The 144,179-nt window shown below is 42.8% G+C and overlaps 1 protein-coding gene across 1 annotated transcript; it reads right to left on the bottom strand.

The window, feature by feature from the left end:
* Window positions 1–39,214: 39,214 nt before the first annotated feature.
* Window positions 39,215–134,339, bottom strand: LOC126278622 (endoglucanase A-like). The gene is made up of 8 exons (XM_049978861.1): window positions 134,241–134,339; window positions 115,968–116,135; window positions 113,418–113,696; window positions 103,984–104,170; window positions 96,109–96,271; window positions 77,424–77,588; window positions 75,659–75,798; window positions 39,215–39,600 (listed from the first exon to the last, which is right to left on the bottom strand). Exons 1-8 carry the CDS (start codon window positions 134,296–134,298, stop codon window positions 39,387–39,389), a joined length of 1,374 nt encoding a protein of 457 aa, XP_049834818.1. The 5' UTR covers window positions 134,299–134,339; the 3' UTR covers window positions 39,215–39,386.
* Window positions 134,340–144,179: the final 9,840 nt, after the last annotated feature.

The raw sequence follows: 144,179 nt of genomic DNA, 5'->3' as shown, positions 1-144,179 counted from the left end.
TCACCAAGTTGCACGCTATAATTGGCTACCCTCTACCGGCAAACTCCTGCAGTTATGTATACACAAAGAATAAGATGTGACACGCTAATCATCAGTGTTCTGCCAAAAAGCTGGTTTTCACACGGTAGTTTTCCAGGCTGTCCTGTCTTCTCCCATCCTCTTCAGGTCTGCATAATTTCCTCTTCCCTTTATGTCGTCTATCATATTGTATCTCCTTCTTCCTCTCAGTATTCTCCCACAAACCAATCCTTCCAAAGCATCTGATAGCAAGCACTCCCTTCTCAATGAATGTCCCAGCCAGTGCTTTTTCCTTTGTCTTACAACCTTCAGTAGACATCTTCTTTCACCTAGTCCTTCCAATACTCTTTCATTAGTCACTCTTTCCATCCAGCTTATTCTCTATATTCTCCTCCACATCCACACCTCAAATGCTTCTAACCTTTCTTCAACCTCTTGTCTCAGCGTCCATGTTTCTGCCCCATATTTTGCCACACTCCCGACAAAACATTTGCCAAGCCTTTTCCTTAGTCCTTTATCTAATTTGCCACATAAGACTCTCCTCTTCCTGTTGAATGCCTCCTTCGAGTTTTCACCTCCTGCTGACATCTCAAGTCACCAGTTATTGTGCTTCCAAGATATTTAAGTTCACTTTCTTGGCTAATGGTAGATTGTCCTATTTTAATATTGGACAGTCTGCGTCTTGTACTCTTTGTTTTTGCTGTGTTTATTTGCATCCCATATTTCACACAAGCTTCATTCAGATCTTTAGGCATGTTATTCACTGTCCGCTCACTTTCTGCCACTAATACCATGTCATCAGCAAATCTTATACATTCTATTCTCTTTCCACCAATACATATTCCTCTCTTCCCATCTAAGCTTTTCGCGATAATCTCTTCAAGGTAAACGTTAAACAACACTGGGGAAAGGCAACAACCTTGTCTAACACCTCATCCAATGCTGCTTCCTTCTGACATTTCATTTCCAATCCTTATCCTTACTTTCTGGTGTAAATATAGATTGTGTATCAGTCGTCTCTCTTTCCAATCTACTCCTTTCCTCTTCAAAATATCCAACAGCTTGTTCCACGGAACTCTGTCAAAAGTCTTTTCTATGAAAACAGCAAAGATTTCTCTACCCTTTTCCATATATCTTTGCCCGATAGTTCTTAACAGGCCAATAGCATCTCTTGTTCCTTTTCCTCTTCTAAATCCGAACTGCTCCTCTGCAATCACTCTATCCAGCTTGCCATGTAACCTTCTATTCAACAGTCTCACCAAGACTTTACCAGCATGAGAAATTAGACTGATGGTCCGGTGCTCTTCACATTCTCTCTTTTTCTCTGTTGGTAGCATAACTGTTGCAACGAAGTCCTCGGACCATTCCCATTGTCATATATCTCGTTACAGAGGTAGACTATTTCTTTTCTTGCCTTGTTTCCCAGACTCTTCAACAATTCTGCTAGAAAATCATATTTTCCACATGTCTTCCTATTTTTCATCTCCTTCAGCGCCTTTTCTACTTCTGCTTCCAAGATGATAAATCCCTTTCAATCTTCCGGCACATAGTGCTCCTCTTCAACCTTAATTTTGCTTTGCATTTCATCCCCCTTATACAGACATTCAATATATTCTTGCCATCTGTTCAAAGCCTCATGTGGTTCTTCAGCTAGAGTACCATCCGGTCTTTCTGTTTCCATGTTAGCCAGTCTACACACCATTTCATACTTTCCCTCTCTCTCCATTTCCTCTATTTCGTCGCATTTCTGTTTCATCCATTTTTCTCTTGCTTCTTCAGTTTTTCTTCTTAATTCATTGTTCAGTTTCCTGTACCTCTTTTTACCTTCTTCAGTTTCTACACTTTTCTACTTTCTCCGCTCTTCCATCTTTCATCTGTTTCAACATGTTTTGTGTTATCCATTCACTTCTGGTGCTTTGGAATACTCTAATTCCTAGTACTCCTTTGGCAGAGTCCATGAATCCTTCCCTCATTTTTATCCATTTGTCATTAACAGTTTCATTAACACTACCTCTTTGCTATTTGACCATAAATCTGTTCTCCAAATCTGATGCCTTTCCCACCTCTTTGAGTCTTTCTATGTTTAGTCTTTCCTTTGCTTTACCTCTCCAGACATTTTTCAACTTCACTTGTGTTTATCCCATCACTAGGTTGTGGTATGAATTTATATCCGCTCCTGTATAAGCTTTAGCATTCTTCAAACAGTTCCTTAACCTTTTTTGTATCAGGATGTAGTCCAATTGATATTTTTCCCTATTCAAATTTGATATCCATGAGTAACGTCTCCTTTTGTGGTGTTCAAATAATGTGTTACCCACTGCTAATGAATTTTCTTTACAGAAATTATTAGTCGTTCACCTCTCTCACTTCTTATTCCTAATCCAAATTTTCCTACTGTATTTTCATCTCTTCCTTTACCCACCACTGCCTTCCAGTCCCCCATGATGATAGCGCAGGCATTTCTATTTTATTTATCGATGAGTTCTTGTGTTTTCTCATAATATTCTTCCACTTACTCTATGCTGGCTGGTTGACATATAAACCTGTATTAAATCTTTTGAACTACCCTTCAGTGGTATCATCATGTTTTGCCTTGATTACCTTATTTTTCAGCTTTTGACCTATCAATATTCCTACTTCGTTTTCACCACTCTTGATTTCCCTTGAGTAAAAGAGCTTATAATCTCCACTTTCTATCTCCCCATTCTCCCCCCTCTCATTTCACACAAACCGAGGGCATCTAATCTGTTCCTTTTCGTCTCCTGTTTAGCATTCTCTAGCCTTGCAGTAGTGTCCTCAAGTTCCATGTTCTAATCCGTATCTTTCCTGTCGCTTTCTTCCTTTCAAATACGTCTACTCTGAGTGTGTTCACCTCCTAGAGATCCGAATGAGGGGAAGTTTTAACTCCGGAATCTTTGACATGGAGAGACATACCATGTACTGCTTCGGAATGTAATGTGGTAATTTCCCGTTACTTCCCACATGGGCAGTAGGATGCCCAGCTTCAAGTCAGACCCTCACCATGAGTCAGACAGCGTGGGAATAGTATACGGGAGTGCTGTTGTTCAGACTGGACGTACAGTAAATTAAATTTTGTACAGCAAGCAGCTAAAAAATATACTCCGCTGGAAGAAGCCAATTTACAACTATCAAAATGTATCACAATCTTTAAGTAACATTCGTGGCAAGATAATTCAAGCATCATCTTAAAAGACAATTACGACAGACACCTAAGACAGCACTGGATTTTTATTTGTGTTTTGATTTTACACATAAACTTCAACTAATCCCAAATGAAACATGCCTTGTGCACAACACCACATTCCCTTATCATTACCTTAAAGGTTCAGGGTGCAACCCAACTGACAAGTGTGCAGGGCACTAAGTTTAATGCTAATTCCAAAGCAGTAACAACAAGACTCGAACTCTGGACCTTTGCCTTTCGCGGGCAAGTGCTCTGCCAACTGAGATACCCAAGCACGACTCACGACTCGTCCTCACAGCTTTAATTCCGCCAGTACCTTGTCTTCTTCCTTTCAAACTTCACAGAAGTTCTCCTGCATACCTTGCAGAGCTAGTACTCCTGGAAGAAAGGATATTGCGGAGACATGGCTTAGCCACAGCCTGGGGGATGTTTCTGCCGTGATGTTTCATATCAGCGCACACTCAGCTGCAGAGTGTAAATCTCATTCTGGAAACATCTCTCAGGCTTTGGCTAAGCCATGTCTCCGCAATAACCTTTCTTCCAGGGTGCTAGTTCTGCAACGTATGCAGGAGAACTTCTGTGAAGTTTGCAAAGTAGGAGACGAGGTAATGGTGGAATTAAAATTGTGCGGACGGGTCGCGAGTCGTGTTTGGGTGGCTCAGTTGGTACAGCACTTTCCCGCGAAAGGCAGAGGTCCCGAGTTCGAGTCTCGGTACGGCACACAGTTTTAATCTGCCAGGAAGTTTCATATCAGCGAACACTCCACTGCAGAGTGAAAATCTCATTCTGGGCAGTAAGAACAAGATAAAATTCAGGATCAGCTCGGTAAGACCACCACTGACTTACATAACAGGAAGTACACTAGCCTGTACATATTTACTGCATTTATTCCAAGAGACCAACTGTAACTGAATTAACGAATGATACAACGGTGTACGAGACTACAGCTGAGAACGACAACTCCGTAAAAGAAAACAAAGTCGGCTGTTCGTCTCCGCTTCTTTACCAGTCAGCACACAGTATCCATAAAATCCCTGCCAGTGTGGCCGAGCGTTTCTAGGCATTACAGTGTGGAACCGCGCGACCGCTACGGATGTGTGTGTTGTCCTTAGGTTAGTTAGGCTTAAGTAGTTCTAAGTTCTAGGGGACTGATGACCTCAGATATTAAGTGCCATAGTGCTCAGCGCCATTTGAACTTACGTAGTTCTATGTTCTAGGGGACTGATGACCTCAGATGTTAAGTGCCATAGGCTCAGAGCCATTTGAACCATTTTTATCCATAAAACCACACTGACTGCATCAACCAAACAAACCCGTACTATTGAACACGGTCAACCAGAAAGAAGTGCCACTTCGTAATGCTTGCAAGTTATGACTATTTTGATAGAGCCGAGAGGTTCTAGGCGCTGCTGTTACGGTCGCAGTTTCGAATCCTGCCTAGGGCATGGATGTGTTTGATGTCCTTATATTAGTTAGGTTTAAGCAGTTCTAAGTCTAGGGGACTGATGACCTCAGATGTTAAGTCTCATAGTGCTTAGAGTCATTTAACCATTTACAGAAACAAACAAGAATCACGTTGGCACTCAGACATCACTTCCCATATAAAGCACCATGACGAAGCCTGCGTTGCTTCAACCACCACGCCGTCATCCGTACACAGCAGAGCGAGCAGGCGAGGGCAGTCACTTGCTAAGTGATTACTGCTGTTTATTCGCGGCGCCCTAAAGTTGCACCAAGCGAGGTGGTGCGTTGCTTGGCACATTGGACTCACATTCGGGAGGACGACGTTTCAAACCCGCGTCCGGCCATCCTGATTCAGGTTTTCCGTGATTTCCCTAAATCGATTCAGGCACGGCAGACCTCCTCCGCCATCCTTCGCTAATCCGATGGGACCGATGACATCGCTGTTTGGTGCCCTCCCCCTCACCAGCCAACCAGCCAGCCGGAGTTGCAGCGTCTTCCTCGTTGTCCGCCGGCCGATACCTACCCGCCGCACCATCCCACTCTCGCTTGCTTCCTCCACCATCAAAAATGTGTGTGAAATCTTATGGGACTTAACTGCTAAAGTCATCAATCCCTAAGCGTAGACACTACTTAACCTAAACACACACACCCCTGCCCGAGGGAGGACTCTAACCTCCGACGGGATCAGCCACACACCTCCTCCATCGAAGAGCTTTCTCAGCGACAACAGTCCTTGCAGCGAGACGTCTGTGGAATCGATAATCCGAGCCTCTGCAAGAACTGCTCAGATTCTGCCAATGAACCTCAGTCTGGCATTTGCTTTTTCTGCACTTTGTCTGGGATTAATTTTCACAACGTTAAATTTCGTTTCATTAAGAGGATAAAGGTTTCAGACTGAATGAGGAGGTAATCACTAATGTTTTCTGAATTAGAGTAATGTGACGCAGGTCGTTGCTGAATAAAATACACTTGAAAACGACGAAGGAAATTTTGCAATCACCCTACTTACGCTTTGCTACCAGCTTCCATGATAGTATACATAGTGCATGCATGTAATATTTGAGGCAATTAATGCAAACAAAATTTATTTATATAAGCGGTTAGAATTCTGTGGTTGGGGTGTAAGTAGGCTGTTTAGGTTTTCTTATTGGTAACGCCGCTTAGCGCTCGGTATGAAAAATCACTGGCTGTGCTGTGCGCAGTCTGTGTTTAGTTTGCATTGTTGTCTGCCATTGTAGTGTTGAGCAGCGGCAGCTGGATGCTAACAGCGCATAGCGTTGGGCAGTTGGAGGTGAGCCGCCAGCAGTGGTGGACGAGGGGAGAGAGATGGCGGAGTTTTGAAATTTGTAAGAATTGGTGTCACGAACTGATATATATATATATATATATATTTATTATGACTATTAAGGTAATTACATTGTTTGTTCTGTATTAAAATCTTTCATTTGCTAACTGTGCCTATCAGTAGTTAGTGACTTCCGTAGTTTGAATCTTTTAGTTAGCTGGCAGTAGTGGCGCTCGCTGTATTGCAGTAGCTTGAGGAACGAAGATTTTTGTGAGGTAAGTGATTTGTGAAACATATAGATTAATGTTAGTCAGGGCCATTCTTTCGTAGGGATTTTTGGAAGTCAGATTGCGTTGCGCTAAAGATATTGTGTGTCAGTTTAAGCACATTCGTGTATAATTGTTCAAAGAGGACGTTTCACATAGACCAGTCGTGTACAATTTTTCTAGGGGGACGTTTCAGGGGAAGTATACGAACAATATCACCAACAACAGAAGGCTCGGCGTGACTGAAAACACCTTTAATAATAGAGTCGCAACAACGCTAGATCATTTGGACATATGACTTACCATATAAGAAACAAAAATATATTTTCGTCATATCGTCTGATTAATTATTTCTAAAAGTAATAACAATTACATAGGCTATCGGTGCAGCACATTTATTTCTTAGAAATTTGGTAAACATTTTTCTAAAGCCACTGTCGCATAAGCATTACTTCATTTCGAACGACCGGTTCCGACCCCTTTTTGGTGTCGTCTTCAGGTCTTGAAAATGTTTATTAAAAAACTTGTTCATTGCGAGTTGGAACCTGACACAAGTTGTCACGTTCGAAGATAAAATATCGTAACCTATTCAAAGGTTTGTCAGTAGGTTTGTATAAGCTGCTACACGTTACCCGCTAACATGACAGGTGGTCGTCAGGTTCCAACTCACAATTAACAAGTGTTTCTTGCACAAAATTTCAAAAACCTGAAGATGACAGTAAAATCTGTTGGAACCAAGTTTTCAAAGTAAATAAATATCTTTGCGACCTTCGCTTTAGAATTCTATTTAACGAGTAAGACAGTAGCTCCTTCTAATTTATAAATGTGAGAAAATTATATTCATAGGAGTTACAAATGGCGGGGGAGCGCGCGGTAAAAAGACATGAATTACAATTAGCTAAAAATAACGAAAGGAAGATGGAGGATGCAGTTTATTCCGTGTTCATACGACAAAACGATAGATAAAGATGTTTCATACGATACGGCTGTACTTATAAACTGTTCCGGATAAAGTACGAGAAATGTAGCTACGATGATTATTTTTCACATGTATGTTCTAAGAAAGAAAGAAACGACGTACCGCGTGCCACGAACGAATTGTCCGAGTGGGGCGGAAATCGGTGAACATGATGTACGTGTACACAGAAAGCAATCATTGTAACGTTAGAAAAACTGGATTATTCATTCAAATGAAAGAGCTTGACATTGACTGATAGGGTTGTTGTATGACCTCCAGAGGGATATAGTGCCAAATACTGTTCAGTGGGTGCGTTACATCGTCAAAATCCCGAGCTGCACGGAGGATCTTGCCCATAATGCATCAAAGTTCTCAGTTATGGAGAGATCAGTTATGGCCAAGGTAGAGTTTGCCACGCACGAAGAAGCAGCTAAAACGCACGCAGTGTGAGGATGGCCATTATCGTGCTGAAATGTGAACCCAGAATAGCTTGACATGAAGGCAACGAATCGGAGCGTAGAATACCCTAGACGTCCGCTGTGTCACTGATGGCAACCAAGAGAGTCCTGCTATGAAAATAAATCCTTGTTATGAGGCCCTATGGCAGGCGACTGAATTATATCACACCGGGGAGTCTCCAGACACTTCTTCGGCCTGGAATCTAATTTGCTAGAGTACAACTGTCTTCAGTGATGAGTCCCGACTCGAAATTTGCCTCGATGACCAGCGATTGGATACCAAATTGACTGACGTCCACCATATGGCCCGACAACCACCACTGATGATATGGGTTGCCATATCTTTTCATGGTAGGACTCCTTTGGTGATTATCCGCGTCACCTTTTCAGCACAGCGGTACGTCGACGATATACTACGGCCCCTTTATTGCCCGTCATGGCAAGCCATCCTGGGTTTACATTTCAATAATACAATGCACGCACGCACACAATGGGTGTCTCTGTTGGCCAACAAATCTCTCCATAATTTGGAACGTTTGGAGCATTATGAGCAGAGCCCTCCAATATTTTCAGAGTTGTGACTATCTAACGCACCAGCCGAAGAGAATCCGGCACAATAAATATCAGAACGACATCTACAAATTACACTCCTGGAAATGGAAAAAAGAACACATTGACACCGGTGTGTCAGACCCACCATACTTGCTCCGGACACTGTGAGAGGGCTGTACAAGCAATGATCACACGCACGACACAGCGGACTCACCAGGAACCGCTGTGTTGGCCGTCGAATGGCGCTAGCTGCGCAGCATTTGTGCACCGCCGTCGTCAGTGTCAGCCAGTTTGCCGTGGCATACGGAGCTCCATCGCAGTCTTTAACACTGGTAGCATGCCACGACAGTGTGGACGTGAACCGTATGTGCAGTTGACGGACTTTGAGCGAGGGCGTATAGTGGGCATGCGGGTGGACGTACCGCCGAATTGCTCAACACGTGGGGCGTGAGGTCTCCACAGTACATCGATGTTGTCGCCAGTGGTCAGCGGAAGGTGCACGTGCCCGTCAACCTGGGACCAGACCGCAGCGACGCACGGATGCACGCCAAGACGGTAGGATCCTACACAGTGCTGTAGGGGACCGCACCGCCACTTCCCAGCAAATTAGGGACACTGTTGCTCCTGGAGTATCGGCGAGGACCATTCGCAACCGTCTCCATGAAGCTGGGCTACGGTCCCGCCTACCGTTAGGCCGTCTTCCGCTCACGCCCCAACATCGTGCAGCCCACCTCCAGTGGTGTCGAAACAGGGGTGAATGGAGGGACGAATGGAGACGTGTCGTCTTCAGCGATGGTGTACGCTCCACCTCACACCGGCCTATGTTCGAAGGGCCATGACCCGCCATAAACTGCAGCTACAAACGGTCGCTCACTTACAATCCTGACCCGCTATCTATGCACATGCGGAAGACAAAGGAAGTTACTTGATTGCGCATGCGTATATAAATACGAGAAAGTTTGTACATGGGTCGGGGCTAAATAGCCCATACATTCCCAACTGTGGATCAACGTATATCAAAAAATGAAATGGATAGAACAAGAGACTTGCTAAATAGGAGATGAACCCTAAAAATAACCGGTTGATTATGCTAGTAAACAACCATATATGAAGTACCTATGACAACAGGACGAACTCTTAAAAACTATACCTAAAGCCAGTAGAGGGCCTAAGGGGGGGGGGGGGGGGGGGCTGAAGGGACGTAATCTAAAGACGTGGTGGTGGTAATAAGGTAAATAGGGATACAACGTGAGGTGTTCAACGGGCTAAAATCACCTTCATCGTAAGAGGAAAATGAGGATGAAAAGAAAGAAGTTGAACAGCTTGACAAACCGCGCTCGCCTATCAGCGCGGGCATGTGATAAGCCCCAGATCATCAGATTTACAAGTATGAATAACAAAGTAAAGGCGCGAAACCTTAAAAAAAATTATATTTCTTAGTAGGAGTTGGTCATTGAGGATATTGTCTTTAACATGTTTCAGATGCTTAAAGATTTGCATTTGTTCCAAAACAGTTTTAAGCCCTTAACCTCGGCATGAAGTAACTCGATATTAATTGGAGGGCTCGGCGCATGAGTCGTTTGCACAAGGTGTTCCGTATAAGTACAGCCCTTAGTACCGTCACTGTTCTAGTAGGAATATGCTCTTTATACCTGAGACCCAGAACTCGCCCCATTAGCCCGATGTAAAATTTTGGACAATTCCCGCATGTAATTTTATATACTCCTGACTGGCAGAGTTTATCGCTCTTACTCTGCAAAGAGTGCAGGATTTTTTAATACACTCCTGGAAATTGAAATAAGAACACCGTGAATTCATTGTCCCAGGAAGGGGAAACTTTATTGACACATTCCTGGGGTCAGATACATCACATGATCACACTCACAGAACCACAGGCACATAGACATAGGCAACAGAGCATGCACAATGTCGGCACTAGTACAGTGTATATCCACCTTTCGCAGCAATGCAGGCTGCTATTCTCCCATGGAGACGATCGTAGAGATGCTGGATGTAGTCCTGTGGAACGGCTTGCCATGCCATTTCCACCTGGCGCCTCAGTTGGACCAGCGTTCGTGCTGGACGTGCAGACCGCGTGAGACGACGCTTCATCCAGTCTCAAACATGCGCAATGGGGGACAGATCCGGAGATCTTGCTGGCCAGGGTAGTTGACTTACACCTTCAAAAGCACCTTGGGTGGCACGGGATACATGCGGACGTGCATTGTCCTGTTGGAACAGCAGGCTCCCTTGCCGGTCTAGGATGGTAGAACGATGGGTTCGATGACGGTTTGGATGTACCGTGCACTATTCAGTGTCCCCTCGACGATCACCAGAGGTGTACGGCCAGTGTAGGAGATCGCTCCCCACACCATGATGCCGGGTGTTGGCCCTGTGTGCCTCGGTCGTATGCGGTCCTGATTGTGGCGCTCACCTGCACGGCGCCAAACACGCATACGACCATCATTGGCACCAAGGCAGAAGCGACTCTCATCGCTGAAGACAACACGTCTCCATTCGTCCCTCCATTCACGCCTGTCGCGCCACCACTGGAGGCGGGCTGCACGATGTTGGGGCGTGAGCGGAAGACGGCCTAACGGTGTGCGGGACCGTAGCCCAGCTTCATGGAGACGGTTGCGAATGGTCCTCGCCGATACCCCAGGAGCAACAGTGTCCCTAATTTGCTGGGAAGTGGCGGTGCGGTTCCCTACTTCACTGCGTAGGATCCTACGGTCTTGGCGTGCATCCGTGCGTCGCTGCGATCCGGTCCCAGGTCGACGGGCACGTGCACCTTCCGCCGACCACTGGCGACAACATCGATGGACTGTGGAGACCTCACGCCCCACGTGTTGAGCAATTCGGCCGTACGTCCACCCGGCCTCCTGCATGCCCACTATACGCCTTCTCTCAAAGTCCGTCAACTGCACATACGGTTCACGTCCACGCTGTCGCGGCATGCTACCAGTGTTAAAGACTGCGATGGAGCTCCGTATGCCACGGCAAACTGGCTGACACTGACGGCGGCGGTGCACAAATGCTGCGCAGCTAGCGCCATTCGACGGCCAACACCCCGGTTCCTGGTGTGTCCGCTGTGCCGTGCGTGTGGTCATTGCTTGTACAGCCCTCTCGCAGTGTCCGGAGCAAGTATGGTGGGTCTGACACACCGGTGTCAATGTGTTCTTTTTTCCATTTCCAGGAGTGTATATCGTGTCTCCCTACCACTTTCGCGCAACGACGCTCTGAGCGTGTTTTTTAGGGAATTGACATGTTTGAACCTGGGACCTGTTGCTGGTAAGGAGACGCCAGACCACACATGACATGTAGAATTCAGAAGAGTTCAGTGAGACTAGCGATGATATAACCAAATACTAAATGATCTCAGTGTCAGCTCCACTGCACTCCCTGTAAAAGAATCTTGATACTAACTAAATATAGTGGAAAGGGTTCAAGGCTTTCCTATTTTTAGTTAGCTGGTAAAATAACGTCGAAAAGGCAGTTAAGTTTACCATTGGAAATTTTATTCTACTCACAAAACATCGTTTATAAATTGCACTATTGATAAAAAGGAAATGTTTTAATACAGGATGGTAGAAACCAACTGCTTTCAACAAAAATGTGAACGAATATTCCCTGAATGGGTTTCCAAGTTCTACAATCGATCGAAGGATGACCTATGCCATATCACATCTATAATCTAGGTTTAACTTAAGTTTCACAAAAGAGAAAACTATCAAAATGGTCTACAGTGACCCTCAATTATCTTTAATTACTTATTTAACTTGTCGTAAATTACAGTGGCTGATGTGGCTTCTCAGTAACTATATAAAAGAAAAATCATCGCGTTTCAGATCTTTTCTTCAAGTGGCAAATGTGAACACCATGAGTTTTAATTAACGATCGACACTAGTATTACGCAAAAGGGAGGTGTAACAGATGAGACTTCTGCAGCTCTGAGTGAAGCCTTACGCGCTCAAAATTGCGGCATCGCGTGCGTTCTTTACCTTGTCGGTGTTTAGGCAGCGTCAGGGCGACAGCGGCCGCCGCACCAGCCATCCAGCTCTCCGTCTGGGAACTAACTCTCCTAACTTCTCCTTACTAAAATTTTACCAAAGTTGGTTTAAAAAAAAAACTATCTGGCTGTGTTTCCATCTGACCAATCAGGGTCACAATGTTAACCTTAAGCTCCGTCTACAAAAATTCTGTCTATACATTGACAAACGTTATACTTTTAGCGGTGGGGCAATGTTTTTAAAGTTTGCAACGTAACAGAGACGCTAAAAAGTCTCACACTAAAACCTGCAGTTGGTGTGGTGCTTTTGGCGTTATCGTAAGATCTATACTGTTCTTCTGGAAGGCTCTATCTTTTAACATGGGCTGGGGGGTGGTCCTTGACGTACCTGAGACGCGAAAAAGTCTCACGCTAAAACTTGCTGGTGGCAGTGGCCCTTTTTGTGTTATCGTAAGATCAATACTGTTTTTCTGAAGGGATCTAGCTTTTAACATGGGCTGGGGGGTGGTCCTTGACATACCTGAGACGCGAAAAAATCTACGCTAAAACGTGCGGGTGGTAGTCGTACAGGTAGGCTGGCGGCGTGGGTGTCCAGACCGTCCCTTATCGTAGGGCCTTCTAGCTTAACACGGTTCTGCTCTCGGCTTCTGTTCTCGTTTCTCCCCTCAGAACTGTGTCGGTCTCACGGTGGGAAGGTACGTCATGCATTTAGGCATTCTTGTGTTAGTCTGTGGTATTCCGTTTGCTCACTCGTTACTCGTATTACTTTGGCTAATTTAATGTCACGATTTATTCGGAGCTATGTGACATACTAGTAGATTTTCTTATTACGTCAGGGTTTTCATGGAAGGTGTTGGATTTGCCTGACACCCTACATATTCAGTTTTTCACGTTACGTCTGTTGACATATGTAATTTGAAATTTTGTTGAAGTTGACTTTTTTTCACGATTTGCGATACAGTTTGTTGTGTAGCCGAAATTTTTATATAATTTCTCTTCATGTGAAAGTCCTTCGTTTCGCCGTCGATGTTTCACCGTTGTTGTTTTGTCTTCAGGGATAATTCATAATACAAAATGAGAAGCGACATGTCAAATTCGGAACTGTGTACTCCTAACCAGAGTTAAGCTTTACATCACAGCAGAATATAATTATTTACGAACCGAGGGCGCGCTTGCCGTACATTGTCAGTGGTGTGCTTGTGCAACTATGGAGCATTTGTTATTCGCTCGAGCGGTCCATACTTTCGAGAATCTACATCACTGTTGATGAGAAAACCGCCATTAAAACGTCAGAATTCTGTCTCTCATTCACAAAAAAGGTTGAGCTACCTCGAAAATTCACGGGCTGTGCTTAGTTCCTGTGGCAGCAAAACATTGCACCACCAGGCTTCCGCTCCGCTAGCAGTCACCGCGAATGCATATTGTACGCTGCCAGCGGACTCGTAACTTTAGTAAGAGCGCATGACGTTGCCGAGTTTCATTTCCGGGCCGCATTCGAGTATGTGTGTGTGTGTCTGTGCTAGTGAGTGTTTGGCCATGGGTGACCGCCGGCGGCGTATATAAGCCGAATTCCTTTTTTATAATGAAACATGTCCGATTTTAATGAAATATTTAATTATATCTCGGGAAACATTGTTATAAAATGTACTGTAGTGTTGGATGACAGGAACACAACTCAGTTCGCACTGGCGTCGTGTGTGCTGCAAGGATCACAGCAGGGGAAAGAGCACAGGACAATATTACCAAAATTACCATCCACACTCTTACTCAGCGTCAGTTTGGTAGAAAACTGCAGCAGAGGCGTGTAGAGGAGTAGTAAAGAGGGATCGGTATCTGAGCACCCAATAATATTAATTCCAACACCAGCATCAAATATATGGCGGATACTTGGTTTGTTTACTTAGTGTATATTGTAGCAGCGGAGCTCACGGAAACTCTTCTCGTATCGTGTTGCCGATACTGAAATATTAAGATCTGCCACACAACATTATAAGTGCATATCTTTTTCATGAACTTTGCATTGCGTTTCACTTTCTGAGAACTACGGTTTTAAATGTTTAATTGCCTTTAATGACATGATATTAGTCGACTGAAACTGATGGTGTGGCTTTCTGACAAGCACCCTACTACTTGGCTAAAAGTGGATGATAAATAGCTCAGAAAAGATGAGAATGAAAGCTCTTAAAGTGTGGTACTGCAGATAAATGCTGAACATTTCTTCCTATAATTAATGAGAAGGTACTGCATGTGATTGGAAGAAGTAACATTTATGACACAACTTCACTAACACATGGACACTACTTGAGGCATCAAGGATCGTGAATTTTACTATCGATGGAAGTGGACAGGGTGGGAAATGAGTTGAGGGACCAGCTCTGTAGGTCGAGACCGAGGCTCGGACAATCCAGATGACGATGTTAGATGTGTGATTACCACGGATGAATGCTGTTTGACTCAGTAAGACTCTGAGACAAATGAGGGAATCAAGCATGGGAATGATGAAGATTGATCAACACGGAAAATGGTGAAAGTCCGACCATCGTCAGTCAAGGTGATGCTGAGTGTGTTTTGGGACTGATGTAGGTGTAGCACCAAAATACACTCCTGGAAATTGAAATAAGACCACCGTGAATTCATTGTCCCAGGAAGGGGAAACTTTATTGACACATTCCTGGGGTCAGATACATCACATGATCACACTCACAGAACCACAGGCACATAGACACAGGCAACAGAGCATGCACAATGTCGGCACTTGTACAGTTTATATCCACCTTTCGCAGCAATGCAGGCTGCTATTCTCCCATCGAGACGATCGTAGAGATACTGGATGTAGTCCTGTGGAACGGCTTGCCATGCCATTTCCACCTGGCGCCTCAGTTGGACCAGCGTTCGTGCTGGACGTGCTGACCTCGTGAGACGACGCTTCATCCAGTCCCAAACATGCTCAATGGGGGACAGATCCGGAGATCTTGCTGGCCAGGGTAGTTGACTTACACCTTCAAAAGCACCTTGGGTGGCACGGGATACATGCGGACGTGCATTGTCCTGTTGGAACAGCAAGTTCCCTTGCCGGTCTAGGAATGGTAGAACGATGGGTTCGATGACGGTTTGGATGTACCGTGCACTATTCAGTGTCCCCTCGACGATCACCAGAAGTGTACGGCCAGTGTAGGAGATCGCTCCCCACACCATGATGCCGGGTGTTGGCCCTGTGTGCCTCGGTCGTATGCAGTCCTGATTGTGGCGCTCACCTGCACGGCGCCAAACACGCATACGACCATCATTGGCACCAAGGCAGAAGCGACTCTCATCGCTGAAGACGACACGTCTCCATTCGTCCCTCCATTCACGCCTGTCGCGGCACCACTGGAGGCGGGCTGCACGATGTTGGGGCGTGAGCGGAAGACGGCCTAACGGTGTGCGGGACCGTAGCCCAGCTTCATGGAGACGGTTGCGAATGGTCCTCGCCGATACCCCAGGAGCAACAGTGTCCCTAATTTACTGGGAAATGGCGGTGCGGTCCCCTACGGCACTGCGTAGGATCCTACGGTCTTGGCGTGCATCCGTGCGTCGCTGCGGTCCGGTCCCAGGTCGATGGGCACGTGAACCTTCCGCCGACCACTGGCGACAACATCGATGTACTGTGTAGACCTCACGCCCCACGTGTTGAGCAATTCGGCGGTACGCCCACCCGGCCTCCCGCATGCCCATTATACGCCCTCGCTCAAAGTCCGTCAACTGCACATACGGTTCACGTCCACGCTGTCGCGGCATGCTACCAGTGTTAAAGACTGCGATGGAGCTCCGTATGCCACGGCAAACTGGCTGACACTGACGGCGGCGGTGCACAAATGCTGCGCAGCTAGCGCCATTCGACGGCCAACACCGCGGTTCCTGGTGTGTCCACTGTGCCTTGCGTGTGATCATTGCTTGTACAGCCCTCTCGCAGTGTCCGGAGCAAGTATGGTGGGTCTGACACACAGGTGTCAATGTGTTCTTTTTTCCATTTCCAAGAGTGTATGATGTTGGTAAGGTGTGAACTGTCGCAGGAGAGCACTATCGAAATATTCTGATATGACTGAGGGAGGGAAGCTGTCCAAGAGTTGGTTTTTGCTCAGCGACTATACACTGGACAGAGTCACACATGTTGGTTGTTTCCACAGTTAAATTTTAAAGTATCTATTCCCTTCCCCTCCCCCCCCCCCCCCTCTTCATATTGTTTCAACATGACACTAAATGGCTTCATTCACATTAATCAAGTGAATAAACTACGGTATGGCAGGCATCTCCATAGTGATGGCCAAATAATTTTCGAGGCGGTATGTTTCCTCACCAACCTAAATGTAGCTTTCTATAACCTTGGTATCCTCCAAGTGATCCATCTCTCGGAAAACTATGGCGCATTGGAGGGAAAATATTAGAAATGGACTGACACCATCACCAATGTTCAGGGCCGCAGCTTGATTTTTTTGGTGGTGATAACTGAAACCTTATGAAATCGTCCCATCTAATCTCACCCCCACCGATCCTCCAAGACCGCTAGAGTTCAAACGTAAGGCCACCACTCTGACAGTTTCGTCGTCGGTACCTAATACTAGGGCCGTGTCCACCAGCCGTGGCCATGCTCAATACCAACTGCAGCCACGTAACTCTGGTCACTCGGTGTTATTGCTCTCCTGACCGCAAGAAACTTTTAAAAGTGGCAGACCGGTCTGAAGATAACTTTGTTTGTATTTTAGCGACTCCCTTTCTTTTTCTGGTTGTCTACTGCACATAGAGCTGAGCTACATCTTTGGTCTTCACTTTGAGTTAACCTTGCGAGCCTTTCTGCCGTGCTACAATCAAATTACATTTCCTTACGACGAACTCGTAGTCTGCTTCGGGGACTGTCATTGACACTATTCGCTTCCACTATTCTAAGTGGAATGCATAAGTTCTAATTAATGTTCACCAACCTGCAGTCTTCTACAGTTTTTGTCCCCTGCACAGAAAACAGGATGTAGGTGATGAATCCGTTATCTTGAGGCTGTAAGAAACTCATAGCGAACAATTAAATTATGTGAATTATTAAATTTCCAATTAGTGTGTTTATTTGGGATGCCGCTCGCTTTTTATTGGCAGAACACGAGAAACTGCACAATTACATTCCACTTCAGAATCACAAATAATTTCCATTCCTTAACAAAATAATGAACTGCATATTTTCGTAATTACTATCACACTGTTCTAAATTATGTGTTCTTTTAACCATACATTGCTAATTAAGTCTTGACTGATACCGACCACAGCAGACAACATGTCTGTCCTCCAAGAAAGTTAAAATAGCTATATTTTACGAACTAGACATTGAAAATTAAGTATTAACTGATAGTGCAGCAGACAACGTGACCGTCCACCGATATTGCCAAACCAGTTCTGATCTTACAGCTGAGCCACTTTCGTCCGCCATCCAAGTTAAGCGTGATCCGAACATCACCGAAGTGCTTTGTCTGCCTTTTCATTTAGCAGTTGTTTATGGCTCTGCTGGTTACTAATATTTGTGAAATAATGGAATTTTAGAATGCTTTTGAGAGATGTTTTAATTTGAAATGTAAGTAAATACGCTGCTTGTTTGTCTAATATTAATAACAGAAGATTATAATTTTGGCACGCAACTTTCGAATGCAGCAATCAATCGCAGAGAAAGACCACAATTTAGGTGATTTTTCTCGTGGTATCCATACCAAACAAACCACCTGTCATCAATACCTCACACCACATTACGTCATCTTCCACTGCTGCTGTAAGGTGTCAGACACATTACACACCTTACATTGAATTCCTGAAACAATTCCAGCTACCTAAATATGTCACATAACAGAGTTACGTGAAAATGTTCGAATTTTATTGACCAGGAAGGCGAAGAACAAACCAACATCTCATAAATATAAACCACAAAGACTCAGATTAGTAACTGCATGCAAGTAATTTCCCAGAACAAGCTACGAAATGTGTTCTGAGGAATGGAGAATACTTATGGTGGCATCGGCTGTCCCATGCAGGCCAGAGCAGCACATGTAGCAGACACAATGAGACACAAGAGCATTGCATGGACTGCTGGCAAAAGCAGCCCTTGTCCCTGCTTTTAACTATGACCCTTCGAAAAGCATTTCTATAGGTGTATGGCGGGAGATTCCAGATAAAACGTCCAGAGAAACCCAACTCAAAACATTGGGGACTCACTGTAGACACCTGTGTTAAGACCCACATGAAAGAATAAGCTGTTTACCTCAGTGTTACGTAGCAAAAATTAAACACTGTTATACGAAAGAGACGGCGCCTGTGATAGGCTACAAGAACTCTAGTGGGTGGAGTTAAAACCAGAACGAGTTCTCTGATTGGCCAGAAATAAAATGTTTGGCCACCAGCTTTCATATAGGAAAATTGCACACAGAGTAATTCACCTCTTCTCTTGCAGGAAATTGTCGAGTGTTTGAGCAAGGTGACTCACGCCATGCTGAAACGATTGTGAGAGTCATTATGAGAACACTTGTTCACAGGCTCGTCTTAACACTTAAGGAGTTAAACTTCAAAGTCCCCTAGTATGGAGAATCATACCAAGTACTGACAGTTAACACTTGCAGATGATGTTAAGGCAATCATGCGATCACTATTCCAGCCAAATAGCGAATACCACGCCAATTAACTTAGCTAGGGAATAACTAGGAGTCTGAGCTTCACCAAAGATGGAGGACATGTATGCTACTGGTGTTTAACAGTCGAGAGAGATTTTGAGTAGATTATCAGGTTCACAGCTCGCGCCAACAGCCTCCACTGCCGCCACCAACGCAAGCTAAAAACGCATGCTCATGCTATGCCAGCAAGTGATATTCATTGACACTCAGAATTGTGGTTGTCTCCATCTCTCCCAATTTTTGTACATTTAGCCATGACCTGTACAATAGATTCACGATTGTTGGGCTTCATTGAAGCAGAAGCGCGAGATATTTGCTCTAACGGAAAGGATTGATCAGCCACTGTAGGTTGCTTTAGACTCTGAAATTATTGAACTGTTGTAATTCTGCAACTATCTTTTCAGTGATATTTACGTACCCTATACAGACACCGTTCAGTTTGGGTATTTTCATTGTGCATTTTAGCGTAATTGATATCTCTAGCCCCAATTACTTTTTTTTTGTATTTTTATTGACCTCCAGACATGGTCATCAAACATCTTACCATTTAATAACCTTACAAAGTTTAGGAATTTCGCTTCACAGTTGTAAACACCCAGTGCCAATATTTTAACGAATATTTTACCATCCTCTAAGTCAAACGTAGAGTAAAAATAAACCATAATAACGAAAATGTAAGATTTTCATTTTTCCTAACATTTAGTTACGCCCAAACACATACACTAACTTTTGTCAACAATAGTCTTCCCTTGCAGGGAATGTAACAGAACTGACATTCAGATCATTGTCTGATTACATTACTGTCTGTACCGCTGTACTTTTTTGAACCCTGCATGAGATGGTATCTTGCTACATTGCAGGCTGTAGGTTCGACACCAAATTGCTAAAACACTCACAGAGCAGTCATTGCAAAGCTGTGGTGGGAAGATAGACCAGAACCAGTCTCACACATGTTAAACTGCCTTCGAAACTGCTCTAAGAAGAGCTACTTGTGAAAGGTTCCCTCTAATTCTTCAGTTTAACACTACGTGCAACGAATTTGTTTACGGAACCTTTGCATAAATGCTCTAATTTGAAAGCTATGTCAACTCTGCTTGTCCCAATGATTGACATCCTAACACATAGTAAAATCATGAAACAGAATTTCTTCTTTCAACAAATGATAAAATAAAATGATGGAAGGTGTCTCTACTCTTATGGAAAGCATGTTCCGACTCCAATTTGAAGTTTATATAACAAATGGATTATTCCTTAAACATTTCAGATAATCATAACAACAAAAAATCCACATCTTCAAACAAATCTTATCGCATCTGATCTACATACAACATGAAATTTGCATCAGATTTTACAATGTAAATTAAGCGCATCTGACTTTCTTATTAACAATGTAAAATTAAAAGCATCTGTCTTTGTATTTAAATTTACCGTTGACGCATCTTACATTTTTTTTTACTAAAACTATGGTCTCCTGCAAAATGGTATCACTTATTACCACAAATGCCGCCTTTCGTATCTGAAAAAAGGGTCTTCTACAACTGCATCCATTAATCAACAAGCACACACAATAACTGCATCAACATATGCACAGGAGAAACGTAAGGATAGAGCCGTTATCAGTTACGAAATTCACCATTCAGTAATTATCTCTGTTCAAAACTATACCACTGAAAACGAAAATTATCACATATAAATTCTGCATGTATTTGAACATTCACTTCAATAGCCACTGTTGTACTGCTGCCTAGTCCCAACATAAACACACCCGTTGAAATATGAAATCCCTTCCAAAATTACACATACAAAATGCACACACTCAAGTTTGTGGGGCGGCGGGTGGAAAATTAAAGATTTATATTTTCTATTGCCGTTCTCAACACAGGTTCTCTAACTACAATATTGGCAACCAGATAGTGATTAGCAAAAACGTTATGCCTGTAATTAGAGTTCACTGCGCCCACTCTGATGGAGAAGAAGTTATTGATTATTGAAGTTCATTACTCTGAGGATTATAATGATGCCAGAGATTCACGGAAAATGCAGTTTACTATAACAATTTTCACTATATTCTGCAAACGATAAAGCATAAAATTCCAGACAAATGATTACCCACATCAGCTTTTGTACTATCAGAGCTGTTCAGAGTCTATTGTGCCGATCCTATTTTCCCTAGATAACGATACTGTTAAATAATCGTCATCGATGTAAATGTTCAAAGTGATTCCTCGCCAAAATTTGATGTTAATACTCATCAAATGCCACGCTAGTATTGGTGGAAAGTCTGTGCTGCGGCGACACGTGAAAATACGACATACGCAGACTGAAAATAAGTCACTGGAATCGTTCCATTATTAACTCTTTACCTCAATACGAACTCATTGTTACGTGCATACTGAGCTACATTATATGGCATCCAAGGCTGTTCCTGGCAACTGCACAAACGCGACGCGGCTTCAGACACAAAGTGCGCGCTGATATGAATCTAGAAGAGAACTTAGTGTAGCTCGCGCCCCCTTATTTATATAGCCGCGGTGCGGATCGCCGAAGGTGCAGCCGACAACATTTGCCTTATTGACTAGCAGCCGGGCCTAGCAGAACACCACTTCAACTTACTAAATAATTAATTGCTTCATTCGCTGAAGGCCAATGAAACTCTCGATTTAACTGTGCACTTAGAACACAGTTAAGTATCTATAGTAAGATTCTAATGTGGGTAGGTTAAATACTTTCGGCGAGAGAATTATTTTTGTTGGACTGCACACAATTGATGAGCTCTGAACTTGCTTTTTGGATAGACGCTACATCTATAGTTCTATAGGTACCTTTTTTGAAACTTCTCACATCTTTGTTATTACAGCGTATCTCCACTTTACCTAAATCTAAACATCCTAGCTTTATCTAATCACTTACTTCATCTATCTAGCTTGCAAACTTGTAGGAGAGAAAAACAGAAAATCATTAATTTTTACCAAAATATTACTTTGTGAGATCCAGGATGCTGTTTCCATTAAATTACAACGAAAAAGGAATCTGAATATAAATTTTGAAGTTTCTAGCTCCTTCCTTTTGCGCCCATGATTTTTATGTAAAACGTCCAAATTTCGATAACTGTTGAAATTACTTAACTGAAACTTAACACATTATTATTTTAGCATCATTCCTGTCATGCTATCAACTTTTCAGATTATTTACATTAAATTTAAGGTATCTGCACAAAATTCGTGATGTCATAGCTGGTTAGAGCGGACTAGGCTGGCACACAATGGAAAGCATATGAATTTTATATGGCGTGAGTAGGCTGCTTCCCTACAACTTGAATTACTTACTTTGTAGTAGCCATAGTTCACGGCTACGCTGTCACTTTACTGACTTCTTTCCTCGCGTTGCAATATTAATTATTCATAAATTTTCCCCACGTGACTGTGCATCCCAATAAACTTGAATAAGCAGGCATTATCTTCACTTGGTTTGCTAAAATTCGACACATGCTTTCACTTGAGATACCCCATGTCCCTAACATAGGATCCACGATACTAAATCTTTCAAGAGCGCAGAAAATTGAAAAATTATAACAGTACTTAATTCCAGAAGCAAATTTCATGTAATAGCATACTTCCTACTTACATGCTACAGGTCCCTAGCATTCGTGCCTCCACTTGTTGTAAGATTCTTGATCAGCCCCACGTGGTGAGTGCCAGGTGTAAAACTAAGTAAACTGCCACACGCATATTTCATTTTTCTTAATGAACGTGCTTGCTCAACAAATTGAGATTAAATTATTCATCGCGACATTGTTATAAAACCACAAAATTGCGAATTACTATCACAAAGCAAAGCAACATTTCTACATCACCTACTATTGCACATTACCTTACTTACTTAATTACTCACTGGTCATACTGGACTCGAGAGTCCATTACCGCAGCAACGTATTTTCGCCATCTGTCCCTGTCTTGGAGTATTTCCTTCCATTCACCTTCAGTACCTAGGCTCCTCCAATCAGCCTTCACATCGTCCTCCCATCTACGCCTCGGTCCCCCCACAGGACGTTTTCCTTCTAGGTGCCTTACCAGTACTCTGCGCGCCGCCCTGCCCTCATCCGTTCGAGCTACGTTACCTGCCCATCGCAGCCTACGTGATTTAATAATACTGATTATGTCAGGGCTTAAATAGAGTTCGCAAACCTCTTCGTTATGCAGTTTTCGCCACGTTCCGCTAATGTCATCCCTTTTTGCTCCGAAAATTTTCCTCAAAATTTTGTTTTCAAATACTCGAAACGGCTTTTCATTTTGCAGAGTGAGAGACCAAGTCTCACAACCATACAGCATAACTGGAAGAATAATAGTTTTATATGTTCTAATCTTTAAATTCCTAGACGACATCCGTGATGATAGTTATCTATTCAGTGAGAAGTAGCACGCATTTCCCGCCCGTAACTTCCTCTTCAGTTCGAATTCAATCTCATTTCTCGAACTGATGTCCACGCCTAGATACTTAAATGTGTTCACTTTTTCAAACTGCAGGTCTCCAACTCTTAACATTTCCTGATCTACTGCTGTTGCCATTCTAGTAGTAACCAGGTGTTTAGTTTTGTCTTCACTTATCTTTAGACCTACATCTTCACTAGCCATGATTAACGCATTCGCATTTGCTGTTACAGATTCTTTCCTATCACTAATGATGTTTAGATCATCTGCATACCCTAATATCTTAATATTTCCATTTAACTCCACACAACATTACCTACCTAAATAAATTTCGTTCCCCCAAAATATTAATATTACTTTAAGTATGGCTGCAAAAAGAGGGTTGTTGACCTAATGTGAAACAGTTAATCATAAATATAGCACATTTCCCACACTCAAATCGAGCATCGCTCGACACATGTCAGAAAAGCGTCCTCTCTCGTCCAAGTCTTCAGCAGCAGCTCCTCATCTCGGACGCACGCTACTGTTCTGCTCGCCTGACCGCTCATGGTGGGGGTGGCTCAAAACCAATCATCAGCTCAGGATTTCCCCGGTTTAAAGTTGCCGGTCAAACCTCCCTTCTACACAATGGGAAAGATCCCGCGCTTTGCATCCCAAAGACTGAAACGTGAGTTTTGCAGACTATCCAACCTTCCTACACCTCGCTACAGCCAAAGGCTGAAGTTTCAGAGCTTCCATAGTCGCTGCATATCGACTAGTTGGTTCCTTTCGTTCACCGACAATTGCTAAATGTCGTTCGATCCTCATTCTCTCCCCAAACATTCTTCCTGCAATCATTTTCATACACTAATTTCTCTCTCCCTCCTGCTGTGGACTCACTAGGATAAAGAAATATAGGAAACAGTGGACGTTCTTAACTTATTCAGTCAATAAAAACAGTTCGATTCCTCTGGTGTTGGTTTGCAGACACCGACTATGTCTTTGCTAAGTAAATTAAATGATATTATTACGATAAAAAACGACATTATTACCATCAAACTCGTGTTTTCGGAAGAACACGACCATTAATTCTATTAAATATTGTTTTATTATTAGAAATATAAGTGAGAGTTGCCACTGCCGAAGACAAGGACATCTTTTCCTCATACACCAAATGGGCCAGATCTGGCACCCTCGGACTTTCATCTGTTTGGCTTCTAGGTGGTATCCGATTTGACGATGAGAGTTTAAAACATGCAGTAAGACCACGGTTACGAGCATATAACAAAGGTAAAAAATTAATAAGGTTTTCGTGGCCACTTGTTGGCAAACTGCCTGTTTACTTCTGTTTATCAGTAGCGATTGCGTGCTCTTATACAACACTATCATGAGACCATAGAATGTGATGAAGACTTTGTAAAGCTGCACTCAAGTTTAGAAGAAAATAACTTGAATGAGTAGAGGCGGGACGTTTATTTTCACGCGACATATACAGGGTGTTTCAAAAATGACCGGTATATTTGAAACGGCAATAAAAACTAAACGAGCAGCGATAGAAATACACCGTTTGTTGCAATATGGTTGGGACAACAGTACATTTTCAGGCGGACAAACTTTCGAAATTACAGTAGTTGCAATTTTGAACAACAAATGGCGCTGCAAGTGATGTGAAAGGTATAGAAGACAACGCAGTCTGTGGGTGAGCCATTCTGTACGTCGTCTTTCTGCTGTAAGCGTGTGCTGTTCACAACGTGCAAGTGTGCTGTGGACAACATGGTTTATTCCTTAGAACAGAGGATTTTTCTGGTGTTGGAATTCCACCGCCTAGAACACAGTGTTGTTGCAACAAGACGAAGTTTTCAACGGAGATTTAATGTAACCAAAGGACCGAAAAGCGATACAATAAAGGATCTGTTTGAAAAATTTCAACGGACTGGGAACGTGACAGATGAACGTGCTGGAAACGTAGGGCGACCGCGTACAGCAACCACAGAGGGCAACACGCAGCTAGTGCAGCAGGTGATCCAACAGCGGCCTCGGGTTTCCGTTCGCCGTGTTGCAGCTGCGGTCCAAATGACGCCAACGTCCACGTATCGTCTCATGCGCCAGAGTTTACATCTCTATCCATACAAAATTCAAATGCGGCAACCCCTCAGCGCCGCTACCATTGTTGCATGAGAGACATTCGCTAACGATATAGTGCACAGGATTGATGATGGTGATATGCATGTGGGCAGCATTTGGTTTACTGGCGAAGCTTATTTTTACCTGTACAGGTTCGTCAATAAACAGAACTGGCGCATATGGGGAACCCAAAAGCCCCATGTTGCAGTCCCATCGTCCCTGCATCCTCAAACAGTACTGGTTGGGGCCGCCATTTCTTCCAAAGGAATCATTGTCCCATTTTTCAGATCCGAAACGATTACTGCATCACGCTATCTGGACATTCTTCGTGAATTTGTGGCGGTACAAACTGCCTTAGACGACACTGCGAACACCTCGTGGTTTATGCAAGATGGTGCCCGGAGACATCGCACGGCCGACGTCTTTAATTTCCTGAATGAATATTTCGATGATCGTGTGATTGCTTTGGGCTATCCGAAACACACTGGAGGCGGCGTGGATTGGCATCCCTATTCGCCAGACATGAACCCCTGTGACTTCTTTCTGTGGGGACACTTGAAAGACCAGGTGTACCGCCAGAATCCAGAAACAATTGAACAGCTGAAGCAGTACATCTGATCTGCATGTGAAGCCATTCCACCAGACACGTTGTCAAAGGTTTCGGGTAATTTCATTCAGAGACTACGCCATATTATTGCTACGCATGGTGGATATGTGGAAAATATCGTACTATAGAGTTTTCCAGACCGCAGCGCCATCTGTTCTTGACAATTGTAACTACTGTAATTTCGAAAGTTTGTCTGCCTGAAAATGTACTGTTCTCCCAAGCATATTGCAACAAACGGTGTATTTCTATCGCTGCTCGTTTAGTTTGTGTTGCCGTTTCAAATATATGGGTCATTTTTGAAACACCCTATATATTAGTAGGTTCTGCAGAAATGTTTTTCCTTTGAACAACGTCGACGTATGAATTCAATGTCAACATCTGTATCGTGGGGCCTCCTGCTCTCCTTGTTGCCATATACCGACGGTAATGCATCTGTGTGACTTGAGCAGATCTGCAGGATCTCTCGAAATAAGCGTGAACTGTACCGTCAAATCAGTGAGCTTAAAGGAGGTCGGATTATTGGAATGAGAATGTGACGCATCCATCCATGAAATTGCTGCTCTTGATGGACGAAGTGTTTTGGCAGTTTAACAGGTGTGTGCCGAATGGTTCACAGAAGGCCGTAGAACACAATGAGATGGGTCACGTCGCAGCATCCAGACTACTCCCCGAGAAGATTGACACCTCATCCGAATAGCACTGCAGTACAGATCTGCATCCTTCTCAGATCTGACCCGACAGTGAGACAGTATAACGCATTGTACACAATCCATCGCCATCTATTATGGCATGGGTTAGTGCGCGACGTCCTCTTCTCTGCCTTCCTTTGACGAACGTGCAGAAACATGGAACGACGTTTGTGGGGACGGGAATGGCATCAGATAGTGTTTTCGGACAGATCCAGGTTCTGTTTATTTGAAAATGATGGCTGCACTTTGGTTCACCGTAGACAGGAAGAGCTACATCACAGTGCATTAGCCCAAGACAAGCGCCAGCTCAAGGCCTTCTGGTGTGGGATGCTATTGGGTAAAACCAAAATCACAGTTGGTGTGTGTCCAGTGCACTATGAGGAGTGTAATCTACTTGGTTGACCTCCTGAGACTCATAGTCACACCCTCTATGCACAACACCCCTGACGCCATTTTTCTGCAAGACAATGCACGACCACATATTGCTGCATGAACAGCACAGTGTGTCAGATTTTTGCCCTGGCCTGCCAGATCGCCAGACTTCAAACCAATTGAAAATGTGTGGGATATGGTGAAACAACACGTGCAGTGCTGTGACCCAATGCCAACAACCACAGATGAACTACGAACCAGGGAATGCAGCATAGATGGCTATACCACAGGACACCATTCTCGCCTGCTTTGACGACAATCCATCGCCATCTATTATGACATGGGTTACGTGCGCGTTGTCCTCTTCTCTGCCTACCTTTGACGAATGTGCAGAAACTTGGAATGACCTACCAGGCAATCGAACACATGCTGAACCAGATTGACTGAAATGGTAATCGTTTCTGCAGTACGTACCAATGTACATGTCCTGTGAATATGAACGTCCTATCTCTAATCGTTCAAGGTGTTCTGTTTTTTTCCTGAATTGGAGTGTGTTACAAGTAGAAAAGATAATGACTGATATTGTCGCCAAATTCTAGCGCTTAAGAACAAACATCTTCTAAGAATAAAACTGTGGGTCAATATTTACTGAATCACTCTCGTATATTACTTGTGATAAAGGTAAGCTTTAATGTGGTTTTTACTGATTCAAAGTCTCCGTGTGACGGTTGAGAAAGAGAGAGAGAGTAGTGCAGATTTATCTTTGAATTACAGGGAAGTTGCCATATTATAACAGTTCAGAGAAATAATTACATACGCGCAAGTGCATTTTGATGTTTAGTTTTACTGGTAATATGCAATGAGTTTTGTGAGACTGAACGATATACTGTATAAAGGCGAGGTTATATTAATCTGGGTCAGTCTTTTGTGTGCGGTCAACAGCGTAAGACCTTCGCGGATGTGAAGCACATCAGACCCATCTGAAAGTGGATAAAATTTTCCATTTGAAAGGTCTATGGACTTCGTCTACACGCGGATTTAGAAAATTTTTCTACAAGGGTTGAACTGCAATGTGGTGTTCAAGACAATAAATCATATAAAGAAAACACGCATTCGTAACATTTTCCCCAGTCAGATTGAAGGATTTACTACGATTTTTACAGAACACTATTGGTGAGGAGAACGTTAAATTACTTTTGCCTGTAAGGTGCTTACAATTCGAATGTTTAATTGCGTTTAATGAAAGAAAACATATAAACTTTTCATCGCTCTCACAGTGTATAGTAACATGTCAAATGATCAACTAATTTAGTAAATTGTAGTCAAAATGTCTTGAGGATGTTTATTTTTTGTCATTCATATCATGCTTTGTAATTCGAGCTGTTTCCCAGAACTATCTGAACATTGATTGGGAGACGCGATGAATGCTCGGCCAACCCCTTGACACAAACAATACCAACGAGCTCTAAAACGGACACTTTTTTATGTCCTTTCATTGTCGCAATTTATCATCATTAATATTATTATTATTATTATTATTATTATTATTATTATTATTACTATTGTTATAGCTACTAAATAGTCATTATCATTTGCATGCTGAGTAGCAAAAATTATGTTTTCGGGCGAGTTGTGCTGCAACCACTTCTACTTTGTTAATGCTACAACGACTACCGCAAACTGGTACCTGCATTATTGGACAGGCTTTGCAAAGAAACACCGATTTGCTTCTACATATTACTACGTTCTAACGTTGTTCTAGCAGCTGCTCTGACTAATAATCTCGACTATGAACTGCTGGGAGGGAGGTTCCCATGTTAGACATCACGAATGCTTTGTTTCCATGGCATATCATTTTAGAAGCTTTGGAGGCTTGATACCAAACTCAAATCTCAAAGTGTGGAGTCCTCTAATCAAGTACATGCAGTGCGCTAAGACACGGAAGAGTGCAAAGTGGTTAACACATTTCTATCATGGAATTCACGGGGCTGATCCTGGCATACCCTATAAAGATATGGTGACAGCGTTTAAATTATTTGATTACATGGATACCATCTTCTACTTGAAGGGGAAGGGGAAGATCTCATGGATTTGTGGAATCACTAAGTTTGCTGCTATTCAAGACCTGTAATTCTACGGGTGTCCTTCTCTCCATCGACTGAAGAACATGCATGAGAAAAGTGTTGCTGTGTCTGCTTAGGAAAATGTAAAATTACTTTAAAGTTGCATCAAAAATAAATGTATTCTTACCTCACAAACTCTGAGTTCTTTTTCTCCGCTCTGCTCCTGCTGTGACAGTGTACAGGTTTTTAACCACATGCTGTGCCTATAGTTTTCTTCAAGTACAGAAGATACAATTTTAGACATGTTTACTATATATCTTTGCAAGTAGACATGGCGACGTGCCTCCTGGTCACGTAACACAAATCGTGCTGTTTGATAGGTGTAATTCCGTGCAATCATTATATATATTTTGTTACCTTCCACCTTAAACTTCACCTCCTTAATAGCACTCATCTTCAGAAAAAAACTAATGTCATTTGAGACATTGCTCCCACACCGGCACCAGTATGGGTAAATTCAGCGTCGATCGCTAGGATGAATGCACCCTGTGCTATTCTGGGAAGCACTGGGGCATCTATCTCGGAGCTAGACACGTAGCTATGCGCCATCGCGCCAGCAATGGTACATCGCTAAAGACGTATATTACTGTGATGCGTCTGTCAGCAGTCACCAATTCGTTAACTCTCTGCACATTGTCTGGAGTGTGTGCAGTACGAGGTCCGCAGCTGCGAGGACAATCCTCAATATTGTCGTGCCTGCTTTCATCACGTAACCTGCTTGCCCACCGACAAACTGTACTGCGATCGACAGCAGCATCTCCATACATCTTTTTCAACCTCTTGTGAATATTTCCTACTGTCACGTTTTCACAGCACAGGAATTCTATGAGAGCACGTTGCTTCTGACAAACGTCAAGTGTAGCAGCCATTTTGAAGACATGCTGCGACGGCGCCACTCACGGTAACAGGTAGAACTAAGTTTGAAAACAAGCGGGAACGATGTATCTACACACTGTAAAACTTTCACATTTGCAGAAAGAAAACTGTATTTTTACAAAAATAGTGTGCATTTCTTTTGGAGTGACTCTCGTACTAGTAGCATACAAGATCCTCTCAAACACAGAACAGAACAACACATAGATCAACAACTAGGTGAATATCAAGCCGGCTTTAGGATAAGAAGATCGTGTGCAGAGCAGATCTTTAACAACAAAACCTTAATCAGAACGAAGACACTAGCAGCTGATAAGAAAGTGATCACGACATTTGTGGATTTCAAAAGTGGCGTATGTCTCCGTAGATAGAGACACATTAGTAGAAGTGCTGAAAGAATTTGGAACAGATGTTAAGACAACGAGGCTTGTTCCGCAAATACTATCAAACACCCGATCACAAATTAATTTTTTAGGAGAACTGTTAGAGCCCTTTGAAATCAAAACAGGACTGTTCAACTGTGTTTCAGTAAAAGTTATCAGGGAATGACGAAAAGAAATTAGTCAGTTCAAATTCCCAAATTGAATCAGGCTAGGCAGCAAACAGTCTGTGCTTACATTTTAATGCCTCGCGTTTGCAGATGATGTAGTGTTTTTTGGCATAGAATCTGCAAATTGCAACTAAACAGATTGAAGTCCTCAAGGAAACATCAGTGGAATCAGGATTGCAAATATTTGAGATGACGCAATATATGAACATAAATGCCACTGATCGAGTTTGGACAATGAGGACCAAGTATGGCGAGATCAAAAGAGTTCAGAAGTTCAAGTACCTAGGAGAGATTTTGACACCAAACAACAATGAAAAGGCAGCAATTGATGAACGGGTAATAAAAATGGAAATAGCATTCACATTGTGTCAGACCATATACAAACCTAAATCACTCTCATATCAGGTCAAATTCCAACACTACAGCACAGTCGTCAAACCTGAATGTTTATATGCATATGAGAAAATAGCCAGGAAGGGACTTTCAGGCTTGGAAAAGAAAGAAAGGAAATTCCTTCGAAATATTCTTGGGCCCAGAAAAATATCTTATGAATTTACGCCCCGCCTAAGATCAAATCAAGAACTTTGTCAAAGATTTGAAAATATCACCACCACAATGAAGACAAGAAGACTGTCTTTCTATGGACATATTAAAAGAATGGAATCAGAAAGGCTCACCAACAAGATTCCTCTCTTCCAGGAGAACAGGAAGACACAATTTCCCTGAGTGAAAGAAGAGCACTGGGATCTAGAAAAATGTGGGATTGTGGCAGAAGGACTTGTGAACAGACAGATCTTTAGGAGAAAGGTAGCGGAGGTGAAGGATTTCTTCAAGGAGAAAACGAGGCAGAACAGAGTATTCTCGGCAGAAGAACGTGCACGAGTGAGCGAACGGATGAAGGGAAACAACTTCAGAAAGTGAGGGAAATTGTTTAAACGTAGTCCATGGATGGCTGTACCGAAAATAAGTAAATAAAAAAAAATATAACTGAACAAGTTGTGTCTGTCGAAGTCACTGACGTCATTATATTAGAAGCTGTCTTACCACTTAGCAGCACTGTTCAGGATTAAAAGTTTGCTGTGGCTACTTTTCCCACCGTGGTCATTTATCCACCTCCCCCTGCACCTGATATGTGGTGTAATGGTTCACATAAGTCACATTTATTGCTTCATCTTTAAATGTTTATATGTGAATAGCTTAGAAACATTGTGCTATGTGTCGTAAACGTCGATAGTAAGAAGGCTGCCATTCTTACAATATGTAATATTTCAGTGAACAGGACTGGAAACAACGGCTACAAATACACCAGAAGATGACCATACCACTTTCTGCTAAAATGTTCTTTTTAAATTTGTCAATACTGTTTGGGTTTAGAAGGAGAATAAACTCCAATAACTCGATGATTAATGAATCTTTCGTACAAGAAGACATCTGGGTATGTTGTTCTGTCAGCTCTGTAGTGTGACGTAAATTGCCGTACAATGGATTTTTGACGGTTTTGTTGAATACATGTTGACGTAGCTCAAGGGCTCGTATATTGTACAAAAGCACAGACAGAGGAAAGAAAAAGGAACCGAGGAAAGAAATAGTTCTCTTCGAGATAATTTGGATCCTTCCGTAGGACTTCAACAGTGCTCTTACGGTGACCAATCAACAAGACAGAAGTGTCTTAAGGGGAGGTAAGATCCTTAAATTTAGAAGGGAAAGGGTTCACATGTACGTAGCCAGTTTAATGTACGGCTGCTTTGGAGCTAAAGGATGCAGAGATGTTCCTGGATGTGACGCATCTTGTAAATGGCCAGAGTTTTAGCGGTTTGTGGAAAATGTATGTTTAGAAGTATTAGCACAACATAAAAGAATGGAGATTCCTCGTATAACTAACGTAGGCGACAGTTTTTCGGAAAGTATTCTTACAATAAGACTGGTTTAATCAAGACTCATCAACTCAGAGAAAGTGGATGACAAGAGAAACCACGTCACTGGGGCTCGTGCTCCCACAACACTGCGTACTCCCAGATCTCGCCAAGTACCAACGGCCCCACAAGTTGCGCTGTGTAACAATAATCCTTTACATTCAGAAACCATTTTCGTGAACCAGTCTATAAGTAAAAATTGTATCAAATTCTTTATAACGGCTCCTGAGATTAGCCATCACACAGAAACAGGAAAAAATTGCTGGGAAACTATAATATTAATGTGAAAAGATGCATTTATCAGAGTGTTTCCCTCTGCAAATTACATAAAGGTAAGTGAAAGGAATATTTATATATAGGTAAACATAAGAAACTTTACTCCTCTTATAGAGAAACGCACATTTTTTTAAAGTCTTTTCGCACGAAGTTACAGCAAAGAAGTTTTTTAAATAGTACGTATTTTATCTGTCAGATAGCTGATGTATTTGAACCGACTTTAAAATTAAAATTAAGTTTTTACCATAGTTGGTAACGGAGACAGAAAAGTACAAAGTTTTATGAGTGGATTCTACATGCTGTATAATATTTTGCTGATGTCACGGAGTGACGAGCTTCCGCTGTCCGCTATTTGACGTCATGTTGGGTCAGAGTGTAGCTTACGGGAACGATGGAATTCGTAAACAAACTAAGTTATGTCTGCCACAGATATTCATATGGTTAACAGGGTGTACATCTCAAAAGACCACATTGACGTGTTGTTGATTTTCGGTGAGTAATGGCAATGAGGCAGCCATGTGTCATACCGTGAAACATCATGATCAATGATGAGCTTCATGAGTTACTGCGTTCTAACGCGCTGAAGCATCATTATGAAAACAAGTAGTTTCGGAACGCATGGCTGTAACAGACGAAAACCAGAAACTTGTGTTGACATGGAAGTGTTTGTTTAAGCTTCAATGTACTACGGTCGTTGTATCAGCTTGCGAGAAGTTCCTACAGTCAGTGATGTCAGCTCTATATCTGTATGGCGAATGCACGTGGCCCAAAGTTTCGGACGTACCTCCTCTTCCTCACACAAGGGCTGCATGGGCTCAATTTCAATCAGAGAGCTACGTACCGCGAATAGGTCATTAATAACTTCACTCTGGCTGTCTAAATTATTTTTATGTTCTCTGATGAATTTACGTTTACAAATCACAGTGCAACGAACCGTCATAATATGCATAATTAGACCAGAAAAAATCCTACATTTTTTGGACGTCAATGTAGATAGTCCATCGATATGTAGAGTGGAATGCTTGGGGACGAAATCATCGACTGACACTACTTCACAAGAACTTTGACATTTGAGAAGTGAAGTGTTCAGTTTATAGCCCCGAGCATTTTTTGCGTACTATGCATATGACATTGTACAGAATGTTTTGCTCGCAATACATTCCACACAGGTCAATATTATTGACATTATCTTTCATTTTTATGACTAGTAGTTCCAAGTTCCACCAACCTCAAAAACTATCCCTGGAAGGATTACCATGCATAGCGATCCTCCAATTGTATTTACTATAAGGGTCATCAGTCAAATTCCCTTCTCTAAGTGGCCACAGATGGGACGTATCTGTCTCCATTTGTACTGGAATAGCAGTACTTGTAAGAGGCCTAGTTGCATCTTCCTGTGTCAAATCAGGCCGGCCGCGGTAGTCTCACGGTTCTAGGCGCTCAATCCGGAACCGCGGGACTGCTACGGTCGCAGGTTCGAATCCTGTCTCGGACATGGATGTGTCTGATGTCCTTAGGTTAGTTAGGTTTAATTAGTTCTAAGTTCTAGGGGATTGATGACCACAGATGTTAAATCCCATAGTGCTCAGAGCCATTTGAACCATTTTTTTGGTGTCAAATCAAAACATCGACTTTCTAATATCTCCACCAACATGGCATCTTTAAGTAACGTTGCCATCCCATCATAGACGTAGCAGGCAGTTCTTGAGTTGGCTGCTTTTGCTGTGTGGCTATAATGGAAGTACAATGAAACATGCTAAGTTTGCTTTTCACTGAAATAATGAGTTCCGTAGCTTAGAGGGATGCCTACTACCTTTTTTATTGTACTCATTCTTCTTTCACATAAAGCAGCATACTCGACAATAATTTTGCTTAATGAGGCGCACACCTGCAGAAATCACTCGAAAAGTTACCAATCATTCTTAATGGGCACAGTACAATTCTTTCTCAGTTTCAAACCAAGTAAGAAATACTATAGTACCACAATTAAAATTTACCTTTCCTCAACTCAATAATAACGACTCACAGATTCTTCAACTTAGACGCACCCTGGGGCACATCCAACTTAGCGAACGAACTATACTCTCTTCTGACTTAATAATGAACTGTTTGACGTGAATCAACTTGCTAGCTGCTCCTTTGACAAGAAGCTGATGACATGCAAGTGATTTCGCTCTTTCTACTTCCTTAGTTGTCTACAGCACGAACCAGCGCGGTGGCGCAGTGGTTAGCACACTGGACTCGCATTCGGGAGGACGATGGTTCAAACCCGCGCCCGTACACCCAGATCTAGGTTTTCCGTGATTTCCCAGAATCGCTCCAGGCCAATGACGGGGAGGTTCCTTTGAAAGGGCACGGCCGACTTCCTTCCCCATTCTTCCCTAAACCGATCGGACCGATGACCTCACTGTTTGGTCCCCTGCCTCAAATCAACCAACAACCATCTACTGCACTGTGTGTGGTTCTTTCAAAAAACGGTTCAAATGGCTCTGAGCACTATGGGACTTAACATCTTTGGTCATCAGTCCCCTAGAACTTAGAACTATTTAAACCTTACTAACCTAAGGACATCACACAACACCCAGCCATCACGAGGCAGAGAAAATCCCTGACCCTGCCGGGAAGCGACAACGCTACCGCACGACCACGACATGTGGGCGTGTGGTTCTTTAGTGGACACAGGAGAGAGGAGCACATACTGTTCATGAACAGAAAATTCCGACATTAATTTATTCTACACCTAATATCAAATAATAGAAATAATACATAACTTTTTTGCTCCAGTCTGGAGCGTCATATTTGAATGTAGAAGTATGTACAGATACAAAAGATTTATAAACCTGTCTACTACTACTACTACTACTACGTTATCAGTCCCAGTGGACCGCACGCATCTACAAGTTTCCTCCTCCACTGTATTCTGTCCATTGCTGCTATTCACCATCCGTTCACATCTATTGACGATCGGTTTAAATCTTCATGGAGTCCATCCCTCCAACGCTTCTTGGAACTCCCAGGCGGTCTCTTTCCTGTAGATGTGAAATCCAGGAGCTTCCGAGGCCATCTGTGATCCTCCATCCGGGCCACATGGTCGGCCTACTGCATTCGTTTGGCTTTGACAGTTCCTGCTATGATGGGCTGCTGGTATAGTTCCTCAAGCTCTTGGTTGATCCTCCATCCCCTACATCTGTATCCAGAACCGGACCGAAAGTGTTCCGAAGCACTTTTCTCTCAAAAACAAAGAGCTTATGCAAGTCCTGTTTCCGGATACTCCATGTCTCACTGTCACTCTTTCATACAATTTCTATTCAGAAAATGTGGAGCCCCGACCAGTATGAAGGTCTGTAAATGTTATTCAAGTCGCAAATACATATAATGGACTCAGTGCGTGATCGTTCAACTTAATTAAATGCACCCTCCGCTGCAGCTCCGGAGAGGAGACGCTTGCACCTCATTGGCAGCGGCGTAATCGCTCGTGGGAGCGCCCTCGTGCCGCGGTGGAAGCTGTGGGAATCGTGGCATTGTTAACTGGCTGCGTGCGTATTTGAAAGTGAGGCCTAGCGGATAGCGGCCAATACCAGATAAATGTTTGATGAAATCTTTTCACGTTACCGGTCAAGTCATGGCGCCGTGTTGTCGCAATCTCTCGATGAGTTGCCTAGTCGTCATCGTGAGGCGGAGTGACTTGGTCTGAAGATGTTGTGTAGAACAATCTTTGAAACTTTGCGAAAACACAACACCACGACTTGGCTGATAACCTGGAAATATTTCATAAATGAAAATCACCAAGAGAGCCTCCGTTCACGTATAATAAAGTGGTGTTTTGATTACTGTATCTTTACTGAACTGAGGTGTGATAATTGGGAATGAAGCCATGGTTCCAAGCACCAAATACTTTACAGCCTGAGGTTTTAGGAGATCTCGGGATATCTTTAAAGAAATATTGCCAACAAACAACACTGGTGTATTAGAAATACACTGTTTTCGGTTACATCCGTATCTAATTGGGCTCAAATATCACACAAGAAATGGCACAAGCGTGAGGGGGTAGTACATTTTGTTCCTGATATTAGACAACCAACGAACCAGTATGGTCCAAGATGGACAGGCCGAACACAGCTTTTATCATGCCCATGAAAATCATCTGATGTCAGTCTTCTGGATTTTCTGAATTGGGCCACCTGAAAAGTGATTCGTACAGCTCTCCTGTTGATAGGGAGAGAATATATTTTTTCTTTAAAGAAATTTGTCATTATCACTTTTTCAAACCAACAGCTCAATTCATGGAATCAATACTAGAAATAAGAATAATCTTCACGAGTATTTAAACTCACTTAGTCTTGTACAAAAAGGTGTGCATTATTCAGGAACACACATTTTCAATAACTTGCCAGCAGCCATAAAAAGCTTAGCAACCAATGTAATTCAGTTTAAGAGAAGCCTAAAGGATTTATTGGTGGCCAACTCCTTCTACTCCATTGATGAATTTCTCACTAGAACCAACTGATCTGTGTGTGTATATATAAGTACAATATAACTCCTGCACAATTTCAGTGCAGTAATGTGTTCATTGTAATTAAGTGTGTGTGTGTGTGTGTGTGTGTGTGTGTGTGTGTGTGTGTGTGTGTGTGTGTGTGTGTTTGTAAGTACAATCTAACTTCTGCACCATTTCAGTGCAGTCATGTGTTCATTGTAAATAAGTATTATAGTAGTTATTTTACACGTTTATTACCTTATAAATAAATAGAAAAAACTTTTTCTATTTTAAATTCAGTGCACTAGTATTTGTAAAATGATTATTTCATATAATGTTCGTTATAAAACGACGATCATTCCACTTGGGACCTGTGGAATGGTGCATTGTTTGAGTTGTAAATATTTTTCATGTATTGTTGTTTTTCTGACATGTTCTACATCCTGGAGGACCTCCTCACTTCGGATCAATTGGAATGAAAGTAAATCTAATGTAATCAAATCTAAACCAGAAATGCCAACTGTAGAATTTACCAAGATTTACGAGACGACCTTTTGGGTATTATAAAAATTTCTTATTCTAGTGCAGAGAAGAATGCATTATTGCATCACAGTACGAGAGCGACACGTGTAACAGTAAGTTAAATTTAACAGTTAATGTTCTTGTATCCCTTTTAAGGCTGGCCATGTTTCAGATTCGTGCCGAACTTGATGGGGTGGTAATCGAAGAGATTAAATTTCAAATACTTGTATACTATCTAATACAATAGTTGAAGTCAGTGGCTCTTCCTAATAACATATTCTGAGATTTTGGACACACATTTGCTTCTAGTAAGTTGAGAGTTGGCAATACTCTCTTAGGATTTAAAGGTTGGCTACAGCGCACATACACAAGCTCTGGAATCTAAGATATTGTTGTCGCACTTCGCAGCGCACGGATTAACTAGTGGCAGTTTGGAAGCCAGTGTGGGAGCCCGCCTGCTGTGGTGCGCTCGTGTGTTGGGCGAGGGATCGTTGCCGAGCTGCCCTACTGCCGTGTCCGCCAGCAGCGACACAGGATTTGGTATTGAGTCGATATTTTTTACAATTTGCAGCGCGCTTATTAATTTAAAGAAAAGGGTTTGTGTATGTGCGTAGCCGCAGACGGTAATTTTGATAATGACAGGAGTTGAAGTCTTAAGAGTAACCATTGTTAGGCGAATAGAGTAAGTATTGATTCTTGTCATTGATTTCTTTTGTAATTGTCACAGAATTGTTTCACTATGTATTTAATTGAGAAGTTTTGCAGTCTGTCTCAAGGGTTTGATTAATTTGTAATATTGCTTAAGGCCACTGGAGGCATATTTACATACGAAGCGATTGTTCAAAGAGCTTCTAGCGTTTTTTTAATTGAATGAGAAAGACTCGCTCTCAGAATATAGTTTTGAAAAAAATATTTACTTGTTTGAGGTTAGCATTTATCGAGTTTAAATTTGACCAAACCCTTTCTCTTGAATTATTTGTAGTTGTAGTAAGCAGCAGCAGCAGCAGCCGCAGCAACAGCAGAGCCGCCATACAGAACATGCATTGCACTCAGCATGAATGACAGTTTTTTTTATGTTTTTGATAAATAATGGAATGCAGCAGATCAAGCAGTGGCAGTAGAAAGACCAAGTAAGTTATTTGTTGCCCACAGGACCAATTAACAAAAAGATAAAGTTTAGGCGATCTCTGTAATAGTAAAGTTAACAAGAGTACAACCACGAGATTTCCAGTACGAAACACGAGGTAAGAAAGAGCTCCCGCGACTGTCAAAGTGTATTCTCAGTCATCTTATTTTCCATTCTTAATTAAGATTTCCTGTGTAGATTGTATCATTCCACTGATGGTGCTCCAAGGTGTGCTCTTTTCACAAGTAGGAAAACAAAATACCATACTAGTGTTTCACAAGAAGATTTATTAATATTGACACTAGCCTTTTTAATGAGAGGTGACAAATCTTCTTCTGAGATTTAGTTGTTAGCAGGAACACTAGGCCCATGTTACAAGAAATGAGGATGAGCCATCGAGCCAGGCGCCGCTGTCGAGAGAGCGCAGGGCGGCGGCCGCTCAGTAGCCCAGCTGCTTGAGGGCGGCCAGGACGCCTGTGAAGGGCGCGTTGTAGACGATGCACACCTCGTTGTGGACGTAGTCGGTGCGGTCGTCGCTGTAGTCGTCGTTCTCGCCGGGCCCGCCCACCAGGGCGCCGGTCACCTCGTGCGGGTTGGGATCCGTGGTGCTGTACTGCGTCCAGTCACAGGTGGCGGGCAAGTCCGGGCACGACCTGTCGACGCGTTTGTCTGCGGTCAGCAAAAGTAGCACGTGCGTGCAGTACGCGACTTCATAGTTCTCCGAAAGGCACCCTACAGTGTACCGAATTAAGGCACGCAACGTTTATGCTACGCGGGGCGTTCAGTAAGTACTGCAAGAAACTTTTTTCTCGGCCAGTTTCGACTGAAAAAAAATGCTGAATTAATTGTGGGACATCGTAGAGTATTCCCGCTTCATCCCCTATAGTTTCACCAAGTTCCGACAGGCGGCAGCATTAACGTAGCCTCTAAAGTGGTGTTTGGAACAGTGATGCGTTCCAAGCCGTTAGCTGTCATTGAGTTCCTTTTGGCGGGAAACCAGAGGGTCGCAAATATTCGCTGGAGCTTGCAGAACGTCTGTGGAAAGCTGGCAGTGAACAAAAGCCCTGCGAGTCGTTGGGCGATGCGTCTGTCATCACTGCAACAAGATCACGCAAATCTAATCTCCCGAGTACCGGCCGGCCGCAAGCAGCAGTGAGTCCGGCAGTGCTGTAACACTCTCATTCGAGGTGATCGATGGATCGCAGTCGAACACCTGGTAACAACAACGACTCTGTACTATTGTACATATAAGTAATTCTTTTCATCTCATTTTTCGATCAAGTTGTGTAATTGATGTTCTGATTTCATTTCTTTTTTTTCATGACATTATGTTAAGAAAACTGTAAATAAGTTTCAATGTGAATATTAATGTTTATGTCAAATGTCAAGTAATATTGCAGTAGAATTCATATGTAACAAATGTTGAAACTGTTGTAAGAAGTTTAGAATTGTAACTGTGCGTCTGGTCCATACGTAGGTAATGTGTTAGGATATGTTGAATACAAAACTACGGGTGAATACCCGGTCTGTGAGGGAGCGGTAAAAGGTGGATGGCAGGCGAGCGCGGGAATATGCGCACGGACACTGCACGGCACAACGCGCTCAGCAGTAGTTGGAGTTTGGCACTGGTTTCAGCAACACCTTCTGGAGCGAGGAGGCTCTCCTGGAAGACGTAGCTTCACTGAGCCTCGGGTACGCCGTTCCAACGCCCGCACAGCATGACAAAATTCCATAGGCACTAAATGGAAAAGTATCGCGACGCTAAGAAGAATTAAAGTGCCGATACATCAAGGGCCATAGCTGTGGTTGTACGTGTGATCTGTGCCTCGCCATCTTGCCGCCCGCCAACCGCTGCATCGATACTAGCAGGTTGAAACTTTTAGTACTGCATTCGTATGGATCACAGAGTGAACCGTGTTTGTTTGGTGCAACAATAACCCAAATTTTACCATAATTTTTCCTCATTTAATTATCCTCACAGGGTCCTTTCCAAACGTTGTGCAGTCCGAGTGTCCCGAAATGAAAATTAAAAATTGTGCTAATAATAATTATTTGCAGAACTAGCTATATTAGAATGGTGGTTAAAGAAATCTTTTGTTAATGAACCAGTAAATGAAGAGCGAAGGTCTAACGAAGTCGAAAGATAACTTTAGTATTGATATAGCAATGAAGTTTATTATTTCGAGACAGATTTAAAGGCATTTAAATGAGCAGTAAATAAGATGAAAACAATAGTAACATATACTGGAAATGTTGGATGAATAATAAATCCACTAATCATTTTTTAAATACAGCGATCATAACAGTTTCAGGGTCCCCCCCCCCCCCCCCCCCCTTCATACATTTGAATTCTGAAGTGTCCTAAATTGGTTTGACCAGCAAAAGCTAAAGTCAATAAAAAGTCAAAATTTATCTGTGTTTTATCTTTATCAAAATTGACATTATGTGTGTGGCACGAAAGTACATTTTTTAGGGTAACCTATGCCCGATTTTAATCAGATTAATAGACAGTATAAAGTTTTGTAGTAAACATTATAGTGCAGTGTTATGTATTCATGATTTTACAAATCAGTATAGAACGTGAAAGTATCAGTTCAATAGATTTTCTGGTTATAAAATTCTACTATATTATGCAGTGTTACAACTTGTTGTTTTGCATGAATATATACCAACTTGTACAGGGAAGAAACTCAGTTATTGCCTAATCAGGCTGGCGACCGTATTATTGTCACATCGGTAGCATCTTCTGGTTTGCTTTTGACCCGTTCTGACGTGTGATTGCATTTCGAACGTACTTGACGGATCATTGTTGTTACAGAGTGGATGTAAGTCTGATTCAGGTACACGCGGTCGATATCTATTCGAAAATCCTTTCTCATAAGGTGAATCCCGCTCATTTACCACAGCACAGGCTTTAACGAGTACTGTGTCAGGGATTACAACCTCTTCAAAACTTGCGGTCTCTGTTGGTAGTGCTGACACTTACATCCACCAGTTGCAGAACTGAAAGGTATGTACCCTCTGGGCTCCTCGGCGCCTTACAGAAGACCATAAAGAGCAACGAACGACCATCTGCGTGAAGTTGCTTGCGCGTTACGAGTATGGTCGTAACAATTTTTTTATCGAACGTCGTCACAGGGGATGAAACATGGGTTCATTGCTTTGAACCGGAAACAAAACGGCAATCCATGGAGTGGCACTGAGCCGTGTGTGGCTCGCGTTGGTGCCTCTCATAGCTAGGCATCTTGTAATAGCGGTAGTGGCGTCTCGTTTTCTTAGTGTGTTCACTGGCGCCACTACGTTGGCTCGTCTTGTTTGTTCGTGAGTGGCGGCAATAGCGCTTATCGACAGGGGCAGCGACGACTTCGTTGCACGCCGTACCCTGGACGTTTAAGTTGAGTGAAGAGTTAACTCCTACTTCAAACTCGACTATTCTGAAATCTCACCTTTGGTCGGCAGGTTGTCGCTTCCAGGGCGGTTGAGCCTGGCAGCAACAAGTGAGGCGCTGAAATATTGAAGCCGTCTTCTCTACTTGTTATTCATCATTGAATTTAGTATTATTCTTATTAGTGAAGTGCAACCAGCGGTAATTTCTGATTTGTGACCGCTAACCCCCCAGTTACCTGCCCTGAAGGTTAGCGTACTTCTCCACCACTGTACCTTACCTCGTCCTGTTGATTCTGTCCGACACGGCGTGTAGTTCGACAGCCTCTTGTACTGTGCTGTGCATATTTTTTTGGATGGTTTACCTTGGTTCTAGTGTCTCCTTTGGCCTTGGGTGTTTTCTGAAGACGTAGTGCTGTCTGTCTCTTCGCCCTTGCCTAAGAATATTCCATCGTTTAGCGGTGATAGGACATTAGGCGGATTGGTCAGTCGTTCGCTAGCCGGTTAAGCTGACCCTAGTTGAGTTGCCATCGTGTTACGTGAGTACAACTCTTGGATGCTTGTCTCACCTTAGCTTATGTATGAGTTACCATCCCAGGCCGACCCTTGGAACACCTGCTGACAGCCGCTTGTCCTGATTCCTCAGATTGTGATGTTTATTTTAAAGATATTTGTGATATTCTAATTATTGTTAGTGTGTTCTTCAGCCGAGCAATAATTTCAGTTCTTTCGCAATAAGGCGTTCAGCCATGTTAGAGTAAATTTTTTTCCAAGCAAAATTGTCTTACGGGCAAATTATTTGTTGAAATGTGTGCTATTTGGAATTGTTCTTCTGACTTCTAATTCAGGCCTTCAGCCGTTTGTTATTTGAAGCTGTTTGTGGCCTTCAGCAGAGAAATTATTTCACTTCTTTAGTGATAAAGCCTTCGGCCGTTTTACAGTTGAGTTTTCTTAAGCAAATTTGTTTTAAAAGCAAGGCATTTATTTTAAAAGTGCTATTTGGAATTGTTTTCCTGACTTCTAATTCACGCTTTCAGCAGTTTATTATTTGACATTGTAGTGGCCTTCAGCCGAGTAATAATTTCACTTCTTTTATAATAAGCCCATCATAGCGACCGGGAGAGCGGTGTGCTGACCACACGCCCATCCTATCCGCATCCTCAACTGAGGATGACACGGCTGTCGGATGGTCCCGATGGGCCACTTGTGGCCTTAAGACGGAGTGCTTTTATAATAAGGACTTCAGCCGTGTTACAGTTTGTTTTAAAACGAAGTATTTATCTTAATATGAGCTATTTGGAATTGCTCTTCTAATTCAGGCCTTCAGCCGTTTGTTGTTTGAGGTTATTGTTGGTGGCCTTCGGCCGCAAAACAGTCGACCTTTTTTCCTGTGATAAGGCCTTCAGCCGTCATACAGTCAATTGTGTTTTTTAAGACTTCGTTTTAAACTTTTAATTTCTTTAAATAAAGTTTACGTATTTGTTGTGCAACCGAGAGTAACTGATTACGGCCCCGTCCACAATCGTAACCTTATCCTGTCTCATCCTGAGAAACCAGCTCTCAGGCACCACACCACTTCCCCTTCGAAGGAAAAGCTCAAAGCCGCCATTGCTGGTAAAATCATGGCGATTGTCTTCTAGGACTCTGAAGGGATTATACTGTTCATTATTCTTCCTCATGGCGCACCGATCTAGTCTGAAGTGTGTTGTACTACCCTTAACTTTAGCGTGTTCGTCGACACAAAAATGGAAATGGGCCTTACTTCTCCACGAAAACGCAAGGCGTCAACCTAGTCTCCGCACCTGAGAGAAGCTCAAAAAACTTCATTGGACTGTTCTGCCTCATCCAATCTACAGCCCGGATCCCTCACCTTCTGACTTTCATCTGTGTGGCTCAATCAAGGATGCATTCCGTGATAAGCAGCATGCATGTGAATGATGGGGAAGCTACTGATGCAGTAAGCCGGCGATCAGGAGAGTGGTGCCGTAGGCCCATACAGTCCCCCCACTAAGGTGGTGTAAGGCTGTCACAATGAAGAGAGATTAAGTTGACGGCACCACTCAATAACGTTACTGGTACACACCCGCTTCAGCCGCAATTTCAACGTTGTGTTATGCTTCGGCTGGTCTGAGGGATGGCTGCGAAGCACGGTGTTCTAAATACCGCCCATCTGTATTCGTGCGGAACCATGTCTGACGCATTCCTAAGCCTGGACAGTTGTTATCCTCTGCACGAGGCTTTCTGACAGATCTAGGATTGAAGAGGATATTCTCTTGCATCTCATTTACCAGAGATGCTCTATTTTAACATATTTTAACTTATTTACCCTAGTCATACATCCTCTGTAGACTCACATTTTAATATACATCTGAAGATGGGACGTATGTCCTAAAACCGGGTAGTGAGTTCCTGTTTAGAAATAAATAATTTTTACGACTACAGCGGATTTTATCATTGACAATGTATAACAGTCGTGGATGTCCCGTGAATAGAAACGTGTGTAAAATAGGAATTTTTAGACAAAAAGTGGGGACTCATATGGTATATTGCCAGCCGGAGTGGCCGAGTGGTTCTAGGCACTAAGGCCTGGAACGGCGCGACCGCTGCGGTCGCAGGTTCGAATCCTGCCTCGGGCGTGGATGTGTGTGACGTCCTCAGGTTGGTTAGGTTTAAGTAGTTCTAAGTTCTAGGGGACTGATGACCTCAGAAGTTATGTCCCATAGTGCTCATAGCCATTTGAACCATATGGTGTATTGGAATCCTGAATGACACTAACCTGCTTCAGGAGAAGAGAAAAGTGTGTTGCAGTACTTTCTGAACAACCCTCGTACGATGTGATTTTCAAATTTTCAACTTCACCGTTGTTCAACATTGCATGTAAGGATGGACGTTTTCAATATTTTTTGCGCAACACACACAAAAATAATGGGCATGCTTCCCTCGAACCTAGTATTGGTAATTATAAATACATAAGGCTATAAGCGTCTTTGAGAGAATGTGGAACGAGACACGGAGCAGTAGGGGCAGCTAGTAGTATGCCACCCGCAGCGCTGCAACTGGTGGGAGCCACAACTACACCTTAGCAGAGTGTGACTGACTGCAGATAGCGACCAACCGTGTTGTCTTCTCCAACGCTCCAACTACAGTTACAAGTTAATCTTGCTTGTGATCTGCGGGCACAATAATTAGACAGGAGTCAATCTAGGAAATAAAGATCGCTGCTGTCTGCAACAGTGCATAAAGTGAGTATAGCACCACATCCCAGAACACTTCAAAAATTCAGAAACAGTCCGGAAGGCGATTATTTCTTTATTTATTTTTTATTTCAAACAAAGAAAAAATTGCTCTTCAGTTGTAGCGATGCTTCGTATTTCCACCTTGATACTTTTCGATCTTTGCAGAATACAATCAAGCATAATACTTATGGATCTTTAATACGTTGACTTATTTCCCAATACCATTGTTAGCATCATATAATTCACTCGTTTCGGAACTTCCTTTCAAAATACCGGGTGATCAAAAAGTCAATATAGATTCGAAAAGTGAATAAATCACGGAATAATGTAGATGGAGAGGTACAAATAAAAAAAATCAGAATAGCAATAATTAGCATAACAAAGTAACACAAAGCAAGGATGATGTTCTTTACAGGAAATGCTCAATATGTCCACCATCATTCCTCAACAACAGCTGTAGTCGAGGAGTAATGTTGTGAACAGCACTGTAAAGCATGTCCGGAGTTATGGTGAGGCATTGGCGTCGGATGCTGTCTTTCAGTATCCCTAGCGATGTCGGTCGATCACGATACACTCGCGGCTTCAGGTAACCCCAAAGCCAATAATCGCACGGACTGAAGTCTGGGGACCTGGAAGGCCGAGCATGACGAAAGTGGCGGCTGGGCACGAGATCTTTCACGCGTCTAGCAATACGGGGTGTGTTTTTTTTTTGTTCTAATAAAACCCATGTCATTCAAAGCATGTGTGTCAATTTTTACCTCTCTATCTACATTATTCTGTGGTTTATTAAGTTTTCAAATTTATACTGACTTTTTGATCACCCGGTACTCAAGTAAGAGAAATTATATGGTTCAAATGGCTCTGAGCACTATGGGACTCAACTGCTGAGGTCATTAGTCCCCTAGAACTTAGAACTACTTAAACCTAACTAACCTAAGGACATCACACACATTCATGCCCGAGGCAGGATTCGAACTGCGACCGTAGCGGTCGTTCGGTTCCAGACTGTAGCGCCTAGAACCGCTCGGCCACTCCTGCCGCCTAAGAGCAATTACCTAGTAGGTAGAGAATCGGTTGGAGTCGCTCACTGCACTCAACGCTAAGAAACTGTGAAGAAGCGAATGGCCAAAGAGCTCCATCGAGCGGCGACCAGTGTGTGACTAAATTGATCTCTATTGCCCGCACTGTGTTCTCTTAGTTTAAATGACACTGTCACTTTAACTCTATAAAGCAATGCTGGGAGACTATGATTATTTACAACCACTTTTGGATGAGACACTAGTCACTACTCTAATTAACTTATGCATACTATACACTGATGAGACAAAATCCTGTAACTGCTCTAATTAAAAAATTCTAGGTTATTATGCAGTTGTCCGACAACATTCTTTCTGACACCCATCTTTCAGCCTGGGTCTGTGGCGGACATATTCAGCGGTAGTTGCAGATTGTTCAAGAACTCGATGGACACACTCGCTCGCCACTGAAGTCAAATTCCGTTTCGACATGCTCCCACGCAGACGCGTGACGTCACATGCTTCTAATACTCAAGCGCAACTGGTCGCTGTCAGTTGCTATCCTCCGCTATTCTTATCCCATGGTGGAATATTGTCACATATCATCTTCATCACCGTTACACAGATACCACTAAATTTCAAACATTTCGTTGTATAGCCTTTGGTAGTATGTGTGACTGCGTGTACCTTAATCTTACCAACTCGATGCAGGCAGTCTTCATGCAGCACAACATGTGCCGCAAAGGCTTATTTGTCTGTTTCTCCCCCTGTATAGTTATCCTTGTGTTCTTATCATCGCTTTTCGGCCGCTATTTTAGTAGTAAAATCGTACGTCTCCACAACTACACAGTAGCCTGTAAATTCCTGCTTTTCTTTTCTTTACAAAGGTTTGCGGTTATCCTTCAAGATGATCTCCACAAACGGGAACGAAACGTTTGGTTTCAACCGGGAAGATAGAAAATATCACGCAGGTACGGACCGTTTTTCATATTTTTATTCATTTAAAACTACCTTTTGAGAGGTTCTGCAAACTTGTTATGTTACTAGAGTGCATAGTCAATGAGTGTGCCTGTATTTTCTCCTTCGTATTCTCCTTATCCTTTAATTCAATAACCTTCTTTCTACTTCGTATACGCTTCTCTGGCAAGCAACAGGCGGGATTATCGGCAGAGGTGGCGGAGTGGGGCGGCGGGGGGCGGAGGGGGCGGGGGGGGGGGGGTGCAACAGGGGGGGGGGCTTGTAAATAATTGGTAGAAGGTGGACGAACGCGAAATTTCACAATTTTCCAACGAGAGAGTCTGTCGTCATTCCTTTGTCACTTTTCTGCATTCTTCTGAGTTTGGTGTTTCCTTTACGATATTAACAGGCATCTCTACCTCCGGCTGTCTTGGCAAAGGACAGAAGGTACTCGTGCTTGATAATTACACTACTGACCACATTAAAATTGCTACACCAAGAAGAAACCCAGATGATAAACGGGTATTCATTCGACTAATATATTATACAAGAACTGACATGTGATTACATTTCAAAGCAATTTGCGTGCATAGATCCTGAGAAATAAGTACCCAGAACAACCACCTCTGGCCGTAATAACGGCCTTGATACGCCTGGGCATTGAGTATTCATTCGACTAATATATTATACAAGAACTGACATGTGATTACATTTCAAAGCAATTTGCGTGCATAGATCCTGAGAAATCAGTACCCAGAACAACCACCTCTGGCCGTAATAACGGCCTTGATACGCCTGGGCATTGAGTCAAACAGAGCTTGGGTGGCGTGTACAGTTACAGCTGCCCATGGAGCTTCAACACGATACCACAGTTCATCAAGACTAGTGACTGGCGAATAGTGACGTGCCAGTTGCTCGGTCACCATTGACCAGACGTTTTCAATTTGTGAGAGATCTGTAGAATCTGCTGGCCAGGGAAGCAGTCAAACAGTTTCTGTATCCAGAAAGGCCCGTACAGGACCTGCAACATGCGGTCGTGCATTATCCTGCTGATATGTAGCGTTTCGCAGGGATCGAATGAAGGGTAGAGCCACGGGTCGTAACACATCTGAAATGTAACGTCCACTGTTTAAAATACCGTCAATGCGAACAAGAGGTGACAAGGAGAACCTGGATTCATCCGAAAAAATGACGTTTTGCCATTCGTGCACCCAGGTTCGTCGTTAAGTACACCATCGCATGCAGTCCTGTCTGTGATGCAGCGTCAAGGGTAGCCTCAGCCATGGTCTCCGAGCTGATAGTCCATGCTAGTGCAGACGTAGTCGAACTGTTCGTGCAGATGGTTGTTGCATTGCAAAACGTCCCTGTCTGTCGACTCATGGATCGAGACGTGGCTACACGATACGTTACAGCCATGCGGATAAGATGCCTGCCATCTCGACTGCTGGTAATACGAGGCAGTTTGGATCGAGCACGGCGTTCCGTATTACCCTGCTGAAGCCACCGATTCCATATTCTGCTAATAGTCATTGGATCTCGACCAACGCGAGCAACAATGTCGCGATATGATAAACCGCTATCGCGATAGCCTACAATCCGACCTCTATCAAAGTCGTAAACGTGATGTTGTGCATTTCTCCTCCTTACACGAGGCGTCACAACAATGTTTCACCAGGCAACGCCGGTCAACTGCTGTTTGTGTGTGAGAAATCGGTTGGAAACTTTCCTCATGTCAGCACGTAGTAGATGCCGCCACCGGCGCCAGCCTTGTGTGAATGCTCTGAAAACCTAATCACTTGCATATCACAGCATCTTCTTCCATTCGGTTAAATTTCGCGTCTGTAGAACGCCATCTTCGTGGTGCAGCAATTTTAATGGCCAGTAATGTAACAAGTGCAGACCCGCCAACTGCATTAGCGTGTAGTCAAGCAGACAGTTTTTTGTTTGATCTTCAGGTGTGACGGATGAAGCTCTGTTCATAACTGCAAGATTTGACAGTCTGCTGGTTACGAGTACCGAAAATGTAAAGGACTTCGAAATATTTTCGGTTGCTGATCCATGTTTGCGGAGCTTTGACACTAAGTGTGGTTCACTCAGGAGCTTCGCTCAGAGTTATACGGTCTACTCTCCCGTTAGTTTTTAATCACTTGTGCTGATTTTTACACATGTTTCGATATGGGTTTTGCTTTTCCTTTGTCACATACCACCGGCCTCTTTAACTTAAATTGGGATAGGATTTTTTCGAAAAATTATTACTGCGTAGGACATGTTTAGCTGTGATTCAACCACCGCCAGACAAGTCTGTAAGCACAGCCCCGGTACGCCGAATGTACGCCGACCAGCCCCAGTCGTTGCGGCCACGCCGACAAGTTACCGTACAGTGATCCGCTATTGTGAAGTACCGCTTAACCCCGGAGTGGTAGGGAAGTCAGGTGGCAACACTCAGAGCCTTTCTTTCGATTCATTTGTTTTTCTCTTCTCTTCATGGCATGCAATATTTAGTTAACATCTGTAATACAGATCCATTATTATTCCGGAAGGGTAATTTGTTTCCTGAACGAGAAGTAGGAAATCTGTTGGTTTCTGTTTCGTTCTTTCCCGTATACAAACACACGTCAACTATTGAGTAAAAATCGTTCCTGTTTTTCTAATGGGGCCTATGGTTGATGTTTATTGTGATCTACAATTGCTGAAGTCATGTTCAATGCCCATTTTTATGCTGTGAGAATAGATGGTATTTATTAAACGTAACATCTCGTTTCAAATAGTAGCACCATTCATCCTCGAAATCTGTGTGTTATGAATGTAGATTGAAAGCAGTCCCAAGTTCAGTTCACGTAAGTCGAATACGTTATGAAGATATACTAAAGTTAAACTCATGCAAGGCAGAAGCATTATTAAGAAATTCCAAACTCAGTTTAAGTAAATCAGATGCGTTATTGCAAATAGTTATGAATAGGGGTAGTTAGTGCTATATTCCAGACCATAAAGTGAATGTCATGGGGTCAAATTTATTCCTTTACATGCGGGTTTTAGATCTCTGTGCGGGTTCTTCCAGACATTCAACTTTTACATAAGCGCACACGAGCCAGCCGACAGTTAAAAATATAACACCCCAACCGGCATTTCACAAAGCCGTTCCACCACAACTTAAGAGCCCAAAATACTTTAACGACAGTGTCAGTTCTGTTTGATATTTTAGAAACATTACCATTGACTACGGGGACAAAGAACGCCACCTTATGGCTTTGCAAGCACGTGACACGGTGGGGAAAATACACATCAATCTAGCTGAGTCGAAAGGGGTATCATTCTAGCGGTGATATGGACCGGGAATGAGGAAAGCCGCTGACGTAAGCTGCTCTGACAAAGGGAAGATTTTTAGAATGAAATTTTCACTCTACAGTGGAGTGCACGCTGGTATGAAACTTCCTTGCAGATTAAAACTGTGTGCCGGACCGAGACTCGAACTCGGGACCTTTGCCTTTCGTAGGCAAGTGCTCTACCAACTTTTTTTCCAATCTCATTTTATTCGTTTTCGTTCGTTGTATCTGCTCGGGGCGGACGTCGCAAGACACCCGTTTTCGTTCGTTGTTGATCCATTAACTCAGTTTTTTTTTTTTATTACAGAGGGCAGCGAACCCCCTGACCGATCACGCTGAATTACCGTGCCGGCAGCCAACTGAGCTACCCAAGCACGACCCACGCCCCGTCCTCACAGCTTTAATTCCGCCACTACCCCTTCTCCTACCTTCGAAACTTCACAGAAGCTCTCCTGCGAACCTTGCAGAACTAGCACTCCTGGAAGAAAGGATATTGCGGAGACATGGCTTAGCCACACAGCCTTTTTGCACAAAGCGAGACTTAGGTGGGCTACCGGCCGTCATTTGCCATGATGGAGAACTTTTGTGCGGGCCACAGCTTTACTACTGCTAGCAGCAGCAGACTGCAGCAACTGACTGTGAGTGAAGGTGTGTGGCCCTCTTGTTAATAACTTTTTGTCACGACTGTGCCTTCATTATTTTAATGATTAGGCCGCCATACCATAAACAAGACGTAGTCCGATTGCTGAACTAATGTCGTGACTGTACAAAGGTTTCTTGACATCTTATTGGTTACTAAAGCCTAGGGGCAGGTGAGTCGAATCCCTTTGTTTAATAGAGCTGCGACATTGGCATAACTAGGCCGTAGTGTTACACACTAACAACCAAGATATGGAGTATTCTCACACATATGACAAGACTCGAAGAATACTTGGCTAACAGAGAGCAGTACGTTACACACATCGCGAATGTTCAGTTGAAGAGTGTAATGTAACTTTCTCCATATACATGATAGGAGCAGGAGCTCTAACGAAGTGTTCGCTAATGATGCCGATGTCTACAGGGAATTATCAGAGTTGAACAATCGTGAGGAAATGTAAAAAGACTTGGGCAAAATTGCACTTCGTGTAATGAATGGAACTCCTAGTGTAGTGAATAGATCATAATGGTCATAACAATGAGCAATATCAGTCAGTTTCGGTTTACAATTTTAGTGGTGAATATTTGGAAAACGTCACATCATTTAGTATCTATAGTACAGAGACAATGTGAAATGGGACAGTCATATGAAGGAAATCTTTGATAAGACGACGAAGATTTGTTAGAAGAGCCAGGGAAAGTGTGGTACACAATGATGAATGTAATGAAGAAGGCGCAGTTTATATGGTTTACTTGGATAACCTGTTGCAACATTCGACACAAAAGATCTTCAGATCCATACAAGTAATCACTGCAAAAGAGCAACTTTTTTGCAGGGTCAAGAATCAGATAAGGCATACTAAGTGACCCAAACTGTGTCCTTCGCCATTACAAATACATGTAGTCATAGTTCTCTGAAACTGCATGTCCTCAACCCAGTAACGGACATCGCTTGCATCGAGCTATTGTGAACAATGTTAGAACACTGCTCCAGCGTTTGTGTTCTTCACTTTAGATGTCGAAATCACAGATGCGCTGCTAAGATCATAACACATTGGAATAGTTTATACGAAAATTAAACAGAGATATTTGTCGTTTTGAAAGAAAGGCAACGTTTCTGTCATGTAACCCTGTCGGGTAAATTTGAAGAGTCGTTATTTAAGGAAGACTGTACAATACTGCGCTCCATTATATCGGGCAGGGATAGGAAGAACAGCATGACATAGGTTAAGTCAGTGCCTGCAGAAGCTTTTCAGTCTGCCAATGGAATAGGGCAGGTAATAAATCGCTACGACTGGTAGGACGTACCATCTGAAAGTCACTGCGGCGTGGCTTGCGAAGTATATTTATAGAGATTTTGGCCTCCGGTTGACTAAGAGCAGCATTACACGAGGTGAGTCTATAGCAGTAGTTGCATAGAATAAGTGGATAAGAAGTGTGGAGAAGTAATAAAGGTATGTCAGCAGCGGTTACAGCTCCCTATACTCACAATCTAATTGTGTCACGGAGCTACTTTGACTGCTTTGAGGGTTGTTATGCACGTGTTTTGGCTCGTTAGTATTTACTTCTACCACTTGGACAAACTTTTAACATAGCACATGACGACTGCTTGTTAAGTTGTAACGTTTCCTCAGAACAGTTGTGAAAGTACTCCAAGTGATAACTGAATATATCGAATAGTTCAACAAACATGGATGATAGCGCCTGCGTGCTGGTTTAAAAGAAGTGATCATAAAATAAAGAAAAAATATGCCTGTGAAAGGTCTGTTTCCAAAACACAGAATGTTATCTCATAGGTGTGGAGGTAGCATCCGGAAAGTACAAAAGGTGTACAGAAAGTAACTTCCGATCGGTCGGGAAATGGAAACCACAGTGAATATCGGAAGACGTTTTGCGCAGATATGTTGGATAGTGTATCAAGCATGACCGTTGATCGCGACTCCTAGACTTTGCGGTTCTGAGCGCACAATGAGTACGTAAACAGACCTAGAAAATAGTGTCTCCCGCCAACTACAGGTGCCTGGTGAGAGATTCTTCTCATTTCATGCAAGCCCACATAACGTAACTGTCATGTATTTCCTTTTCCATTACAATTCTCTACCTTACACTGCAGGAGCAATGAAGACGATTCTGCAGCTTCTGATCACCCACTATAAAATCTGGACGTGGCTCCCTCTGATGTTCGTCTCTGCTCATACAAGTCGCTGGCTGTGAAGAGAGCATTTTGGCACAGACAACGAAATGCAGACGGCTGCCGTCTGCGACGATATTGGAAATTTCCTTCAAAATGTCTAAGTCGGAGAGGCGACTATGTGGAAAGGTCTGTGGAAGGTTGGTTTTCACTGTGGTTTCCATTTCGCGACCTATCGGAACCTACATTCTGGACAAACCTTGTAACCAAATGTATGTTGCGACCGCGAGTCGCGAGATGGCAATTTCACTGCGAGCTAGCCTTCCCTCCAGCATCATAGGTTTCACGGGACAGCCTAATTGCCAAGCGGTGCTAGCCCGCTGGCAATTCGAGCGTCGTATTATAGATGTCGCCAGCATAACTGGAGCTGTGCTGGATGTCAACCCTTACGTACGAAATTTCTTGTTACTGTGCAAATCAGGATATAAACCGCGTTCCATTTGCAATTGCAGCTCCAGTTCCTCTCAGTACACCTACTGAGGTACTTCGATCGGCCCGCCGAAGGAACCGCCACAATCGTCAACGACGAGTGTAACGTGATATCAGCAGCCCAGCGACAACACAAGATGTAATTACCGTGGAGGAATGTGTACGCCCAGAGGGTCACAGTAGTGTTCACCGATTTGGAGTGTGACTGGCATAGGCTAGGTCATTTTACTGAACAAATCAATGTTTGGAAGTAAACATTTGTAGTTGCTTCAGTAGTTGTGCTTTATGTGTCTGCTGCCTGATGCTGTCTGTTGAGAGTAGCGCCGCCGGTCACATATATCAGCGGCACTTCGTGGGCTGTCAACGTATACATTTCACAGTAGTCACATAGATTAATGCCAAAGTGAAACTGCAACAAAATCGAAACCTCTTTCCTTGCCAAAAACACCAGAAAAAAGAAAGGCTAACCTTCAATACCAAACAATGTTTCTGCTTACGGAACCTGAGCCTGTCAAGAAGCATGACCGACTTTCTGATGGGCCACAACCAATAAGCCAAGTTCTTGCACTGACTCAGAGCCATGGAAACAAACAAATGTGTCCGTGGATATGAAGGCGTTCCAAAGCATGCTGTCTGGGGATTGCTCCATTTGAGGATGTGACTAGTGCTTGGTGGTCACAAATGCCTCGGCACGTAGCACCATGTGCTAAGGAGTCATCTTGGCAGAGAGTAGAGAACACTGCTGACTTACACTTCAGAAGAGACTGAACGGCACACAATAAAAGCGCTCCCCGTGCACTGCTTGATCAGCATCGCAGCTGAGGTACCGGTTTCCGCACGTGAGACCCGACAGACGGGGATGAAGCAAGCGGCGGCGGTCTACATTACCTAAGTCAACCCCACAAGAAGGGCGCACGCACACTGGAGTGGACGAAGACTTCAGCGACCTCCATAGTGCCCACAGAGCCAGGTTTATGCTGCTACCAACTGTTGCATGGCAGATTATGAGGAATGTGTAACGACAAAACTGTGTAACTGAAAGTAATGAGCAATTTGATAAGATATTATAGCCAGTTTTCTGTGATCATTCGCTGTAACGGCTGTGGAAATTATAATAATTTAAGAAGTCATAGGTAGTTGATAGTGGTACTATAGAAGATGATTGCGATAGCATTATCAGTAACTTACTTTCTCACATGTGTCCACTTACCAGCATGTAACACCATTATCGATTGTGAGTAATTCGTACAGTGTAATTAATTGTATGTAAGTATGAAGTGTTTATTCTGTATGAGATAAGTTCTTTGAATTGTTGGAGGGAAATTGAACTTTGTGATGTATAATTTGTTTAACTTAATAGTGTGCTTAAATAATGGAATTTTATAAAATATGTCTGTTTGCTAAAACAAAATTATATGTAAACAACTGGTTCATATTTGGGGAAATTATATGATGTATGTTACAAGGCCTAGGGAACCCCCTCCACTATGAAATGGGCTTGGCGCGCAAGAAAAGGTGGAAGTGGCGGTCATTCTGGGCGGCAAGAGAGAGAGCACATTAGGCAGTCAGTGGCCAGCAGTCGCTTAGACAACACCGCAGGTGCCAAGTGAGGCGTTCTGAAACAAATCTATGATGGAATGGCCTCGGATGTGGTTGTGGCTGTAAAATGGTGCTCTCGTATTTGGAATTGCTCTAAAAATGATTAACTCGCCGCCAAGAAGAAATGAAATAAAGCATTAAACCGCCAGGAAAGAGAACAGATAGCTGCCACGAGCTTGCCACCGCTATTGCGCCACTGCTTCAACTGCTTTGGAAAACAGGTATGTGTACCAGTATGAACCAGTGTGCTTGTGTGTATTTTTGCAATAATAATTCAAGTGTTGCAGAATTTGTGTTTGACCATTGAAATTGTCCACTTCATGATACCAAATAGGGTCCTATCCTAAAAGTGCTAAAATCCGAGTATCCTGTTTGTGAAGAACTAATAATTTGTTTTTAATTTAAATGTGCCTACGTTTCAGTGCTAAAGACCATAAATGTTGTTAGTTAAAACTACTTGCTTCACAGCAGTAAAAGGGGGACATAATATTAAACTTACAAAAAGCATTAATTTGCTATGAGCTGTTTGAAAAAGCCATAAATGTGGTTAGTTAAAATCACTTGATTCTTAAGTGGTGTTATAAGGTAATTAATTTTGATCCTATATGAAATTTAACTCTAACTTGAAATCATTTTGATGGATATAATGCATTGCAAATAATTAATATCAAGTGGGATGGGGAATCAGTATTATTGTAATCAAAAGTGCTTCTGTAAGATGTGTATAGTTAATGATAAATGAAGGAACAGTTTGAGGGGCCCCACTTTAATTTTTTCCAGTAGGAGAAAGTTAATTAGACTCTGGTTTTTTGCTTATGAATCTGAAACAGTATCACTGTGGAATGAATATGAAATGTGTTATTTCAGAGTCATATTATTGCTTTTAAGATGTGTGTATATGTAATTTAGTTGAACTTGAACACTTGCCAAGTACTACGTAATCTGGTATTGTCTTTGGGAATATTTCTGTGCTGAATTAGTTAAAGGCTGAAGTAATAATTTTAGTTAACAGGGGTAAAGTTTCTATTACATTTCTGTGAATGCTAACCTACGCTGTTGATAAGTACTGCTACCCACTGTGTAGTTCGTCTGGTCGTTGTAGGTGTTCATTGCACTTTAATAAAAAAGAATTAATTAAAGTCCCCTAGTAAAAGAGTATATTTAAATTTTTTGAGAATAATGTTTTCATATTATTGTACTAATTAGGCTGGCGACGGTTTTTTTGTTCCAACTACGTAAATCTTTTACTGCTTTGATTATTTTCTAAATTACAGTCTTTCTGCTTTCTACTAATTGCCACCCTTACAAAGTTCTCGTTCGATGCCCTCTATCCGTTCTCTGTCCGTTAGGTTAATGCTCGGCCAAACTTTTCAAAATTCCTCCCAGAGGGTAACGCTTATTGCACGTTAAGGTCATATTTGGCATTTGACATTCCGCTGCAATGTTATACTTGGCTTTCCTGGCACAGAGCTAGAAGTTCGGTTATTAGAAAACAGGTAGCACGCACCGCCAATAGCGTAATAAGCAGTTGCCTGTACTCAGACGCCATAACCTTCTATCCCGCGATTCTTCTTCCGACGGACCTCACATTCCTCACCTTTGGCTGTAGTTCCCCTCCGCTTTGTCCTCAGCCTAGCTATTGGCTGTATAAGTATAAAATCTCACCTTTCCAGCGCTAGACAGGCCAACCGGGCTCCAACGACCGCCGTGTAGTCCTCTGTCAATTGTGTCACCGGATGCTGTCAGGAGGGGCTTGTAGTATCACCCCCTCTCACGTTTGTTATTGACCTTGGAGCCCCGTCTGATCCGTCAAGTAGCTCCTCAGTTTTCCCATGAGGTTGAGTGCACCCCGTTGTACCAAGGAAAATGTCTGGCAATATCGGGAATCGAACTCGGGTCTGTCGCATCTCAGTCAGCCGCACTGTCCATGCGTCTACGGAGGGCGACACCAATAATAACAGCAACTTCTGCTCTGTTTCTAAACAATATTATTAGTTATCGTTGAAGTGAACACAGAAATAGACGTTTAGACAGAGAATGATGTGCGTTTTAAAGCACTAGTTAACTTGCTACAATGTAGAGGCTATTGCATCTGTAGGAAAGGACGTGAAATCTGCCATACGTCCTACCTAAGGATTAGTGCTAAGAATGGATTAGAAAGAAATTTCTCCTTTTGATAAGACACAATGAGCTATCCGTTTTATTTTCTAAAACCATTTTAAAGCCAAGTTGCATTTTTTTTCAAACAACTGGTTTAGAAAGACTTTGCTGTCATCCTCAGGTCTTAAACAATAATTTTGTTATGAAACGTGGTCATTTTAAGTTGGACCTCAGGCCAAATTGTCATGTGGCTAATAAAAACAGCTTTATAAAAGGTTTGTCATACAGTAGAACCGTCACTCCGGTTAGTCCGACTAGGCTGAGGATCGCGAGCCTGTGCCCACTTGTCACTGACTGGACGCCTGTCGGGCCATTGTTCCGGTGTCTATCGTTGTGCATATTGTTATACTGTACGATATTGTGCAGTTTTATCCTTTGTTGGGATTAAAAAACTTCGTTGTTTGCTTTATTCCGTGTTCTCTACCGTACTTATTACTGTATAATCACTGTGCATACAGTTGTCTGTTTTTGAACATGTAAACACGTAACTCTTTCACGAAATGAAAAATTAGCAGTGCTAGAAAGGCTGGACGAAGAAGATTCGCTCCAAAAAATTGCAAAGAAACTGAATGTAGGTGTTACGACAATTAAGGATTGGAGGAAGAATCGGAAAGACATTGACTCCTATACAGTTTCGATTGATGGTGAAAACACTCTGAAGAATCGCAAAACATTAAAAAAGCCTAATCTTGAACTGCTTGATAACGCATTGTGGATGTGGTTTTGTCAAGAAAGAAGGAAAGGAACTCCAATATCCGGGCCAATTCTCAAAGAAAAAGCGATACTTTTGCACAAAAAACTGGAAGCCGAAACCAAATTTGCTGCCAGTGACGGTTGGATTGATCCTTGGAAAACTCATCAAAAATGCATCTCTGACTTTTTTTCCAAGTAATCCGTTTTCGTTTTTACTGCAAAAACAATGCATACAGTATAATCATTTCTTAGTTTATACATACAGTAGTTTATTTCATTGTAAAAAATTACTTTTTTATATGCAGTGCTATAAATTTTTTTAGTTTACAGTATATATCGTTTATAAGTTATTATGTACACTACAGTACTGTAATTTGTTTGTCGTTTTTCGTTTTAAAACCAATACATATTATAGTGTGTGTAGATGATTTTTAGTTAATATACTGTTTAACACTGTGTATAAAACATCTTTTTATATTACTGTAGACATCTTTTAGTTCTTAAATCGTTTAATTTTTTGTTCTAAAAGTCTTTTTATATTTTTTGCGATAAATATTAGATTTTTCGGATAATCCGACCTTTTTCTCGTTCCGACCACAGTCCCGATCCCGAAGGTGACGGACTAGAGGGGTTCTACTGTAACTAAAATATTTAAAAAATATAAAACACATGTCCAACTGAAAAAAGTGCTTTATGTTTTTTTTAATATTTTAGTCATGACAAATTTTTATAATGTGCTGTTTTTTATACGCATGACAACTTGTCGTGAAATCTAACTTATAACAATCACGTTTCACAAGAAAAAGATTTTTTAAGCTCTGTAGATGACAGCAAAGTATGCCGAAACCGGTTGTTTTATATAAAGAAATATTTTATTTAACCTTGGCTTTAGAATGTTTCTAGCAAGAATGAATTACTGCAATCCCTCCGGAGTGTATATCGCGCTCAAGGCTTACTAATTAAAATTGCCTACCAGATCTGGACTCTAACCTGAATCCCTGCCTATTGTGGCCAGTATCCTGCTAGTTGCTCGAAACAGGCGCCGATCCAGATCTCGTTTCAGCTGCTCACAAAACACTCAAGGCCAACTACATTACACACAAGACAGAGACTACAGTATCAGAGCAAAGGTATGCGGGCGCCTGTTAGCGGACATTAAGAAGTCGCTGTCGCTTTTATGACGACTTGAACTCTGCTAGTGAATTTTTCAGTAAGATGTCTGGAAGTCTGTGGAGGAATGCCACCCTATTCTTCCTCAACAGCCGAAGCTAGATAAAGTAGAGATGTTGGGGGCTGGGGTCGGGTTCGAAGTCGACTTTCTAAATCATTCCGATGGTGCTCTACTGGGTTTATGTCACAACTCTGGCCCGGACACTCCACTTCACGAATCTTATTACCCACACATCTACGCCTCACAGGTGCTGCTTCAAGACTGGCTTCATTGTGATGAAAATGAAATGATCAGATGGCATTGTTGGCCGGTAGGTCCCATTCTGGTTCGACCGCCAGGTGAAAGTGTTATTTCAGTCGGCGCCACATTGGGCGACTTGCGGCCGATGATGGGGACAACACAACACTCAGTCTCCGAGCGGAGAAAATCTCCAACCAGGTCGGAAATCGAACCCGCACCCGGTGTATGGGAGGCAACATTACCACCGAGCTAAGCAGGCGGGCTGCATTGTTATGATGATACAGACATACTCATAGAAATGGTCCTCCTGCGTGCGCAGAATATAATGCTGTAAAATGAGTTAATATAATTCCGCAATTAGCGGTTTCTTCAACACACTAAGGTAACAATTTAAAGCACCCCATACACCGTTATATCAGTCACCTGTACTTTAACGTTGCCACTACGCATCATGGCAGGGAATTTTCTTAAGGAATTTCTCAAACACAAATCTTTCCATCGGATGGCCAAAGTGTCTCACCCGTTTCTAGTGTCCTGCTGTCCAGTCTCCTTACAGCACTTCAAGCGTAGCTCCCCACTGATTTGATGCAGTTCCCCACAGTCATTTAATGAACAAAGTAAGAGCATATGGACTATCAGGCGAATTGTATGATTGGATTGAAGAGTTCCTAGATAACAGAGCGCAGCATATCATTCTCAATGGAGAGAAGTCTTCCGAAGTAAGAGCGATTTCAGCACGCCCGGTTGGCCGTACGGTCTCAAGCACGGCTTTCCGGGCGGGAAGGAACACCTGGTCCCCGGCATTTGTGTCGAGGTCCGGTGAACCGGACAGTCTGTGGATGGTTTTTAGGCGGTTTTCCATCTGCCTCAGCGAATGCGGGCTAGTTCCCCTTATTTCGCCTTAGTTACACTATGTCGACGATTGCTGCGCAAACATGTTCTCCACGTACGCGTACACCACCATTACCCTACCACGCAAACCCTGGGTTCGGTGTGGGCTGGCGGAGGGCTGAAGTGGACTGCGGTAGTCGTCGTAGGGTTTTGGACCACTGCGGCTGCGGCGGGGACGGAGCCTCTCCGTCGTTTCTAGGTCCCCAGTTAACATACAATACAATACAAGAGTGATTTCAGGTGTGCCACAGGGGAGTGTCGCAGGACCGTTGCTATTCACAATATTCAAAAATGATCTTGTGGATAACATCGGAAGGTCACTGAGGCTTTTTGCGGATGATGCTATAGTATATCGAGAGGTTATAACAATGGAAAATTGTACTGAAAGGCAGGAGGATGTACAATGAATTGACGCATGGTGAAGGGAATGACAATTGTATCTCAATGTAGACAAGTGTAATGTGCTGCGAATACATAGAAAGAAAGATCCTTTACCATTTAGCTACAATATAACAGGGTCACCAACTGGAAACAGTTAATTCTATAAATTATCTGGGATTAGGCATTAGGAGTGATCTAAAATGGAATGACCATATAAAATTAATCGTCGATAAGGCAGACTGAGATTCATTGGAAGAATCCTAAGGAAACGCAATCCCAAAACAAAGGAAGTACGTTACAGTACACTTCTTCTTGAATACCGCTCACCGTTGTAGGATCCGTACCAGATAGTGTTGATAAAAGAGATAGAGAAGATCCAGCGGAGAGCATCCCGCTTCTTTACAGGATCATTTAGTATTCGCAAAAGCGTTACGGAGATGACAGATAAACTCCAGTGGAAGACTCTGCAAGAGGGACGCTCAGTAGCTCGGTACGGGCTTTTGTTGAAGTTTCGAGAACATATCAGATATTAGAGCCCACACAGAGGCATACCGACAATCTTTCTTTCCACGAACGATACGAGATTGGAGTAGAAGGGAGAACCGATAGAGGTACTCAAAGTACCCTCCACCACACACCGTCAGGTGGCTTGCGGAGTATGGATTTAGATGTAGATCACAGAAATTTGTCCCCTATGAGGGACTGCACGACCACTGAACCACGTTCTTTTTATCTCCCTATACACAATCCTTGCTCTAGCTGGGCTGCTTGTAGCACTTTGAAATTCAAGAGTGACTCCCCCCGCTGATTTAATGCGACTTTTAAATTTTTTATAACCACCACACCAACGGTTCACCGTCTCTGTCCGTCAGTTCATGAGATCTACATGATTTAAATATGGTTGTTCCTTCGCGTTTCCACTTCACAATCACATCTATCGACGTGGTCAGTTTTATTAGCGTTCAAACGTTCCTGATGAATTTGTGGGTTAGAGGACATCCAGTAAGAAGGCCACGTCGAAGTCACTGAACTCACCCGTCCGAAGAATTTCCTGTTATTATTTCTACTCCGAAGCCCACACCTACTACAGTAGTACAAGTTTATATGCCAACTAGCTCTGCAGATGACGAAGAAATTGAAGAAATGTACGATGAAATAAAAGAAATTATTCAGATAGTGAAGGGAGACGAAAATTTAATAGTAATGGGTGACTGGAATTCGAGTGTAGGAAAAGGGAGAGAAGGAAACATAGTAGGTGAATATGGATTGGGGCTAAGAAATGAAAGAGGAAGCCGCCTAGTAGAATTTTGTACAGAGCACAACTTAGTCATAGGTAACACTTGGTTTAAGAATCATGAAAGAAGGTTGTATACGTGGAAGAACCCTGGAGATACTAAAAGGTATCAGATAGATTATATAATGGTAAGACAGAGATTTAGGAACCAGGTTTTAAGTTGTAAGACATTTCCAGGGGCAGATGTGGACTCTGACCACAATCTATTGGTTATGACCTGTAGATTAAAACTGAAGAAACTGCAAAAATGTGGGAAATTAAGGAGATGGGACCTGGATAAACTGAAAGAACCAGAGGTTGTACAGAGTTTCAGGGAGAGCATAAGGGAACAATTGATAGGAATAGGGGAAAGAAATACAGTAGAAGAAGAATGGGTAGCTCTGAGGGATGAAGTAGTGAAGATAGCAGAGGATAAAGTAGGTACAAAGACGAGGGCTGCTAGAAATCCTTGGGTAACAGAAGAAATATTGAATTTAATTGATGAAAGGAGAAAATATAAAAATGCAGTAAATGAAGCAGGCAAAAAGGAATACAAACGTCTCAAAAATGAGATCGACAGGAAGTGCAAAATGGCTAAACAGGGATGGCTAGAGGATAAATGTAAGGATGTAGAGGCTTATCTCACTAGGGGTAAGATAGATACTGCCTACAGGAAAATTAAAGAGACCTTTGGAGAGAAGAGAACCACGTGTATGAATATCAAGAGCTCAGATGGCAACCCAGTTCTAAGCAAAGAAGGGAAGGCAGAAAGGTGGAAGGAGTATATAGAAGGTTTATACAAGGGTGATGTACTTGAGGACAATATTATGGAAATGGAAGAGGATGTAGATGAAGACGAAATGGGTGATACGATATTGCGTGAAGAGTTTGACAGAGCACTGAAAGACCTGAGTCGGAACAAGGCCCCCGGAGTAGACAACATTCCATTAGAACTACTGACGGCCTTGGGAGAGCCAGTCATGACAAAACTCTACCAGCTGGTGAGCAAGATGTATGAGACAGGCCAAATACCCTCAGACTTCAAGAAGAATATAATAATTCCAATCCCAAAGAAAGCAGGTGCTGACAGATGTGAAAATTACCGAACTATCAGTTTAATAAGTCACAGCTGCAAAATACTAACGCGAATTCTTTACAGACGAATGGAAAAACTGGTAGATGCGGACTTCGGGGAGGATCAGTTTGGATTCCGTCGAAATGTTGGAACACGTGAGGCAATACTGACCTTACGACTTATCTTAGAAGAAAGATTAAGAAAAGACAAACCTACGTTTCTAGTATTTGTAGACTCAGAGAAAGCTTTTGACAATGTTGACTGGAATACTCTTTTTCAAATTCTAAAGGTGGCAGGGGTAAAATACAGGGAGCGAAAGGCTATTTACAATTTGTACAGAAACCAGATGGCAGTCATAAGAGTTGAGGGGCATGAAAGGGAAGCAGTGGTTGGGAAAGGAGTGAGACAGGGTTGTAGCCTCTCCCCGATGTTATTCAATCTGTATATTGAGCAAGCAGTAAAGGAAACAAAAGAAAAATTTGGAGTAGGTATTAAAATTCATGGAGACGAAGTAAAAACTTTGAGGTTCGCCGATGACATTGTAATTCTGTCAGAGACGGCAAAGGACTTGGAAGAGCAGTTGAACGGAATGGACAGTGTCTTGAAAGGAGGATATAAGATGACCATCAACAAAAGCAAAACGAGGATAATGGAATGTAGTCAAATTAAATCGGGTGATGCTGAGGGAATTAGATTAGGAAATGAGACACTTAAAGTAGTAAAGGAGTTTTGCTATTTAGGAAGTAAAATAACTGATGATGGTCGAAGTAGAGAGGATATAAAATGTAGACTGGCAATGGCAAGGAAAACGTTTCTGAAGAAGAGAAATTTGTTAACATCGAATATAGATTTAAGTGTCAGGAAGTCATTTCTGAAAATATTTGTTTGGAGTGTAGCCATGTATGGAAGTGAAACATGGACGATAACTAGTTTGGACAAGAAGAGAATAGAAGCTTTCGAAATGTGGTGCTACAGAAGAATACTGAAGATAAGGTGGATAGATCACGTAACTAATGAGGAGGTATTGAATAGGATTGGGGAGAAGAGAAGTTTGTGGCACAACTTGACTAGAAGAAGGGATCGGTTGGTAGGACATGTTTTGAGGCATCAAGGGATCACAAATTTAGCATTGGAGGGCAGTGTGGAGGGTAAAAATCGTAGAGGGAGACCGAGAGATGAGTACACTAAGCAGATTCAGAAGGATGTAGGTTGTAGTAGGTACTGGGAGATGAAGAAGCTTGCACAGGATAGAGTAGCATGGAAAGCTGCATCAAACCAGTCTCAGGACTGAAGACCACAACAACAACAACATTTCTACTCCAAGATTCTCGTGACAGGTAGTGGTTAATTCCACGTTGCGTAAGGGTGTCCGTATACTTTTGGTCAGAGAGTGTACTTCATGCAGGCATTTTGTCTCGGCTTTTAATGGGGAAACACTATAGACTTCTTTTAAATGTATTTCTTCCTTCCTATACGTACTTTGCATTTTGATGAGTTCCACTTCGTCCTCCTACTCTCTCTGCCTGTTGCTAAACTATTCATCTCCACGTACCAACTGTAACTGACGTCCTCAAACTCCTATAATTTAAATTAGGCACATTCCCATACTTTTCTCTTTTACAGTTTTTTGTAGTGCAGTTTAGTACTCAGAAACACAATAGCATATGTGTCACCAACTCATGTTCTTAATCCAGCCACTGTTTTAAAACTTTTTTCGTGTCATTCTACTCAGTCCCTCTTCTTCAGAAACGCTTTCCTTGCCATTGACAGTCTACATTTTATATCCTCTCAACTTCGACCATCATTAGTCATTTTGCTCCCCAAATAGCAAACCTCCTTTACTACTTTAAGTGTCTCATTACCTAATCTAATTCCCTCACCATCACCCAACTTAATCTGACTACATACCATTATCCTCGTTTTGCTTTTTTTGATGATCAAATTATATCCTCCTATCAAGACACTGTCAATTCCGTGCAACTGCTCTTCCAAGTCATTTGCTGTCTCTCACAGAATTAAAATGTCATCGGCGAACCTCAAATGGTTGGCTCTGAGCACTATGGGACTTAACATCTTGAGTCATCAGTCCCCTAGAACTTAGAACTACTTAAACCTAACTAACCTAAGGACATCACACACATCCATGCCCGAGGCAGGATTCGAACCTGCGACTGTAGCAGTCCCGCGGTTCCGGACTGCAGCGCCTAGAACCGCACTGCCACCACTGCCGGCGGAGAACCTCAAAGTTTTTATTTCTTCTCCATGGCTTTTTAATGTCTACTCCTAACTTTTCTTTTCTTTCCTTTACTACTTGCTCAATATACAGATTGAATAGCATTGGGGAGAGGCTACAACCCTGTCTCACTCCCTTCCCAACCACTGCTTCCGTTTCATGTCCCTCCACTCTTATAACTGCCATCTGGTTTCTGTACAAATTGTAAATAGCATTTCGCACCCTGTATTTTACCTCTGCCACCTTCAGAATTTGAAAGAGAGTATTTCAGTGAACATTGTCAAAAGCTTTCTATAAGTCTACAAATGCTAGAAACGTAGGGTGGCTTTTCCTTAATCTTTCTTCTAAGATAAGTCGTAGGGCCAGTGTTACCTCACGTGTTCTATCATTTCTACGGAATCCAAACTGATCTTCCCAGAGGTCGGCTTCTACCAGTTTTTCCTTTCGTCTGTAAAGAATTCGCGTCTGTATTTTTCAGCAGATAGTTCGATAATTTTCACATCTGTCAACACGTGCTTGCTTTGGGATTTGAGTTATTATATTCTTCTTGAAGTCTGTCTCATCCATCTTGCTCACCAAATTGTAGTGATTTGTCAGGACTGGCTCAGCCAAGGCCGCCAGTAGTTGTAATGGGATGTTGTCTATTACCGAGGCCTTGTTTCGACTTAGGTCTTTCAGTTCTCTGTCAAATTCTTCACGCAGTATCATATCTCCCATTTCATCTTCATCTACTTCCTCTTACATTTCCATAATATTGTTCTCAAGAACATCGCCCCTGTGTAAAACCTGTATATAGTCCTTCCACCTTACTGCTTTCCCTTCTTTACTTAGAATTGGGTTTCCATCTGAGCTCTTGATATTCATGCAAGTGGTTCTCTTTTCTTCAAAGGTCTCTTTAATTTTCCTGTAGGCAGTATCTATCTTACCCCTACTGAAATAAGCCTCTACTTCATTACATTTGTCCTCTACCCAACCCTGCTTAGCCATTTTGCACTTCCTGTCGATCTCATTTTTGAGACGTTTCTATTTCTTTTTGGCTGGTTCATTTACTGCATTTTTGTATATTCTCCTTTCATCAATTAAATTCAGTATCTCTTCTGTTACCCAAGGATTTCTACCAGCCCTCGTCCTTTTACTTACTTAGTCCTCTGCTGCCTTCACTACTTCATCCCTCAAAGCTACCCATCTTCTTCTACCGTATTTCTTTCCCCCATTCCTGTCAATTGTTCCCTTATGCTCTCCCTGAAACTCTGTACAACCTCTGGTTCTTTCAGTTCATCCAGGTCCCATCTCCTTAAATTCCCACCGTTTTGCAGTTTCTTCAGTTTTAATTCACAGTTCATAACGAACAGATTGTGTTCAGAGTCCACATCTGCCCCTGGAAATATCTAATAATTTAAAACCTGGCTCCTAAAACTATGTCTTACCATTATATAATTTATCTGAAACCTTCTAGTATCTCTAGGGTCCTTCCATGTATACAACCTTCTTTTATGATTCTTGAACCAAGTGTTAGCTATGATGAAGTTATGGTCTGTGCAAAATTCTACAAGGCTGCTTCCTCTTTCATTTCTTAGTCCTAATCCATATTCACCTACTACGTTTCCTTCTCTCCCTTTTCCTACTGTTGAATTCAAATCACCCATGGCTATTAAATTTTCGTCTCCCTTCACTACCTGAATAATTTCTTTTATCTCATCATACAGTTAATCAATTTCTTCATCATCTGCAGAGCTAGTTGGCATATAAACATGTACTACTGTAGTAGGCGTGGGCTTCGTGTCAATCTTGGCCACAATAATGCGTTCACTGTGCTGTTTGTAGTAGCTTACCCGCATTTCTATTTTTTATTCATTATTAAACCTACTCCTGCATTACTTCTATTTGATTTTGTATTTATAACCCTGTATTCACCTGACCAAAAGTCTTGTTCTTCCTGCTACCGAAGTTCCGCTATTCCCACTATATCTAACTTTAACCTATCCATTTCCATTTTTAAATTTTCTATCCTACCTGCCCGATTAAGGGATCTGACATTCCACGCTCCGATCCGTAGAACGCTAGTTTTCTTTCTGTTCATAATGACGTCCTCCTGAGTAGTCCCCGCCCGGAGATCCGAATGGGGGACTATTTTACCTCCGGAATATTTACCCAAAAGGATGCCATCATCATTTAATCATACAGTAAAGCTACGGCTGTAGTTTCCCCTTGCTTTCAGCCGTTCGCAGTGTCACAACAACAAAGCCGTTTTAGTTAGCGTTACAAGGTCAGATCAGTCAATCATCCAGACTGTTGCCCCTGTAACTACTGAAAAGGCTTCTGGCCCTCTTCAGGAACCACACGTTTGTCTGGCCCCTCAACAGATACCCCTCCGTTGTGGTTGCACCTACGGTACGGCTATTTGTATCGTTGAGGCACGCAAGCCTCCCCACCAACTGCTAGGTCCATGGTTCATGGGGGGGGGGGGGGGGGGAATTATTTTACACGATATTAATATGCAAAATAGACGAAGAGGAGATTCACTTTCGTACGGGACTGTTTTTCTAAAATTGCTTCATAGCCCTATTAATTAAAAAAACGAAACAAAAACTAAGTTCACAAAATGTCCGACAGATGGCGCTGGACAGCAAAACGTCAGTGACTGCGCATGACAATCGTGTATAAAAGGAGCTGTAATGAGAGAGAGAATCAGATGCACCAGCAGTCGCAGCATGGTGACGTTACCTGAAAAGGCGCTTTAAGTGAAGCTGAATTTTCAGAATGTGGAATGTGCTAGTTCAGCGTTACGATTCTATCGCCATAGGAAGGGGATTCGAAAGGGTCAAGGTCCGTTCACAAATGCAGCGGTGGCGAGAATGATTTCGAAGTTCGAAGCCACGGGTGGTTTAGATGATAGACCCCGTAGTGACCGACCGAACACAAGGCGTAATGCTGCTGAGAGAGTTCGGGAGGAAATGGAGACTGTAGCTGGTTCGTCTATGCACGGGGAATTGGGAAGTCAGCGCTCGTGCAGTCTCTCGTCTCACCGGCATTCCAAATGGTTCAAATGGCTCTGAGCACTATGGGACTCAACTGCTGTGGTCATCAGTCCCCTAGAACTTAGAACTACTGAAACCTAACTAACCTAAGGACATCACACACATCCATGCCCGAGGCAGGATTCGAACCTGCGACCATAGCAGTCGCACGGTTCCGGACTGCGCGCCTAGAACCGCGAGACCACCGCGGCCGGCCGGCATTCCATACACTACTGTTTGGTTGGCACTTAGGCGTACCCTCCGATGCTATCCGTACAAAATCCATCGGCATCATGAACTGTTACCTGGCGATTTAGTGATGCGGAGGGCATTTGCGGTGTGGGCGTTTCAAAAGATGGCGGAAGATGACGATTGGTTGAGTAACGTGTTGTGGACCGACGAAGCTCATTTCACGCTCCGAGGGTCTGTCAACGTCCACAACTGCTGAATTTGGGCTACCGAAAATCCTAGAACTGCCGTGGAAACTCCATTGCACCACGAGAAAGTCACGGTATGGGTTGGATTTACCACATCTACCGTTATCTGGCTTTTTTTTCCTCAAGGAAATGCGTGATTCTGGTTTTGTAACTGCTACCGTGACGGGTGAGAGGTACGCCGATATGTTACAGAATCGCATCATCCCCAGCCTGGCTGATAAACACCTGCTCGAACGTACGATGTTTATTCAGCATGGCGCTCCAGCTCATATTGCTAGACGCGTGAAAAATCTCTTTCGCGCGTCGTTTGGTGATGATCGTGTGCTCAGCCACCTCTTTCGTCATGCTTGGCCTCTCAGGTCCCCAGACCTCAGTCCGTGGGATTATTGGCTTTGGGGTTACATGAAGTCGCAAGTGTAACGTGATCGACTGACATCTCTAGGCATGCAGAAAGACAACATCCGACGCCAACGCCTCACCATAACTCCGGACATGCTTTACAGTACTGTTCACAACATTACTCCTCGACTACAGCTTTTGTTGGGGAATGATGGTGGACATATTGAGCATTTCCTGTGAAGAACATCATCTTTGCTTTGTCTTACTTTGTCATGCTAATTAATGCCTTCTGATCAGATGAAGCGCCATCTGTCGGATATTTTTTATTGCTCTAATACTTTCGTATTTTTTTGGTTCTAGTAAAACCCCATGTCATTCCAAGCATGTGTGTCAATTTGTACCTCTCTATCTGCTTTATTCCGTGATTTATTCAGTTTTCAAATTTATACTGACTTTTTGATCACCCGGTTCATGCAATTAAATCTAATACCAATGATTTTCCCCTTAACTCTGTATGGTGACAGTCCTTATAGTGTTTTTTGCAGACTTGGGATAGTGAGACGGCTATGAAAAAGAAAAAGTGCTCGGAAGGGCAGTACTGGAGACAGACATTACTGGTGTTTCTGCTGAAAGCAAGCGGTGAGTGAGGTACAAGCCAGGAAAAGAGTGCCGCTTTTTTTCGAAAAACGCGAAACCACCAGGCGTTCATCGTGTGGGTCGCAGGCCAAGAGAGAGTGCTCTGCAAATTATAAACTTTCATACAGCGGGGTGCTTAGGAATGACCTTTAGAAAAGACAAAATCTGTGACGTGGGGGAAAAAAACGTGACGCACTCAGCGCGTGACACACGCGGTATGTGGGCTAAAGAAGGTCACAGGCGCAGATGTTTAAATTTTGTAAGGGGCCCTGTCTTTGGCTCACGACAATTAATTTCGTAGTGGTAATGGAAACTCGCTAGTGAACACGTACAGAAGTTGCCATTGGACGAAAAGCGAAAATACACGTACTGTGCGAGGGAATTTCTGTCTACTGCCCCAGTCTACGAGACAACTGAGCAGTACTGACTGACTACAATAATCTAGTTATAAGAAGGAAAAATGAAGCAGTTTTTGGAAAACTTTTTCGTTGGTTGGAACTCAGAATGTATACTGCCACTGACTACCAAGCTTCCAGTACTGACAGAACGAGACAGTTTTTGTGAAGAACAGAAGAGTGACTCTTCGTCTGCAGTGAGGAGAGACTTGGTGTCAGGGTACAAGAGAGTACAGTTTAGTACTGCGAAGGGATACGTCGTCACTTTAGAGCTGATAATAAATACTGGTACTGAACCTAGGATTCTCAGTCACCACTGCAGCCACCCTTTCAGTCTGAATATCGGCAGAGTAGAAAGCGTAAGGCTAATTTGCGTACGTCATGACGAGGTGACCGCGAAGTTATTTGTTTCAACTCAAAGTACTTTCTTCTAAAGTAACTATCTGAACTCAATAAGTACTTAGGCGAGAGAACGGGTGTTTGTTCGCACTTTCCTGGGTATTATCTCTAGAGTATCAGCTTATTCAGTAATCAATCATTAATGATGATAGTGTCACCTGTGCCAAGGTCTTTTGAAGAGGTTTTGCAACCTCGCCTCTTGTAATTATTTGTATGGCTTATTCACTAACTATGATCTCATTAACGCATGGAGCAATACATGTGATTGTTATAGTGATCTTTAACTTCATTCAGCATCTTGATGGAAGCCCTTATCAGTATGTCTATGTGAGTTGTGATGCCCACATTTCATCTTTAATTGGGCCGCCACTGTTTGATTCAGATATTCTAGTAGTTATCCGTTGGGCAACTTTCCTTTTTAATTCAACTGATCTCATGGGGAGCGATTAGCTCACTGAAGAGTTTATAGGGTTCCGATCTCGTGGCATCCAAAGGGTATCGTAAATATTCACCCATCACCTCACAATTTGATTCATAGACTAGCAGATAAACGAAGAGCGAATGTTGTTAGTGCTGTTGTCTTCAGTCCAAAGCCTGGTTTCCTTTACTGCTTGCTAAATATACAGATTGAATAAAATCGGAGATAGGCCACAACTCTGTCTCAGTCCGTTCCCAACCACTGTTAGCCTTTCGTGCCCTTCTACTCTTATAACTGCCATCTGATTTCTGTACAAATTGTACACAGCCCTTCACTTCCTGTATTGTACACCTATTACCTTCAGAGTTTGAAACCGAATATTCGAGTCAACATTGTCGAAAGCTTTCTCTAAGTCTAAAAATGGTACAAACAGGTTTGCGTTTTCTTAACCTATATTCTAAGATAAGTCGTAGGATCAGTATGGCCTCGCGTGTTCCAACATTTCTACGGGTTCCAAACTGGTCACCCCCGAGTTAGGCATCTACCAGTTTTTCCATCCGTCTGTAAAGAATTCGTGTTAGTATTTGGCAGCCGTGACTTATTAAACTGATAGTTCGGTCAGCACCTACTTTCTTTGGAATTGGAACCATTATATTCTTCTTAAAGTCCGAGGGTGTTTCGCCCGTCTCATACATCATGCTCACCAGATGGAAGAGTTTTGTCATGGCTGGCTCTCCTAAGGCTGTCAGTAGTTCTAATTAAATGTTGTCTGCTCCTGGGGCCTTGTTTCGACTTCAGTCTTTCACTGCTCTGTCAAAGTCTTCACGCAGTTCCATGTTTTTCATTTCATCTTCATCGTCCATTTCCATATTTCCATAATATTGCCCTCAAGTACAACACACTTGGATACACTCACAAAATACTCCCTCCACCTTTCTGCTTTCTCTTCCTTGCTTAGGGCTGGTTTTCCATCGGAACGCTTGATATTCGTAAACGGGAGTCTCTTTTCTCCAAAACTCTCTTTAATTTTCCTGTAGGCAGTATCTATCTTACCCATAGTGATGCATGCTTCTACATCCTTACATTTGTCCTCTAGCCGTCCCTGCTTATCCATTTTGCACTTCCTGTCGATCTCATTTTTGAGACGTTTGTGTTCCTCTTCGCCTTCTTGTTTTACTGCCTTATATTTTCTCCGTTCATGATTAAATGCAATATCTCTTCTGTTATCCAAATTTATACTAGCCCTCGTCTGTTTACCGATTTAGTCCTCTGCTTCCTTCACTATTTCATCTCTCAACGCTGCGCATTCTTCCTCAAATGCATATCTTTCGTCTGTACTTGTCAATCATTTAAAGTTGCTCTCACTGAAACTCTCTTTCAGTTTATCTAGGTTCCAACTCGCTAATTTTCTACCTTTTTGCAGTTTCTTCAGTTTTAATCTACAGTTCATAACCAATAAATTGTTCTCAGACTCCACATCTGCCGCTGGAAATGTCTTACAATTTAAAACCTGGTTCCTAAATATTTGTCTTTATACTATACTCCTCCCCCAGAGCCATGAAGGCCCAAAGGTACCGACCGGCTGCCGTGTCATCCTCAGACCATAGGCGTCACTGGATGCGGATATGAAGGGGCATGTGGTCAGCAAACCGCTCTCCCTGCCGTATGTCAGTTTCCGAGACCGGAGCCGCTACTTCTCAATCAAGTAGCTCCTCAGTTTGCCTCGCAAGGGCTGAGTGCACCCCGCTTACAAACAACGCTCGGCAGACCGGATGGTCACCCATCCAAGTGCTAGCCCAGTCCGACAGCGCTTAACTTCTGTGATCTGGTGGGAACTGGAGTTACCACTGCGGCAAAGCCATTGGCTAAATATCTGTCTTGCCATTATATCTATATGAAACCTTACAGTGTCTCCAGGGCTCTTCCTTGTATACATGATTTTTAAACCACGTGTTAGGTATGATTAAGTTATGCTCAGTGCAAAATTCTGTCAGGCGGCTTCCTCTTTCATTACTCACCACCAGTACATATTCACCTACTACTTTTCCTTATCTTCCTTTTCCTACTATCGAATTCCAGTCCCCCATGACTATTAAATTTTCGTAGTCTCCCTTAACTATCTGAATAATTACTTTTCTCGCACCATACATTTCTTCATTCTCTTCATCATCTGCGGAGCTAGTTGACATATAAACTTGTGATAGGCGTGGGCCTCGTGTCTATCTTATCTACAATAATGCGATCACTATGCTGTTAGTAGAAGCTTATCCGCGTTCCAATTTTTTATTCATTATTAAACCAATTCCTGCACGGCCGTTACTTCATTTTGTATTTATAACCCTGTATTCACGTGACCAGAAGTCTTGTACTTCCTGCCGCCGAACTTCACTAATTCCCACTATATCGAACTTTAACCTCTCCGTCTCCCTTTTTAAATTTTCTAACCTAACTGTCCCATTAATGGGTCTTACATTCCAGCCTCCGATCCGTAGAACGTCAGTTTTCTTTCTCCTGACAACGACATCCTCCTGAGTAGTCCCCGCCCGAGGATCCGAATGGGGGACTATTTTACCTTCGGATTAATTTACCTAAGAGGACGCTATCATCATTTCACCAAACAGTAAAGCTACATCCCCTTGGCAAAGATTACGGCTGTAGTTTTCCCTTGCATTCAGCCGTTGCAGCATCAGTACAACAAGGCCGTTTTGGTTGAAATGTTACAAGACCAGATTAGTCCATCACTCAGACTGTTGCCCTGCAACTACTGAAAAGGCTGCTGGCCCTCTTCAGGAAGCACACGTTTGTCTGACCTCTCAACAGATACCTCAGCATTGTGGTTGCACCTACGGTACGGCCATCTGTATCGCCGGCAACGTCCATGGTTCATGACGGGACAGCGAATGTAGCTATTGCTGAAAACTTGAACTGGAAGAAGGATGTAAATTAGCTGCTTAGAAATTATGTTCAGAGCAAATGTAGCTGAACTTAATCTTTTGAGCAGCTAATTTACATGCTTCTTCCCGTTCGAGTTTTCAGCAAAAATTTGGAACATTCTAGCCTTTTCACTGACTTCACTTTATGTGCTACATGAATTGACGGTGAGACTACTTCGTTACATAGAAACTAAGGTAGATTCCATTTACAAAGAACCACTTGAAAATCATCGTTAACAATCACTCTCGTTGCCCTCTCCCTAATGGTATTTGTTATAACACCAGTATCGTTTGCCGAATGTCACTCATGTGTATAAGGAATAGGAGTGGATCCAAGGTTGAACCATTTGGGGCTCCCTTCATGATTTCTCCCCAATCGCTAAATTTTTGTCTATTTCAGCATTGTTTGAATTATTCACCTCAACGTTTTTCATTTTGTTTGTTATGTACTGTACAGATTGGTCGTGTGGAAAGCTATTAATTCCATAAAATTTAACTTTTTCTGAGAAAGTAGCACGATCTATCCACTTCAACATCTTGGAAAGATCAGAAAAAATACCATCTGGTGATATTTTATTATTTAAGCCCTGTAATATTTTGTGAGTGACTGTATAAATATGGTGATACATGTGCGAATCTTGATACTGTAGAATACTGCTAACTTTGCGTGTGGAATTTTGGTAACGAGGGCTTTGGAGATAATTTTGTGTGAGAAAGGAAGTAAAATGTGTATGTACGCAGGCTGAAACCAGGAATTTCTAGATGAGTAACTCTGCAGTTGGGTTGGAGAAAAGCTGGGATGAAGCCTTCATTTTGGACGATTTGGAAAATGTACTCGGTGTACGTCGGAAACATCTCAGGTGTGATTTTACAGTCTGGAAGAGGAAGGTGGTGAGATTGATTTGTGTCAGTATGTGGAGTGTCTGTAGAGAAAAGGAATATGGTATACGTTTTTATATCCGTTACAGAAATCCGTTGTTCTTAAATGCAGGGTGTGCGATGAACTACTGGGAGATGTAGGAGAGACTAATTTGGATTTGGTGCTCGAGAAGGCGTGGGTTCTTCATGAGCTGGTGCAGGATACGGGCAGGAGGAAGTGACCGGAAACGGAGAGAGGGAGTGTATTTGGAGGGAGTTGTGAAATATGGGGAGGAATGGCCACAGCTGAAAGAGGTGAGTGACGATTTTTGGAGCAGGTGAGGTAGGACAGTACAGTGGGAGAGGAACGGAGCGCAAAGCTACTCACGCGGCGCGGTGGTGCGCCCGCAGCGGTGGGTTCTCGCCGAAGCCCACGACGTAGCTGCGACCCGCGTCGCCCAGGGCGTAGTCGATCTGCTGCTTGGCGAACGCCTGCAGCGTCTCCTGGTCCAGGCCGAGGTTCGACACCTGCCGCGAACGAAGGAAGGACGTGAGGAAAAGAGGACAGTGAAGTGGTTACGTGTGACTGACGGAGTCTGCCACAGAAATTAGAGCAGTTAGCACCAGTGATTCACCAAAACTACACTACTGGCCATTAAAAATGCTGCACCAAGAATATGAGGTGCTACAGACGCGAAAGTTAACCGACAGGAAGAAGATGCTGTGGTATGCAAATGATTATCTTTTCAGAGTATTCACACAAGGTTGGCGCCGGTGGTGACACCTACAACGTGCTGACATCAGGAAAGTTTCCAACCGATTGCTCATACATAAACAGCAGTTGACCGGCGTTGCCTGGTGAAACGTTGTTGTGATGCCTCGTGTAAGGAAGAGAAATGCGTACCATCACGTTTCCGACATTGATAAAGGTCGGATTGTAGGCTATCGCGATTGCGGTTAATCGTATAGCGACATTGCTGCTCGCGTTTGTAGAGATCCAACGACTGTTAGCAGAATATGGAATGGGTGGCTTCAGGAGGGTAATACGGAACGCCGTGCTGGATCCCAATGGCCTCGTATCACTAGCAGTCGAGATGACAAGCATCTTATCCGCATGGGTGTAACGGATCGGGCAACCACGTCTCGATCCATGAGTCAACAGATGGGGACGTTTACAAGACAACAACCATCTGCTCAAACAGTTAGACGATGTTTGCAGCAGCATGGACTATCAGCTCGGAGACCATGGCTGCGGTTACCCTTGACGCTGCATCACAGACAGGAATGCCAGCGATGGTGTACTCGACGACGAACATGGGTGCACGAATGGCAAAACGTCATTTTTTCGGATGAATTCAGGTTCTGTTTACAGCATCATGATGGTCGCATCCGTGTTTGCCGACATCGCGGTGAACGCACATTGGAAGGGTTTATTCGTCATCGCCATATTGGCGTATCACCTGTCGCGACTGTACGGGTTGCCACTGGTTACACGTGTCGGTCACCTCTTGTTCGCGTTGACGGTACTATGAATAGTGGACGTTACATTTCAGATGTGTTACGAGCCGTGGCTCTACCCTTCATTCGATCCCTGCGAAACCCTTCATTTGAGCAGGATAATGCACGACCGCATGTTGCAGGTCCCGTACAGGCCTTTCTGGATACAGAAAATGTTCGAGTGCTGCCCTGGCCAGCACATTCTCCAGATCTCTCACCAATTAAAAACGTCTGGTCAATGGTCGCCAAGCAACTGGCTCGTCACAATACGCCAGTTACCACTCTTGATGAACTGTGGTATCGTGTTGAAGCTGCATGGACAGCTGTACCTGTACACACCATCCAAGCTCTGTTTGACTCAATACACAGACGTATCAAGGCCGTTATCATCCCCAGAGGTATTTGTTCTGGTTACTGATTTCTCAGGATCTAAGGACCCAAATTGCGTGAAAATGCGATCACATGTCAGTTGTAGTATAATATACTTGTCCAATTAATACCCGTTTATCATGTGCATTTCAACTTGGTGTAGCAATTTTAATGGCCAGTAGTGTAGTAACATGGCAGTCAATTAGCATTAATTTCAGTTACGACCGTACAAGTAAAACATTCGATGTCGCGTGTCACACAATGCGGACGCCAGAAGACGTGCTCACCTCGAGACACATGAGGGCGACGGTGGCGGCGACCTGCAGGGAGCCCCACTCGCTGAGGAAGAGCAGGCCCTTGGGCGTGCGCTTCTCGTTGGTGAGCAGGTAGTTGCAGGTGCCGCGCAGGTGCTCCAGGTACTGCCCGTTGCTGGAGATGTTGGCCAGCACCGCCTGCGAAACGAGAAAGTAGCAGTTCACACACATATGAGCAGTGCCTCTAGTGCTGTACAAGTAGCTCTCCGACCGGACGAAACGCTGCAAAATTTTTAACAGCATGACGAATGGGCAGCCGGTAAGTAATTAAAAGAATTACCAAAGGCTATCCTCAGGACTCGATCTGCTGCCTCATGTTGTGGGACTTTACAATCGATCCCCTCCTACAGCTTCCAAATGAAGATGACAGGGTACCTATTGTATATCTTTCCGCTATTGTGCCGATCGTTTCGGTACTGAAGAGCACCGAACGGTCTAGTACTCGAATTAGAGCCCCTGTGTTATTCACTATGCATTTCGAAAGCGATACCGTTCGGGTCTAGAGAACTGAAGCGCAGTTGTCGGTTCGCGTCGTTCAGGCCAATCAAAAGCAAGCGGCCGCAGATCCGCGAATGCGCACAGTGCCACGAATACAAAGTGGCTGGCAGGAGACACAGGGGCGCTATTCTTCGAAGTACAGAAAAAATAGCGTATTTGACTGTAGATTGTCGTAAATGCCGCATTATGTCATCTTATTCTCGTGCTTTGGATTCACGTTTCGGAAAATGAGTTAGAGTAGTGTGTACTATCACATTGTACTAATACATCTATAAAAACACCCTAAAAATTGCTTCTGAGAGTTTCAACGAATAAGAAGATAAACAGAATGTGGTTATAACTCGCTCGAAGAGATCCACATGATTAAGTACCCACTTACCTATACGATACGTCAACGATTTGGGTATTAAAAACAAAATTTAAAAAAAAAAACGCATTTTCGAAAGCTCCTGCAGTTAGTCGAAGTTTATAACATGCATCTCATGAATGTAAATGTTTCGTATATGGTGCTACAGTCTACAAATATTACGGCGGAGATCTTTCATCTCTGTCTACTGTTGGTTCAAATGGCTCTGAGCACTATGGGACTCAACTGCTGTGGTCATTAGTCCCCTAGAACTTAGAACTACTTAAACCTAACTAACCTAAGGACATAACACACATCCATGCCCGAGGCAGGATTCGAACCTGCGACCGTAGCAGTCGCACAGTTCCGGACTTAGCGCCTAGAACCGCGAGACCACCGCGGCCGGCTGTCTACTGTTGCTGAGTATTCGATCGCAGATAAATACTTGTGACAAGCACGATTATGAAGGTGACTGCTGCTAGTTCCATTCCCAGTAATTTAAGTTGTGCTCTTAGATTCCTGTCGAACCGCACACTCGGAAATCGCTACATATTCGAAAAATGTGGTGAATTATTTCTGACAAGAAAATATATAAAGGTCGCTGTCGGTTGTTTCACTCACAACAATATTATATTTCTATTTTTAAACACACAGAAATTACGAAATCATTACTGAGGAAGTGCGCTCTTACATGTAAGTAATAACCGTGCTTGAACCCGTGTCCTTTCGTATCACATCCACGCACTCTAATCAATTCGCCACGCCAAACAACAGTAACACAGAGCTCAATTCTTTTACTATTGTGGAGAGGAACGTAGGCTGACTTCATTGCCAAACGGTGTTTGTAAGTCATAAATGCATGATAGTTGGGAAGCTTTCCAATATCAGGCTTCACATAATTGCTGTCCACTGTTACTTGGAAGTTGTAAACACGTTTCGATAGTTGCTAACTAAACCATTTGTGGGAAAAAGTACACGAAGTCACTAGTAACGTCAGTTCACACTCATGTAATATACGTAAGCAGAGCTGATGTCTTGATATTTAATGGTCTTTAAACTCTTATTTGCATAAAATAGTAACAGTTATTTTGAGAGAATATTGACCGAAAACTTTTTTTAATGATTTAATCATTCACAGTAACGACCTAACCTAACCATATTTCTAACAAAGGACAATAGTATATTATGAACTCACTTCCCAACTGGATGCATCGTCTGGTGATTCTTTAGTAACACAATCACTAAATCCAACGCTAAAACCGCTAAATATGTTTAAAATAACAAATTTCAGGTGTACATCTACCACAGCTCACCGATCGACAGGGCCGCACCGAAATCCAAAACCTCTCGGTACAATTGTCGTAAAATCGGTGGGAGGACCGTTCGGTAACAGGTCTCAGAAGCTTACTGAATAGTATACTTCGATAAATAACCGAAAATGACGTCACTACCAGACTAACCTACTACACCGATCGGTATGAACGATGCAGAATAGAGCCCCAGGTAAGACGTATTTGTCGCCCACGCAGACAATCTATCACTTTTATTCACTGCAAACAACAGAAAGCAGCTAGAAAACAAAGCCAGTAGAATACTACAAACAATTACGTAGTGGTGTCACCACAATAGCCTCCGGATAGCCGAAAACAAAACAACATACACTTTACTGAAATGATCACTCCGAAGGAATCTAGCATTTAAAACAGGGGATACAAACATCAAACAAGCACATGTTATACAATATCTTAGGGTACATGTAGATAAGAAATTGACTCTCCACGAACATATAAGGCTAACAACAGGAAATGCCCCCCCCCCCCCAAAAAAAAAGTTACTGCTGAGTTTAAATTCAAACAGCACAGACAATCTCTCCAGTAATACTGACATACCACTGTGCATTCTTCAGTTCAGCACTCAGCTTGGCACCTAGCTCGTGGGCATATAGACTGAACATGATCACCAACTACGCGTCAGTCAGACCAGAGCAGAGAAAAGTCCTGCTGATGAAGCTTGGAGTGTTCGTCGCCGCCACAATGGATGCACCCTCTGTGGTGCCCCATGGATATCACAATCAAATACTGAATTGAAAACTACTCGTTAAAGATGCGGAGGCCAGATAAGGTTCACACAATAACTGCTGTATCGATACAGACTATATGTCAACTTAAAAGTTGGCTTTTGGGAACATGGCAAGGTGAGTAAGGTGTAAGTGATAAGGGACTTAGAGTGCACGACTTCCTTCCTCACATAAGGGAGCGGTTGAGCTTAAATCGACACGACCATAACCGATGCACTATGTAGAGAAGACGGGTGCCGACTTCGAAGAGTCTTGGCTTCCAGCTGTGACAGCTTTGCGGAAGGACAGCTCTCGCAGAGCAACAGGCACGCGGTCCGCCACAGCGGTGGAGGGTAGACAGAGCGGCCTAGTCGATACTAGGCAGTTAGTTAACAACGCTACGCTGTAGTCGCCGCTCAGTTTCCTATTCGCCGATTTCCACCGATGGAAAGCAGTAAAGGAAACTCCAATGAAAAACGCCCGTTTCCGCCAAAGACAATACGCGTTGCAAAGACCAATAAAATGAACTCCTAATACCCTTCCTCCTCACCCTCATATCCACTCCTTCATAGAATATAAGTGTCCAAACTAGTGCACATTCAGCAGTTAGCAATACACCTTGAGGAAGGCGCCTTGCAACAGTGGCCAAAACGTCGGGATTTTACAAATGACAAAGCGGCCTCCACCCCAGAAGAATTTTATTGACTGTGACAACGGCCGCTGAAGCCTACATTTACATTTAACGGATCACAAACAGAGTATGTTCCGTCGTAGCCTGCTGCTGTGAGAAAGCGTGGTGCTCTGCAATGGTACCAAGGAAGTAACAGTGCGAAACACTGAAAACTGTAATGATAGAACGGATGACTGCCACTGAGTACTAGAGAAATTTTATTAATAAAATGGGAATCCAGTGACGATGGAGCAACTATGATAAAACATGTTTGGGCAATACACGTTTATATAACAAGGTTATTAAGACACACAGGAATTACAGACATTGGCTGCAAGCGGACATTGATTGAAAACTTCTTTTAGTCAAAGACACCACCTTTTATTTTGTCTTGTTTGTTTTTGCAACGTTCCTGGCGCCCAACGGAAGCAATGGGGGCAACGTGGACAGCGGCCGTAACCCTAGGTCTGACCTCAATGTCCTGTTCTCTCCCGCAGGAAATACGTAAAGCATAGTGAACACGAAGTAGAGGTACAAAGCATGTGAAGGAGACAAGATTTTTCATTCAGTGTAATTTATTTATTTTTTATTTATGTTTTTTAGGTTTCATTTTGTTACCATCGAATGCATCAGGAAACCGACGTCGCTGAGAACAACAGCCCAGTGATCAGAGAATAACTAGTAGGAAGAGGGGAAAATTCGTGGATCAACTCCTCATTGCAGTAACACCGCAACGCCAGAATAGTTTAAGAAAGACACGACAAATTAAATTAGAGGAAAATTGTCTGTATTTGGGACTGCGGACAACAGCACAATGTTGTTGATTAAGGAAGTGACAAAAACCAAGTACATTTTTCTCGCCGTCAGCAAACAACTGCATGACCACAAAGCCACTTTACAGAGATCGTCTTAGTTTGTATGAAGCAGTCCGGAAAGAGGAGCAGGCGAGGAGGTATCTGTTGAGGAGTCGTAGGGATAATGAAGGCCACCATCTGTCGCACTAAGAAACACTTACCGCCGATCCGTACACTAGGCGAGGTTCGTCTGTGTCCAGAATATCACAGCCATCCGGGCACAGTGGCAATTGCAGTTGCACCCAATATCCTAGCGCGCTTCTGATCAGACCCAAATTTTATACTTGTCCACACACTACTAATGTAGTGCCACTTGCCTATTATCCTCATTACTCGCAGCATTTCTCAAATTCTCCGATTACCATAAGAGTTGGATCCTGATGTACGTGTGCACTGAAGAGGACATTAGCCGTCTGGCTTTATAAACTGGGTGATCCATTGATAGTGACCGGGCCAAATATCTCACGAAATAGTCATCAAACGAAAAAACTACAAAGAACGTAACTCGTCCTGCTTGAAGGGGGAAACCAGATGCCGCTGTGGTTGGCCCGCTAGATGGCGCTGCCATAGGTCAAACGGATATCAACTGCATTTCTAAAAAAAAAATAGGAACCCACATTTTTATTACATATTCGTGTAGAACGAATGTTTTAGTTACGCCACTTTCCTCGCTTTGTGACAGATGGCACTGTAATAGTCACAAACGGATAAGTACGTGGTATCACGTAACATTCCGCCAGATCGGACGGTATTTGCTTCGTGATACATTACCCGTGTTAAAATGGACCGTTTACCAATTGCAGAAAAGGACGATATCGTGTTGATGTAAGTCTATTGTAATCATACTGCCAAATGGGCGTGTGCTATGTATGCTGTTCGGTATCCTGGACGACATCATCCAAGTGTCCAGACCGTTCGCCGGATAGTTACGTTATTTAAGGAAACAGGAAGTGTTCAGCCACATGTGAAACGTCAACCACGACCTGCAACAAATGATGACGCCCAAGTAGGTGTTTTAGCTGCTGACGCGGCTAATCCGCACATCAGCAGCAGACAAATTGTACGAGAATCGGGAATCTCAAAAACGCCGGCGTTGAGAATGCTACATCAACATCGATTGCACCCGTACCATATTTATATGCATCAGGAATTGCATGGCGACGACTTTGGAAGTTGTGTACAGTTCTGCCACTGGGCACAAGAGAAGTCATGGGACGATGACAGATATTTTGCCCGCGTTCTATTTAGCGTCGAAGCGTCATCCACCAACAGCGGTAACGTATACCGGTATAATATGCGTTGTTGGGGAACGGAAAATCCACGATGGCTGCAACAAATGGAACATCAGCGACTTTGGCGGGTTAATGTATGGTGCGGCATTATGGGAGGAAGGATAACTGGCCCCCATTTTATGGATGACAATCTAAGTGGTGCAATGTATGCTGGTTTCCTACGTAATGTTCTACCGATGTTACTACAAGATGTTTCACTGTATGACAGAATGGTGATGTACTTCAAACATCATGCATTATCGGCACATAGCTCGCTGGCGGTTGAAGCGGTATTGAATAGCATATTTCATGACAGGTGGATTGGTCGTCGAAGCACGTACACCAGATCTGACTTCCCTGGATTTCTTCCTGGGGGGAAAGTTGAAGGATATATGCTATCGTGATCCACCGACAACCCCTGTGCGAGTAGCGTCGGTCCTTTTGGACATGTCAGAATGAACACACACCACACAAGCAAACAAACAAACAAACAAACACACGCACACACACACACACACACACACACACACACAAACACACACATGTATCAATTTGTCTCCTTGAATGAGCAGTAACGTTGCCGTATTATTTCTTTACACTGTTACTTGCAACAGTTGAAATCACACCCGCCATTCGCGATAAGAGAGCACCGGAATCGGCGCTTAACGCGGTCCTGTTAGCATGGCCGTCGGCGCCTGCAGCCGCATTAGTGTAACGAGGTCTGCGGTAGGCACAGCTGTCGCCAAGTGTACACTCCAGCAGGGCCGGAGACCGCAGCGCCACGCCTGCCAGCGGCTGCTAATGAAACACTACGGTGGACCGTAATGGCCAGCGAAACCACGGCGCTCGCACGCTAAGCTCCCCTCTTCTGCGGCGAACCGCGGCGTAGCGGCTGAGCGCCTCGACAGCTCTGTTGTTCAATGGTCACTTCCGATACGTTCCAAAAGCGAAGACAAACCTCGGGCAATCGTCTGCGCAACAGGTAAACGTACAAGAAGGTTCAAACTAGGCGAAGAGAAACTTACACTTTCCTCTTTCTTTCTTGTGCTGGTGCCTTTTCCCGCGGTTTCCCAGGATCGGCACGGTTGGGAACGGATTTGGCAAAGTTAGTTTTAAGGGTTGGCCGGATGCTCTTTCTGCCGCCACCCCGTACCCCAGCTGTCTGCGTCTAGTTTAATCCAAGGAATACTGCGATCGTGTTCGGATGTCTGCCGGCCATGTATCTGAGGCGGAACGTGGGGACCAGCCTGGTATTCACCTAGCGGGATGTGGAAAACCGCCTAAAATTACATCCAGGCTGGCCGACACACCGGCCGACGTCGGTAATCTGCCGGGCGGATTCGATCCGCGGCCGTCGCGCGTACTCGAGTCCAGGAAGCCGAGCATTAGCGCTCTCGGCTAACCTGACGGGTGAAGAGAAACTTCTACTGAGATGACAAAAATCATAACCCACAATTTCGCGTCAAAGCTCCTTTTTCCCTGTATAGTGCACACACTCGGCGTAGCATGGACTCAAAAAGTCGTAGAGAGTCTCCTGACGAAATATGGAGCCATGCTGCCTTTACAGCCACCAATAACTGCGAAAGTGTTGTCGGTGCTGGATTTTGAGCACTAACTAACCTGTTGATTATGTCTTGTAAATGTTCCATGGGATTCACGTTGGGAGACATGTGTGACCAAATCATTCCTTCGAACTGTCCATAACGTCCTTCGAACCAATCGCGAAGAATTGTGGTCCGATGATATGGTGCATTGTCAGCCATAAAAATTCCATCGTTGTTCGGCAACACCAAATCTGTGTGTGGCTGTAGATGATCTCCGAGTAGCCGCATAACTATATCCAATCAATGATCATTTGTACCTGATGACCCAGTCCTTTCCATGTAAACACCGCCAACACCGTCACAGAACCACCACCATCTTACACAGTGTCTTGTTGACAACTAAAGTCCATGACTTCGTGGAAGCTGCGGCACATTAGAACCCTACCATCAGCTCTTAACAACTGAAATCTGGACCCATCTCACCGGGCCATGGTTTTAAGATGACATTGTATGCCCTATGCCAACAATGTTAAATTATCCAATTCTGTGACCCATTATCTTGGAAATTTTTCAAAACCCCAAATTCCAATTTTCCATAAATATAGAATGCACTTTTCTAGATACACTGAACCAGAATTATTACTAAAATTTTATTGTGGAGCATGTTATCATTTTGTTTTTCAAACACTCAATTTTGGGACAAAATTTTGTAAATAAATGAACATAAAAATAAAACTAATCAGGATATTTTAATTATTATAGTACCATATGTGTTGAATCTCACACTTGGCATGGTGTGAAAATTTCATGTCTCTACCATCAGCACTTTTTTTTTGAAAACAGGTCATTTATTGCAAGAAATTTAGTTCAGAAATATTGAGATTTAAAACTGTTTTTATTAAAAATTCTTATACAGACTTACATTTCTGCGTCTTTTATGCACAAGATTGTCTTAATTAGTGTCACAACAGCCCTGTACATGCCTCCTCCTTTTCTTTCAAATGGTTCAAATGGCTCTGAGCACTATGGGACTTAACATATGAGGTCATCAGTCCCCAAGACATAGAACTACTTAAACCTAACTAACCTAAGGACATCACACACATCCATGGCCGATGCATGAGTCGGACCTGTGACCGTAGCGGTCGCGCGGTTCCAGACAGAAGTGCCTAGAACCGCTCGGGCACACCGGCCAGCTCCTCCTTTTCTTTCTTGCTTTTTTTGTCACTTGCTGACAGCTAACTCTGCTTCACGTACACGAAGCTCATCCAGTTCCCGCAGTCCTTTATCTGTGTTCTGTCCAAATCTTACCCCTAAGTTCTCGAAATGGTTCAAATGGCTCTAAGTACTATGGGACTTCACAGCTGAGGTCATCAGTCCCCTAGACCTAGAACTGATGAAACCTAACCAACCTAAGGACATCTCACACATCCGTGCCCGAGGCCGGATTCGAACCTGCGACCGTAGGAGCAGCGCGGTTCCCGACTGAAGCGCCTAGAACAGCTTTGCCACAGCGGCCGGCTCCTAACTTCTCTAGAAGTTTAAGTCCTTCATAGTTCCCACCATTAAAAGTTATTACAGTATCAGACACTAAGGCCAACAAGTACATTTTTGAAGTACTCATTCATATTCTGGGTCTTCCCACATAAGCACTTCTTTAGAAGCTCAGGATTCACCAGGTCTCTGTAAATAAGTGTGATTGCCTCCATTGCTGTCAAAGGAAGAGAATGTTTATTCATGCAGGATGGAAGAAAATTCAGCTTGCCTATATTTACACCAAGTGTTTGGAGGTGGACACAAAGCATGGCTGGCTCTGGGCACTATGGGACTAAACTGCTGTGGTCATCAGTTCCCTAGAACTTAGAACTACTTAAACCTAACTAACCTAAGGACATCACACACATCCATGCCCGAGGCAGGATTCGAACGTGCGACCGTAGCAGTCGCACAGTTCCGGACTGCGCGCCTAGAACCGCGAGACCACCGCGGCCCACAAAGCATGACATGGCTTTTCATCGGTTGATATTCGATGAAAGAAAGTGCCCCACACAGCTGTTTTCATCTTCTTTGTACTTTCAACATTGCAGCACAGTCAGCAATCGTGATAATCTAATAAATAAGAAACTATCAGCCTCGACTGCAGTAATGAAACCAACCCAAATAATTGAGCCTTCTTCAGAAGATATACGAGAATCTATGATTTGTCTAAGAGGGCATGGTCTATAAATAAAACTAATTCAGCCTGAAAAAGCCTATTCACATTTTAAAAATGTGGTAATTGAGTACTAAATCAACACCAAGACTTAACGTAAGCTCTGGCGTGCGCCTCGTCTCCATGGACGCCGTGCGGTGGGCCTCGGGAGCTCACGTGATACTAAGCAGGACTAGACAACGCGCTACGAATCAACATGGCGGGCAACTGATACCATGACTGTCAAAGATAAAAAAACGCAGTTATATCTTAAAACAAATAATTTATAGAAAGGTTGAAAATCTTAAACATGAATCCTCTGCACCAGATTATGGCTAAAATGTAACAAACTATGCGTGGATTTATATAAATTCGGACACACTACCCTGACTTATACTGCGGCTTTTCGCGGATGGTGCTGTAGTATACAGAGAAGTTGCAGCATTAGAAAATTGTAGCGAAATGCAGGAAAGATCTGCAGCGGATAGGCGCTTCGTGCAGGGAGTGGCAACTGACCTTTAACATAGGCAATTGTAGCGCATTGCGAATACAGAGTAAGAAGGACCCTTAACTGTATGATTATATGATAGCGGAACAAACACTGGTAGAAGTTACTTCTGTAAAAGATCTGGGAGTATCTGAAGTGGAATGATCATATAAAATTAATTGTCGGTAAGACGGGTACCAGGCTGAAATTCATTGGGAGAGTCCTTAGAAAATGTAGCCCACAACAAAGGAGGTGGCTTACAAAAACTCGTTCGACCTATACTTGTGTATTGCTCATCAGTGTGGGATCCGTACCAGGTCGAGTTGACGGAGGAGATAGAGAAGATCCAAAGAAGAGCGACGCGTTTCGTCACAGGGTTATTTGGTAACCGTGATAGGGTTATGGAGATGTTTAGCAAACTCAAGTGGCAGAGTCTGCCAGAGAAGCACTCTACATCGCGGTGTAGCTTGCTGTCCAGATTTCGAGAGGGTGGGTTTCTGGATGAGGTATCGAATATATTGCTTCCCCCTCCTTATACCTCCCGAGGAGATCACGAATGTAAAATTAGAGATATTCGACCGCGCATGGAGGCTTTCCGGCAGTCGTTCTTCCCGCGAACCATACACGACTGGAACCGGAAACGCAGGTAATGACAGTGGCGCGTAAAGTGCCCTCCGCCACACCCCGTTGGGTGGCTTGCGGAGTATAAGTGTAGATGTAAATGTAGATGTATTACAATATATCGGCCTTTTCACAACGAATGCTGCATAACGCACCCATCGCTATTAATGAAAGATGACATAACTTTTTATCTTATTACTAAAATTAACGCGTGAGTGAACGAAAAACGCCACTTCATTGCCATGTAATATCAAATGACTAGCATAGGTCAAATTATGTTTTACATGTAAATAATATGGTAATTGCGTGAACGGAGATGCAACGCCCTTTCATCGCCCGTATTCTCTATCGACCGACAGAGGTCAATTTCACTACGCGCTACAAAAGAGAATTATCGCCTCTTATATTAAAGGCTATTGTCAAACAGATATTATATGATAAAACGTGCTTGACCTGAAAAGACACATAGGAAAATTTTATGGACACTTCACAGGGGAAAACACCATGTTCTTCACAGCGGAGAATTAAAAAGAAATTAAAGATATCTACTAACCTGCCCATGTGCATGCCATAAATGGACAAGGATGAAGTCGTCTCTGGAGTGCAACTACAAATAAATGCAAAGAGAATTAAATCCCAAAAGGTCAAGACGGACCATCTAAACTTCATCTTGTCACCAGAGGCTCCATTTCACCGCTCGAGAGCTAGTAACCACTTATATGAATATGACTATTGTCTATGGGATAGATGCGGGCATCTTAATTATTTAAAAACCATGTGTGCCAAATTATGTAAGCACCATTACATCAAACACCGACCATCTTTGTCACGCCGCCACCGAAATACTGACCAGATAATGGTTGGTTAGCAGGTGCCGACATTTGTCACATCGCATGTTTCACTTTCACTCTCAATTTCGATTTGGAGATCGATATATGCATGTTTTCCTTGCGCAATGTTCCCAATTGATGTTGTGTATTTGTCCGTCTTTTGTTTGTGTTGTGTTTGATGTTTTTCAAAATGGTTCAAATGGCTCTGACCACTATGGGACTTAACATCTGTGGTCATCAGTCTACTACTTAAAACTAACTAACCTAAGGACATCACACACACCAATGCCCGAGGCAGGATTCGAACCTGCGACCGTAGCGGTCGCGTGGCTCCAGACTGAAGCGCCTAGAACCGCTCGACCACATCGGCACGCTGCTGTTTTTCATTTGTTGTGTGTGTGTGTGTGTGTGTGTGTGTGTGTGTGTGTGTGTGTGTGTGTGTGTGTACGCTCGCACATTTACACACAGCAAAATACACACATACAAACGCATATGTATTATTAATTAAAAAAATTGCACCCAGAAAAATACACACATACGCAAACTCATATTTAAAAAATGGCATAACACACACACACACACACACACACACACAACAAATGAAAAACATCAAACACGAACAGAAGACAGACAAACACACAACAGCAGTTAGCAATATTACACAACGAAAACAAACATATGTTGATCACCAAATAGAAATTGAAAGTGGAACATGCAATTTCACAAATGTGGATGAGAGAACGTCAGAAATCGTCCAGCTGGATTATGAAAACCAACTAATACGTCTCCAGAACCACACGCCTGTTAACAGCGCTGGAAATCGTAACATCGAACGATACATTCGCTACACGGATCTTGTGCTACAACGGTTGCTTCCACCCTAAAATGCAAGAGGAAAACACGGCAAAATGTAATATAGCAGCATTCTATATCTATCACATAATACGTTTATTGTATGTATAAAAAGAAACATGTATTTCAGACCACTAATGATGCTTCCCAAATAAAAGAAGCGAAACGTTTATGGCAGTAAACCTTCATGTAGTTGCATAGACCGTACATACCACCACGAATTTAGAGCAACTAAGGGAAAGACTGAAAACAGATAAAAATGACGATACTGCAATATTGTCAGCAAAAGCGAGACATTTCACCATAGATCTTCGTCTTCCTGGTCCTAGATGTATTCCTTCAATGTGTTTCTATTGTAGTTCTTTATCTCACTCTCTCACGACCTTGTTTAAAGCCAGATCGAAGAGAATCGATGAGAGCCCATTGCTCTACCGAGCGTCTTTGTTAATTCTGAAGGTTCAGAAACTTCTCCTAGGAATTTAATTTTTCAAGTTGTGTCTATGACTGTCTATTCACTTAATTTCTTTCCTTGACGGAAATACTGTCTGTCTGTCTACATAAGCATTGGCTTTCTTGAAATCAATGAACGTAACGACTGTGTGAAGGTTCCAGGTTGTTCTTAACCAGAGGATTGTTTTCAAGTTAAAAATGAGCTCTGGGCAAGATCCTTTTTCTTATGACTCCCGTCTGGTAGCCGCCAGTCTGCCTGATTGAATGCAGCTTTGCATATAATTTTGTAGGTGACTGGAAGCAGAAATATGTGTCGGTAATTGTTGGTGCTTGCCCTGTCACCTGTCTTCTGTAGCGGATGAATTACGGCTTCTCTCTAGGCGTTCGGTATTCTTGCTTTCTGCCAGCCATGTTCAAAAATCTTCATAAATGATGACAGGTGCCCGCTTCCCTCATAGTTTCCAAATCGCAGCTAATATTCGTTTGATGTATCACGATGTATGTCGGCTTCAGTATCCTACGGAGTTATTTGCTTATGTCCAGAATTTATCTCGAGACTACATAAAACAACAACATATTTATCAGTGAAGCAATTTGTTACCCCATGTATATTTGGAGTAAAGGTGGCTCTGAAGTTTCATTTTCCTTTTGACACCAGATATATGAAAAGCCTAAAAAATAAAAAAATACTATCAAATAAAGTGCTGTGACAGTCAGTTGCATCTAATTTAGATGTCTGTAAGACTCCTCTAAATCTGCTATTTACTAACAAAAATGCTGTATTTGTGAATACAAAGTGGCCAGTGTTCATCCTAGCGCACACAGAGTTCCGTTCAACAGATACGTCCTTTTGAAGTGAAGAGATCAATTCCCTGTAACTGAATCCGTAAATAAATGTCAAGGTAATGCAGTTATTGCCTTCCTGTAACAAAGCAATGGACAGCTGCTGTCCTTCAAGCTTCAGTCATCAAAGTCACTCGTTAATCACATAATGCAATTTACAAACAAAGAGCAGCCGTGGAGCGGCTGATAATCTCCCTCCGAGAGTTTACATTCGGTCCTCTGTGAAACATGTGTGCAGCTCGTGTTTGCACAGCCGAACAAAAAAGTCTTCTCTCTCTACATTAACCGATTCGAGGGCTTAATGAAGTATTTTAATGCACAGCTATTAAAATGATGAATAGCAGGTCCCTAATAGCTTAACAAATTTATTTCTCAATTTCAGTGTTTTATGAGTACGTTATTAGATGCCTGTTAGAGCCTTTATTAATTTAAAATCTTTGCCCTGCAGCAGGGTACAAAATTCCACACCAAATCTCGGCAACTACGCGCGCGGAATATCTTTCGGTATTTATTACGGAACTCTCCTACATTATAAAATACAGTATCAGTGCTCTCTACATACACAGACTGCTCCTTTAATGTTGTTCACGCTGGGCAACTCACTGTACAGAGGCACTCGTTCTTTGTACTGTAGCAGAAATTATGTCCATTTGTCATAGAAATTCATGGACGCTAAAATCTGATTTAAGCTGTTCGCTAGAAGGAAGTTAAATTGCCCATACGTTCTTGCAGTAACGAAATTATACAACGGAATAGTGAGTATAAACCCCAGAAAATCAGGCGTTGATCCAACCTGCATGACCACAGTAATGCACATCATGTAAATATAGTGTGCATTAGACGTCATCAGGGCTGAAAATATTCAGAGTTGATCGAGTCAGAGATGGAAATTTAGTACTATCAAAACTATTCTCAAGCGTCCTACAATAAATTTTGAGAACGTTAATATGTGGAAACGGCGCAGGACATCGTGTTACTGGAACTCATAAGAAACACAATCGTTCATTTGACCAGACTGTACTGTTTGACTCTGATGCTGAAAAAACTTCTTCTGAGAAGGAAGGAACTTAGCAAAGTAGGTTGTAGAGTAGGCTGAAAATCTTTTACCATGAGATTATCCCCATATCGAAATGGAAGCAATAAAAACCAATCATGTAGTCAGAATGCAAATGCTAGGATTAGTGGTGCATATGGAAAACTTCAGCTGGTGGACCTAAATTCGTCCAGGTTTTTGTCCATTTCGCCCTTTCTAATTGTGTGTGGGACTCAAACTCTAAAGAGGAAACTCTATTGCTAATATTCACATCTTGTTGGTATTGAATCTGCAGTCGACGAAAGAATATCAGTTAGACTACTTTCACTTCGATGTAGTGCATCGTTTGGTTCCTGTGGTCTAAAAAATACTGAAAAGAACTATTAAAAATGGAAGCCATTGAAAGGTCTCTGTTGGATTCTTTTCATGTTAATTTCTTAAATCTGTTGTCATTTACGGCATAAATTCCACTTCTAAATTTACTGTGGTGTTTCTGACTATCTGGGAGGAGACTGAGCAGTGGAACGTGTTACTTTTACACATAAACAAGAACGATCTGTCACACTACTACACTTTAAAACACAGTTCATATGTAATTCATGTCACTCAGTCTCATATGGAACTTACATGCACTTTCTTTTTTATAACCTATATAATAAGATACTGTCATCCTCCTTCCCTTCTGTGTGAAAGGATGAATGAGCGAATGTATTTCTAGTTGCATGCTTGATGGTAGCAGACAAGCCTGTCTGCTACAGAACAGTAGGACCAACGTCGGAAGAGGTAGCTACGCTTTCTAAAAGCAACGAGGTTTTCTATTCTTGCTATGGTCCCGTCCGTCGCTTGTCATGTTGGTATAGGAAGCTACCTCTCTGGTCACTTCCGTTTTTATCTGTGAGGCACCCTTGGTAGGGGCCCAAGCCAGTCTGTCAGCGGCGAGCATCTGAAGTGGTAAGATCTCCAGCTAAGCGCATCTGTGCTAAGTCTGTAGGACAATGGATTTCTTAAGTTCAGCCTAACTGAAAATTTAATCACCTTTGTTTCAGGTTTAGATATAAAATATCTTATATTATCTTAAATTGCAACACAGTGTAATTCGAGTGTGAAGTTCAGAATATCTTCCAGTAGTTGGTTTGTCACTACTTTGTGAGCAAAGTGGAACCACAAGTTGATGATCTGTAACTCTAAGATCACCAATCTTAAATGCGAATGTGTGTGAGATTATAACATCTCGTCTTGACAATATTTTTCAATATAGCAACTTTTCTTTATGTTCAACCCACGTGGGGTGTACTTTGTGAGGCCAGTACCACGTGCTTATACAATTATTGACCCATCAGGTTAATAGTATGACGACAGTAACCAGTTCGGGGTTTTTCTTTTGTAAACTGCGTTTCTATGTACTTTATTTTAATTACCAAAATTATTGTGGAGCTACACTCTTTGTGTAAACCAAGTTCACCACGTGAAGCACGTGGTGTAGTCATCAAAGTAGCCCTCAGCTATTCTTTCAGAGGAGATTTCACAGACAATTAGTATGAATTTAGTATGCCAGTGTGTGGTAATTTCATGACGGACAGGATTCGCTACGACTGTAACTTCTTTGGGTGAAAATTGAATCGGTTGGCTGTGGTTAATTACCTCTTGCACATGTTTCAACGTTCTTCGTGTGTTATTTAATGAATGCAGTGTTGCATGAAGTTTCCCAATCTTGGCTCCGTATTTGATGTGTTCCATAAGATTGCAAACTCACATTTTCACATACCTAAATAAGGCACCAGTTTAGTTATGAATCAAGTTTAATAAGCTGAAATTTTAACAGAACAATGATCAATGTTAAACTAAATGTCTAAATATAAACTGATTTATTTCTTTTTATTAAAATTCTCACCGGTTGTTGTAAGATGACTATTAAAAGATTATAATTAGTGCTAGTCTGGTTGGTAATTTGATAAACTAGACTGGATACCTGGTGAAATACTTGCTCAATAATGCAAGGATAACTTCCCCATATAGCTCACAGCTCTTAACCCACTTTTATTACCTCGAATATCAGCACCGCTTTCAGAACAACTTATTGCATCAACTTTACACCATATCTTTTATTCATTGTTAACCTCATGGTCTTTCCTCGTGTGTGTGTGTGTGTGTGTGTGTGTGTGTGTGTGTGTGTGTGTGTGCGTGCGGGTGCACCAGTTTTTTGGGTGTTGTTTGCTGATGAAATAAGAGAGATGCAGCGTCATAAATCCAATGTACGAACTTCGCCTCACAAATCCAATGTACAAACTTCGCATGTGAGTATACACATGCAGAGTTCTTACATTGAATTTGTGAGGCTGCATCTCTCTTATTTCATCAGTAGCAGCCTATTCCTCAGTCCGCCTCCGTAGTGAAGTGGTCAGCGTAGACGGCTGCGATGCGGATGACCGGGATACTGCCAAGGATTTTTCCTTCGTGGGTGGACTGGTACGGATGCACTCAGCCTCGTGACGCAAGTTCGGGAGTTGCTTGACCGAGTGTCAACCGCTCCACTGTCTGTAAAGTCTGCGAAAGGCCAGGAGAGCAGTGTGCAGACTACGTGTACCCCTCCCCTCCCCCCCCCCCCCCCCCCCACTACTGCATCGGCATGACGTCGCAATACAGAGGACGACACGGCGGCCGGTACACATTCCTTGGTTCTTCACGGCCTGGCGAGCTGCTCGTAGAAATCTATTCCTCAACATGTCTCCGTATCATGTCCATCAATCCCTCAAGTGGGTGTTTACAAATAGGTGCTTTAGCGGCATAGAATTAGCGAAAAAGTAGCGTCAGTGTGCTACCGTTACTCGTATTAACTCTGAAGTGTCAGGTTCCGTTCCCGAAGATAACCTCGGATTTTTCTATGATGAAAAGGTCTGAAAGTGGATGCACTCATCCTCTAGAGGCCAAAGGAGTAAGTTCTCGGTAAAGTCAGTATCTGGCACTTAACACGTCAGACTGATATCAGATCGACAGGCATGCATCATAGTGAAAGTTATGTCATTATCTTTTATTCGGTTAACTAAAATATTATTTAGTACTTTGTGACTATTCCAAGCCGAGAATGTTTGCTGTCACGCCTTTCAATTGCATTAGGGCTTCGTAATGCGTTTCTTCATTCTCCGTCATACGTCTCTTAACAAGCCTTGTGTGGTGTCACCGTCAGACACCACATTTGCTAGGTGGTAGCCTTTAAATCGGCCGCGGTCCGTTAGTATACGTCGGACCCGCGTGTCGCCACTATCAGTGATTGCAGACCGAGCGCCGCCACACGGCAGGTCTAATCTAGAGAGACTCCCTAGCACTCGCCCCAGTTGTACAGCCGACTTTGCTAGCGATGGTTCACTGACTACATACGCTCTCATTTGAGTTTACCATAGCCTTTAGCTAAGTCATTTGCTACGACCTAGCAAAGCGCCATATTCTTCAAGAATTTATTCTGAACTGATAATATTGTGAATCATGTACCGTCAGGAGCGACGTTCATCATTAATGGATGAAAGTTAAGAATCAAACTACTTCCGTCCGCTTTCTGAATTCTAATTCGTTGTCATGTTCCAGACCTCACGTCAGTATAGTCCTTCCCTCCTCACGCCACCCTGCGTGAGCTAAAACGCGTGCATTTCGGCCTCCTCTAGTAACACGGTGTTGGCTCTTCTGCCAACCCAACACCTTCGGCTTCATATAACCACATGCTGCTCCTTTGGTTTTAATGTACCCCTGAGAAGACCTTTTTTGAATCTCCTGACAGCAGCAACAATTAATGTATACAGTACTACACCCCACCACTCTACGTCGTACTTACAAATTTAATATGCAGTTTTATGCCAAATATCCATGGAATAGCGACCCGATTACTTCACTGATAAATAGTGTAGCTTTATGCAGCTTCCAGATAAATTCCGACCATGTGCGAATTATTCCGTGGGGCACTGACGTCGACGTAGCTTGCAACACATCCAATACATGATTGACTGATGAATTTAACAATACTCTCACGTCCACAATGAAGATTGCTATGTCTTCGGTGTCAAATAATCTTCAGATAAAACTGATATCAGTGCAGGCATTACCTTCAGCCTTGTGATACTTACGTCAACTCCCGACGCCTTCTGCTCCCAGTTCAGGCCGCCTCCTATGTTGATGAGTCCGAACTCCTCGTACACCTCCTCTGCCCTCTGCAGATAGGTCTGATCGTTGGTGATTTTCGCCAGCCACGCGTAGCCCCAGGCCAGTTCGTCCCCGTAGCCTTTGGAGCTGAAAAAATGTGTCACATATGAGAAATAACGGACCTGGTGGCAGTGGGTTACATAAACAGGGGCCTGAAACTCAAATCGATGGACGAGGTATGCATGTAATACTTCAATACACTTAGCATTACACCATACGTCGAGCTGCCAAGAGCTAAGAATAGTCATGTACAGGAATTAGATAATATTGCAACACTGTCACCATGAACACTGAGGAAGGAAAATAAATGAAGAGTCGGTTATTTGGCCAGTCGGGTAGTGAGGTCATTAGAAACAAAATAGAAGCTAGAAGTAGGTCAAGGAAGGAGAAGAACATTGGCCTTGTTATTTTCAAGCGAAATTGCGAGCTAGCGTTCACTTTAATCAAGGAAACGAAATAATAACCTTAATCTGGGTTGTGAAGCGAGCGTCTGAACAACACTCCTCCCGAACTCGAGTCCACTAGAGAAGAACGCTGTAGAACGGGTCTCTGGATGCAGCTGGCGGTCGGTGAAGTATTTTTAAAACTGTGCTGCTTAAGTTCACCATGATGCTTTCCTCTGGCACACCCCGAGCAGTACCATAACAGACACATATTGTACCTTGAAACTCGATGGTATCTCTATTTAACTGCAAGCAACAATTGGTTGTGTTTGGTCGTAGTACGCAACGAAAATAATACCGTCACAGTGAAAACCACAACTTAGGTGTGTTAGGTGGCAGAATAAATGGTCAGTTTCGCACTTTACATGAGACCTTTACAAATTGGAATGAGAAGGTGAAGATGACATCTAACGGAGATCGACAGTTATGAAAACATTTGCCTATCAATATGTAATGCAAAAAGGGATGACAGTCAATCGGCTGTAATTGACACACTATTCTTATAAAATGCATGTCTTTGGGCGGAACGTAGAACAGGGAATGCGAGTCGAGTCGCTTTTAGTTTTGAAAAGCCAGCTCCACAACGGTGCAGCGAAACCGCGCTGCGGGAGTTACGCCGGCGACCACTCAGAGGGGTGGAAGGAAAGAGGACAGCGACCCAAGGCAGGTGATTCAAGCTGGAGGGCCGCCTGTGGCGAGGGCATTGGTACACGGGCAGAGAAGAAGCTTTAGAAAACTACGTTTCGATATTCCAACGGGATACGAACAAAAGCAAGTGACGCACTTTCGTCCAGCGTGAGCGACACATTGAAAGGTCAATGTGCTTTAGACGTCCGATTGGCGGAAACTCGCTATGAAGGAGAAAACTACTCAAGTTTCGATGCAGTTTGATAGAAGGGACATTGAAATTGGTAGAGGGTGTTTCTACAAATTAAGAGGAACGCTCCTATTGGTCAGCAAAAGCCGTGACGTGAAAAAGTAACCAAAGTGGAGGGAGGCAGTTCTGCCATGAGAGGACAAGATGCGTTATCCATTGCGCTGTTTCTATGTTGGCGAGTTGAAATCCGTGTGAAAAGCTGTAATGTGGTGAGAAATATTGCGGCATTAAACTTGTCATTTCACCTCGCACACTTGTTCTCAATTCAAGAATAAGCAAAAACTTAAACCCCATCTTTACAGGTGTACAACACGTTATATTTGTTTTTAGTGGATAATCTAACCATGGAAAAGTTGTACAACAATAAAGAAATTTTGAGACCTAAGTCAAGCTTGAATATAACAGACTTTTATAATGCACAATATTCACATAAATTTGGGAGGCAGAAAAGTTCTATAAAGTCTCAATAAATCTTACACAAAATGATGTAGGGTGGTACCAAACAATATGGAAGACAGTATGAAGCAAATGCTGCAAGATTTTTTCCTATGGGCAGCTCGCTGATTCAGAAACAAAGCGACCAAAATCGTAATCAGATAGTTCAAAAATGGTTCAAATGGCTCTGAGCACTATGGGACTTAACATCTGAGGTCATCAGTCCCCTAGAACTTAGAACTACTTAAACCTAACTAACCTAAGAACATCACACGCATCCATGCCCGAGGCAGGATTCGAACCTGCGACCGTAGCAGTCACGAGCCTCCGGACTACAGTGCCTAGATCCACATGGCCACCGCAGCCGGCAATCAAATAGTCAACACATGTCGGGTGGTAGAGCAAGTAAACTGAGAGCTCCTAGAATATCAATTACTCTACTGTATTTGCGTCACATTTTCGCAAATATCAGCTAGGTTGTACCACGCAGCACCAGACGGCAGCTGGGAGACGAATAGCGCGGAAACTTCCTTCTTCACCCAACTGACTACTTTCAAAACGAACTCGGCATGGAGGGAGCGACATCTGCTTTTGGCAATTTGTCGAATAATAATATCGCTTATTTCACGAAAAAAAAAAGCAAATACAGGAGAATACACTATAAACGTCCTACTCATGCCGTGAAAACGTCCATTAACAAGCAATTGCCTGGATCAGATTTCCGCAGACTGGTCAATCTCATTGAAGCAACTACAGTAATGAGGACACTTCGTTCTGTTGGACACATCACAAATTTTTTTCGCTGCTCAGGCACCGCCACGGCGTCTGGTCGATTGATATTCGTACAAAAAGGCAAAAATGTCGTACTTAATTATTTTCTGGTTATGGCAGTGGCTGCACGGTGGTCTCTGCCCTCAGCCAGGACAGGGCCCGGCTCTAACCAACAAAAGCATGGAGCGGGCCATGGCCCCACTGCCGTGCAACTGCTCAGCTGCTCAGGGATGCTGGCCCTTCCTAGGGACATTCACAGCGCCTAAGCAGACCATCCAACACATCAGAGAAGAATACAGTGCTAGAGCGTTCAGTGGGGACTTTGAAGAATTCCTCTTGGCATCCCAAAAATCCATCGAGTATATACAAAGACTAGATGTTTGTCTGTGACTATATGTAATTTTATGTAATGCAGAATAATGTGACCCAGGTCTAAAATGTGCTTAAATGCCATACGGTAAATAAAAACTGTAATTTATAATAATAATGTAAACTGAAGAGCGGGATAACGCCAGCTGACAGACTGCGCCACAATGGGAAATCAAAAGGAAAATAAAAAAAATGAAAATATCACTTTGTCAAAGATATATAACATCTTCACCTGCAATATGTCTCCGGGTCTCCAACCATTGCATCCACCAAGACTGCTCTGCACAGTCCGCAGCCAGAACTTCCCGCCAACATAATCCTACGTTACAAACTAAAGTGTCGCCCTATTATGGCGGCATGAACAGGTAACGTCTCCAGAACATTCACCAATATTCTCTTAAGTACTCTACTACTACGACGAGATCTGTATGGAAATAAATATACCGCCGTCATTACCCTATAGCCTATCATATATAGGGTACTTCCGTAAGACAGAGCAAAAATGTAACAGGACATAGAGAACGCTCTACTGAACTGTTTGAGTGTAGGAATTTCGGGTAGGTGAGGACAGCTTAGGAAGACGTAGAAGTCAACTTGTCTACCGCTCTGTCTAGCACTACTGTTTTCCTAGCTTATTTACAACAAACATGCGTACAAGTTTACACGTACTGTGCTGTTTATTTACATGTAAATTCTTTATTTCCTGCAAGGAAACAAGGAAGACGGTGCAGGTTTCGTTTACTAGCAGGCCGGTGTGGCCAAACGGTTCTCGGCGCTTCAATCTGGAACCGCGCGACCTCTACGGTCGCAGCTTCGAATCCTGCCTCGGGCATGGATGTGTGTGATGTCCTTAGGTTAGTTAGGTTTAAGTAGTTCTAAGTCCTAGGGGACTGATGACCTCAGATATTAAGTCCCATAGAGCTCAGAGCCATTTGAACCGTTTTTGTTTTGTTTACTTTTTCTTGTGCATAAGGTGCCTCTGTTGTACCGCATTTACATTGTCCCACGACACAACGCGATATGAATGAGCGACAGACCCACTCATTACTCCATGCTGTTCAGAGACGTATACACAATACGATGAAGCAGTACCGGTACAGTATTTCCTCGTCGCCGGATTGGAAGGGGGCGGTATTCCAAAACCTGCGAGGCCGCTTGAGTCAAATTCCCTTGATTATTCCCTATGGGGATATCAAATGGCATGTGTGTTTGAGACACCAGTGGATATGCAGGTGGAATTAGTTGCCAGATTTATGGATGCCTGTGATGTGATTCGAAGTACACGATTAATATTTATCAGGGTGCCTCAGAAACTTGTTCCTCGATGTCATGCTTGCATTGAGACTGACAAGCGTCAGTTTCAGCACATTTTGTAAGATACTGTACAAATGGCACGCTCATTGTGTCGACGATGGTATTTGTAGTTAACTAATGTAAATAAAAGAGTACACAGTAATTTAATTTTACTCCTATTGCCTCCTTAAGCAGGTTCCTCTATGTTCCCTACCTCTAATCCCTGTTAAATTTTTGCACGCTCCTACGAAAGCACATATGTATATCCCAATCTGAGTTAAGATTTTCTTTTCATTAACCTCTGGTTTGAGCGAGCTTTCATTTGCTTACACTATGGGCATTACATAACTGCGTAAGCTATGGGGACATCATTACCTTTAAGAAACTTCTGCAGTTGACTAATATTACGTTAATATTTTCTGCAAGACAACAGTTCCCCTCCGAGTAATGTGGCAGATCTCTCTTTGCTTTCGACAGAAAACTTATCATTGTCCCAAAGGAGGTGCTCCTCTAACCTACAAAAAAAGTCCCCGTATGCAAGCCACAAGCATTTTGCTACTCGAGTAGTCGATTCCTGCGCATACTGCACGTCTGACCTATTAAGGGGAACCCCATAATTTTCGACTCGATAGTGGGGGTTGCGAAATTCGTATTTGAAACCCGTGCAGAATCGCGAGACGCTCTTAGCTAGATGTTCCACTCGGCTCCAAAAGAACTGACCGCGATCTTTTCTGGGTGCGAGGTTGCAAAAAGCCGAGTGTCTACCCTTTGGGAGAGAGTAGGTGTCTTCACCAGTTAATGGTACAAATGGATCTGAGCACTCTTGGACTTAACATCTGAGGTCATCACTCCCATAGAACTTAGAACCACTTAAACCTAACTAACCTAAGGACATCACACACATCCATGCACGAGGCAGGATTCGAACCTGCGACCGTAGTGGTCGCGCGGTTCCAGACTGTAGCGCCTAGAACCGGTCGGCCACCCCGGCCGGCTCACCAGTTTAGCCAACCGTCAAAAGGAACTGGGCTCAGAGTACAGGCGGCAAGCGTATTTGGAGCCAGCTGCACCGAGTATGCTCAGTATCTGCTGGTATAGTCTCACATCTCGGACAACAATTCCCGACAACTGGACTGAGCGCGCGCTGGCGTTCTTTCCCGATCTGCCTACTGTTCCGCTGATGTGCTCTATCACTAGCCTAATACTGGATCTACCAATGGCTATGGCGATATAGCAAGAAAATTGGTCGCTAACATAACAAGCGAGACGTCACATGCTGAGTCAAATGTGTTATGAAGACTGGGCAGGATCTCGTAGATGTTGCTAAGGCGTAAAGTGACACTCGCGTGGGCAGATACCGCTTATGCCTTCCACCGAGAGACACCCGAACCAATAACTGTCTGCCAGTCGGGCTCTATTGAGAACAAGCCGGTTAGATACTACGTGAAGACGTAGTGACATGGAAATTGCCGAGGGATTACAACGCCAGCAGAGGTATCGCAGCCTTCGCCACTTGTGCCACACCGCTGCTCAAGTTTTGGGCTGCAGCCAGCAGATCGTGGCCAACACGGCTTCAACTTGCTACCGGACAGGCGCTAAGTCATGTTGCGTTAGCGCACAGCAAGCACAGTCCCTATACAACTGCTGAGTAAGGAAAAAAAACCAGCTCTGGTGTCCTTTAGATGCCTCTGAGGGCGTCACTACAAACCGACGTCACAAAATGAAAAGCGCAGGCTGCTATATGAACGACAGCACACTGAACACACTTGCACAGTATACAGGCAGCCAATGAAATGGGATACAGGGGATTGAAGAAATGAGATACACGCGAATAACTACACTACTGGCCATTAAAATTGCTACACCACGAAAATGACGTGCTATAGACGCGAAAATTAGCCGACAGGAAGAAGATGCTCTGATATGCAAATGATTAGCTTTACAGAGGTTTCACACAAGGTTGGCGTCAGTGGTGACACCTACAACGTGCTGAAATGGGGAAAGTTTCCAACCGATTTCTCATACACAAACTGCAGTTAACCGTCGTTGCCTGGTGATACGTTGTTGTGATGCCTCGTGTAAGGAGGAGAAATGCGTACCATCACGTTTCCGACTTTCATAAAGGTCGGATTGTAGCCTATCGCGATTGCGGTTTATCGTATCGCGACATTGCTGCTCGCGTTGGTCGAGATCCAATGACTGTTATCATAATATGGTCTCGGTTACGTTCAGGAGGGTAATACGGAACGCCGTGCTGCGTGCCAAACGCCTCGTATCACTAGCAGTCGAGATGACAGACATCTTATCCGCATGGCTGTAACGGATCGTGCAGACACGTCTCGATCCCTGAGTCAACAGATGGAGACGTTTACAAGAGAACACCCTTTTGTGCACGAGCAGTTGGATGAGGTTTGCAGCAGCATGGACTATCAGCTCGGAGACCATGGCTGCGGTTACCCTTGACGCTTCATCACAGACAGGATCGCCTGCGATGGTATACTCAACGACGAAACTGGGTGCACGAATGGCAAAACGTCATTTTTTCTGATGAATCCAAGTTCTGTTTATAGCATCATGATGGTCGCATCCGGTGAACGCACATTGGAAGCGTGCATTCGGCATCGCCATACTGGCGTATCACCCGGCGTGATGGTATGGGGTGCCATTGGTTACACGTGTCGGTCACCTCTTGTTCGCAATGACGTCACTTTGAACAGTGGACGTTACATTTCAGATGTGTTATGACCCGTGACTCTACTCTTCATTCGATCCCAGCGAAACCCTACATTTCAGCAGGATAATACACGACCGCAAGTTGCAGATCCTGTACGGGCCTTTTTGGATACAAAAAATCTTTGACTGCTGCCCTGGCCAGCACATTCTCCAGATGACTCACCAATTGAAAATGTCTGGTCAATGGTGGCCGAGCAACTGGCTCGTCACAATACGCCAGTCACTACTCTTGATCAACTGTGGTATCGTGTTGAAGCTGCGTGGGCAGCTGTACCTGTACACGACATCCAAGGTCTGTTTGACTCAATAACAAGGCTTATCAAGGCCGTTATTATGGCCAGAGGTGGTTGTTCTGGTTACTTATTTATCAGGATCTATGCACCCAAACTGTGTGAAAATGTAATCAAATGGATCAAATGGCTCTGAGCACTATGCGACTTAACTTCTCAGGTCATCAGTCGCCTAGAACGTAGAACTAGTTAAACCTAACTAACCTAAGGACATCACACACATCCATTCCCAAGGCAGGATTCGAACCTGCGACCGTAGCAATCGCGCGGTTCCGGACTGCGCGCCTAGAACCGCTAGACCACCGCGGCCGGCGTGAAAATATAATCACGTGTCCGTTCTAGTATAATATATTTGTCCAATGAATGCCCGTTTTTCATCTGCATTTCTTTTTGGTGTACCAATTTTAATAGCAAGTAGTGTAAAACGAAAGAGAGAAAGTCCAGGATGGGAATAATACAATGAAATAAATGCTATGGTAGCTGAGGATGAACTCAGCAGTACAGAAAAACAGTACACACACACGAGAAAGAAGCGTTGCATACATCTGAATGATGAACTAGGAAGTATGGGCCTGTGCCGCGCCTTACAGGTAAGCTGTGCCGTCGGAGTCTGGTATGGCGCCGGACTCCGTGTAGATGGCTCGGTAGTTGTCCGCGAAGGCGATCAGCTCCTTGGCGTGCTGCAGTAGGGTGTCGGCGTACGTCGCGTCCACCGAGCGGAAGACGCCGGACGCGGCCGCCAGCGCCGCCGCCGTCTCGGCCGCCACGTCGGATCCTGCCGAGTAGAGAGAGCGCTGTGTTATCTGTGTCTCAGATGTACCAGGGACTCGGAGCTGGCCACAATTCTCAATAAGCTAACTGCAAGAAACTCCGGTCACCAGTCAAGAGAGGACCCTAGTCGACATGGAGCGCTGCGGATGCTGGGAAACTGGTGTCAGGTGGTCAGATGATCCTCGACCGCTGACTTATGATGGCAGTGAAGCGACACATATGTAGCACTCGGTTGTGTGGGACCACCGCAGTCAGGTAGGTCGACATGAAAAAGTGACAGAATAGCAGAAAGGCGCTATCGCGGTTAGAAGTGACCATTACCGAGCCCTGCATGTTCTTGATGTATCAATGTGCACCGTCAACCTGTGTTCCAGAAATGGTGTACCACTCCAACCCAGATAACATGGACTAAAAGCTGCAATCGTAAGTAGATCATAAACGACAGAGAGTGGTTGATCAAATGGCTCTGAGCAATACGGGACTCTACATCTAACTTAGAATTACTTAAACCTAACCGACCTAAGGACATCACACACATCCAAGCCCGAGAGAGGATTCGAACCTGGGACCGTAGCGGTCACGCGGTTCCAGACTGTAGCGCCTAGAACCGCTAGGCCACTCCGGCCGGCTATCAGAGGCAAAGGGGGCATTCTTGGCAAAGAGATGTCCATTGGTATGAAACATAGGCCTTTGGACCTCAATTGTACAGGGACTTTACAAATTAGTTATACACTACTGGCCATTAAAATTGCTACAGCAAGAAGAAATGCAGAAGATAAACTGGTATTCAATGGACAAATATATTACACTAGAACTGACATGTGATTACATTTTCACGCAATTTGGGTGTATAGATCCTGAGAAATTAGTACCCAGAACAACCACCTCTGGCCGTAATAACGGCCTTGATACGCCTGGGCATTGAGTCAGAGCTTGGATGGAGTGTGCAGGTACAGTTGCCCGTGCAGCTTCAACACAATACCACAGTTTATCAAGAGTAGTCACTGGCGTATTTTGACGTGCCAGTTCCTCTGTCACCATTGACCACATGTTCTCAATTGGTGAGAGAACTGGATAATGTGCAGGCCACGGCCACAGTCAAACATTTTTTTGTATCCAGAAAGACCCGTGCAGGACCTGCAACATGCTGTCGTGCATTATCCTCCCGAAATGTAGGGTTTCGCAGGTATCGAATGAAGAGTAGAGCCACGGGTCGTAACACGTCTGAAATGTAACGTCCACTGTTCGAAGTGCCGTTAATACGAACAAGAGGTGACCGAGACGTGTAACCAGTGGCATCCCATACCATCACGCCGGGTGATATGCCAGTATGGCGATGGCAAATACACGCTTCCAATGTGAGTTCACAGCGATTTCGCCAAACACGGATGCGACCATCATGTTGCTGCAAACAGAACCTGGATTCATCCAAAAAAAATGACGTTTTTGCCGTTCGTGCACCCAGGTCCGTCGTTGAGTACACCATCGCAGGCCCTCCTGTCTGTGATGCAGCGTCAAGGGTAACCGGAGCCATTGTCTCCGAGGTGATAGTCCATGCTGCTGCAAACGCCGTCGAACTGTTCGTGCAGATGGTCGTTGTCTTGCTAACGTCCCCATCTGTTGATACGGATCGAGACGTGGCTGCACGATCCGTAACAGCCATGCGGATAAGATGCCTGTCATCTCGATTGCTAGTGATACGAGGCCGTTGGGATCCAGCACGGCGTTACGTATTACCTTCCTGAAGCCACCCATTCCATATTCTGATAACAGTCATTGGATCTCGACCAACGCGAGCAGCAATATCGCGATACGATAAACCGCAATCGCGATAGGCTACATTCCGACCTTCATCAAAGTCGGAAACGTGATGGTACGCATTTCTCCTCCTTACACGAGGGATCACAACATCGTTTCACCAGGCAAAGCCGGTTAACTACTGTTTGTGTACGAGAAATTGGTTGGAAACTTTCCTCATGTCAGCACGTTGTAGGTGTCGCCACCGGCGCCAATCTTGTGTGAATTCTCGGAAAAGCTAATCATTTGCATATCACAGTATTTTCTTCCTATCGATTAAATTTCGCGTCGTTAGCACGTCATCTTCGTGGTGTAGCAATTTTAATGGCCAGTAGTGTAGCTGACTACCACAGGCAAAGAGGGCATTCTTGGCAAAGCGATGTCCACTGGTACAAAACATAGCTCTTTAAACCAGAATTGTACAGGGTATTTATGAATTAGTTATATTAAAATAACCTTTAATTGTAAAAAAAGTAAATAACTTGCAGAAATGTTTGATATAGCACTGATAGCAGTAGTAACACTGTTAGTTAGCGACCTTCCTACTATGCGGCATGCGTTACTCCAACAGGCATCCTGGAGTCGTATAACGATACAACGCAGTGTTCTTTATGGTTTCTCGCTGCTAATGTTCGGGAAGAAATGGGGCCTCTAGCGCAGCAGTTGAACAAGTGCGACAATAGTACACTGCTAGTGCGGGTAAATCACCGAAACGTACCAGCTTAGAACTGAATATTCCTAGTGTTACACTGTAGATGGTATTATGGAAAAGCCTGCAAATTGGTACCGTTGCAAGCTTTAAGAGAAAGTGATAAAGGAAGACGAGCTGAGATTTGTGTGGAAATATTTTTAAAAAAGCAGACGGAAGGTGAGTTTCTTAATAAAATTCTTTTCAGTTGCACGTTCTATACCTACCGTAAAGTGAATCGGCATAGTGTTCCGGTATGGAGTGAGAAGAAACCACGTCACGCAATGGAACGTGTGTGGGACTCACCTAAGGCAAACATTTTTTGCGCTAAAGCTGTAACAAGATATGATCCTTCCTTTTTTGCCGAGTCTACTGTAACTGGCATATCGTACCTCGACATGCTTAAACATTTTCTAATGCTTCAATTACAGCAGAACATGGGCACAGATTTATTTTCCAGCAAGATGGCGCGCCACCTCATAATCATCGTCGTCTCGTACCTCCGTAGGAATTTCCCTGCTTCGATTGGACAAGGTAGAACAATACCGCTCCCATCAAATCAGCTAATTTAACGCCAATGGACTTCTATGTGTGGGGTTACATTAAAGTAAGAGTGTCTGATCTCCGCTTCCGGGAAACGCGGACGAGCTGAGATAACGGATAACCAAGCAGTTGCCACCATACACCAAGTCTTGCTTCATTAGACTTCGAAGAAAATTTACTGCAGATATGACAACGTCGTGCTACTAAAGGTAACAAAGCTTAGCAGTTATAAATAAAGCTTGAAGATATACCGCATTCAGTACTGTAAATTATCTACCTTTTTGGCAGTTAAAGGTTACTATTGTATAACTAATTTATAAACACCCTGTGCTTTGGAGCACAGCGTTGTGTGGTACTGAATCGTTGACAGTCGGAAAATCGGCAGAAGACAATCGGAGCGTCTGAGAAGTGGTGTTATCGAAGAGTGTTGACAGATAAGAAGACTGATAAGTTAAGGAATCTAGAGGTTCTTTGTAGAATTGGGAAGAAAGTAAGAAGGAAAACAGGAAGTAGAGGATGATAGGACATGAGTTAAGATATCAGGAAATAACTTTAACGACAGTCGATCGAACACTGTGAAGGGTAATTGATGCAAGGGCGTTTGGTGTTGGATACATTTAAAAAGGCAATTGCTCTCAGCGGCATATGAAGCTGTAAATCGTAAATAGACCAAACAATATGGGAACTGGACGGTAGCCCGACTGGAGACATTCTCTGCGGTCCGAAGAGTCGCTGTTTCGCCTCTTTTCGAATGACGCGGAGTGTCGAGTGCACGGGCTGCACAGTAATGTGTTTAATCAGCCGATGTAGAGGATGCAGTTCTGGCCGAGGCGCTTCTGTGGCATTTTGGAGATGCTTCTTGCACCATGAATTCGACCGACTAGTTCAGGATGTTCATATCAATATTTCCGGTTACTAAAAGTTACCCTTCCTTCTACATATTCATGATGAGTTGGTTGTGGGCGCTCCCGTCTTTCATCATGAGAACAGTCATTTTCCCACGGCTGCACGCAATTTTCTGGTTTGACGGACACACAGGCCCCTGTCTCTCTTCTCGACTGGTCCACCAAATCACAGATCGTAATTCCACAGAAAATTTCTACGAGTATTTGTGTAAGCAGCCCTGTAGTTTGGTATATCTACGGTTTATAACTGCCAATGTGTGGCTTTAGCTGGATATGGTATCCCTGAAGAGTCTTGTGAGCTCTCTGACTCTCTTCCACACCGAATTACGGCTCCTGTTAAGGCCAGATTAAGTGGTATGCCTTATTAGCGTCATGTCTGCCGAGATCGATGACTGCTTTTGTGGCCGGTGTGGTTTAAGTTAATGTTAACCAAGTGAATCAAAATAAACGATGGAGTTTCATTTGACTGTAACTTGTAACAGGTGCTTGTAGATTTTTGCTCTTCTCAAATTATGTCAAAACGTTTTTTTTTTTTTTTGCTTTTTAGCTTCACAATTTTTGGTTGAGTTCGATAATTATTCTCTTCATCGAGTTAATTAGAGACAGATTCCGTGTAGCTGACAGAGCAGTAATATGCACGGCGAACAGTATACTGTGAAGTGCCGCGGGACTGGGATGGAGATATGCCCTACACTGGCTGTCGAAATGACATGCCTGCACACAATGGACAATACCGGTGGCAACAGAGAGTTTCATCGCTTCCAGACGATGGGTGTCCGCCGTATGCCGGTGTGGAAGACTAGGGAATCCATTATTGGAAGACCAGTATAAAAGAGCTTTGGACGGACTGAGATCAGAAAAGGCGGAAAGAGTTACACAACATTCCTATGGATTTTCTAAAATCATTATGGGAAACTACCACTCAAGTTTGTTTGTAGATCTATAAGACTGGAGATAACCCATAACACTTTTGGAAATATTACATTTAACGAAATCGTGACGACAGCAAACCGCAGGTAAGTGCGAAAGCTGTCTTACGGTCACTGTAAGTACACATGCATCAACGACAAAAAAGTGTTCAAAAAACGGAAAAGAAAATATATCACCTGTTAGATGATGATCAGTTTGGCATTAGGAAGGGTAAAGGCACCAGAGAGATAATTCTCACGAGTGCCCGATAGCGGAAGCAACAGCTATGAAAAATCAAGAAACCTTCCGGTGATTAGACGATCTAGAAAAAGCATTCGGCCATGTAAAATGCCTGAAAATGTTCTAAATTCCCACATAAATAGGTGTCAGCTGAAGAGGTAACTACGTAATACGTAGCGTCTACAAAAATCAATAGGAAACAATATCAACAAAAGCCTAAGAAAGAAGTCCTCGAATTGAACAGACAGGAATAATTCTTCTACCATTATCGTTCAAACTACACATCGAAAAATCACTGACAGAAATAAGCGAAATGTTCAGCAGTGAGAAACAAAAATGGGTCAAATGGCTCTGAGCACTATGGGACTTAACATCTATGGTCATCAGTCCCCTAGAGCTTAGAACTACTTAAACCTAACTAACCTAAGGACATCACACAACACCCAGCCATCACGAGGCAAAGAAAATCCCTGACCCTGCCGGGAATCGAGAACGCTACCGCACGACCACGAGATGTGGGCATTAAGAAACACCCTTAAGGGTGAAGTGATGTCAACTATAAGCTTCACGGACGGCATCGCTATCCTAAGTGAAAGTGAAGAGGGAGAACAGGACCCGTTGAATGGAATGCGCTACCTAATAAGTACAGAATGTTGATGGAAGGTAAATCAAAGAAAGACAAAAGTAATGAGGAGTAGCAAACCTGAGCTTAGCGATAAACTTTGCAACAAAACTGGTGACAGATGAAACTGAATCATTATGCTACCTTGGAAGCAAAACAAGACGTGGTGCATGAAGCAAATAAGACTAGCAAAGCGTAAAGAGAGCCGGGAAGACAGAATGGCACAGACCAAAGCGCACTTTTGTCCATGAGAAGTCAGTTAGTATCAAACATAGGGCTTAATTCGAGAAATAAATTTTTAAATTTGTAGATTTTCAGAACAGCATCGTATATTGGTGTATGATGGGCTATGGGAAAAGCGGGAAAGAATAGATTCGAAGTGTCTGACATTTGGTGCAATAAAGGGATGTTAAATATTAGGTGGACCGCTAACATAAAGAAACAGTTGTTTCTCCACAGAATAGGCGAAGAAAAAAGCTTCTGGAAAACACTGACAAGAAGAAAGAACTAGGTAATGTAACACATGTTAAGGCGTCAGGAAAAAGAAGGGAGCTATCTGTAGAGGAAAAGAGAAATTAAAGTACTGGGTGATCAAAAAGTCAGTATAAATTTGAAAAATTAATAAACCACGGAATAATGTAGATAGTGAGGTAAAAATTGACACACATGCTTGTAATCCCTTGGGGTTTCATTACGACCACCCCATATTGCTAGACACGTGAAAGATTTCTTGCGCGTGTCGTTTGGTGATGATTGCGTGCTCAGCCGCCACTTTCGTCATGCTTGGCCTCCCATGTCCCCAGACCTCAGTCCGTGCGATTATTAGCTTTGGGGTTACATGAAGTCGCAAGTGTATCGTGATCGACCGACATCTCTAGGGATGCTGAAAGACAACATCCGACGCCAATGCCTCACTATAGCTCTGGACATGCTTTACAGTGCTGTTCACAACATTATTCCTCGACTACACCTATTGTTGAGGGATGATTGTGGACATATTGAGCATTTCTTGTAAAGAACATCATCTTTGCTTTGTCTTACTTTGTCATGCTAATTACTGCTTTCTGATCGGATGAAGCCCCATCTGTCGGACATTTTTTGAACTTTCGTATTTTTTTGGTTCTAGTAAAACCCCATGTCATTCCAAGCATGTGTGTCAATTTGTACCTCTTTATCTACATTGTTCCGTTATTTATTCAGTTTTCAAATTTATACTGACTTTTTGATCACTCGGTATATCGAACAAAGATTTGAGCACGTTGGAGGCAAGTGTTATTGTGGGATGAAGAAGTTGGACCAGGAGAGAAAGTAATGGCTGGCCGCATTAAATTATTTAGAAGACTTCCGAAACTTCTGGCGACAGTTCATGTTCTATAACAACAACACTCAAAACAGTAATCGCAGACATCCTCACAAAAGTACAGGACACCTGTGTGTTTGCCGTAAATCTAGGAACGGAACACTGATCTTCCGTGAAAAATAGCTGTAAACTTAATTCCTAAGCGATATCGTAGTACGCACCATAAAGTTGTCCACCCCCGGTAGCTGAGTGGTCAGCGCTACAAAATATAGCGGGTTCGATTCCCTGCTGAGTCGGAGATTTTCTCCTCCCAGGACCTGGGTGTTGTGTTGCCCTATTCATCATCATTTCATCCCCATCGACGCGCAAGTCGCTAAAGTGGCTTCAAATCGAATGTCTTGCACCCGGCGAACGGTCTACCTGACGGGAGACCCTAAGTCACACGACGTTTACGTTTACCAACACGTAAAACGTAAAGACAGCTTTTCTTCTTAACATAAACGTTGTAGTCCTATGAAGGACTTGGGGTGCAGCCCAGGTTTCTGCCTTCATATATGTAGGAGATATAGGGTTGTGAAACAGGATGAAACCTTTTGAAATACACTCGTACGGATCGCAGTAAATTTATGTTATAACATCCACGATATATATTTTTTTTATGAGTGGAATATGAACGTATGGATATATTCATTCAATTATGTAATTATTTCTTAAAAAGAAGATAATTATGTAAAACAGAGACAATATTTGTCTCACATTCTTTGTTAATCTATGTCATTCTTTTCTTTTCTTTTGTACCCTTTTGTCGTCTTCTTCTGATGTACATCGCAAGACACAAATCGATTTGAGGTCTGTTAAATGAAAAACATATAATGTAAAATTATTGTACTTATATGTTCATTTGCTGATAAAAGCAAGTTAAAACTATTTATGATTAATTATTGGAAATCCACTTCCTGTCTTAATTATAATTTTGAATTAATTGTTTTATCATAGCTGCAAGAAGCGCAGCCATTGTCAGTTGCGATTATATAGCAACTTCGTCTGTACTTCTTGTTGAAAATAGCATGGGTTTGTGATAAACTAATCTGAAAAATAGTTTAATAATTTTTATTGTTGGTAGCATCAATTTAATTGATTTTTTGGGAAAAGGAATATCTTAATTAAAAAAGAAATCTTCTATCTTTTGTTGGCCGCCATCTTAACTTTTATTACAGCGGCAAATTTAAATTACTTGAAACTGCAAACTTTCAATATTCCGATGTGTAAGAAATAAATGTGCACCGGTGGTACTGAACTCAATTAATAAAAGAAAAAATTAATCGAATCAGTCTGCATTTTCTAAGAACAGTGCTGATGATATTTATTGTTGAACAAGATTTCATTGCTGTTGTATGTGGCCAAAATTAAACTACGCACGAATCACAGAGAAAAATATTTCTGGTAGCATACGTCAGTATTGTGTGCGGGTGGTATTCTGTGGTTCCTTTTCATGATCAATTTGCTAAGAATAATTAAATCTATCGAAGACAAAGAAATATATAAAAGCTCTGATGTACGATCTGAAAATTTAATGATATGAACACAGCTCACAGTCAACATTATTACACTACGTCAGGTGGAATTCTTGTGCAATTTGAACAAAATAATTATCCGGGAGAAGTTGTAGTTTGAATAATGCATTATACATGTGTATAAGTGTCATTTACAAAATCAAATCAATGCAAAAACTGCTAAAAAAAACAGAGTGAATTCAAGCCGCAGAATGCCATAGAGTATCGTATCATCCATATTCATTGCACTTGTCGATGTTGACGATACACAAAAACCGGCACTATGTTTCAGAAGTTGGTTTAATTCAATAATTCGTAAAGGCAATAATAGAATTTGCAAAATGAGATTCCTAATGTGCGGTTATCAATAGGCCAGAACATTGGACATGTTTTTCCATGAACCGTGAGGAGAGTAGTGGCTGCTGCGTCATCAGACTGAGGTCAACCCTCATCTGTGCACACCGCATTTGTTACTGGTGCCGGCCGCGGTGGTCTCGCGGCTCTAGGTGCGCAGTCCGGCATCGTGCGACTGCTACGGTCGCAGGTTCGAATCCTGCCTCGGGCATGGATGTGTGTGATGTCCTTAGGTTAGTTAGGTTTAAGTAGTTCTAAGTTCTAAGGGACTGATGACCACAGCAGTTGAGTCCCATAGTGCTCAGAGCCATTTGAACCATTTTTTTGTTACTGGTCATACCTGGGTGTTCCGTGTCGACCTTGTAGGCAGGCCTCTCGAGCGTCATGTCCTCAGGCCGCCCCCAGTAGTTGTGGTCGGCGGTCGTGTTGCCGACCTGCACATACAGCTCGTTGGCGGAAACGTGGGCCTTCAGCAGGTAGTCGGTGCCCCATTTGATGGCGTCGCGCACACCGTCCAAAGCTCCGGCGCTGGCGTAACCCTGCTCGTAGCTGATGGCGCCCCACGACAACAGCGTCAGTGTGTAGGCCAGTGTGAAGCCGAACTTCATGTAGTCGCCAGCTGTGGGCCGCCAGAAGGTGTCGAGTCAGAGGCTGGTCTCACACTTTGGTGTAACCGTGGTGGTTAGAGTGCACAGGTGAAACTGGTGCCAAACTGAGTCTGACGAAGAGCTACTGCTTCCTGCTGTGTTACTGGCCACCGACTGCGACGACATCAACGGAGGTACTGTATTCATCTAACAGTTTATAACCATGAAGTAGACGTCATCAAAATTTGGTAAGTAGTTTAGAATGTTGAAAGCAACTTAGATAAAATTGTATCCTTTTTTATTTGTCAGAGTATCAGTGATGAGATTGTTCCACATTAATTATTCAACAAACCTGCATCTGACTGCGCCTGTGAACTTCTTTCTTGCACTCCTCCATTTTGCCAGAAATACAACATGTATTTGACTCAGCAATCAAGTTTAGGAGAATAATGCCATTTGTGCAATGACATTAAGATGGTACTGAAAAAGTAACTTTGAGCCCTGATGTTTACTTAATGAAATTATATCTTGACTTGAATAACGCCAGTTGTGCAATGGCATTAAGATGGTACTGAAAAAGTAACTTTGGGCCCTGATGTTTACTTAATGAAATTATATCTTGACTTGAATAACTCCAGTTGTGCAATGGCATAAAATTAGTTTTTTAAATAACTTTGCTCTGATAACGTTAGTTATACCAAAATCGATTTCAAACCATGAACTGCACATATATATTGCATAGAGGCCTCGTTTTCTTTACATTATTTCATTGATGGGTAGCTTTACTGTACTAGCCATTTTCATATTCAATGAAAGCAAAGGATGTGTATTATGATTCAGGCTCTTAGATTTAAACATTGAGTTGATATATATATATATATATATATATATATATATATATATATATATATATATATATATATATATATAATTTTAAGTCATACACAGAACTTACCATTTCCAACATTTTTGTAGCACAAATCACTCTTACAAAATATTTTACAAAACGTTTACTGTGTCAAACCTTGGACATACAAATCATAACTCTGAACTTTATCTAACAAAAACCATTTTTGAAATCATTACATATCTACTCTCATTTATGTGCTAAAGTTTTCTTAGGGTAACTGCGCAGCCAGCGCAACTCCTAACTTAAAGCTGTCCACACGCGTCTGCTTCCTCCAGGCACGTAGCTGCAACTCACCGGTTTTTACTGCCCGCGCCCGACTGTCTTAACCATCAAAGATCTTCCTACTCAAAAACATTATACTAATTCCATCTTGCGGTTGGCAGCTACCGACTTTATTTTCTGGCTCTACCTTGATCAAACCTTAACACATACCTTTCAATGTGACTTTCACCTTTTGTTGAGGTACTTTTTTTTCACAGCTCTTCCCAAGCTCAAGTATTGTTTGTTATATTTCATAGCAGTAATCTTCATTTACTTAATCCAAAATTTTGGGATAATTTTCTACTTGGACATAAAAAGTTTTACAATGAAAGTCGTGCTGCTACACGAAATAACAATTTCATAAAATGCAACAGGAAATACATGGTAATCCGCAAGTAGTCTAGCAGCAAGAACAAATGCAGAGCAGCGTCGTGAGGTGGGAGACTGAGTGCTCTGCTGACCACATAGATAAATCGGCTTATGGCAATTGCTTGTTAATTGATGAACGCTATTTAGCTGCATGACCAACCTGTCAGTGAAGAAGTCCTTTGGTAGAAATTGTGTTACTGTTCTCTTTGTTCTTCCCACCAAAACGAACATCAAGCGTTAGTTGGACAAAAATTTTATGAAATTCACTGCATCGGTTTTGTCTCTGTGACAAAAGACGACTTCATGACCATCCCTTCTCTAACATCGGCTGACCCGTAGTTTATGCCTGTACCAATCTTCTGAAGAGTTTAATCTGTCGAATCCGGTATAATAAATTAACGAAATTTTTGTAGAGTTGAAAAATCATTTTTATTTTGATGAAAAGAATACGCATCACAGCTGCCGAACAGCACCTATAAACAAAATCGCCTCCTATTTGTGTTTGGAATCATATCAGATGAAACTTTCATACACTTGGTCGTTAGGTAATAAAAGAATCTAGAAACTATGTATCAAGTATAATCTATTTGATACTAACAGACAAATGAACTTCCAAAATAAAGTTTCAGAGGTTTTCCAGATTTATTTTCTGATTATTGTGGTTTCATTTTTTGTCAATAATTCTTTCATTTTATGACCTACCCATTAACAAAAAAATTAGAGTGTATTTAGCGCATTAATCATGCAAATACAAGTGACTCACCGTCAAAGTATCCTCCAGTAAGATCCTCTCCGTTCTGGCCTTTGTCATCGAGGCAAGAGTCCTTCCTCCAGTACAAAGAAGGATCCATTCCTGATAATTTGCCTGTGCGCTCCGCCTGGTAGAACAGCAACGACTTCTGAATCACTTCCGAATAGTCGTAGGTCCCACCTGGAAGACGATATAACTTGTGTCCATTAAACCGATATCAAGTGGAAAGTGCCTCTGCTGTATTCGGAGTCTAAGTTAATTTACAAAAGCAGAACTTTCATGCCATGTATAATTGATGTTAGAAAGTAACACACAATACATTAAAAACAATTTGTCTTCTGGCACAAGGGAATTTTAAGAGATGTTTCCCAGTGGCTAAAATATTACATTATTTTTCCCTGCACCTTTTGCATAACGAAGGTGACAAGAAGTGGATTAAAACTACAGCACACTTTCTCTTCCAGAATAATTCTAAAATAGTAGAACAAAATGAACAATTCAAAAATAGTAGAATATTGCATGTACTTCAAACGTTAAATAGTATCTTGTCTGACTATCAATACGGTTTTACGGCAAAATCATAAACATTGAAATCATTTGAAAATAAAGTTACAGTAACACACTGTTACTCAGAATAAAATTTGTTTGTCATTCAATGGATTTGGGTCTTTTCAGTTATGCATTCTTATTTATAATCTGTGTTTTCCTGACATCAGAAAGTTAGAACTTAACCCTAACAGAACCATATCTGAGTAATAGAAGACAGAAGATAAACTTCAAGTTGTATCTCTAATGCTTATTCCATTGCACTATTTTTACTTACAATTCATGTAAAATAACTATAGTGCATAATGCTGTGCAAATCATTTCATTGTGCTGAGTCTATCATAATAATTAAAATTGGAAATTCAAACTGGAAAGTGGCTGATGGAATTAAGTAAACGAACCTTAGAATAACAACGATTTTGTTTGAAGATAATAAATTAGCTGTAAAATAAGTTGAAACAGTAAGTAACTTTTTAACTTGTTTAAAATTTACACAGATATTTTATTCTTTAAATTGATTATTGTATACCTTGACTCTAACTGAACAAAGAATTCTGTATACTTTATTATCAGAAGCCAAGTACTTATTCAGAAATCTCCAAGTATGTGTGGGAGGTATCATGTTGCTTTGGCCTTATTTAACTTTCTTTTATACACTTAATGTTCACATTGGAATGGACACTGTCATATGGAAGCTCTTGGGGGAAAGTGAAAGTTTTGAGAAATAAAAAAGACCTGTTACATGTGTTGCAGCAGTCATAATACATCTTACAAGAAAGTGTGCCCCAAAAAGTAACTTTTCTAAAACTAAGAATTATGGCAGTCTAATTGTTTATACTCAGCTGCCTATTGTATACAAAATAAAACCAACAAAACTACAAATTACACCGATCAGTTAATAAAGAGAATACACATCAAAAGTTACCTACTGGACTTAGCTATACTAAAATAATATATCCCCTCCCCCCCCCCCCCAATGAACCATGGACCTTGCCGTTGGTGGGGACGCTTGCGTGCCTCAGCGAAACAGATAGTCGTACTGTAGGTGCAACCACAACGGAGGGGTATCTGTCGAGAGGCCAGACAGACCTGTAGCTCCTGAGGAGGGGCAGCAACCTTTACAGTAGTTGCAGGGTAACAGTCTAGATGATTGACTGATCCGGCCTTGTAACACTAACCAAAACAGCCTTGCTGTGCTGGTACTGCAAACGGCTGAAAGCAAGGGGAAACTACAGCCGTAATTTTTTCCGAGGGCATGCAACTTTACTGTGTGGTTAAATGATGATGTCGTCCTCCTGGATAAAATATTTCGGACGTAAAATAGTCATCCATTCGGATAGCCGGGAGGGGACTACTCTGTAGAACGTCGTTGACAGGAGAAAGGAAACTGATGTTCTACAGATCGGAACGTCAGATCCCTTAATCAGGCACGAAGCTCAGAAAATTTAAAAAGGAAATGAATAGGTTAAAGTTAGATATAGTGGGAATTAATAAAGTTTGGTGGCAGGAGAATCAAGACCTCTGGTCAGGTGAGTACAAGGTTATAAGTACAAAATCAAATAACGATAATGCAGAAGTAGGTTTAATAATGAATAAAAAATAGGAAAGCGGGAAAGCTACTACGAACAGCATAGTGATCGCTTTATTGTAGTCCAGACAGACATGAAGCCCATACCTATCACAATTTTATATGCCAACTAACTCTGCAGATGATGAAGAAATTGATGAAATTATTCAGATAGTGAAGGGAGATGAAAATTTAATAGTCATGGGTGCCTGGAATTCAATAGTAGGAAAAGAAAGAGAAGCAAACGTAGTAGGTGAATATGGAATGGGGGTAAGGAATGAGAGAGGAAGCTGTCTGGTAGAATTTTGCACAGAGCTTACGTTAATCATATCTAACAGTTGGTTCGAGAGTCATGAAAGAAGGTTATATACATGGAAGAGGCCTGGAGATACTGGACGGTTTCAGATATATTATATAATGGTAAGTCAGAGATTTGGGAACCAGGTTTTAAATTGTAAAACATTTCCAGGAGCAGATGTGGACTCTGACCACAAGTATTAGTTATGAACTGTACATTAAAACTGAAGAAACTGCAAAAAGGTGGGAATTTACAGAGATGGGACTTGGATAAACTGACAGAACCAGAGGTTGCAGTGAGTTTCAGGGAGAGCATTAGGGAACGATTGACAAGAATGGGGGAACAAATAAATGGGTAACTTTGAGAGATGAAATATTGAAGGCAGTAGATCAAGTAGGTAAAAAGACGAGAGCTAGTAGAAATTATTGAGTAACAGATGATATATTCTATTTAACTGATGAAAGGAGAAAATATAAATATTCAGTAAATGAAGCGAGCAAAAATAAATACAAACGTCTGAAAAATGAGATCCACAGGAAGTACAAAATGGCTAAGCATGAATGGCTAGATGACAAATCTAAGGATGTAGAAACATACATCAATAGGGTTAAGATAGATATTGATTCCAGGAAAATCAGAGAGACATTTGGAGAAAATAGGCCCACTTGTATGAATATCAAGAGCTCATATGTAAACCTAGTTCTAAGCAAAGAAGGGAAAGTAGGAAGGTGGAAGAAGTATATAGATTATCCATACAGGGCAATGTACTTTAGGACAATTTTATGCAAATGGAAGAGGATGTAGATGAAGATGAAATGGCAGATATGGTATTGTGTGAAGAGTTTGACAGAGCACTGAAAGAACTGAGTCGAAACAAAGCCCCAGAGTAGCCAACATTCCTGTAGTACTACTGATAGACTTGGGAGAGTCAGCCCTGACAAAACTCTACCAACTGGTGAGCAAGATGAATAAGGCAGGCTAAATGCCCTCAGACTTCAAAAAGAATATAATAATTCCAATCCCAAAGAAAGCAGGTGTGGATAGATGTGAAATTTATATAACTATCAGTTTAATAAGTCACGGCTGCAAAATACTAACACGAATTCTTTACAGACGAACGGAAAAACTGGTAGAGGCCGAGCTTGGGGAAGATCAGTTTAGATTTTGTAGAAATGCAGTGACACGTGAGGCCATACTGACCCTGCAACTTATCTTAGAAGATAGATTAAGGAAGTCAAACATACGTTTTTGGCATTTGTGGACTTAGAGAACGCTTTTGACAATGTTGACTTGAATACCGTGTTTAAAATTCTGAATGTGGTAGGGGTAAAATACAGGGAGCGGAAGGCTATTTACAATTTCTACAAAAACCGGATGGCACTTATAAGAGTCGAGGGGCACGAAAGGGAAGCAGTGGTTGGGAAGTGAGTGAGACAGGGTTGTAGCCTTTCCTCGATGTTATTCAATCTGTATATTGAGCAAGCAGTAAAGGAAACAAAAGAAAAATTCGGAGTAGGTATTAAAACACATGGTGAAGAAATAAAAATTTAAGGTTCACCGATGACATTGTGATTCTGTGAGAGACAGCAAATGACCTGGAAGAATAGTTCAAATGAATGGACAGTGTCTTGAAAGGAGGATATAACATGAACATCAACAAATGCAAAACGAGGATAATGGAATGTAGTCGAATTAAATCGGGTGATGATGAAGGAATTAGATTAGAAAATGAGACACTTACAGTACTAAATGAATTTTGCTATTTGGTGAGCAATATGACTGATGACAATCGAAGTACATAGGATATAAAACGTAAACTGGCGCCGGGCGGTGTGTCCGTGCGGTTCTAGGCGCTTCAGTCTGGAACCGCGTGACCGCTACGGTTGCAGGTTGGAATCCTGCCTCGGGCATGGATGTGTGTGATGTCCTTAGGTTAGTTAGGTTTAAGTAGTTCTAAGTTCTAGGGGACTGATGACCACAGATGTTAAGTCCCATATTCATCAGAGCGATTTGCACCATTTGTTGTAGACTGGCAATGTCAAGAAAAGCGTTTCTGCAGTAGAGAAATTTGTTAACAGCGATCATAGATTCAAGTGTCAGGAAGTTGTTTCTGAAAGTATTTGTAAGGAGTGTTGCCACGTATGGAAGTGATACATAGACGATAATTAGTTTAGACAAGAAGAGAGTAGAAGCTTTCGACTTGTGGTGCTACAGGAGAATGTTGAAGATTTGTTGGGTATATCATATTACTAATAAGCAGGTATTGAATAGAACTGGGACGAAGAGAAATTTGTAGCACAACTTGACTAGAAGAAGAGATCGGTTGGTAGGACATGTTCTGAGGCATCAAGGGACAACCAATTTAGTATTTGAGGGCAGTACGGAGGATGAAAATGGTAGAGGGAGCCCAAGAGATGAATACACTAAGCAGATTCAGGATTATGTAGGTTTCAGTAGGTACTAGGAGATGAATAAGCTTGCACAGGATAGAGTAGCATGGAGAGCTGCATCAAACCAGTCTCTGGACTGAAGACCACAACACCAACAACCTGGGAACTAGACGTTTTAGTCCACTACTTACAAGAAGAACACCTATGTTATTAAAGACATTACAGAATTTCATACAATGTTAGCTTAAAAAGAAATTTCTCGTTATTCAGGAATGTATTAACTGCACAAAATAGGACTTTAAATATCAAGTCGTTCTTTGCAAATTTGTAGTTTCTCTTAACTTTTGCAGAATTGTATTAATGTCTCGGTTGTATTGCTGCCTTTACTAACGCAAAATTTCGGTTTTTTTTTAACCTAAGATGACACTGACAATGACTACAATGCTCAGAGGTGGACGAATGTATTAAGAACTGAGTCAGCTGAGCTGTGCTTACAATACTCCGCCTTTGGCAACCAATCATGAGCTGGAAACAGTCGCAAGCACCAAAGTGGACACATCACAAATTATTGTGTATTGCTTACAAGATACCGTCACCAGCGTCGTCGCACCAGGTGGTAGTGCATTATCAAAAGTTAGTGGTTCATAAACTATAGCTCACATACCCTGCTTATTCAAGTCATCCAGGAATATTGCTACTGACCACTGTTTTTTTTTTTTTTTTAATCTCAGAATACTCATTTTGGGATCTTCTTCCGCTTGTTTCATTTTGGTCCTAAACATTTGGGCACAATGTAACATTTTTATGTGTTCTTTCGTGCTCCCGTCTAATGTCCGACCCTAGATAGCGAATGGACAACCATCCCATCACCTGTACACACCTCAGGTAAAGGAAAGCCTTCATGCAATTGGCAACTGCAGAATGTCAGTCTTGGAACTGATGTATTTGGCGCTGTAAATTGTCACACAATAATAAATGAGCAGATGGATTCCATTTACCGTTCGCCAACCTATCTAAATCCACAGGTTACGGTGTGTGGAGAAGGGTATATCTGGTGCCATTATCATATTCTCCTTTCTTTGTTGCAGTTACGAAAGGTACTTGAGAGCCAAGACCGTCGATAAGTCGGAGTACGACCTCCAGTTTCTTTGATTTAGTCGTCGCGATTATTTAGCGAGGTGCCTGAACCAAAACAATGTGCGACCTGCTTAATAGACTGCTGGTCCCCGTTTTGAATATAATACAGTAGCGGATCTCCTTAGTATGGATTTGATAATCCGTGGTACCTTTCGGAGATAAGAGGCACTAAATGTATGCACACTGGTCACGCAATTTCCGTGTATTAAAGGCCGGTGGTTTGTGGGTAAGGAACTGGAGTCTCACATGTGCTCCACTGGGTTCAGCTGAGGATAATTGGGTGGAAAGACATCAACGTGACTTTAAATACGAGCATTCTAGGTTAGGCTTTACCGTAATTGTTACTGACATTAAATGAAACAACAAATTTACTGTTACCAGTCGCTGTTTAATTTATTTCCACGACGCGTTTCAAAGGTTTAAACCTCCATCATCGGGTGGATATACATTAGTTAGTATTGCATTTGTGTGCGTGTTGTGTTACGAATTTTTGGAGGAACTAGTGGCACTGCCTAGTAGAGAAACAAGACACTGTTTCAGAATATGGTTTTGGATTGCTTCTGAAAAAAAATAAACTAATATCTAATGGTAAACATAAAATAAGTAAAGTAGAGTACCTCCAGTGGTCACAGGTTCCTTTCGCTGTCGTAACACATCACATTTATACTGTCACATTTGTAAAAGAATATGGCGTCTGGAGTCCGCTGGGTGCAAGGTGCGTATAACGGAATCGTAAATAAAAAAGCCGTGACAGAAATGGGAGACCAGACCATGCATGAAGGTTGTACATAAATTGAACGTAATACAGTCACATATAGATCCGGATCTGTAACTTAGCAGATGATGTATTTAGTGACAGACTCTCACTCCATAAAGCAGACTCGGACAGACCGCGTGATATCATGTGATTTATCATCAGCAAAACGTAACAGGAAGTGTGAGTTAACAAATCCATGCACAGACTGAACTGTTACTGACGGTACAACAATCAGCAATAACACACACAAACAATAAACCAAAAGGAGCACTGAAAGACCCATGGCCACAAGGGCCCACGTATCTATGAAAACAAAGCAACGTGGAGAATACTGCCGATGAGAAAACAACGCCAGAGAAAGACAAGAAGGACTACAAACATCTAACGCGTCGAAAAACAGACACAAAACGTTTCAGACAAGGGAAAAACATTGGGACCACTTTACAGAAACACCATTACAAGTGCACGTATGGGGATTACCATATAATGTGTAAAAGGAAAAAGCAAATCCCCACCGGTTTTGTCAACGCTGAGACAATATGATGGCACGAGCAAGCACGGGTGGAGAGGCCCAGCAGAATACTTACTGCGAAACCTCATATATATATATATATATATATATATATATATATATATATATATATATATATATATATATATATATATAACATCAAAACACAGATTAACAGATGCACATCAACATAAGAATAAAACTAGAACTGGCTACAGAACTGAAACCGTCACTTGTTCTCTTGAGCGAGAGGACGTCGCGAGAGCGATAACAAGAAGAAAAACCCCTGAAATAGGAAAATACCAGGGGTATGATAAAACACATGAAGTACTGGAGTACTCAATGTAAACTAACGATTATCCGAAGCGAAGCCCTTTTTGCCATCTTCTTAAAGCAGCACTGATCAGAAACACATCGGTGAAAATTGAAAAGAGAAACATAGCCCGAGAACAGACGACAAGATACCCGGGAATTACAAATAACTACTCTCCTTCAAGATCCATGTACAGAAGAGACACGGCCGAAGAAAGATTTCCACTAACACACATGACAACATACCAATGTGCGATCTTTGTATCCGCTTTACGCTTTGCGTCAAGCGCCTAAGTACATACACTCCGCCTGACGGCAATAAGAGCTGTGGGGCGAAGGCAGAAGGGTGTTCTCCTACGGTTAGCAGGCTTCATTAGAGCTATGTCTCTGGAAGACCACCCACATGCTACTAAGACTCTTTCGAGAACGTTACAGATGTTTTTCTGGGAATCCCGTACATATTCTCCTCTCTGTTCTGATCTTTACGCAAGTGATTTCCGTATTTTTGGATCTCTGAAGAAATACATTCGTCGCCTTTGATTTGCTTCGGACGAAGAGATGCAGTCGTGGGTAGAATCATGGTTCCTTAGGCAACCGCAAACATTTTTCCGTGAACACATTGATCTTATTGTATCAAAGTGAGACAAATGTAGGCTATTAACGGGTTTGGCGATTACTTTTGAAATAATGAACAATTTAATTCCTTTTTTCATCTGTCTCGTATTCATTTGACTGCCACTTACAGAATAATATTAGAAGTAGAAATATGTACAACACAGCTGCATAAAAGCTTACAAGTAAAGAATATACCAGCCATAATTGCATAACACAATTTCGAAATCTGTATTTCTAAAACGCACCATTAAGTATTGACAGCAATAACTACGATAACAATCGTTTTTAAACTGTACTTCGTACTAGTATGTAAGCACTGCTGACTATTGTTTCCTAAGCAACACTAATAAACGTAACTAATTTAGGAAATACAGTCAAATTATGTACAAAACTCGTAATGTCAAATCGAAAGGAAAAGTCTTGATGTAAATCAGGTACGTTCCAATCAAGTCACTGATAGTGACGAGCATTTATCATTATCTGTCTTCCTCTTTTGCATAATTATTAACAATTTCACAAGATGTCTTCAGTTTCCGTTAAATAATTTGCAGTTTCCATTTTGTTTTCTTTATTTCCTTTTCCATGCATTATCATTACTTCTTTTGCTCAAAGGAAATATTTCATCTTAATGTGGAGCTGTTAATGTTATTACAGGTTAAACATTATAAAATAAATATTCTGTTTTAAAGTGCTAGGTAACAGGTCTTTAAATTTGCAGTAAATGAGATGAAAAATGATGTCTCTAACGAAATGTTGGAAGGATTGGCAACTTGCTTTAAGTGTTCATAAATGTATAACACCACTCAAGGATGAGGCCTCAGGACTATTACGACTGACCTACTGTTGCCTAAAAGGGAGTATAAGCAGCCGTCTATGATTGTGGGACATTTGATCTGTACGTCACACATCTCTCCAACCGTTACTGCCGGTGGGTGGTGAATGCTGATTTGCCGCCATTCTTTATTCCTGCAGCTCCTTATTTGGCCCCGCGAGGCTGAACGGACTCTGTTCCAGACCTCCCTTCCTCAGGAAAATCCCGAAGCGGTACTGGAATCGAACCCAGCACCATCAACACTGAAGGCACCGACACTAAACATTCGACAACAGAGATGGTCTTCAGGAATGTGAAAGTGTACTTGCAGATCTCCTTTCGTCAGGAAAATTCCGAAGCGATACTGGAATCGAACCCAGCACCATCAACACTGAAGGCAGCTACATAGACGGTCTTCAGGAATGTGAAAGTGAACTTTTCACGTAAAATATACTTGGTGTCCTAAAATGGCAGATAGTTTTTATGTGAAAACTTTTGAAGGTTTTTGAATAAAACAAACGTTATTAACATTCTACATCTTTATTCTCCATCTGTACATATTTATTTATCGTCATAGCCACCATGGTGACGAATACATTTCTCCCACGAGAGACCAGTTTGTTTATGCCGTCTTTGTAATATGTCTGACTTCTTTGATGGAGCGAGAACTTCACCTCTGCTTGCACTACTTCATCACCGTCGAAGTGAAGTCCTCGAAGTTGTTCTTTATGTTTAGAAACAAATAAAAAGCGTATCGGACAAAGTCTGGACTGTATGGAGGATGATCGATGGCACCGAATTCAAAACGTCGGATTGTTTCAGATGTCGCCGCGCTCGTACGTGTTCTGGCATTGTTATGTTGAAGGAGAGGTTGTTCCACGTGTTGATGAACGCTTCAAATTCGAAACTCGATTACAGCACGCTGTTTCTCACACACCGACAGTGTTACATTACACATCACCGTGTTACACAGTACAGTTCGGAGACCTCCAGCGGCGGAGGGCTGCAAATATATCTACGTGAAGAATAAAGATGCAGACTGTTAATAACGTTTGTTTAACTTCAAAACCTTTAAGAGATTTTACATAAAAAATTGGACGCGTTACCTTCATATAAGGGAAACAAAAAATATTTTTCAATTCAATAAACTTTGCCAACAGCCGTACACTTTAAGATATTTTATTTTATTTCGAAGGCAAAGAGTTTCGGCAATTCTTTCAGCCATCTTCAGTCCCCAAAAGCTTTTACCGAATCAACGAGCTTATCGTTATCTGATTCATACGAAAGCGTGAGTTGCTGTCACGCTTTCGTATGAATCAGCTGCACAACGATTGTGATTCGCGATATGCAGTTTTATTGCGCTATACGATAAGCTCGTTGAGTCGAAAAAAGTGTTTGGGACCTGAAGATGGCAAAATGAATTGCCAAAACTGGCTCTGTTCGAAATTAAATAAAATATCTTAAAGTATAAGGCTGTTGGTAAAGTTTATTGAATTGAAAAGTACGGACTAGACGATGTCCCCTTGTCATAATGGACCGACAGAGAACAAAAAACTTTTGGTCACGTGTTTACTCGACCAACGGCAGAGCTTCACTGATGTGCCTAAAAACATAAAGAAGCACAGTCTTGAAGACAGGCTCAACACATTCCCTGACACCTACTTTGAAAGTTTCAAGAAACATCTTTAAGTGAGTTACGTACGATTATACTACAACCCGTAATAATTGATTCCATACGGATCAGGAAAACAAAATTAACTACTGCACGTAATTAAGCGTTTAACTCATTAATCTTTGTAAGCTTCGATATACCCTCAGTAGTGTGGGATAGTGTCGCTTTGCGCGCCGAGCGAGCAGTTTGTAGTCAACTTCCGCCTGTTCCGCAGCGCCGCTTGTATCGAAGCTACTCAGTCTTGTTGGTGTATCGGCCGGAGTCACACCGTAGTTGCGTAGCGGTGGTTTGTCGTCGTTTTTCTCTCGGCGGCGGTGTTTTCTGCCCGCGCCGTGGTGTCTGTCGAGTCTCCTAAGTCTATTCCTCGTCGAGCTACACTTCGTTACAGTTTTGACAAGAGTACGCGCCGTGCTCAGCCCTGCTCTTTATAAATTCACTAATGGTTGGCTGATCAGGTAGATACTGCTTACTTTGATTCTGATTTGCATGCATTCTTTGTGAAGTTTTATGATCGCGTTCAAGTAGAACGGCTTCGCTCTCGGGCTGGTTCTAAAGTGTTGTTTACACATCGGGATGGTTCCATTTGTCACGTCCTCTTCGAAAATGTGGCACTCGAGTGTACTCCGGTTGGAGTTTGTAACCTTCCTCCTGAAGTGGACAATTCATTCCTCAATACAGCGTCTCTTCCGTTTGGAGGAATGCAGCATATCCGATGGGAAAGCTGGTCAGCACAACATCGCTTATAATGGTATGCGGACTGTGGGCATGTGCGTAAAAAGAATTTTCCTTCCCACTTAACTGTTTGTGGTTACCGGATCCATGTTACGTATGCAGTGCAAGATATAGTGTCTTTGCAGTCTACTGACAGTCAAGCTCCAGCTATAAGCGATGTTGGGGCAATATTACCCCCTACTCCTCGCCAATTTCCACCGTTACCGGCGCGTCCCCTTGCGGTTTCTGTCCATGAGAGGACGACGGCTCCTGCAGCGCAAGTCAAACGCTGGCGGACTGAGGACGGTACAGATTTCGAAAGCGTCATTCTCCAGTCTCACCGTTGACTGAGGGTGCATCTTCTGGCAGTACTGAGTTGTCTTCTGAAGTTAATTGTGATTCCAGTATTACCATAGATGATGTAGCTGCTTCTGTTGTTGCTGAAATGTGTGTTGCATTTGCGTCCCCCACTTCACCTGTAGAAGTGACAGCTCTCGTGAGTTTAGATGTACCCGCAGAGACGTTGCCTGTTGGCCAGTCGTTACAGTGTTCCAGGGTTATACCACCCTTCCTCCACGCTGAGACGGTGGGGCAATGGGATTCTACGGGTTCTCATCCTGATGACCAGGTGATGCAATCCAACACCGGCACTGCATTACTTGTCTCTTCTGTACCTGATGTTGCTGTTGGTCGTTCTGAGTTGTGCTCCCCGATTTCCGATGAGTGCAGTGGAGATGGCTCCTTTATCAAATAAGCGCTTGACGTGCCCCCCCCCCCCCCCCCAACCCTTCTACACCAAGAGTGTATGTTTTCAGGGAGTGGTGCGAAACAGCATTTTCAACCTACACGTGCAGCGGCGCGTCGTAAAAAGATATACGAGGATTCATCAGCTTCCGGTGGGGAGGATTAGAATTATACCTTCTTTCCACCGCCTCCGGACGTTGGGGAGAGAAGGGCGTGATGAGTGCATTTTCCTTAGTGTTGTTTCATTGACTTTACAAGTGCTGACGGATGCAGGCATATACATTTCTAACCCTCAATGTTAATAGGATATGTTACCAATTACGGCTTGCTGCTTTACGCCAGTTTATTTACGATTCCCAAGCTGATATCGCGTGTTTACAGGAGCTTTTATTTGATGTGTTTTGTCTTCCTGGATACTCTATGTTTTTCAATGTCGCGCCTGAAAATTCTACCGCTGACGGACTTCGAAACGCTAGATGATGGTCGCGGTATAGGCTGTAACTTTTATGACCTCACCTTCATTTTTCTTTACTCTCCGTCTGGATCCGGTCGTTCTCCGACCGCGAGTGGTTTTATAAGGAAGAATTTGTTTATTTACTCCGACGGAACCAGCGCAAGGTTTTGTTGGGGGCGAGTTTAAGTCTTACGTCGTGTAGATCAGACCCCCAATTATACATATTGTCGCGAACTTAATGATGTGTTGACGTCTTTGCATCTCAAAGATGTTTGGGTTTGCAGATATCCTGCACTGGTGCGGTTTACGTTTTCTATAGCGACTTAAAGTAGCCGATTGGACCACTTTTATTTATCTGCCCGCAGCTGTAGTCAGCTTCTATCGATTGATGTAATTCCTGCCAGTTTCACTGATCACTGTGCTGTTTCAATGACTTTTAACCACGTCCCGCAGGGGGTCTATCTTTCGCGCCCTTTATGGAAGCTTAACACCCTACATCTCACGGAACCCTCTCTGGAAGGCATCATCGCAGACTTATGGCGGCGGACAATATAGTCCCAGGCGCGTTATCCCTCAATTCTAGAATGGTGGGTTACCTCTGCTAAACCTCGGATTCGAAATACACTCAAGCATTTTAACGCTGAAAAAGCGGCTGAAATGAGGCGAACTAGGGAATTTTATTATGCTGTACTTCGCGATCCTTACGATATTGGTCGTGATGCCCCCTTGAGAGTCATAGACGTCCACCATGTAAAGGCAAAACTCCTACACCTCAAACGTAGGCAAATGGATGGTGTCCGCTTGCGTTCCTGGCCGCGTTCACTCGTGCAGGATGTCTTGGACTCTCTCCGTCATCGGCTGGCCGGTGTGGCCGAGCGGTTCTAGGCGCTTCAGTTTGGAACCGTGCGGCCGCTACGGTCGCAGGTTCGAATCCTGCCTCGGGCATGGATGCATGTGATGTCCTTAGGTTAGTTAGGTTTAAGTAGCTCTAAGTTCTAGGCGACTGATGACCTCAGATCTTAAGTCCCATAGTGCTCAGAGCCAGTGGCACCATTTTCTCTCCGTTATCTTCGTCGTCTTCACAAACGATCTTAAAGGACATATCTCACTACCATTCGTTCTCTAGATGAGCGTGAGTGGTCCTCCCAATCTGATATCATGCGTGAACTTTACCAGTACTTTTCCGAACTTTATACTGAAATGGATTCAGACGGTCTACTGCCTGTTGATTTTACCTCCCTCTTTGATAGCATTGTTACGCCATCTCTCCAGGAAGAGTATTTCCCTGTATTCCATAACGATGATGTACTTGATATTGTAGCTCGTACTCCCTCCCACAAATCGCCTGCCTTCGATGGCCTTCCCAAAGAATTTTATATTCGAGTTTGGCCTCTGATAGGAGATACGATAACTTCTATGATGAATGAAGTATTCCACGAAGGCCTTATGCCACCCAGCTTTAAGGTTGCTAAGGTTGTCCTAATCCCCAAGATGCCAGGATGTTTGCGTGTGGATCAGGTGTGCCCGATAACCCTCTTCAGCTATGATTATAAAATAGTAGCGCGAGCGGTAAATAGCATACTATCGGTGTCGTTGGCTATCGTCATAGCGAGCAATCAAAGTTGGCGCTGCAGTCATGGACTGTGCAGCTGGTCCCGGCGGAGGTTCGAGTCCTCCCTCGGACATGGGTGTGTGTTTTTGTCCTTAGGATAATTTAGGTTAAGTAGTGTGTAAGCTTAGGGACTGATGACCTTAGCAGTTAAGTCTCATAAGATTTCACACACATTTGAACATTTGAACAATCGAAGTTGTACTCTCCTGACTCCAGTTGCTAAATATCAGGATCTAATTTCGATTGCTTCCACCATTCCCGTGCAAGGCGCTTTGCTTTTCATTGATTTTCACCATGTGTTCGACCGCGTTAATCGTGGATTTCTCATGCGAGCATTGACAACTGTTGGTTTCAACGATGCTGCACGATGGTTGTTTAGCTCTCTTATTATTGTTATTCCGGCGTCAACAGACGTCAATGGCCCTCTTATTTTCTCCCATCGCTGTGTGTCAGGGCGTCCTTCAAAGGAGTCCATTGTCTCTCTACGTGCTTTTTCTGGAACCCTTATTGCGACCTATAGCTGCTCGTTTGTGTGGCTGTTCGCTATTGGAAGAAAGAGTTAGCGTTCGTGCATATGCTGATGACGTTATGGTTATTCTCCGTACCCCTGATGATATACCACAGCTGACAGACCTTTTGGATGCTTTTTGTCGTCTTTCGGGAGCGCTAGTTATGACCAGAAATGTGGCTTACTCAGTTTGTGAGGATCTGACGCTGTTGAAATTCCATGTAATTTGAAGGTCACCCGTTATCAATCGTTACGTGTTATAATTGACAGTTTTCTGCTAAAGATGGCTACGGTAAACTGGAAGTCAGTCACGGATAAGATTCAGGGAGCAACCATTGAACGCGAGCGTCGCTCTCTCTCACTTCTTCATAAGGTCCAGGCCATGGAAACGGAAACGTATGTGTTAAGTAAGGCTTTTATTGTTGCACGTATCTTTCAACTTCCCGCGTTGATGTATCGCAAGTTGCAAAGTTTAACTGGCAGGTTTATCTAGCGCCACTCTATATTTCACGTGCGTTACGAGATAATGGCGCGCCCCCGTCTGTTGGGAGATATGGGCCTCTCTGACATTCGAATTCAGACTTCTGCCTTATTCGTCCGTCACACCTTTTTAACATGTACACGCGTGCCCCAGTCACTTACTGCTCGCGTTCATGACTGTATCCGATAGACGAGTTTAACACCTTGAGTAGATATTTGTAGGATTAGTTATAAACTAAGGCACGTTAAGGAATTTTTTCTTGACGACCAAGCGAATCTCCCCCTAAAAATGCTGTTACGCCGGTGGGCAATTACTCATAGAATTCCCTCTGTGGAAGCCCTGTCGCCAGAGACGAATTGGAAGATTGTCTGGTCTAGCGTTAGCCTCCCGATTTTCCCGATGGAAGTGGCGTCCTCGCGGTACCAAGTTGTTCCTTATATTGTACCTACCAACGTGCGTCTTTTTAGTTTTGGCCTCCGTTTAACGGATCGCTGCAATCGTTGCCATGAAACTGATACATTATATCATCCGTTGATCTCCTGTGGTCATGGCAATTGGAGATGGCTTTCCCAACAAGTGGCTTCCCTTCTACGGACGTCGGAGGCGGAGTGGCTTCCCTTCTACGGACGTCGGAGGCGGCTATCTTCGGGGGAGATTCTCGTGCGTCCCGATTCAACCATCTATCCCCAATCGAAGAGCAACGCCATCATGTGGCTTGTTGGACATTATCTATACTACGTAATGGTGAGTGGATATGATGCAGATCAGAGTCCTTTTCCCAATATACGGCCACAGCCCATTGGACGTGACATAGGATGCCACGTTATCGTGAGCTTTTTTCTAATATTCTGTACCTTGTTTTTCATCGGCAAGGAGTCGGATGAGTTGCAGTCCCACCCCCCTTTTTTGTGGTCTCTCTTGTTTGTATTTAAATGCTACACGATGTAGAAACGACGGAGAAAAAAGGTGTGGGCACGTTAAAATTAACGCCGTTTTCCTTCATATACGGTTTTTTGATTTAACCCTTTTGTTTTTATGGAAATGACTTCTTTTGTTTTATTTTTAATTGAGTGCTTTAATACGTGCTTTGGGGGGGGGGGGGGGGGGTGATAAAAATGCAATGGATAGTGTTTTGGGTTAGCGTGCGGGAGGCTGGGGGTTCGATCCTGGCTTGAGGCAGATGTTTTTATTTGGCTCGGTCGGAGATTTTCTCGAAAAAAAAGAAAAAAAGTGGGTAGCAGAGCTGAGTGCCATGTGGGGGATCCGGGTTCAATCTCGGTACTGCGAGGAATTTGTCCTTGTTGGGACGGTTGATAGGGGGTGCACACAACCTAGTGAGGACAACTGACGAGTTACTCAGCCGATTAGTGGCGGCTCCAAAGTCAAAAAACAAGACAAAGCCCGGGAGAGCGTTGTGGTGGTGACCACATGTCCGTACCAATGACGCCATTATCAAAGGATGACACGACGGTCGGTCGGAGCCGATTGATCCGTCTAGCAGCTGGACTTCACCTTTCCACCATCCACACGTGAGGGGCGTAAGTGGTACGAGGTGAAGCATCCTCAGCCTCTGCTGAGCACAGATGTAGATGTAGAGTAGAGGTGCCACGGTTCTGGAAGTCTAGAAATGTCTTTAATACATATTAACGAAGAACCTTCTCTGAAGATTAACCGCTGTAGCAGTAACTTAAAGTGATTTTAAGGGCACCACACCCTGCCTGTCTAATCCATGTTAATTTAGGCAAGTATTTGACCCATTTCTGAAAAAAAAAAACTATTTGATGCAGGACCTTAATATTCTTACTGTATGTTAAATGATGCTAATAGAGTCAACTGTACTAACATCTACATCATCCATTTTATACTTTTTAAGAAATACTTTTTTAAACTTATCAACAAAAAATATTAAGTTTTTTTCTGCAGAAAATATTTTTTGTGAACTTCCTAATGGGGGAATATTAATGAATGTTGTTCCGGAGGTGGCTTTTCATGTTAAGGAGAATCTCTGAAAATGTCATTCATTTATCTATGGTAGTTTCTGATATAATGGGGCATATGTACTGAAAATTTTAGTTTGTGGGAAATTGACTTTAAAGAAAAAACTTTTGAAATTTGTTACCTACAGTTAATTCCAACTGTCTTGCTGCATATGATGGCCCTTCTTTGGCCTCTAGCAGGTCTTACAGCTTCTTTTTCACCTTCCTGGATGTTTGTCTTCCTTTCTTTGCCATATTACGTGCAGATCTGTCTGGTACGGCTATTCTCATTTTATCTCAAAGTTGCAGCTCAGTGATCATATTTTCACCGGGATTAATTACCAGCTTTTTCGGTACCCAACACGTATCAATAATACCAAAATTTAATGTAATAACAGAATCATGAACTTTTAGTTTCATTGCATGCCTGCAAATACAGTTTTAGGAGCGGTTCCTAATTATGCTGTTGAAACATTCATTTTGGTTCTGTGTCTGCCCATGCAGACATTTCCTTACAAGTTCAGGATGAGCCAAGTATTTGAAAATAGGTTTAAATGCTGTATTAACAGCAGCAGGAAGAGAATGCTGGTGAAAATAACATTCTCCAGTTGACTGAGCCCTATTGTATTTCACCACGAATTTTCTCCTCATTTACACAATCCGTGACATGGCTTATCATCAACAGAGGACATCAGATTTAGGCTTAACTTTCAGGATCTTCTCTATAAATGGCTCTGAAAGTGGTGAGTACATTTGTAAACAAGCACTACAAACATAAGTATAACAACTACTCGCAATCACGCTTGAACAAAACTAACCGCATGTTTGAAAGCGTGTTGTTTACAAACAACAGAAACATAATAATACCGACCATTAAATTACAAGGATAGCCAACACACTGAGGAGTAAAAAAAAATCCCTAACGTGCTATGTAGGGGATATAAAGATCAAAAATATATGCAGAAATGTGAGTGACAGAAAAGTGGGCGTGGCACATAAACACACGTGGTAGGAAAACGCTCTTTAAATGCTCAAAAAAAATTGTTTCAGCAAATTCTTTTTCAGAGTATTCAAATAAAACCTTAATCCATCGAAATACGATGAAAACCGAAAATCGATTTTTTTCGACCTGAACCACGGTGTGAGTCTACTTCACAGTTGACAGTGTACCTCCCCCACTTACCGTGACAGGCGACGGCCGCGCTCAGCAGCAGCAAGAGGATCGAACGCAGCGACGCCATGACGGATGCACAAGGCACTCTGCGGCGCCCCGTACGCCATTTATAGCTGCAGGTAGCCGTGTGTCGCGGGTCTGCCGCGCAGCCCCTGCCACCTGCGATAACAGCCGACGTCTGCGGCGAGCCGCGCCGACACGCCTTTGTGCTGGAGCCGCGACAACAAGACCAATGGCGGCGGCCGCGCGCGTCACGCGACCGACTGTGCCTGATCAAAGCCCGCACGGCATACTGGCCGAGACAATGGACCGTGTGCTGAAGCTAACGAGCCAAAGAGAAGGTGACCTTCGCATACTGAGCAACAGTTACCACTTTATCCGCTTTGTCAATAAGGAGATGTGAAAACTATTTCCCATACTTCTAGTTCACGAACAGATCATTCTTGTTTATACGGTAGGTGAAGGAACAAAATTACGCATCATATGCTGCATGCATGACATTAACCTTACAATACGGACCTTGAAGTATATCTGCTACAAGAACATATCAGCAAGCTCCATCTGAAAATAAATAAAGAAATAACAAATACAAAAATTTGGAATACACAGCATAAGAGAAGGAAAAAGAAACAGCGGAAAGAAGGAAACTGACAATGACAGGCTTCACGATTGATCTTTATTATCCTCGATCGTCTGTCACTTTGCCCTCCGCATAAGAGTCGAAAGCGTCCATCTTCGTACTGCGGCGGCGCGGTTCTTTCTGTCCCTTTATGACGAACCTGTGAACATTGTCTCAGTATTTCATCTGTAGGGAAGCCGAGCGAAACCTGCTGTACTTCGACGTGAACCAGGCTGCAATTAAAGCCACTAACCTACGTTTCGGCAGAAAGTTTTCGCAAGAAATGAAAGGTTAGAAATTTTGTCCTCAATTAATATATTCTGAAACTTAGGTGAACAAGTATCACTGCCAAGCCCGTGCTAGTCTTAACACAGTCACTCACAATCCCTTTCACTCACGTTAGCAAGTTTATGGTGTTGCATTTCCCGAAAACGTAATAGCTACAAAAATACTGATTGATTTGATTGAGAATGCTCGTCAAATATTAAGTCTGTCGGTACGTAATGCAGTCACAGTTTTTAGCCACCGACCTGCTCAATAGGCCACGCGGAATATATGTCTTTCCTCGTCACAAAATTCACTTAAAAATTCCGAAATTTCTACAGACACATCGGAATAATTATGCCGTCACTTTCCAACACTTTTGATGTATGAAACATTGCTAGCTCCGGCCACTTATCATTTCCATCGAAACTACTACTACACACGTCCGATCTGTTTCATGGCTAGGCTCCTACTCTTCCCTAGAATACTCTAAGTCTTCTCTACCAGCAGAGAAAGGCGCGCGAAGAGTACTGCTTTACCATTGGTCAGTTTACTCAGCAGCCAATAGCAAAACAACATTCTCCCGCGTCAGTCCGCGCTTTTCATCAATAACCAATCGCAAAATAGTTAACCTCACGACTACACTTTTTACCGACGTAGTTATCTAATAGGCTGAAGTTTTGCTTATTCATTAAGTTATTTACTATTGTTATTTATACCTGAATTAACTTTCCCTTTACCATAAACTTACTTTACAAATCTATTCTACAAAAATCCATACTTCTTCGAAACGTTCCCATACTAAATCCTACTACATAACTCGTTAAAGAATTATCTTCATATTAATCTTAAACCACACTCACGCATCATTCATACGTCTAAAACACATTTATAACATTTCACATACACAAAAAGACATAATAACACTTTATCAAAATACTAGAACGGATTATGAAGAACATTCTTTTACTTTGGTGCACTCTAGTGGGCACAATCGAAACTAAAATCACAGTCCCCCTAGCCAATATTGTCCTCTATCGGCTGATACATAAACTACGTGCGCGTCCAGACTCGCGTCACCATCTGTCACTATCCAGCTCTGAGACACATCTCTCATTTAATCGCCTCCAAGGCAGGATCGTTATACGGCGCTACGCCTCAGTACCCTTCAACAGTATTGAGCCACATTTGACAATCGTCGAGAAAAAATATTATGTCAAAATGTAGTAGAGCCATTACATACTGAAGCTGCCATAAGACTCTCGTTGGTCAAGTTACAGATATTTTTCCATCGTATTAAAACACTCTGAAGTATAAACCTGGAATACCAGTAAGTATATAGAAAATAATACATTATAAATTCCACATCTTCATAGTTATATATTCCGCAACCCATAGTATAGTGCGTGGCAGTGGGTTTCTCGTACCAATATTAGCAATTTCCCGCCCATTTGAGTAGTGAGGGAGACAAAAATATCTGCATATATGTCTTTAAACACATTTACCATATTCTCATGATATGTACATCTACATCTACATCTACATCTACATCTACATCTACATCCATACTCCGCAAGCCACCTGACGGTGTGTGGCGGAGGGTACCCTGAGTAGCTCTATCGGTTCTCCCTTCTATTCCAGTCTCGTTCGTGGAAAGAAGGATTGTCGGTATGCTTCTGTGTGGGCTCTAATCTCTCTGATTTTATCCTCATGGTCTCTTCGCGAGATATACGTAGGAGGGAGCAATATACTGCTTGACTCTTCGGTGAAGGTATGTTCTCGAAACTTTAACAAAAGCCCGTACCGAGCTACTGAGCGTCTCTCCTGCAGAGTCTTCCACTGGAGTTTATCTGTCATCTCCGTAACGCTTTCGCAATTACTAAATGATCCTGTAACGAAGCGCGCTGCTCTCCGTTGGATCTTCTCTATCTCTTCTATCAACCCTACCTGGTGCGGATCCCACACTGCTGAGCAGTATTCAAGCATTGGGCGAACAAGCGTACTGTAACCTACTTCCTTTGTTGTCGGATTGCATTTCCTTAGGATTCTTCCAATGAATCTGTCTGGCATCTGCTTTACCGACGATCAACTTTATATGATCATTCCATTTTAAATCACTCCTAATGCGTACTCCCAGATAATTTATGGAATTAACTGCTTCCAGTTGCTGACCTGCTATTTTGTAGCTAAATGATAAGGGACCTATCTTTCTATGTATTCGCATCACATTACACTTGTCTACATTGAGATTCAATTGCCATTCCGTGCACCATACGTCAATTCGCTGCAGATCCTCCTGCATTTCAGCACAATTTTCCATTGTTGCAACCTCTCGATACACCACAGCATCATCTGCAAAAAGCCTCAGTGAACTTCCGATGTCATCCACCAGGTCATTTATGTATATTGTGAATAGCAACAGTCCTATGACACTCCCCTGCGGCACACCTGAAAACACTCTTACTTCGGAAGACTTCTCTCCATTGAGAATGACATGCTGCGTTCTGTTATCTAGGAACTCCTCAATCCAATCACACAATTGATCTGATAGTCCGTATGCTCTTAATTTGTTCATTAAACGACTGTGGGGAACTGTGTCAAACGCCTTGCGGAAGTCAAGAAACACGGCATCTACCTGTGAACCCGTGTCTAAGGCCCTCTGAGTCTCGTGGACGAATAGCGAGAGCTGGGTTTCACACGACCGTCTTTTTCGAAACCCATGCTGATTCCTACAGAGTAGATTTCTAGTCTCCAGAAAAGACATTATACTCGAACATAATACGTGTTCCAAAATTCTACAACTGATCGACGTTAGAGATATAGGTCTATAGTTCTGCACATCTGTTCGACGTCCCTTCTTGAAAACGGGGATGACCTGTGCCCTTTTCCAATCCTTTGGAACGCTTCGCTCTTCTAGAGACCTACGGTACACCGCTGCAAGAAGGGGGGCAAGTTCCTTCGCGTACTCTGTGTAAAATCGAACTGGTGTCCCATCAGGACCAGCGGCCTTTCCTCTTTTGAGCGATTTTAATTGTTTCTCTATCCCTCTGTCGTCTACTTCGATATCTACCATTTTGTCAACTGTGCGACAATCTAGAGAAGGAAGCACAGTGCAGTCTTCCTCTGTGAAACAGCTTTGGAAGAAGACATTTAGTATTTCGGCCTTTAGTCTGTCATCCTCTGTTTCAGTACCATTTTGGTCACAGAGTGTCTGGACATTTTGTTTTGATCCACCTACCGCTTTGACATAGAACCAAAATTTCTTACGATTTTCTGCCAAGTCAGTACATAGAACTTTACTTTCGAATTCATTGAAAGCCTCTCGCATAGCCCTCCTCGCACTGCATTTCGCTTCGCGTAATTTTTGTTTGTCTGCAAGGCTTTGGCTATGTTTATGTTTGCTGTGAAGTTCCCTTTGCTTCCGCAGCAGTTTTCTAACTCGGTTGTTGTACCACGGTGGCTCTTTCCCATCTCTTACGATCTTGCTTGGCACATACTCATCTAACGCATATTATATCATATGGTTTTGAACTTTGTCCACTGATCCTCAACACTATCTGCACTTGAGACAAAACTTTTGTGTTCAGCCGTCAGGTACTCTGTAATCTGCTTTTTGTCACTTTTGCTAAACAGAAAAATCTTCCTACCTTTTTTAATATTTCTATTTACGGCTGAAATCATCGATGCAGTAACCGCTTTATGATCGCTGATTCCCTGTTCTGCATTAACTGATTCAAATAGTTCGGGTCTGTTTGTCACCAGAAGGTCTAATATGTTATCGCCACGAGTCGGTTTTCTGTTTAACTGCTCAAGGTAGTTTTCAGATAAAGCACTTAAAAATATTTCACTGGATTCTTTGTCCCTGCCACCCGTTATGAACGTTTGAATCTCCCAGTCTATATCCGGCAAATTAAAATCTCCACCCAGAACTATAACATGGTGGGGAAATCTACTCGAAATATTTTCCAAATTATACTTCAGGTGCTGAGCCACAACAGTTGCTGAGCCCGGGGGCCTATAGAGACATCCAATTACCATGTCTGAGCCTGCTTTAACCGTGACCTTCACCCAAATCATTTCACAATTCGAATCTCCGTCAATTTCCTTCGATACTATTGCACTTCTTATCGCTATAAACACGCCTCCCCCTTCACTGTCCAGCCTATCTCTGCGGTATACATTCCAATCCGAGTTTAGGATTTCATTACTGTTTACGTCTGGTTTCAGCCAACTTTCTGTTCCTAGTACTATATGGGCGTTGTGACCGTTTATTAATGAGAGCAGTTCTGGGACCTTTCTATAGACGCTCCTGCAGTTTACTATTAGCACATTAATATTGTTATTCCTTGTTGCATTTTGCCTACTCCTGCCTTGCCGCGTCTCAGGAGGCGTCTTGTCGGGCCTAGGGAGGGAATTCTCTAACCTAAAAAAAACCCATGTGCACTCCACACGTACTCCGCTACCCTCGTAGCCGCTTCCGGCGTGTAGTGCACGCCTGAGCTATTCAGGGGGACCCTACATTTCTCCACCCGATAGCGGAGGTCGAGAAATTTGCACCACAGCTCTCCGCAGAATCGTCTGAGCCTCTGGTTTAAGCTTTCCACTCGGCTCCAAACCAGAGGACCGCGATCGGTTCTGGGAACGATACTACAAATAGTTAGCACTGATTCCACCCCGCGAGCGAGGCTTTCCGCCTTCACCAACTCCACCAACCGCCTGTACGAACTGAGGATGACCTCTGAACCAAGACGACAGGAGTCATTGGTGCCGACATGAGCAACAATTTGCAGTCGGGTGCACCCAGTGCTTTCTCTGTCGCCGCCGGTAGGGCCTCCTCCACATCTCGGATGAGACCCCCCGGCAAGCAGACAGAGTGAACACAGGCCTTCTTCCCCGACGTTTCCGCTATGATACATACGATACATACAATAGTAGTAGTATAACCTTCGCAGAGTCTTCCTCGAACAGCCATTCTCTACAATTATCTAACAGAATCTTCGAGGAATAACATCACTTTTCTGACACAGAATGCCATTACCTTCCCCGAGGGTGTCTGTTACACTTTAGTACTTCCTTCATTGATCTGTTATCACATCAGCGTGTGTTTGGGCTTTTCCCGCGTCTGCTATCATGTCTGTTTGATAAGGACTCCAAATTCAACAGATTTTCCCAAACACTGATTATTACATGTTGATCCCATTTTTTATTGCATTTTAGTTTTTACCTCTATGATTTGATGTATGGAACACTTGATTCAGTGTCTGTCTAAAGAAACATCAGTAATGACGTACAGGGTTGTGTGCTATCTTGTTGGAACCAACAATCTTTCACCTCTAGAGCCGCGGAATCGTTCAGCCACATAAATAGACGAGGTAAGATTGCTGGTTCATTGAGTCTACAAAGAAAAGGATCCCCTCAGTTATTTAAATCATAACCAGTAGAGGCTTATACTGCAGTTCATGTGGATTGTCTTTCCTCGTTCTCGTGGTAAATTCGCATACATCGGAGACAAAACAGCTGTCCCCATTGAGACTCAAGCTTTCCTTGCCATGACGCTGTATTCTCAGCCACTTCAGCAGTTCGTGTGTTATTTCCCTGTCCAATGACAAAGGAAAATTCTTAACACGTATTACCCTCGTAATACCAAGCGGTGTGAGAGGAGTGGAGGGCACTTTATTACCACTTCTTCAAAATATTTCAAAATATTTTGATCTAGTCATGTACCATGCATTTTAAAATTTTGAAAATGTATTTACTTTTTTTAATGATTTCTTACACCAGGTTCCGTAACTGGTTTAATCTTTTCAGTGAAGCTTAACCCAAAACTTCGAGTGTTTAGCACCGTGTGTGACTTCCCACAACACAATAGCCTATTCATATTTTCTGGTTCAGAAACCTTCTTACACATCTGTAAATCTTCAAAAAGTATCTTGCGAGTAAATGTATACGTCTACTAATGAAATCCATGGTAATAAAATACTACTCCCCATGGTGTAGAAATTATGAAAAATGCTTTGCTATTGTTGTTATTGCTAATACTGTGCTAAAGGATATTTTCAGGCTCTGAACCCTACCTGTTCATCTACACCTGTTTAAAAAGTATGATGTAAAATTAATATGAGATAACAACCATCAACGACCTTTTTTTTTCAATTTTTGTGATGGCCTAAAGAACCCTCACACCCTAGTTAGATGGATGGAAGATCCATTGTTATTGATAAGGTTGATAGAAAACGGCTGGTACTAGAAATTACAAGTGGATGAAGGTAGCATACGAAATCGTAAAATTGTCACTATTGATATTTGAGCGCAATGACACAAAGTGCTCAAAGGGTCACCATCTAAATTCTGTGTATAAGAGAAGAGTGCGCAGTTCAGAAATCGAGTTCTAATGTTGATTGCTTGTGAGAAGAACGTGTTACAGTCTGTGGAGTGAGTTCGTGGTCGATTCATCAGTAGAAAGATGTATTTGACAGGGAACTAACACATAAACATACATCGCTATGAACGAAAGAAGAATGCAGTTATAATTACTAATTCATCCAGTCACCTGCAGCGTCGATAATTGCTTGGTATGGCCGAGGTATGCTTGCAACCAGGTTTTCCGCATATTCACGTGAATGAGACATCCAAATGCGCCGAATTAGAGTGGAAAGCTGTTCCAGCGCGAAGATCTTTTCTCCTGGTAACTATTTTTAATGCAAAACAGGACATTTTTTATAGGATTAATGTCAGACAACTGTGACTGCCAATGCAGTACCTGCATTCTTTCCTCCTTTTTCCATTCACTGCAAAGCCTTCTGCGGTGTTACGGATCACTGTCCTGGAGTATCGAGTCTTCATTTTTGTCGATGAAATAACGTATGGCAGTCTGCATCAACTATCTTCTATAATCGCCACACGTAAGCTGCACTCGTGGCTCTTCTTGTGGATCTCAGTCAAGGATTCAAAGTAAATTAGTGCTTTATGGACAGTGCATGAAGGACAAATGTTCTCTCTGTTAGAGCTGTGAAAAAACAAAGCCTACATGTTTCACCATCTGTGTGTGATGCCGACCAAGCTGTTAACAGACTGTATGTCCCGTGTAAGAAGGATAACTATTACTAGAGTGTGTAGGAAGTCTACAGGAGTAAGATGGTGTTCTGTTGAGGCTGCGCTTTACCATTCCGCAATATTACTGCTGCCTTTGGCCAGAACCAACGACTGCAATGCAAATATGGTATCGATTCTTACCATAGAGAAAATTCAGTCGTGGTTGACATAAAGTCAAACGCATAAAATTACACCCAGGCAAGAATGGGTCAAATGCATGTATAACGCTAAAATACGGAACAATGCTGATAGTCGCAATTTTTGCCTTGTAAAGTTTTACAGTAGTGTGGTGACACAACTCAGTAATGGTAATAAAGGAGACATTCGATAAGGTAAGATGAAAGTGACTTTTAAAAATAGAGGTTCTGTCAACGGCATAAAAACTCATCATAAGGAGCCGATGCCTCTTAGACACAAAATAGGGCCTGTTTACCTCTGACCTGTTTACAACTGTCATATATGCACAATCGTACGTGCTAGTACAGGTCTGACAGGACGAGAATTGAAAACTTTTCTTTTAAGTACGCCAACAGCCCCTGAGGAGGAACACGCTGTTGACTCTTGCGAGAAGAATCGTACAGCCACGTCAGCTATCTTCATTCAGGAAAATGGCTAATTTACAGCGTTCACACTAAAAATACGACGAACAATAACAGCACGGGACCATTATTTTGGCTGCCCTTGGCGGGGTAGTAGAAAGAGGCGCTCCTACTGCAGTACGCCGAGAGACTACACAGGTCAGAAGAGTAGTACCACGTCATCTCTTCTGACGAATTCACGTTTTCATTAACACGTATCCATTACGGGAGTCTGCGAGCAGAACGTTACCAGACTGTTTTTCCACCGCCTGGCGTGTTGGCAGGGGGTGCCAATGGACTGCAGCCGCTGTATTTCTGATGCGTTAAGGCTGCTGGCTGTACTTTATCGTCTAGGTATCTGTGACGTCATCTTTTAACAAGAAAATGGAAGACCGCTTGTTTTCCTTGTTGTCCTGACCTGTCTCGATATAAAGTAGTTCGACTGTAGCCCTGTCCAACATTTTCTCCAGATCTCTCAGTCAGTGAAAACTGTTGACCGTGGGCTGCCGAGAGAATAACACGACGGCATTCTCTAGCCACAGAGACCGATTAACACTGACATAGCACTGAAATAGCAATTAATGACATACCGTTAACTGTCCTCCAAGCTCAGTTCGACTAGAGTTCCAGCCGGTTTCAAAGCCTATGTAGCCACCAGAGGTGGCAGCCTCGTATAGTAAATTTCACACCCTATTTATTCGAGATCACCATTTAATTTCATTATTAGTGGGACTATTGTGCTGTATATGCATAACAAAAAAATTTCGTTATTAGCTGCCCATTCTTGTTCTGCAATTTTAACTTGATATATCAAAAAATTAATATTTTGGAGCAACGCCAGAATTTACTTCGTCAACATATCGTAAATGCTATTTACTTCTAACTTACTCTCCAACGATCGTAGAAAAGGGAATACTTCTTATCGTATGCGATCAGTAACACCTATTAGCCGGCCGCTATGGCCGAGCAGTTCTGGGCGATTCAGGTCGGAACTGCGCTGCTGCTACGCTCGCAGGTTCGCATCCTGCCTCGGGCATGGATGTGTGTGATGTCCTGTGGTTAGTTAGGTTAAAGTAGTTCCAAGTCTAGGGGACTGATGACCTCAGATGTTAAGTCTCATAGTGGTTAGAGCCGTTTGAACCATTTGAACACGAATGCATAGACTCAGCGATACCAAACAAAATCTCTCGGGGTGGAACTATTCCATTATTTTAAATATTGCAAAATAGGGCAGGAGTTACTACCTGTTCTTTTTTCCCTAAATTAATGGTTTTCGTAATCCGTTGCAGAGACACTACAATGTTACCATCAAGTATTTGGAAACAAAGAAGTCCTTCAAACGTAACTGCTAGATGATTAATGTCAAGCACACAGAGAAATTTATCAAGATTTTGA

Source organism: Schistocerca gregaria, chromosome 6 (genome assembly GCF_023897955.1).
Source record: "Schistocerca gregaria isolate iqSchGreg1 chromosome 6, iqSchGreg1.2, whole genome shotgun sequence".
Lineage (NCBI taxonomy): Eukaryota > Metazoa > Arthropoda > Insecta > Orthoptera > Acrididae > Schistocerca > Schistocerca gregaria.
Note: the sequence above shows the minus strand (reverse complement) of the source record. Positions and strands in the feature narration are given on the sequence as shown.

Bases quoted from the DNA above. Each gene is read 5' to 3' on its own strand.
- LOC126278622 (XM_049978861.1), bottom strand. From the start codon at position 134,298: ATGGCGTCGCTGCGTTCGATCCTCTTGCTGCTGCTGAGCGCGGCCGTC. The intron at 77,589-96,108 runs GTAAGTATCACA...CTCGTTTCGCAG, and splicing joins AGAAGGCGTCGGGAGTTGAC to GCGGTGCTGGCCAACATCTC. The intron at 39,601-75,658 runs GTGAGTAGCTTT...ACGCGTCGACAG, and splicing joins CGGGCGCACCACCGCGCCGC to GTCGTGCCCGGACTTGCCCG.